Raw genomic sequence first — 137,784 nt, 5'->3', positions numbered from 1 at the left:
TGTTAGCTGACAGGAGTGGCACCTGGTGTGGTCTCCTGCTGCTGTAGCTCATCTGCTTCAAGGTTGGACAAGGTGTTGTTGCTTCAGAGATGGTCTTCTGCAGACCTTGGTTGTAACCAGTGGTTATTTGACTTCCTGTTGCCTTTCTATCATCTTGAACCAGTCTGGCCATTCTCCTCTGACCTCTGGCATCAACAAGGCATTTTCTAATAGCTATTTTTTTAAATAGCTGATTAGCTATTTGCATTAACAAGCAGTTGAACAGGTGTACCAAATAAAGTGATATATGTATATATTAGTTAGTAGGATACATTTTGCCATGGACTTTATTGACAACAACAAAAATGTTAAGTGTCACTAGACCTTTTCTTTAAGTAAATATTTAAAAAAAAGATCCAAATTTAATTTACAAAATATAATGGTTACACTCTTATATGATATATTACCAAAATACTTTTTTATCATTTTGACATTCAGCTGAAATATGTCCCCGCTGGTAGTGAAAAAAACCCACATTGTTGAATGAAGGCGCGCTCACTTATTCACAATGCAAAGAGTATTTACAGCTCAGCGAGACCTGGGTCCAAAGAGCATGTGTAAATCTCATTAGCTGTATATCCAACTGTCCTCGTTGTGCAATTACTAAATTATAAATGTGAAATTAATCAGAAAAAGGGCTTGGTGTTTGTGCGAGGGGGATTAATCTTGTCCTTGTTACGCCAAAGGCAAGAGGCATTATTCATGAACCCTTCATTTCTCACTCCCCCCCTCCTGGAATGAGAAATATAACTCTGAGCCAAGAGCAAGCATTTACTCTCCAACTCCGTGGACCCTGACAAAATAGAGTTGTAATTATGTGAAATTATTGATATAAACAAACTGATGAATGGCCTTAACACAGTGTGTATATGTATGTGGGGTTTTTTCTTATAATGTATGTGCATGAACGTACAGTATTTGCATGCATGCATGTGAGAAAGCATTTTTGTTATAGTAAAGTGGGTGTTTGGCCTTGAGTGAGCGAGCAAATGAGTGAACAAAACAAGTCTTTGTTTGAGAGAAATTTTGAGTAATGTGGTGTGGATTGGGGAGCATTTCCAAATCAATGCAGAGTAAATATTATTCCATATTGAGACTATTATTAGTAGAAGCAGAGGGGGAGGCGGGCGGGGGGGTTCTATTACTCATCAAATGTGAAAAAAATAAAGTCACAAATGAAGCATACTAAAAACGTCGAGGTTAGGAGGCACTCGAAAACCGGTCGCAGCACTTAATTGAAACCGTACTGCTCTCAAGAGGAGATATCTGTGCCAAACGCAAATCTGCTTGGCAGTAAAGAGGAACAGTTAGGGAATCTTTAACGGGCCACAATCCATTACGGAGAGTCATAAATGTCCTCAGGAATATACACATCATTACAGAGTGGGATGTGACCGTACTCTCGCAGAGACTCATCCTCATTTATGCACCCATAAGCTGAGCTTTTATGAGGACTTCGTATAAGTTTGTGAAAGTAAAGCCGAAGCTGTTTTAAGAGATTCTTAATCTACGTGTATCGTGTTGTGCGTGGCACAAAAATCCTGGGAACACAAACTACCTGCCTGTAACTGTTTTTACATGACGATTCCTGGTTGACTTGTTGAATTCTTCAGTTTCTTTTTGATAATAAAAATAAGACCGTTGCATTCTTTCCCACGCCGTGTTGAACATACACAATGAGCTCACCGGAGTCCATACAGACCTCAATCTCAGCGCTTTGACTCCACTTACGTTCACGTCAATCCTGGTGATATATTCAAACCTGTAACAAATTACTCACTCCCCCACCGCCCCGCGGACAACAGGGGCGTCTTGTCTCTGATTGGTGGGCTTTGCCCTCATTTGTCTTTGACACCCAGCGCTGGCCGGCCGGTAGTGCCATTCATCTCCCATGTCACTGGCAGACCAAGAGAGTCATGCTGTGATGGGAGAAGTCTGGTCCTCCTTACAAACCACCATTGGTGCCAGGTATATCCTTTGTCTCAGAGTCTTGTCAGGACCCTCCACTCTGCCTGCAGGATCTGCTCTACAATATCATGTGGCAGATTTTTCGCAGGTCCAGCTGTTGTACTGTTTAAAGCTGGGCCAACGGTGGATGCAGTATCACAGATGTCTGCAGAATTGTTTTAAAGTGATATCTACTTGATATTGATGAATATGATGTCTAATGTCAACAATGCGTGACATTTTTGAGCCATGAGGTATTTGCACAGCACACACATCGTGGGGTCAGTCATCCGTGTGACAAGCACAAGATTTAATGAGGCGTCTTATCCTCATATATCAAAATATAAAATTCACAAAGGCTTCTATGTAAGACAGTATTTTTATAACTGGCCAGGTTTCACAGGGCAGTTTGAGGGTTAAGACTTGGATTTAGGGGTGAGATTAAAGGTACAGTTCGCAATAAATTAAAAAATACATATTCTTCCTCTCACCTGTAGAGCTATTAATCAGTCTAGATAGTTCAGGTTTGAGTTGCCAAGTGTTGGAGATATCAGCTGTAGAGATGTCTGCCTTCTCTCCAATATCATGGAACTAGATGGCACTCAGCTTGTGGTGCTCAAAGTGCCAAACTCAACAGCAATGGCAACAGCAGTTTCATGTAGCAACTATTTTCTTTCTATTGAACTACACTTGCCAAGCATATCACCTGCACCTACTGCTACTGCCACTGAGCTAGCTATTGTTTTTGGCACTTTGAGCACCGCAAGCAGAGTGTCATCTAGTTCCATTATATTGGAGAGAAGAAGAAGAATCTCAAGTACCACAGGTTTAGTGGTACACTAAAGTCATAGTTTGGTGTTAGTTTGCTACGGAATAAAAAAAAAAACCAAGTGCATAAGGATACGGTTCTTTTTACTTATTTTGAACAGACAGTGTGCAGGTGTTACGAGCCCAATGGCAACTGTGGGTACAGGGTTCACCCTGGACAGGTCACCAGACTATCACAGGGCTGACACATAGAGACAGACAACCATTCACACTCACATTCACACCTACGGACAATTTAGAGTCACCAATTGACCTAATCTGCACGTCCTCGGACTGTGGGAGGAAGACGGAGTACACAGAGAAAACCCACGCTGACATGGAGAGAACATGCAGACTCCGTATGGGATGGCCCCCCCACCCTGGGTTTGAACCAGGAACCCTCTTGCTGTGAGGCGACAATGCTAACCACTGCGGAGTATTGCCAAATTTGGGTCTAGGCATGTAGTCGAGAGGGTTGAGGACAGGGTTAGGGTAAGGAAATGCATTATGTCAAAGGTACAAATGTGTGTGTGTGTGTGTGTGTGTGTGTGTGTGTGTACAGAGCATTAGTAAGAAGTCAGATTAGGTCCAGCATGGTGTCAGGGCTTTGACCCCGTGACCCCATCGCCCCTCTCTCTGTCACCCAGCGCAGACAGTTTGCCCTTCAGCGGTTTCCATTGTAAATAAGTCAAACCAAACAAACCCATGGCCGACACTGTTCACCATCAGAGCGCTCTCTCAGGCAACAAGAAGGCTGGAAGGAAAAAAAAAACCGGCAAGTCGCCAAGCAATTCCTCTGGTGCTCATTAAGTTTTCATAATAAATAATGATTTTCTTTAATGATGACCTTTGAAATGTAGAAGAAATGGCTAAAGAGAAACCTCAGCGCGCACCCTTTTGTTCTCGTGCATTTGTTTAATTTATGTGGGATGGTGACACGACAGCTCGCCACTCTGAAATTGCTCGATCCCACAATGTTGGAAATGGCTGGACGCCCCGAGAAGCTGCATCAAAAGCGGCGTCTGTATGTGGCACTGGCTGGTGCCACTTCATGGGGAGATGGCTCTGCTTCACATGTACCAACAGAACATAAGATTAATGTGAAACAAATTCAAACTCACCCTTTCCCCCCTTGCTAATCTTATTGCAGCTGACGTGTGTCTGCTCAGCATTATTCATACAGCATTCTTTGATCCGTTCCTGGTGGGAACGCCAACTTTCACACGAGCATATTTCGGGTTTTACAGGCACTTTTATAGGCACACCTGGAAATTACCCCATAAGGGTCACAAATTGGAATATTACGAGTGTTACAAATCTGCTCAGCCCTGCCAAACAACACTCCTGTTGAATACTAAACAATTTCAACTCAATTTGCACCTGACGTCCGAGTGCAAAACATCCTCCTTCTTCTGTTGGGAACTTTCTGGCTCTCCTCACTCTCACTCTGTCTCTGCACGAGGTGACTGAGACAAACTTAAACTCCCCTCCCTGTCTCTCTTCGCATCCCCTTGGCTCTGATTCTTCAGTAGACTTTCTGCATGCTATAAAAAGGCAGGGTTATCTATCCTTTGAGTTGAGCCAGAGTAGTTTATGGTCACAGCAGTCCCTCTGGATCCCTGCCACAGTGTGAGGAGTCTGAAAGGCTGCACACTCGCTCAGACTTTTACAGAGAGAGACAGTGACAGAGAAGAGAAGTGTAAGTTGACGTCTTGTTTTTCAGCAGTGGCCAAAATGTCCTCAACACTTTAAAGCTCTTTGCATATTTAGATCTGGACTGAGATGCTGAGGGAAACAAAGGGACTTTACTTTATCTACAGCAGCCAGAAGATCACATCCCCGCTACATGAAAATACATAATACTCATGAAAAGAATCCGATTGTGTTATTTGTACGACAGCTCAGAAAACAAACATACCTAACATGAATTACAGTCTTAATGGGTCGTCCATTAATCTCCATGGCCTGCAGCCCTATTCATCAGCGCTTGTTGTCATCACCATGTGTGTACTGTATTAGGTGGAGGGCTCTGGTGTCGCTCCACTGTGCTGATGGCTAAGGAATGATAAGTGGAGGGATAAACCTTTGTGGGGGTACGCGGCGGCAAACAGACCCTCGACCACTGCTAAGCATCCAGTTTCAAGACTTCAGAGGTGCACAGAGAGTCCCATTCAGAAACTCTCTCGCCATAGAATCTCGCTGTAGAGTAAATATATAATCACATTTGTTCTTCACGTGCACAGGTGCCTCAAGACTGGGACACACACACATATGCGAACCCAGTTGATGCTTTTGTTAGTGTTGAAGAGATTATTTCACATTTTTCGATGATATTAGCTTAGCATAGCATTTAGACAGTCCAAAGTTAATAAAATTGTATCTCTGAAACTTTGTAATTAATGTGTTTAATCAAACACTGAAGTGTAGAAACGGCAACTTAACAGTGTTAAGGAGTTATGTGTCAGACTGTTTCTTGGCCTGGTGCTAGACTCAAGGAAGTCATAACAACATACAGAAGATGCAGAAAATCTAATATGTTAATCAGTCAGCCGTAGGGCCTGTACACATGCTGCATTTTTTTGCGCCCTCAAATCCATTGTTTTCAACGTAGGTGTGCTCAAAACGAGAGTGATGCCATCACAATACAAAAGCGTCCCCAAGCGCCTGTTTTTCAGGGCTCAACGGCTGCACCATGAGTTAAACTTTTTGAATGCAGCCACACGCACCTTATGCTATGTTATAAGAAACAACCAATCACAACAGGCAGTTATCGGTTTTTACTTTTGTACATATCAGTCTATGATGAATATTAAGAAGGAGGTGATCTTTGGACAAAATTTGAAGCTGAATACACCCTTTTAAAACAAACCTGGAAGACGATAAGCTCTAAACTTGGGATTTCTGTAAGGAAGTGCTGGTTTTGGTTGTTCAGGAACTTAAGATGCAGCCTGCCTCAGTGCCCTTGAACATTAGCACAGAGTAGGCACAAGAGTTGTACCCAGCGCCAGATTTTCAGGCAGTTAAAGATGCAGCATGTGCCTGGCCCTTAGAGATGCTAGACAGAGTGAGGCTAGTTGTTTTCCCCTGATTTCAGTCTTTATGCTAAGCTAAGCTAACCGGCTGCTGACTGTAGATTTACATGAAATGTTACAGAGATGAGAGTGGTATTTATCTTCGTACTGAACCCGTGGCAAATAAAGCAAAAAATAAATTTAAAAAATCTACATGAACAAAAAAAAAAGACTAACACAAGATAGCACAATTTAATTCTATGTTTTTTATTTCTAAAGCTTTGAAGGTCATTAAACACATGTACTCTACTTCAAACATGATACATTTAGGAACATACAAAATATTGAATCTAGAAATTGTCGTTTTTAAATGAACCGTGGTTAATGGCCTTTAATTAAGTATCAAGTAGCAATAGTTTCAAAGCTTTAGCCCATGCAGAGGTTTATGTTTATTTTTGAGTAAGGCATTGAAATGTTCTGTTGTTTAGGATTTCAATGTGTCTGATTTTTACCACAGCACTTCAGTGCAGCCAGATAATTAAAGCTAAAACGATTGTTTAATGGATTGTGTCCGAGATGTGGATCATCACTTACTCTAATTAGCCGAAGTGTTGGAGTAAGGACTTTCTGCCTGTCTGATTTTATCCACTTCTGTTCTCTATGTTGTAGGATAACTTGCAAACAAAGATACAGAGGTGAAAACACAACCTCTTACTAAAGAAAGAAACATTCATCTCAAACCAGATATTTTGTTAACTGACAGATTCAAGAGCAGTTGTTCAGAAGAAACGAGCCTTCAAAACTCTGATTCACTGTTTTAACTAAAATTCTTGACCAAAAAGATATGATTTTTAAATTTATTTGTCAGCTGGTGGTTTGTCGATAAGCAGGCGATATCTCACAGTGAGACACATTAAAGTATATTAACTTTGGCTCCTTCATGGTTTACTACAGAGCTCTGTTTGTACTTCAAAGGCTCATATTTACACACACAATCTGCTTAACTCCAGGACACTGAGTGTGAGGCCCACATCTGAATTTGCCCACCCTGGCACATGAAAATAATAATAATGTAAGAGTAGAGGTTTGCTTTTAAGAATCTTTTAAATCAGCATGACAAACTGAAGACCTGGTTTTCCATACTGTACCTGATCATCTTCATCCGACCGTGCCAGGCCTGTCTCCTCATCACTCACACAGCCAACAGGTTCTGATCCCGATGCGCCCACGTGAGTCCGAGGCACAGCTGGGAACAGGATCTCACACCTCCCTCTGGCTCAAACTTTCCCTCCTCCACATCACTTTTTCCGTTCCCAAATGGTGAGACGTGCACATTATCAATTCACTCCGTTCACAGCGGTGCCAACAAAGGCCGTCTGCGGAGTGCGTCCGTGTGCTGTCATTGTGAGGAAGTGCATTAGAAAATCATTTAATTGGCATTCCCTCTCAACCTCTCCATTTCCGCTCCTGCTGTTTGTTTGTGCCGCTCAAAGGGCCGCGTTGCCATGGCACCTATCTGCATTTTTCATTTGCTGCTTTATCGCCTGGCCATTCCTCACTTTGTGGGTCTGCAGATATAATTTCCCTTTATACAGCTGATTTTATGGTTGGCTTTGCTCTGTGCGTCACCCTGAGGGGTTGTTCCCTTAGACGGTGATTGTGGTTGTGTTTGTAAGCTGGCTATCTCTGAAGGACCTGAGCAGGCTGGGAAGTGGGCAGTTGGGGAGCTTAATCTCCATGAGTGTCACATTAGACCTGCAGATCCAGGTGATCCGCTTTGAAAATAACAAGTAATGTATATTAAAGGCACTTACTCGTCCCTCCAGCAGAAGAAATCACCTCTTACCTTCTCCAGGTCTGGTCCTGCACCATCTCTGTTAAAAATGAGCATTTATGGTTTGTAGTTTGGCTCATTTGGTCCAATCCAAATAAAGTAATGAGACATTATTGCCTTTTAGTTCTGGTCCTGTTCACTGACAAAATAAACATGAAGTCAAATGGACTGACAGCTCATTGACTGGACTGTTTTGGCGACTGTCACCCTGCATCATTAATGCTGCGTGGACCCACATGGGGAAATCAAATTCCAGTAACTGACAGCGTGTCAGGCAGCACAGTGCTGCATTATGAGTATTAACAGTCAAGTCTGCAACTGGTATCATGAAAAATGAGGCACAGATAGTGCGGGGACAAAGAGGAGGCATTTTGGACCAGAATATTACAGGATAGATATTCACTGTGCAAACATCACATCTCATTACACTAAAAAGACAAAGCTGGACACAAGCAGAATACAAAGAGACCTGTCTTTTGTTTCATCCACATCAGAGTCGGTTGCTTTAAGGCCTGTCCAGAACGAACCCCATAAAACAGGTGAACACACAAAAAGGGTCTGGCTGCAGAGCTCCAAGCTGAGGCCTGCCTCCACTGTCTGACCCTTTCCAATCCTGAGCTTTGAGAAGGAAGTGAATTGTGTATGCCAGAGATGATCATCAGGATAAGGTAGCAGGTGTTCTTTAGTTTGAATAAGCTGCATGACCTCCATCTATAACACCAGAGCCAAGGTAAACATACAACCTTAATATTTTGATATAACTGTTAGGTATAAAGTTAGATTAGGCAATGTAATGTTAAGGCATGCAACAAAGTGTTGCAAGCCAGAGTCGAGCTTGCGACCGCTGCAGCGAGGTATCGCTTCTATACATGGGGCGCCGGCACTATCCACTAAGCTACCGACGCCCCTATGCTTTATATTTTATAGCCCTGTTAAGCACGATGGAGATTGGTCCCAGCACCCGAGGTGGGCCCGAGCCTGGAGCGCTGCAGCGGGACGCTATTGACACCCACCAGAGTTTATTTGAACCAAATCACTTTAAATGAGCTGTCCAATATTTTGGGAAATACAATCTTCTAATCTAACCCTCAACAAGAAAGGGAATGAGCGTGTGTCCAAAAATGTTTCACTATTCTTTTAAAAATAAGAGTATATCATAGTAATGTTGGTTATTTGGTTACATGCCTCACTCACTTTTCTTTGCATTTGATTAGACCAAGACCAGTTGTTTTCAAATACTTATGTGCTCTTTACAGCTTCACATGCCATCTTATTCTTTGTCTTACAGTACATAGAGGTCTGTGACCTGCCCTCTGCAAAGAAGAAAAAAAAAACAATCTGTCATTGACTTTTTGTGCTCTCTTTTCATGCCCCGGGCCCTGTTAGCACCTTTTTCATCATCCAAAGCGTGTTTATACGTGCTGTAACAGCACAAGTGCTGTAGCCACTGACCTACAGCGGATTGTTTACATATCAGAACGGGCACGATAAGTGATTCTTATCCTCCGCTCTCGCTCTTGTATATTGCTCAGTGTGGTTTGATATGTGTTATTCTTTGAACCGCAGAGATGATGAAATGCCAGTGGGCAACAGTAAAATAAATTAAAAAATGATAAGAACATAAAAAATAATTAAAAACCCTGAGTTTTATTTCTGTTGGCTCCCAGCAAGGTCACATTACTCGCGGAGCCATATGGCCGTGAATGGCATGTGTGGCACGCCAAACTGATAAACAGTCTCCTTCCAAACTAACATCTCATCCTGCTGCAGAGCTCTCGGGAAAGAGCGCAGTGTTGACAATGGAGCATGAAGTGGATGTGGCACTCTTCCTTCTTATAACAAATGGAAACCGCAGGCATCACATCAACGTACATGAAAAGAATCTGAGGCCTTGTTCTCCCTCAACATTGGCAGTGCCTGAGCGCTGAGAACAGGAACTTCCTGGCACAGTTGTGTTATTGTTGCAGAGGATGAGGAGGGTGTGAGCCAGGTATACAGACTTAGTTCAATAAAGCTGAGACCAAAAACAGCAAATTGAGCGGGGAAGATTGAGAACAAGCCAATACCGTGTCTGGGAGTGCCCTTGAATACTTTTCCCTTCTATAGTCTGTGCTTATATGAATATTTGCAGGTATGCATACCGAGCAGCAACAAATGAATAAACTGTGGAAAGACAAAGCGGATCAGCGGTAATTCATAAGCATTTCCATAAAAGCCAAACTACAGACGATGAAGTTCATGGCATGCTCGACACACTCCACTGTGGAATGAGGATGAGATAGGAGGAGTAAATCCCTCGCCAGTATACAGTATCACCACCCAAATCTCAGGTTTGATGGTTCAATCCATGCCAACAGTTCCCGGAACGTCTTTCTTTCCATGTGGGAAAACTTAACCTCACATGAGATTTGAGGGGGTATTTGTTTTCACCTAGTGTCACGTTGACGGCTAGCCCATTTGGGACGGATCAAGCGCCATGCCAGAATCCGCTGTCACGTCTTCATGCCACTTGAGAGACGTTTCCAGAGGTAAACACTTAACTGAGTGGAAGCCAGTCAAATATGGAATATTCACATGGATGTTTGGAGTAATATTCCGGGCGCCTGTTTGCGTGGATATCTCGACATCTCCGGAGTGTTTTTCACGACACAGTGATCCCAGATGTGGCCTTTGTGCTGTCGTCCAGCCCGGCACTCTCGCTCTAACCAGCCTGGGACACACGCCACTGTTTTGGTCCTAGGAATCATGGGTTTCTCTTTTTAAGGCAACGGGCTGTTTATACGGGATATGCCAACTGGATCCGTGATTGCAGGCCACTGGTTTATTTTAATTAGCCATGGAGAGCAGTTCCGATGGATTTTGAGTGTGACTCACCCCTTTTTCAAAACATTAGTCTCCACCAAGTCCCACTGTTGCCCTTTGAGGTTGGGTTTCATTTCAGATTAGTTTAAAGGAGGGGCCATCCCTGATGTGTGCCATGTATACTGTATGTGGAGCTGTGCGTGCATTTATGTTGTGTGTGAGACTTAATGAGACGAGGCACTGCTCTTAAAATGTTTTCTAAACTGAACCTACAGAATAATTTTGTACGTGGCGTTAAGAAAGCATTCAGATAGTTATGCATGGTGAGAAAAGCCTCATTTCAGCAGTAGTGGAAGAAACACTAAATCTTTTACTTAAGTTAAAAATTTTAACACCGCTGCAAGGTATCTCGCCACCTCCAGTCATTTCAGTGGTGGAAAGGTGGCAGAGAGGAAGTGGTTTCGAACAGGGCGGTAGGGGTATAAAGCAGTTGTCGCCCATGTGAACGCGCTCAGATTTTGCTCTGCCATACTGAGTTCACCGTATTGAACTTTTGACTGTCACTGCCTGGCTTTGGCCGATCAAATAGCGGAAATCGTTGAAGCAGACAGAAGACTAGATGGAGGAAATGATTATGTTGATGTCTGAATATCCGGAGTTATGGCAGTAGAAACTTATAAGGACAGCCAGAAGAAAAACTGGGCCTGGGATAGCATTCCCACCAAACTTCAGATGACTGGTAAATCATCCAAACATGTGGCAATCGTTGGTCATTTCAGTGATTTCCGTTGTCTCACTACAGTATGCAGCTACAGGCTAGCTTGCACTTCTGCCAGTGTTCACCAAAGCACCTGCCTGACATCGCAACCCTGGACCGTACAGCAGCAGTTGCTAGGGATGTGCCATATCATCTTGCTCATAATTTTTTAACATGATATAAAAATTCAAATCATGATAGTTGCATTATTTCGACTTGTTGACATGTTGACGTCATACTGTTAGCCACGGCAACAACAAGCATAGCTGAAAGCGTAATTATTACCGACTCCGTGGTGGTTCCAAAAAGAGGAGCAGCTTCAGTAGTGTGGAATAAACTGTGGCGTCCTGAATGTTTTATGAACAGCCCCGGACTTCTCAGACTCTTTTAGTGACCTCTGGCAGCAGCACAGTGTCTCTCCCTCTCCTCTCTCGCCGTGCGCACACAGGAGTCTGTGTCGTCAGGTGATTTTGTCATAAACCTTTGGTAATGTAAACCTATGTGACGCTCGCTCGACAGCCTGTCACAGGCTACAGCGTGATGATTAGAGGAGAAATGGCAGAGCATAAAGGTCCAGGTGGAAAAAAAAACCAACTCAATCATTTAGGATTTTACTAAAAGAAGGAAATCACCTGTTGATTTATATATATAGATCCCAGGGGACATTTTTTGTATTTGGGAGCTGTTTAAATGTGTAATTTGTGGTAGATTTTATTTTAACAATCTGAAGGTATGAAATAAATGTAGTGGAGTAAAAGCTACAAGTCTGCCTGTGAATTGTAGTGGAGTAGCATTATAAAGTAGCAGGAAATACTCAAGTATAAGTAACTTAATTTTCCAAGTCCACATCTTTAATAGTCAATTTTGTTCAGATAGATTTAAATTTACATTCAATTTACTGCAGTCAAGGTGGCCTCCAATAAATGTGAAGAACAAGCCTGTTCTAGTGAGGTACTGACTCGTAGGTATAACTTGTAGAGGAAGTGGAAACAGTTCAATAAACAGATGTTGATTTCCAGGAATGAAAATATTACAATAGAGTTATGAGTTTGAATTCTCCTCCACCATTTTAGTCAATGTGTCAGCAAAACACAGAGACATGCTGTGTTTCTCAGATGTGTTGTTTTGATGTAATTAAATGAACAAAAGCAGATGTGTTTACATTTTGTGTTTGATGCGGCAGATGACAGGATGGAACATTGTCATACAAATTCTAAAAATTGCTTTTCTTTTTGCAAGTGATCATTAAGTTGTCTGTTATTTCCACAATAATTTTTCAACCATATTATTTTAAAATCAAAACTTCACTTTAGGTCAAAATGTGTTTTTTCAGGGTAACAATTTAATTAGAACAAAAACTGCTGTCAAACCCGTACCAGTGAATTTATATGAATATATTTTGCACCCATTACAACAATTTTATTGCGGGTTACCCGGTGGGTACTAATGCAGGACCACTGCAGGAATGTGATGTCACAGGCTAAACAGACAGTTATAAGTCAATAAAAATCACATTCAACTGTTATAAATGTTTTCTTAACAGCAGACTGTTCTGAAATGTTTTTATTTACATTATCTCAGTTTTATCATCATTGTAGCTTCCTTATTTTGAGATATCAAAATAAATATTTGCAGATTTATTCATATCTTTATGTGTGGAAAAAGCTAGAGAGCCTGGCGATCATCAGTGGGTCATCTCGTCCCAAAAGTTGTACAGGAGGTTTTATAATCACTGCTTTTGTCACATCAAATCAAATCCAGACAAAGTGAATCTCTACAATTAAATCACTGGGCTACTATTATTATTTTGTTTTTCCTTAAATACCTACTTTTTTAAAGCAATTTTTACTGAATTTTAAAAATATTTCACACACACAAATTCATGCATTTCACGTATCTCATGAAGAAATAAAAAATAGAATGAACAGATGTATACATATATTAATTAAATTACATAAAAATTGATAAAGATATTTCAAATTTAACATTTATTAAAATTATCTGAAAAATATAATTAAATATAAATTACGTAAAATAAAATAAACCTCAAATAAGAACAATAAAACGACAAAACAAAAAAGCAACCTTGTAGAAACACTCAGCAACTCAGCAATTTAAAGTCACTGCGCACCTTGATGTCCAACATACTCTGTTAAATGTTTCCACATATTTTTGAATTCTCCTGCTCTTCCTCTGGTTATGTAAAAAGTCTTTCCAGTACATTACAAAATGATTTCACCCGTACATGTATTGAAGGTACATCCATTTTTCAGTTTAGGGTTATGTACTAACAATACAGTTATTTGGATAATACCTATAGTACACATATTTTTGCTTGGTGAGGCACCTTCACTCCAATAATCTCAGATATATTCTGAACAAGTGTCTGGGATGTCAGGGAACCAACAGGTCAATTTGACCAGGGTAATGTAAGTTCTCATTAACCATTTTTATTGTAATACTTTCCCCAAATACTATTGTGATTTTTTAAAGGTTCAGTGTGTAAGACTTTCGAGGATTTAGTGGCGTCTAGCGATAAAGGAGTACAGGTTGCTACCAGTCGAAAACTTCCCTTTGTTAGGATTCCTTCAGTGTTCATTGTTCATTGGATTTTTATAGGAAGCCAAATTATCCACAGGGGTCTCTTCCTCTGCAAAACAAAGGACCGGCTGATTACAACCAGTACAAACACTCAATTAAACAGTTTCATGCTACAAATCAGCGTTTCTCTTAAACTATTCAGAATATCGGAGAAGGGCCACTAGCCCAGCACCTGCTATTGTGTGCTCACCGTTTTTGTCTGATAACTTAAGATTCAGAAGTTCGGGAGATTTTTACTGGGAGACGAATTATCCACGGAGGTCTCTTCCTCGAACCTAAAACCGACTAGGTGCTTAATATCTGGAAAAACACTGAATAAAGCAGGTTTGTGTTAAAAAAAAATTGTGTTTTTTGGACACTCTCACTGCGGAGGGTCTTCTTACTATGGTGGCCGACACGAAAACACAAAAGGCACTATCTAGAGTCAGTGTTTTTTTGTTTGTTTTGTTTCTGTAACATTCCCCCACATCACAGAGAAGAGATCCAGTTCATGTTTAAGCTCATTTTTCAGCATATTTTTTTAACCTCACCCCAAAATGCAGATACAATATGACAATACCAAAAACGATGGACTCTTGACTCAGACTCTGGACCACAGAAACGGCATTCATCTGATTCTCAAATACCCCATGTATTTAGCATTTTTCTAGCAGCCACAAAGTTATGAATTATTTTCAATCGAAAATAACTTGTGAATGAGTCAACAGTATCTAGAGCCAGTGTTTGGTTTGTCCGTTCTGGGCTACTGTAGAAACTCCATGAACCAGGACCTGCTCCCTGTGTAGATACAAACAGCTCATTCTAAGGTGACAAAAACACAACAATTCTTATTTTCAGGTTATCACATCCCATTTCTGCATATCTCCCTAAATCCTACACATTAAACTTTTAAATCAAGTTCAAGCTGAAAAATAATTTATTTTGAGTCGTCTGAAGATACTGAGTTTGACAGTGTTGTGTTTGTTAATGCAAGTGTGACTAAATTTGTGATTGTAATTTTTTAAAATAAAAAACAGAACCTTTTTACACTGTAATATAACTTCCTCGTGACACCAGTAAGTCGTTTCCACTGCCTCTTTGGCGTTAAGTGAATCTAGTTTACTCAAAACACATGAGCGGCATTCAAGAGGCTTCAAGATGGCTTTTGATTTAACCACACTGATACACTCGGTAAACAAACGCAGAAAGAAAAGTGTGGGTTGACATTTCCAACTTATCACATGGTATCAGGTTTCCTTTGTGTACACATGCAGTGGCTTGGTGTTTGGAGAGAGCTTAGTGAACTTAGTGACTTTTATTTCAACAGCCAAGAGATGGCAACTGATATTCATTCTTCCTGTAACTTTAATTCCTGCGTCCTTTATCTCTACCTCTCTGCAACGTTCAGCATGTTGTTTAGACCATATAATAAACCAGCTTTCTTTCCATTGCAACCACTAAACATGAAATTTAGCTTTTTCACAGCCCCAGAGAGGAGCTGTAACGACATGACAGTCCTCTCCAACACACACAAACTGTGAGATATGGTGTGCAGATCGTGTGGGAAAGACAACTCCGGCAATGTCGTTCTTGCTTCACGCTTTTATTGTTGAAGAAAAACAGCGCACTAACCCAAACGCCTCGGCAGAGCACCTTTTAAACACTCGTAACTGTTAAAAGCTGCAGCTGCATGAGGATCAGTTACATTCTTTATCTCACCTTGTAGAGCTTTTCCGAATGAGAGCCATAAATTTCCAGACTTGTGCTGCTCGAGAGCGGCCGTTTGTGTATCTCTAGTGCTTTTTTATCTCCTTTTTTTTCTCCCCTTCACATTGGCTTCAAATTAATTTCCTCGCAGCTGTTAACAGAGGTTGAAAGAAATAATAGGCTGTAATTATTAAAAGTCTACAGGGGGAGGTTACATAAAACATCAACGGGGTGAGAAAGCAGCCAAAACCATAGGGTCATGTTTCTCCTGAGGAAGAACAGAGAGAAATTACTGGCAGATACATGTGTGAGAAATGGACGACTTTTGTGGTTAACTAACTAATTCCCGTTTTGTCTTTAAGTAACATAAACGACTTTTAAAGGATGTAAGAAAAAAAAACCTGATTAGCACCTAATTAAGCAATGAGACTGCCCATTGTTTCGACTAGGGTTGTAATGGTTTGAGATTTTAACCATACAATAACCGCCTCAGAAAATATCATGATTGGTGGTTTCACGGTATCACAGTATACGCTACACAATTATTATTATAATTATCAGTTACAGTGACCCTTACAGTGATGTTAACAGAGGGCTTTTTTGTTTAATAAATGTCTTATTAAATATATAAATATTATATATATATAAATATAAATTTTAAACTATTTTTATGCCTCAGCAATGGCTACGGCCACAGCTGAAGGTATTATGTTATAGGTTTGTCTGTTCATCTCATTCTCGTGAGCGCAATATCTCAAGAACACCTTGAGGGATTTTCTTCAAATTTGGCACAAACATCCACTTGGGCTATTTTGGTGGTTAAAGGTAAAGGTCACTGTGACTTGGTCTGTCTCATTCTCATGACTGGGATATTGAAGAAGGCTTTGAGAGAATTTCCTCAAATTTGGTACAAATGTCCACTTCCACGCAACCATGAACTCATTAGGGTTTGGTGGTCAAAGGTCAAGGTCACTGTCACCTTGTATCAGTGTCATTTTTGTGAATGCAATAACTCAAGAAGTCTATCAGGGAATTTCATCAAATTAGGCACAAATGTCCACTTGAACTCAACGATGAACTGATGTCAATTTGGAGGTCAAGGGTAACTGTGACCTCACAAAACATGTTTTGGGCTGTAACTCAAGAATTCTTATTATGACAAGATTTCACACAAACATCTGATAGGATAAAATAATGAAGAGATGACATCTGGGTTCAGTGTCTCAAACATCGCTGGGAAACTATAACTAACTGCAGGGAGTGTGTATTTACAGAGAAGCAAGACTTTAAACAATGGACACATTTTTGAGATAACAGGCTTTTCGTCTGATGGGACATTTTTCAGACTAATGGGGCTTTGAAAGTTTATGCCGTTGGAACAGTGGCATGGCACCATTAGCAGTAAAGTCATGCAGAGAGATTATTGAGTAAAAGAAAGATATTTCAACAACACTGATAATTTGCTGGAAAAATGGAAATATTTTGAAAAACGCGAAACCAAAAAATGTGAGTAACAACACAGACTCTTAGTGAAACCAAAATAAAATACTTCAGAAACACGTGTGTATCTTGGAGAACCTGTTAATTCACATCAGCCCATAAAATCACCATTTCTCAAGGAACGCTGCCCGTGTTCATGTAAACTCCATATCCATTTCACACTATATGAAATGCATATCAGACATGTCAGCCGGGGCCAAACAGATGTATCACAGTGTGTCTTATTGCAACTGGAAGGACGTGAAGAAGAAATATTACAGAAATGTTAAACATAGCAAAACCCAAATGTGACGAGGAGGCGCATCATCCAGTAAGCCTGAAGGGAATGTCTGCGGGTCAATTATAATACAGGTTTTTATTTGTTTTATACGACCAAATTAAATGATAATCACCTGATAATAATGCAGCTACTCAGGAAGGAAATATAAAATAATGTCAGAATGCAGTGAATAATGTCAGTAGTCAGAAAATACTTGCCTTTTGTACCGCCGATTCCTGACTCATCCAGCTTGGCACATTAAAATAACAGCCTACACACTGAAACAATTATGAGAATAATATGGGGTGTTTTAACAGCTGTAGACTGGGGGGAGGGCAGGGTGAGAGGAGCTGCGGGATTCGATGAATCGTGGAATGCCAAGAGAGGAGAGACCTATCACAATACCAGGATCTCACTCACCAGTGTCAGAAAAGGTACATTTAAGTATTGAACAAGTTGGAAATGAAAGGCTTTACAGAGACGCAGATCTCTTGTGCCAGTGGAGGGTTCAGTCAGATGTGTACAGCTGAATTATTTCATGCAGACTCTGACATGTCTTTGGCACAGAGGTTCTCAAGTAGGTTGTATTTATGAATATTTTCATGTGAATCTAAAGCAGCATTAAGTCCTTTTGAAGGTCAGTGTTTTCACTCAGAGTGAGAGATTTCTAAGTTGACAGATAGGTATGTCCGTGTATTGAATGTTGTATAAGGCTCATGCAGTTTTTAAAGTGACATACAGCTGGTTTGAAATTTTGGGTGCCCTTCAGGGCTCCTGCACGTAAAATGTTGGAACGAACTGGGTGACGTGATGTTAACTGTATGGATTCTGTCACTGTTAAGAATGTGTTATGTCACCTACGGTAAAAAGATCTGGAATGGCAGTTACTGAGTTTTCCGTAATGTCAGTGAATCTGTTCTCCCAGTGAAGTTGTGTTTTTAGATGCTGTGAAGCCTGTCAGTCAATACGAGCACCTATGACAGTGATTTGTGTGAGATACCCACCTGTGATTGGCAGAGGAGGGAGGGTTGTTGTTATTCCTGCTACTTTGATTGCATGTATATGAATGTAAGCCGAGGAGCAGGAGTTGTTGAAGTAGCCACTAATGCAGAGAACACTTTGTAAAGCAGACATGTTTGTTGTTGTGGCGTTGGCTTTGGCCCACAATAGCCTGTGTTAAAGTTAAGGAATAAAAAGCCAGCAAAATGAGTTCATGCCTCGTAGCCTCATTGTTAAGGGGACGCTACAATATGTTACAAAAGATCTACATAATGCAGTTCACAAGCCAAGTTCGGAAACTTTTAGCTGTAGACCTACAGCGTTAGCGACAGGTGCTATGGTTAGCACAGTGGGTCACACAGTGGCGAGTGCAAACGAAATACTGGAGCTGGAAGACACGCCTGTAGGTTCCCGGTCAGCTACATCAGCACTGGAGAGAGAGTTGTGTAGAAGATGAGGATGGTGTGCAGGCATCACTTCACTGTTGTAGGTAATGTGATGGCCAACATGCTAATGCACAACGGACAGCATCACCCAGATGTGATGTGCAATTATAGAACAAAATGAGTCCCTGATTTGGACCAAAGCAAGACAACTCTAGGTCTGAAAGCAGCCTTACAGATCATAGTGGTCTGTTAAGAGTTTCCTGCCTGCCAGCACTTTTAAAATGTACTTATTAATACGTTATATCTTAGTTTCAGTTGTAGTATTAGAGATGCTGGTAGGTGGGTTTTCTTAACTTTAGACAGTCAATCTGGCAGTCTCCCTGTGTTTTCAGTCTTTATGCTAAGATAATTATTCACCTGCTGGCTTAACCTCATTATTTAGTGTACAGACGTGAGAGTAGTGACAATCTGAGAAAGTGCATTTTCCAAAATGTCTAACTGGTCCTTTAAGCATACTGGTTAAAAAAATAATTTTCCATAGCAAAGTACAACAATAAGCTGCTGCTTTTTTGGCCTAAAGAGCTAGTCAAGTGCAGTTGAGGGATTAGTGTCTTGCTCAAGGGTACATTGACCCCGTGTGCAGACAAGTGTAGCTGGAATACGCTGGAAAATCATTTCAAAATCAAGTTAATGACGGTTGATGTTTTGGCTTAAGGTCTGCAATGTCTTTCAGCCACGAATGTCTGCACGTAGGGAGACAGTTGCTGATAAAGGAGCCATTTTCTTTAATCCTGCCCTCTCAAGGTTATCGACTGGTCCAGGAGTTTAAACCGGCTCCTTTCCAATAACAAACTCTTACCTTTAGGTCGCAACAAATGCTCATCTTCCTACTACAGCTCCCCCTCTGGCGTCCATGTGTGATACTCCTCTCACCACACGAGCCCCTGGGAAAACCGCATAAGACACTCCACTCCATGACCCAAAACATCTGCGGCTAATATGGGTCAGTTTTATCCCCAGGTCCTCTTAAAAGAAATCCTGCACATGACAACTAAACGAAAAACACAAATGGCATGAATCAACCAGGCTGCGTGTTGTTTCCCAGCACTTGTATCAACATGCGAGGGAACCCGCTGAGCTGTGAAATATCTAAGCTCGGACACCCGTCGGTTCTCCTCTGCTCCAAAAAAGGCTCTTCCTGGGTTAGGGTCAAGCAAGGAGAGCGTAAGAACCCCACCGAGTATTTGCTGTACAAACAGCAGTCGAGTTATCGTGTCTGGAAAGTGGCATTTGTTGTGACTGTTGAAGGGTGGGTTAAAGAAAGATAGTGAGTCCAGCTACAGGGTAAATAGCAATGAAGGTTTTCAGAAGATGCTTGAGTTGCTTAAATATTCAGGGGATTAAGTTTTAAGCAATAATGTGAGGTGAAAAGTTTGAAGAAATGAAATGATAACCTCCTGAGGGGAGACTTTAGTGGGCCACATCCATCAGAGTTATCATGCAAGGGCAGCAGCAGTTCACCCCGCACTGCAGTTTCTTGATTAATGCAAACTAAATGACTCACTTTTCAACAAAAGAAAATGCACCAACACCCATTTCAGAATCAGAATCTCAGCCGTAAAAGCCCCCCTAAAAGTGAGATTTTTTTGTGTGGGCATGCTGCTGGGCCCACAAGCAGTGGGGGCCCTTTCTTATCAGGTAACGTGACCTCTCCAAACAGTGAGAGCTCTGCTGGTATCAGGATTCAGAGGAGAGTAAACATCTGTACTTGACATGAGCGAGCAGCTAAATAGTTTGTCAGACTGTGATTAAGTGCATGACTCAAATGATGAGGAAAGAGCTGATAAAGATGTCCATTAGCTGTCCCGAACTCTGTCTCACACTGTCGGTGTGTTGCCGAGCTTTAAATAGAAGCACTTCTCTTCATTGTGGCGATGTTTTTGTAGCCAGTCACCATTTACTGTATCTGACGAAGATAATTGTTAATACTCTAAATAAAAATGTAAGCCCAACACTTCATGAGTTGAAATAAAAGATTTGAGACTTTTTCTTCACACAAGAGGCTTATTTCTCTCAAATTTTCTTTCCAAATTTGTCAAAATCCGTGTGACTTGCCAACACATTCCAGTCACCTAACAGGTGTGGCATATCAAGATGCTCATTAAACCACATGATTATTACACAGGTGCGCTTTGGGCTGGTCACAATAAAAGGCCAATCTAAAATGTTAATTTCACTACCATAAGCTGTCTCCAAAGTTGTTTCCCAGAATTTGGCAGTACATCCAACCAGCGTCGCAACCACAGACCATGCAGGGGTCAACAAAAAGGAACACCCATTACCAGGGGCAAGTAAAATGCCATGTGGGGCTAGTAAATCTAGCAACTCACTTGCCCAACTGGTCTAATGTCATTCCCGAAAATTTGGCAGTACATTCAACCAGTCTAGTGAGCCATTCCAGGACCTCCACATCTTCTTCTTCACCTGCAAGTTCCAGACCAGCCACTGATTTGAACTTCCCTGAGACACTTTCTGATAGTGGTATCAATACTATCCTGTATCGATTTTTCCCCTCGCCCCTAGTTTCTGACAGTTTGTGCAAAAATTCTTCGGTTGTGCAAACTGGCTGTTCCATCAGCTGTCGGGTGGCTGGTCACAGATGATCCTGCAGGTGAAGATGCTGGATGTGGAGGCTCTGAGTTGGTGGGGTGGCATGGTTCAACGTCGACCTTTTTTTTTTGCTAGAAATTTACTTGCCTTTAAGTTTATTTGCACTTACATACACATACAAACTGTTCTATTTATGAGGGGTTATCAGATAACAAAGACCAAATGTAGCTGTCATGTTGTGACATTTTTTTTTGCTCTCAACCTACCACAAACTACGCAATATGCAATTGGAGTTTCACCCACATCCATCCATCTAACTGCACCCAACTAGACTGTGGTTTCCAGGATAATTAAGATGCTCACCTGTGCTTCAGCTCATAAACTTTGTCTGTACCCACTGCCATTTTCTTGCGAATACCTGATCGATATTGTGCATGTGAGAGAAGCATGTTGGTTCGCTCCTTCGCAATTTCCATCATCAGCTCTGGAAAAAACTGTTAAATTTTTTTTTCCACATGTCTGGTCAGAAAAGGAGGTAGCTAGATTTACCTGCCCAGGCAATCATGCAATCCTTATGGTTGAGCCCTGCATGGTCTGGGGTTGTAAGACTGGTTGGATGTACCGCCAAATTCTGAGAAACTACATTGGAGATGGGTTATGGTAGTAAAATTAGCATTCACTTTACAGGCAGCAGCTCGGCTGGACATCACTGCAGTAAATCTGTGACATTGTGTTTTGTGATAAAACTGCACAGTTGCCTTTTATTATGACAATCCAATGGCACACCTGTATAGTAATCATGCTTTTTAATCAGCACCGTGATATGCCACATCTGTCAGGTGGATGGATTATCTTGGAAAAGGAGAATCCCTCACTAACACTGATTTTAACAAATTTGTGAACAAAACTGGAGACAGCTAAGTGTTTAGTGTGCATAAAAAGTTTTAGAATTTTTACTTCAACTTGTGAAAAATGAGAACAAAAACATTGTATGTTCATGTTTTTGTTCAGTTCAGAAAAATGGTTTCAATTGTCTCTTCAGTGAGATATCAAGAAAAGCACAATCCAACCCAAAGCCTCGAATCCTCCGCTGCAGCTCTGGGGCCACTTAAGTGTTTTGTTCTTCTTCTGTGGTGCATGAAGACCTTTGTAGTCCGGCTTTACAATTAATTTTCTGTTCGTTTTGTGGCAGGAAGTAGAGTCAGATGCCGTTTGCCACAACTTCTTGGCCTGTGAATTGCCTTCTTGTTCCAAGGTGCCACCCCCCCCTCCACCCTCAGACGATTCGAGTCTACTGACCTCTAAGTAGGGAAGTTTTATGCAGTTGACCTTTGACTTTCACGTCTCCGTATTTATGTCTGAGAAAATAGTGAAATTATGACACTTAACACTGTCGCCTACATGTGTCTGGGGCTGCTCTGTGAAGACTGGGGACCATTGAGACTGCAGGTCAAGCCATGACACCCTTCTCTCTTGTTTAATAGTGACGCACTGAAACACATTCGCTCTGACATGCCGTGAAAACCTAATAAATACCGTTTTTCGAATGGATTGTAAAAGACTGTTATTAAAGTAGTTTCAGACTGCAATGAAATTCTCCTCTTATTTCTTTTATGAGCATTTAATTATAGTCATTTACAGAGAGAAAGATGGTGCAGTTTAATTTTACATGCAATTTACACTAATTACAAGATTAATTCTCAATAACTGTGAGGTCATACAGTTAACGCCAGACATGATTTTAACTAAACTGGTCACAAACACAGAGAAGATATGAGATTTAAACTGCTAAAGCACTGATGATTGGCTGAAACATTCAGGACTGGCCACTGAGAGGCTCTTTCAGCAGGTCTAGTGGGCCCCCCAGAGGACGAGCAGTAAAAATCAGTGCTGTCTGTGAATGATGGCACAGAAACATCCAACTTTTAAGTGTTATATATGCCATAGCCTCGGGTCATAAAGCAGCACTGTGTTTGATTTTGTTTTTGTTTGTTTTTCTGTAGGTCTTTTGTATAGAATAGGTCTTGCAGATAGAAAATAATCTCTTTGCAATTATCAAAACACATTCCAGATGTCACGCTGTAAAAACAGATGGTCCCACGGTACAATCAGTCAATTCATAAAAAAAAAAAAAAAAAAGTTTAAACTTAATTAAATAAACACAAACAAAATCAAGAGCGGGAGGAAAAACTCTTGGTACTTTTACAGTGCGATTACACAATGGCTCTTTATATGGAGACGAAGCTTTTACATGAACCTCAGCTAATTCAGGTGTCACCTCTGCGGCGTCATATCGGCGCTCGTTGACATGTCTTAGCGCTGAGCCATCTGTGAGTAACAACTTAACACAATCATCTGTTGGGGGTTAGCCCTGTGCACGAGAAGCCAGAAGCCAGCAGTAGCCTCTTTGATCATCCTCCTGATGTGTGGTCACAGCGGTTTCACTCCGCTCTTTTTGGCTCAATCAAGGCCCCTCGAACACAGCAAGGTCCAACTCCACAAAACAAGAACCTGCCCGCTGCAGAGGCTCCACCGCCATCCAATCAATGAGCAATCAGATTCCCTCTTATCTATTTGGCTTGGCTGGACGTGGATGTTAATCAGTCCCATATCTTCGTAATGGTGTTCCTGTTAATTGCCTCCCCTCGTTCTGGCTGTATCCTCTTTCGCTTATGATCTCTATCTGCAAATGAGGTCAGAAAGGCATATGGGTCTTGTTACTGAATCCTAACAGGGGACGGTTGGGAAACAGTGCTGGCCGTGTGGCCTGGTGTTTAAAGCTGTCCTAAGATCAAGGCACTTGTCGTCGCTCCCATGTGTTGATGTCACTGCTCCGTCAGCCCTTGAAGTTGTTCATTATGATCCGTGTTTAAGCCTCAGCTCTCCAGCAGTCTCCAGGATACAGCACAGTGTGTGCGGCTGCCTTTCAGAACAGTGTCCAGAGTAGGTTTTTCCACAATGGGGCGATTTAGTCACTGTTCTTATCGGGAGTCACTTCCCCATGAGAATGGTTTGATTTGCATATTCATTGAGCTTTTGCATGTGACGCCGCTCTGGTTAAACCTGGTGACGGTGTGATATCTGGACAGCTCCAGGGCAAGTCAGCCACCCGTCTGACTGACATGCAAATACAAATATAATGCAGAGCATGATTTGGTTAATCACATTCTGTACCATGACTGGCCTGGACTGACCTGGTCTGGAAGCAGGGTTTTAATCATAGAAATGCAATAAGAGTAGAACGAACATTCCTGTTTGAATTAGAGCTTTGATTCTCTGCCCGCCCACGAGGTCGGGCTGGGCCGGGCTGTGATTTCTTAATATTTCCCAGGCTTGAATCAACTGCATTTTCACCAATGTACCGATGAAACTGGCAGCTCTTGTGTGCAAATGTCAGGAGTTGCATTGGACTGAATCCAGAGGGAAAGAGACAGAAAGAGAGTGTGATGGAACAGCAGAGCAATATCGTGGATAACCAGGGGAGAGAGAGACAGAAGCTACAAGGAGACTAGGTTCGCAGTGGTTGCTTCTGCCTCCTCAGCAGTCCGAGAGCAGTGATCATCATACATGTGCTCGATCACCATGGACTGCTCTGTGCACTGAAGATGGAGACGCTCTGAGGGGTGCAACCCTCTGCTGAACACGTTGTGCACAAGACGCAGAGCCGACAGCAGACTATTGAAATAACAGGAGTCAGACGAAATAAATAAGAGGAGGTGCAAGGGAACACATCAGCCCTTTGCACGTAATAAATGTTTTAATTGTAAAAAAATACATTTTTTATTTTAATTTTTAATTAAATTATTAAAATTAAAGTTAATTTAATTTTTTAATTTATTTTATTTTATTTTTTGCATTTTTTTTTTTTTACAGTAGAAATTCAGGTTTTTAATCAGGCTCGGGCCCAAAACTGCTGCCAGGGTTCGAGCTCAAGTCGGGCTTGGACAGAGACTGACTGTTTAGGTTTATGTGGGATCAGACCATTTTTTGGGGGGTTTGATTAAAACTCTAGTACAAATCAACATAGCAGGATGGTCAGCATTTTTATGTGTACTACTGCCATTGGAACCATAGCGGGCTAACATCCGCTAAACGTCTGTAAAAACAAACTGACATACATAAAGCCACAGACTCGCTGAGATGAGGTTTTGCAGTAACAACCAAACAGGCAGAGGAGTAGTACGTTTTCAGATACACAATGGTAACTATCAATTACATATTTTGTTTTGTTTTTTGACATTTATTTCATGTATGTTGAAACAAACCAAGAACGAGTGAGAGCTGCTGCTCAGTGGACAGCTGAGAGGCAGATACGGGGATCTAAATAACGTGCAGATAAGTATATTTACACATCTAACTTGCAGAATTAAGGATTCATTTCAACTAAACCAGAGCTGGTGAATGTTCGAACAGTGGACTAACTAACTAGATGACTGACGAGACTAACTGAGACAGCTTTGGTGAGTTTTATTTCACGTCTGTCCAGTTTGAATTCAGTGTGTTTTGCGATGAGTTAACAAAGAAATTAAACCAATGTTAGTCTTAGTTTGGTGGAAGAGATAAATTTGGATTGGTGTATGGTTGTATTTTTCTGTTTAATAAGGAAACTAAATGTGCCAGAATATGCCAAGATCTCAAACAGTCCACCGTCCTCTCTATTCATTCTATTTCTACAGCTTTAGTCTAAATCAAATTAAGAGTTCAACCCTGCCGCTGACACAGCATGACAAAATTGAAAAATTAATTTGACAAATGAACTATGATGCAAATATACGTCTTTGGAGATGGAGATCGACGCGGATCAGAGGTCAGCTGAGTCGTACTGAATCGTCTTTTGTCGCCTTCTCCCAAACCCTTAAAACCTCCTTTCACGGCGAGAGGGTTAACTGTCATGTATTTGAAGCTCCTCCTCATGCATAAATAAACCTGTACCCTCCACTCCCCGGCCAACCCTTGGGCCTGCTCTGGGGAGCACAAGGTCTAAGAGCATCCTCCATGAAGACTTTCTCTTTTCTAACTTTGCTTTGATTTTACGCTCATTATCCCCCCTGCAGCTCTGCCGGTCCTGGACAAGAGACTCCGTACCTGATGAAACAATGGGGGAGCTGTGCTGCGTGGTGAAGCTAAGCCGAGCTCAGGGTGGCAGGAGGGGATTGCATTGTCTGCCTACGTCACACTGCCACAGGAGGAGAAGGAGGGGGAGACGCCATTATCCCCAGTTTCTGCAGACCAAATTAATTAGCAGCAGAACGCTCCTGAAAGAAGAGATTCTCCAGAGTGGGACATCTCAGCCAGTCAGTTCTCCTCATAACCCTTTGTTATTCACTGGTGCCCAGCTGTTGTGCTGCTGCTGTCAAAGCAGAGGACCTTCTCCCTGATCTTCAACCTCCTCGCCCCTAATGATGCCCCCGAGGCATTGGGGCTAGAGGGCAGGTGGCAGGGTGAAAGGTCTCCCTGGATGGGACTAACTCCTCTCACTCTGATGACTTCTTGTTTGAAGTACAGCAGACGCTAAAGATCACAAAGATTTGTTGTAACTTGATTAGTGAAGAAGTGTTTTTCAGGATGATTCATTAACCGAAGGAAAATCAGTGAATGAGAATATTCTTTCTACAGAAAATGAAAACACTCTGGTACAAACAGCAGGTACAAAGTGGTCGGCACTGATTATTCTAACTGCTGGAATCTGAGAGCTTGAAAGGCCTTTTTGTAGAGTTAGGCTCTGTGTACACATATACAGATATTTTTTAAAACAGACATTTCCCCCTCTGCTTAATAAAAAAAAAAAGATGTCCTCATAACCTTTGTTTTCCAGAATATCTCCGTCCACACTAGAATGCACAAACAACTCTGACCATTCACCGGTGTCAGCTGTCTATAGCTCCTCGTCACGCGCACTGAATTGACTTTACAGGATAAATTTTCCAAAACACCTCCTGGAGATCTCGTCACCGTTGATTCCCCTTCGATTTAAGGATGATGGAACTTAATCAAACACACAAGTGATGCTCAGGACATGCTTAACTGTTCCCTGCAGTCCTCATCGACAACAATCCCACTCTCAAAATCGTCTGCTGGTTTGATCAGGTCTGATCCAAAACCAGTGGACTGGCGGACTTAGAACCGTGAACGCTGTTGGCGGACCAAACGACATTGGGCGCAGCAGACGGCTCCATACACCCATGAAGTGGTGCAGCAGCACTAAGTCTAAGTGTAAAATACTCATTAGACCAAGCAGTGCTAACAACATGGAAACAAACTGGCTGTCCACTGCTGTTGTAACTGTTTCTGGCGCATACTCATTGCACAAAGAAACAATGGGCATGTGCAAATTGAGGAAATGAAAAACATGGTTTCCTAGATGCTCCGTATTACATGTCCACACAGAATAACAGTAACAGGAGTTTTGAAGAACCTGCACCGTAGAAGGCCTTTAAAAAATTCAGTTTTAGGGACATATGACATATTTGTTTGTTGACAAGAGGCCAAAAAGCTTAGCTCTGCTTTGTCTAATGACTACAAGTACTTTACACTTAGATTTAGTATTGCTGCACCGCTTCAAGAGCAAAAAGAGGCATCTGCTGTGCTCAGTGTTTTTGCTCTACCTCAGTGTCTGCGGTTAAAACCACCAGAAACACTAGTTTAGATCAGACCTGATCGAACCAGAAGATGGTGGGACAATTTCAACACTTACAGTAATCAGTGCCGACCACTTAACACTTGCTCTTTGTAGTGTTTAGATATTCCGTAGGGAGGATATTCTCATCCACTGATTTTCCTGTGTATGTGTACACAGGGCCTAAATCACAAAACAGAATACTGTAATTACTGGGAGGAAAAAATCAAATTCTTAAATGTTAAAAAATGTGAAAATACTACTTTTTATTTTACAAATTTCGATGCAGTCAAACTATAGATGCATATTCCATAAAATATGTAAAGGGTACTGCATTAAAAACAGACTTAACTGTGTGTGCATCTCCTCCCTTTATAACTGAATATATAAATAGTAACTTTAAACGTTAAAGTGAAGAAAAGGCGAAAAAAATACATCTGATAAATAATTAAACTACAAATGAACAGAAAAAGTAATATAAAATCTAAAGCAAACTGCTTAGTAAAACTCCTCTGTACCGCTCAGCCACAATCAGATGATACAATACTGACCCCTAGTGGACTGTTAATGAAACATCACATTTAAAAAACTATATGTCCCATGGACTACCAGAGATCCTAAACACCCACTGTGCAGTGGAGTTCTGCTGACACATATCATAAAAAAGTAAAATAAACTAGTATTTATTGATGCATGTGTGACTTTATTCACAGTGTTTCCAGCTTGTTATTCCTCTTGGACAGTTTCTGCTCACAGTTCTGCATGAGATCCATCTTGGCTCGATTGTCTTCCAGCTGGGTCACGGTGAGCAGCCTGAGTCCTCCCTGCTCTCTGATTGGACCCACGGGGCCGATCTTGGGCAAGCTGGTGCTTCTCTTCATGGAGCGTTCTGGATTAGGTAGCGATCTCATGCACGCAGGAGCCCGCGGGCCCTCTGTGGCGCCTGTATTGAATCCACTCATCCTCTTCATTGCCCTGCGTGTGTCAGCGCTGTGAGGCGGTGCTGTTTTAGGAAATGAACAGGCGTGGCGTCTTGGCGTGGTGACGGGAGTTGTGGAGACATCTCTGCGCTGGACCGTGTTTGACGTATTTTGACTGACGGTTCTCTTTAAAATTGGAACACATGTCTCGGCCCTCCTGGGATGAACATCATGTTTCAGGTGGCAGTGCAGAGGATCCTGAGACGTGTGAGGGCCCCAGGAATCTCTTAGCCTGGCGTTGACTTCCATGTTGATGCTGACTTCGTCCTTGCACTGTGCCTTCTGGATGGCGTTGACCCTGAGGAGGATGGAGTCGCGTGTCCGAGGATGATGGAGCCCCCTCTTCTGTATCCGTTCACGCGTTGCCTTCTCACTCAGCATCACAGACTGTTCAGCAGTCTCACAGCGCTCCCTGGCTATGAAGGAAAAATTTCACTCAACTGATATCAAAACATATTTCCACTATTTCTGACTTGAGCATGCTCACCTTGTGCTCGACATTTATCAGAGGTGGGCAGGGAGCAGGTGTCGTAAAGCAGCTCAGCTCTCCTTGGTTTCTTGTTACAGTCGTGCATCTGTTGGCTGTGTGATGCCACCACTGCTGTGTGATCGGCCCCGACAGAGGTGAGGGGAAGCTTTCTGACCGAAACCAACCCATCCTGAGCCGCCACATCAGCCTGGCCTCTCTCTGTTGACTCTTTGTAATCCCAGAACACTTTGGCAAAGTGGTAGAGCTTCACACCGGATGTCGCATTCACTAATATACTGAAGGAAAGTGTAGAGAGAAAGTATGAGACACAAATGTATCTGAAGACCACACTAATAAGAATAATACAATTGTTGAAGAACTTTCAGAGCTGATGATTTAACAGCTGAAGGAGACCTCAGAGAGACTTTGATGGATCACACACAGTATTTAATGAAGACTTGATCAAGGAGAATCACAGCTCAACATACAGAGTGTAACACTGTATATACCGTCACCTGGCTCACTCTAAATCACCTCAACTGTTTCTTGATAAATGCACACATCTAAAAAGAGACTCTCATTTGTTGAGCCTGGGGCACAGGACAATGCCCCTTCCTCTTAAACTTGGAAGCGATGGAAATGGAGCCAGTTAGACACCCTTACCTGGGCAGCTGTGTTCCCTCCGCCACAACTGGAAGACGATAGATGGAGTGTGTTCATAACAAAGGTCAAGTAGCCTGACCTTGAAGCTTTTTTTAGGCCTTCTGCTGACCTGACATTTACCTCAAACATTATCATCCATTTCCTTTACTGACCAAGGCTTAAGGGGCGTAACACAACAACATGCCCTTCCAACAATAATAGAAAATAAACATCTGAGTCACCTGTTGTCGTGAAAGTGCAGCGACAGTATTCGGCCTGTTTCTGCCTCTGCCGTGATGTCTCTCAGACAGTCTCCGGTGAGGAAATTAAATATGCGAATCTTTCCATCCACACAGCCAGTGATGACACGGAGGTACACGAGAGTCAGAGATCTGACCTCCCTGCAGACAAGTCAACATTCAAGTCAACATTTAGGGTTATTAGATGATAATATATGGCTAGCAGTGTCAGGAATGGCAGTGGGTAGGGAGATGGTGACAAAATACATTTAAAAACATACTAATGACAATGTATCCCTTTACAATTAAAAAACAAATGTTGACGAAACTAATGATGGGCAAAATGAGCAACTCTTTCTAGTGTCTGCTATGTACCGGTCAGCCTGTCGAATGTCCAAGTGCTCATGACTCGTGTTCGTGAGCTTCAAGTTGTAATGTGGAAACAACACTGACACTACAAAGATGTGCTGTACTGTACTTTCTTGCTTGGAACGTTTAAACAGCATGATGACAGAATAAAGAGCTTAGGAAAAAGATCAGGTGAGCAATATGATTGGGAACTCATTTTTCAGATTATTCCAACAGCAATGGAATACAGCACAAGACTGCAGAGGTAAGTGGGACGTCTACTACTTGCCCTTCACACTACTTGCCCTGTATTATAACAGAACGTCTCGGAGAAACTGGCACCATATTTCTCAAAAGTATCAAAACTTGAAAGGTTTGGAAGGTTTGATACATGTACATATATCATCTTGAAGATACCGATACTGTGACGAGACAGTCTGCTCATCACCAAGTAACTCTCTGGGCATCATCAACTCCAGAGGTTTCTTGCTTACTTTGGGTGGTTGAAGGTCATGAGACACTCTTTAGTGTCGCAGGCGGTGCTCCAGGCCATGACCTGACCGTTATAGTCCCCGGATAAAAGGTGCCATTCGTCAAAGAACAGACACTTCACAGAGCTCCTGTGGGCGTCAATCACCTTTGGGAGAAATGTATAAACAAATGCAAATATATCAAATGTAGATGTATGTACAGTATAGTGTCCTTAACAAATGACTCATATCCTCACCCTGAGCAGCGATGCGTTCTCCATGTCCCATATTTTAACAAGGCCTCCATCACAGCAGCTGTAGACTGTTCTTGTGTTGATCCTCACACATTGGACAGGACTCGGGTGCTTAAAATTAAACTCTTCAAAATGCTTCCCTGTGTGTAGACTCCACACTTGCAATGTGGTGGATAAGTTCAGTTAACATAATGTTTTAAAGCACTAAAGGTCCAGTGTGTAGGATTTAAGGGGATATATTGGCCAGAATGGAATATAATAGTATGTTTTCTTTAGTGTATAATCACCAAAAAATGTTGTGTTTTTGTTACCTTAGAATGAGCTGGTCATATCTACATAGGGGACAGGTCCTCGTTCATGGAGTCCGCCCTGTTTCTACAGTAGCCCATAACGGACCCATAACACTGGCTCTAGATAGGGCCATTTGTGTTTTTGCATCAGCCACCGTAGTTTGCAGATGAGCAGCATTGGAAGACACTGATTTGTAATGTGAAACTGCTTCATTCAGTGTCTCATTTATAAAACAATGAGTAGGATCCATACTAAAAATGTATACGGACAAAAGCCGAAAATGGTGTGCGCCAAAAAATGTTCAACAGTTACTACAGTCAAGCTTCCACCTCACCATCTGCATCACCAATTTCCCGTTTCTAAAATGTTTGTAAGCGTGGGTCAAAGTTTGTCCCATCAAGTCTCTTTTTATACATCACAACATCTGTTTTAGGAGAGTAGGAGACCTCTGCGGATATTTCGTTGCCAGGAAAAAACCTCCTGAACATCTAGATCTTAAGTTATCAGAGAAAAAAGATGAGCACACGTTAGCAGGTGCTGCTATAGCGGCCCATCTTCAAATAGCATGATTTGTAACTGAAACTGCTTTAGTTTTTATCCCCTGGTCCATTTATTTTTGAGAGGAAGAGACCTCTGGGATGATTCAGCTCCCCATAAAAATCTCATGAACAACGAACACTGAAGGAATCCTCAACGTGGGTTCACTTACGGCACACGAGAAGTTTCAGTTGGTTGCAGTCTGCAGTCCTCACCACTATATGCCACTAAATCCTACACACTGCTCCTTGAAAACATCCAGATTATTGTCTTAATCTTAGAAATGTGTTGGCAGCGTCACAAAAAGGGTCATCGCTTGAATCCTTTGTATAAATTTACAAAGAATCTTGTGTAAAAAAACCCCAAATACAAACAGCAGTAAAGCTCATGTGCAAATTCAACTACGAGACTGTATTTCTAAACCATAAAACTTCCAGATTATTCATATTTCTGAATGTCTGAACAGAGACATTTATTCTTCAAAGGCTGCTCACCTTTTACTGAACGGTCTCTGGCTCCTGAGACAAGTCTGTCCCTGTGGACGTCCAGGCAGTTGATGGTGCCGCTGTGACCATACAGCACCATCACACACCTTCCTGTCTTCACATCCCAACACCTACACAGAACAAATAAACACCCACCCCATCAATTCAACTTCAGTCACAAAGAGGAACGTTTCATCATTGTCAGTAACGAGCGTCCGTCTCCTCCTCACCTGATACTCGAGTCGCAGCTGGCAGTTATCAGCAGGTCTCTGTCCTCACAGTGCAGCACGGCCCGGATGCCGCCAACATGGCCCTTCATCACGGACACAACTTTTGTTTCTGACACCATGTAAAGCAGACGCACCGCCCGGTCCTTGGAGCTCATTGCCATGAATGATCCACCTCTGTAGTCCACCACTCGACGTTGGTCTTCTCTGTCAAACCCCAACAAATACGTTTTTTATTCCAGCTTGCGGGGTTTAGTTAGGCAGTCTTAACAATAAAGAAAACTGAACGCACTAACTTGTCCAGCAGCACCGTGGTGAAATATGCACCACAGTAAACATTTCGCTCTTCCATTTGCACCATCTTGGTTTCAATTTTGGCATAAGCAGCTTCAAATGGACTGACCTGTGAAATAAAGGTCAAAAAGAAAAAATCAACATACTGACTAATGTATTTCTGGTACAAAAACTGAAGTTCTTAGAACTCTGGTGTTGATAGTTGACCTGTTGGACACTGGGATGAATATCAACTTTGTCATCATCCTTGACAGGCACGGGGACTTCAATGATGTTGGCGTAAGTCGGACTGACCATATTAATACCTTTACACCTCTAGAACAGAAAAAAACTTTACTGTCATTCGATTTCATCTTTAAAAACTACAACTTTACACACTTTTGAATCCTGTAAATATACAAACACTCCACCTTCATCATAGCCGTAACTTGATCCTGAAAATGTCTTCTGAACTTCATTTCCTCCTCGGTTTCTTGTGCAAGGTGTTGCCAGTATAGACAAACCCTCTGGCAGCGTTTCAAAGTGTGCTCGTCTAACAGACCTGGCAGAAGACACAGTGCAGTATAACGTCTGCATGTATACAATATTACTAACAGTAAGAGTTAAGACAAAAAAAAAGCGATATGTATTATCTGTCATCATTTAGCCTGGACACCGTTTATACGTCATACAATGGCATGCTCAAAATTTTGTTAGACCTCACTTGAAAACACTTTGCTATCTTCTTATAGTCTTCTCCTGCTTTGTGGGCTTCAGTTATTTTGGTTTTCAGAGTGCTAGGCAGCTTTTTCGAGGAGCCCATGGCTGCTGATTGTTGGGACAAGGTCTAAGGAGTCAGAGTATTTATAAAGCTTTGAAATTTGCATTTGCATTTGAAATTTGCTTTCGTAACGATGACTGTGAACAATCCAGAGCCCTAACAAGCTAATTATGGTCTGAGACCCTGGCAAAAGTTGAGCTGACGTGTCTTGAGGTGCCCAAGCTTTTACATGGTGCTCTTGTTCTTTTTTCCACTCTTAAAATGTACAACACAAAAATGATACTGTAATCTTGCCTATAATGTTGAAAAGCATAATTTATCTTTAGCTTAGTGCTTTTTGGAGTTCACACCAATGCAACTAGATGAGACGGTGTATCATCTCTATGCAACAACTCTGTACTTCCGTTCTGATTTGCAGCTTTTCAGGTTTATTTTGTGGCTGAATATAATTTGTAGCCTCTTGAAATATGAATGAGGATAGTGATAGTGAGATATTGGCTACAGTTGCATTTGTAGTAGTGATGAAACAGTAGAAAATGTATAACAAGCATCAGATGGACTGTATTCATGATAAATACCCCACGATAACAAAGAACCAGCACCAATTAATCAGTCAATGAGACAGGGACGGAGCACCTGCCGCAGTAAGGGAACATGCCATCTGAGGTCATTTTGACTTGACCAGGGACTTCACTACAAGTTGATTGGCTGTTGATGAGCTTTACTTTCTTTGACCAGCGGAGCTGAAGGTGACACCATCGGCCGGCTTGAGTCGAGCTCAGACGGCCAGTTCACACCGCTGCAACTTTTTTCTGCAACGTTCTTGAACGGTTTTGTCTCATCGTGAATCTTTGGTCTGAACTGGGCTTAAAGGAAGAAAACATTTACCAGGAACAAGCCTTCTCAAGTTAATGGGAGACTCGTTGGTACCTATAGAACCCATGCAGAAATCTTAACTTGAAAGTTCAAGGGATCTCTTTGAAAATGGTCATGCTAGTTGTTCCCTTGCCAAAATTTAGCCTAAATTTGGAGTGTTATTTCCCAGCAAGCTATGGCAAAATGGTTTCTACCACTGGTGGTCTTAGGTTGCCTATTTTCACAAGACACCACTGTCTTTGCTGGCTTAAAAAAGGAGGGCACCACAGCCTCTTAAAGACTGTAATGTCGGCCTCCAATTATTTTTACCAGCAGGGGTCAGTGGGTGGCCACTTCATTCAGGGCTAACTACTTGAATGAAGTGGATTTAACAAGAGCATTCTTGAGTAATTAAGTTGCGTCCCCATAGTACCATTAGACTGGCTCCGTTTATTTCTCAGTGTAAGTACACATCAATGATCACTTCAGACTGAACATGAAGGCAGTGAAAAGTCGACTCCACTTTTGTTAGACTGTAACCCAACATTTTCAAATTAATGTGCAGTGTGTATAATATTTTATGTTGCATACAAATAACATGATAGCAAACAAAAAAACGAATTAAAATATATAAAGAAGACAAATCTGGCATGTGTCTCTGTTGACGGTATCAAAAGTACTGCATCTCATTTCAGTAGTGTTCCCTGTGTAGATGACTTACCTAATATCCTCTTTGACAGATCGACAGGCAGGCAGCTGATGAAGTCTCTGTATCTACTGACTCCAGAAACAGACTTTGAGGACCCCGGGACCACCATGAGAGCAGGGTCCTCTGAGTCTCCATCACTGTCCTCATCACGCTGACAGGTACTGCGACCACTCACTGAAAATTATATGAGATTGTTATATGGTGATGATGATTATTATTATTCAACATAAACAATGCAAAGTGTCACTGAGCAAAGATCTTGTTGGATTAGATTGATAGCCACTGTGCAGCTATATATGTGTCCTTTGTCGACATCTAGTGGTGCTCAGTGGGAACTGCAGTGGAAGAGTCTCCTGCAGAAAATACATAAATAAAAGGTGTTTTCTTTTTACCGTTAAACTGCAGAAAGCCTCGTTTCTGTCTGACCAGCAGCACACTGGTTAAATTAGCCACCATGCGCAACAGCTCCGGATCACAGAGTGAGAAGAGACGGCACAGATAATGAAACTGGGTCCAGTCCGGGCTGCTGTTGAACCAGTCCCAGATCTGATTCAGGTCCATGCCGTGTGGTTTCCCGTCCATCCCCCGGCAGCGGTGACCCTGAGGTGCAGCCGTGCTCCTTGACCTGGCGTAGTTGAATAAACTCCATGAGGTGACACCCAGCACCCTCTGGATGTTCTCCAGCACTTTAACGTCTCTGCACCGTAACAGCAGCTCCACCATGAACCTCCTCCTGAATCCATCCGACACCCTCCACACACACGGAGCGGAGCCCGGTGGTTTGGAGGCGAACACGCAGGACGGACACATCCCGCACATGTGTGCACATCCCTCCGCTGTTTGACGGTCCAGCTCGCACGCGGACGCACTAATACCAAATGTAACCGACTTCATTTCGAAAGTAGTTTGTGGTGCTCGCTGCCGGCCGCGTCGTCGCCAGGCAACCGTTGTTACTTTTTCTCTCTAAACAACAGCGACAAACATCATTCAGCAGGTTGCCAGGCAACAAGGAATGGATGCTACCAAGGCAAAGTAGCCGAGCTAGCTATCAAGCTAATGCACCCCTGGTACTCAGCTTCAGTGTCCAGGCTGTGAAGTTTGTGTGATAACTTTGCAATAATTTTCTAGGATATGTAGTTGTCTGTGTCTGTTTCATCACGACACAACCCAGACTTCCCTCAATTAAATTGTGCACAAAAGTAAATTTAATATCAGATTAGACTTTCTTGATTCCTACAGGGGAAATGTGTGTTGCAGCAGCACAAAGAGAAATGAGTACAGATAAACAGGGAAAGTAAAAAATAAATAAATAATAAGAGGTACATATAAGGTGTCTACAAGTCCTTCAAAAGTCTCAAAATGCCTTAAATTAGTTTTCTTAATAGGAGGCCTCAAAAAGTCTTAAATAGTCTTAAATTCAGACTCGGTGGGTCTTAAATATTTTCAGTCACATTACAGTGAAAATCTTCTCCAGCCTGACGGACCCAGAGACTGTTTGACTGACCAAATAATTGCTATTAAATTTCATATAAGGTGGTATTAAAAGGTCTTAAAACACCCTGATATAAAACCAGAATAAAAATAGACACAATACAAGAGTCAGCTATAGCAATATGATATATGTATATAACAGTATGTAATGCAGTATGACATTATAACATATTCATAGAGCATAATATGGATAGTCTTTTATTTTTTAAAAACATATATTGTGCTTTATTTTCATATAAAAATCCGTGCGATTTATTGAACGTTTTTCTATTCTATATTTATGTTTGTTGACTTTTGCCGTACTCTTTGTTTATGTTTACTGCTAAGCTCCAAGTCACCAAGACAAATTTCTTGTACTTGGCAGTAAACCTGATTCTGACAATGGTACAATAGGCCTCTAATATAGTATGGGATATAATATATGGGGTAAATTAGAAAAAAAATATTGTTGAAATTGCATTTATTCTTCTGAAGATATCACAGGCTGTTTGTCACCGGTTTTATACATGGATAAGCGTTTTTAAAATGTACTTCTTTAAGGTGTTTGTTATTTATAGGATAGTATGCAATGGTTTTACTGGTCCGGCCCACCTGCGATCAAATCGTACTGTATGTGGCCTGTGAACTAAAATGAGTTTGACACCTCTGTGTTAGAGGATACAATGTGTTTGTAATATGAATTTTATTCAATTTCACAACTGCGTGTAGCTGTACTTGCAAATTACATTGTTATTTTGTTGTATTTTGCAGCTTAATATTTGCATTGTTTATATTTTGATATTTTGAACGTCACTATGAGTTAGTTCTTATATTTTGCACCCTACAGTTTTTAATAATGTAGTTTATATTTAGTTTTATATCACCGATATATTGTTTTGTTTTTGTTTTTTGGTAATATTTCAGTATTTGTACATTGCATACTTGTCTCTTATCATGAGGAATGTTAGTGCACCCAAGAAAAAGACACGTGCGCCGCCCGGGAATCGAACCCGGGTCGCAAGAATGGGAATCTTGCATGATACCACTACACCAGCGGCGCCGTTGATGGTCAGGCACCCGACAACCAATACATCGTTGGTTAATATTCGTGAGAGGCTGTTTACAGTACAGTAGGGTTGGTGTTATATGTTTAAATATTGCTTGTTGGACTTACTGGTAAAGTACGGTGAATCCGTGCGATAGTAGATAAACCGCAGCAAGCCATTTTACACAACGCTAACACTTTTATTTTGAAAAATAACGGAAATTTAGACCTTTATCTTGAAAGGGGGATATATGAACTTCCGGGGGAAAGCGTCTTCCGTCACGGATAGTTTTGTTTCTAGTTCGTTACCATGTTAGCTAACTGTTAAAACCGGGTTTAACGGCAGCTAGTTAGCAAAACATTGTGAGGAATATATCCACTGTGACTCGAGTAAGTACAAAGATTAATATATGTTAATGTAGAGAGTTATAACTGGGGATACGTTATTCTGTGTGAAATGATGCTGCTGTGTTAGCCACTTAGCAGCTACTAACTATAGCTATGCTAATGCTGTGGTATTAGCCATGACTTGACAGCACTATGTCCACTGAATATTCTAATTTTCCGTCTGTGTCAAATCTAATGTTAGCCAGCTAATTTGTGTGCAAGCTAGGCTAGCGTGCTAACGTAACCTGCCCATGTGTTGCTTCAGCGTGTAGCATGTGTACGTGTTAGCATCTGTGATAAAGCTTTATAGTTTCCATCACCTCTCCACAGAGAGTGCACTCATGTCGGGCAGGAGCAGCGGTGTGGAGTGGGTTGAGACAACCGAGGAGGTTGTTATAACAGAGGAGTGTCTTCCCTCTGAAGACAGCACCCCTGCAGGTGTGAGAGGTTTGATTGTTTGACATTTAAACTGGTTATAGGAGTTGGTTTTATATGTTTCTAACATAGTGTATTTGTTGTTTTAGTGATACCTGTCTTAGAGCCAGCAGAAACGCCAATCCAGAAGTTACTGGACACTGTGGGACATGGAGATAACCCAGAGGCTGATGGAGGCTTTTGTAAGCAAGAGACACTCTTACTTCTGTTTTTTATCACAGCGCCCTTGTGTTTAATGAAGAGTTTCCACATTATCTACAGACTCAAACTAAAGAATGAAAATTAATGGAATATGCCTGAGTATGGCATTGTTGTTGTTTTTTTCCTCCTACTAATATTTATCCTCCTCTTATGACTGGAAAAACAGATTTCCATACACACCTATGCAGTGTTTCACTTTATTGATGCTCTGATGAAGGTCTCATAGACAGAAAGCTCAACAATAAAGTGAAACATTACATATATTTAAGTGTGTGGAAGTCTTGTCTACCAGTTTGGACTCATTGAAGTTTCCAGCACCTTGCCAATACTAAGCTGGGTAGAGCGGTGGTTGTGCTGCACCCTTTTCTTATGACTAAACTTTCCTTTCCATTAAAGGTCCGGTATGTAGGATTTAGGGGGATATACAGTGGTGTGAAAAAGTGTTTGCCCCCTTCCTGATTTCTTACTTTTTTGCATGTTTNGGAAAACATGCAAAAAAGTAAGAAATCAGGAAGGGGGCAAACACTTTTTCACACCACTGTATATGTGATAAATCCCCCTAAATCCTCCACACTGTTCCTTAAATTTTATACTAAAATAAGGACATTTAAACATGTTGCTGTGACAGTAGAATAAGTGTTTAAACTGACTCAATCTGAAATTCATAGAAACCTGTACAGTCCACAGGTTTTTTATTACAAGCAGGTGCCATAGTTAAAGGTCTTATTGTAAATGGAATATTACATTTAAATATGCCATATCTTAATGTGTTAAATAATAACTGAATTTATACTGACAAGCATAAACTTTAATTCCTGTGCTCTTCTGTTTTCCAGATTGTGAGGAGTGTCTGACTCTCTTCCAGGACCAGAATGACCCCACTAACATTAACGGCCCGTCTTTTATCCTCGACTTTCCAACGAGCACGGGTCTCCCCCAGAGGGCTCTCCTCACTCTGCCCTACGGCCTGATGATAGGCAGGTCCAGTATTCCCAGTGCAGGCGTTGGGGTCATAAACTACGGCCCGATAGTGTCTCCAGGGATGCATTTTGGACCATATGAGGGGGAAGTGACAACAAGGGAAAACGCCATGGAAAGTGACTTCTCCTGGGAGGTGAGCTTGGATTTGGTTTGTCTCTGGAAATACCTCTTATTGGGGTTGTTGTTACATGTTCATATTTTGTCATAAATACTCTAATTTTCTGCAGATTTACAAAGAAAAAGATGAGTATGAGTACATTGATGGTGCCAGAGAATCGCACTCAAACTGGATGAGGTAAAGTATTGAATTCTACCATAGTGGATGTGTGTGGCTTCTTCTGTTTCAGTCTCATTCAAATTGAGTGTTCTTCCAATTTGGCATTGCACATTTATAATATTGTCAAACGTGCGATGGACAGCTTATAAAGAGTATCAAACTCAGTGCAGAAAGAGGGATGTCATCTCTTTTTATTCTAAGCATTCAGGTGCCTACATTACCCACACTGCAACTCAACCGCCAGCAGTGTTCTAGCACCAGCTAATGTATGAATGTCAGTGTTGTGGTCTGGCTTTGTTTGTTTTTCTTAGTTAACCCCATGATATCTGCCTTCACACTGCAGATGATGGTGCATCTAAAATCAGTCCATGTTTATATTCCTCTCTCTTCTTACACAGGTACATAAACTGTGCTCGTAACAAAGACGAGGCGAACCTGCTGGTGGTCCAGTACAAAGGTAGCATCCTTTTCCATTGCTGTCGCAGCATCCACCCTGGAGACGAGCTCATGGTTTGGCCCAGCAGCAAACTTCTCGACCATTTTAGTGAAGCTTGGACCCAGGTGTGGATTTTGAAGCTGAATGCAACAGGTACTGTCTACAACATAAGTGTCACTTTGTAGTTCAGGGTTCCCACACTCATAAAATCCCTGGCACTGTCATGAAAGTTAAATAAACTTTTTTCCAGGTCTGCGGATGGTTTGGAATTAACAGAATGTTTTTGGGAAAGTTTTGAATATGCATAGTTTTGGTTATTGTCTAGAATACGTTTATCAAAATGCTAAAACACGTCTTCAGTGGCGCAAAATACATTTCTTGTATTACTGATTTAATGTAGTGCTGTGCTGCATGCCTGTTAAAACATCACTAGTATCATGTGATACATAGACCAGACCAGCACTGCGTTATTGCCAAGGCCACACCCCCTTTTGGGCGACAGAAACTGTCACATACAGAGAGAAACAGAAAAATGTAGTGTAGCTGGTTAACCAAGGCTTTTACACTGAGATTTGAGGCACATACGATTCGTGACCATTCAGTGTCAGTGTGATTAATCTTTAAATGATGCTTGATAGCTGCTTAAGTTGGAGGCTGCTGCAGTACATACAGTACAGCAGCATCATGCAAAAAACACAACAAGCAGTGGCGAAATGCAGCCTGCGGCGAGCTGGCATGCAGCACCCATGGAAAGCAGCAGTGGCAGCTCCAAGCTGCGATCATTTGATTCTGCAGTAAAGTGCAGACTAAGGCCCCGATCACACAGAAAGCATTTTAGCAGCTGGAGGCACTGTTTTGTAATTATATTTAATGAGAATGAAACTTTTTGCTGTAGTTTTTGCGTTGCAGTGTGCCTCGCGTTTCTGTGCTCTAGGCACTTGGCATTTTTGCCAGAGTTAAAAAAAAGTCAGAGCAGAAAAACGCCCTTCGTCATCTCTTTGTTGTCATCTTTTTTCAAATTGCCCAATCGGATAAGGACAGAAACGGAGGGTTCGGCAGGGACAGAGCACCTGCTGCAGCAAGCGAACATGCAGTCTGTAGTCATTTGGCTCGCCCAGCGGACTTCACTACAAGCTGATTGGCTGTAGAAAGAGGTGACATAAAAATCTAAATCTAAAATCGGCCACTGTCGACCAGCAGAGTTGCAGGTGACACCATCAGCCGGCTTGAGTCGAGCTCAGACTGGTTGGTTCACACTGCTGCAACTTTTCTCTGCAATGTTCTAAAACAGTTTCATCTTGTTGCCAATCTTTGGTCTGAACTGGGCCTAACAATTACAGGATCTTTGGTTTTCTGTCCCCCAAAGAGGGGTTGGCCTTGACATTTTGTGAAGTACCTGTATGTGCTGGTCTGGTTTTATGGCATATGCAGCTAGTGTCCATTGAGAATGTGTAACAAGCGAGTAAAGTTAGCGCGCTAGCAGTTTGCTTATCTGCAAATGCCTGCGAAGTGCATGTTGAATAATGTATGGCTGGTTTGAACTACTTAAAGTCATGAAAATGGGGTTAAATATTAGGAAAAAAATTGAAAATTCATAGGTAAAAAAGTGTGGGAATCCTGGTAGTTATTCTTTATTGACTCTGTGACAATGCAAGATTATTTTTTAAATCTGGTCATTTTATGTTGACATTTTTTTCTCCTCTTCTTACAGAGAGTAAAGCAACTGCAGCATCTCAGATCTTCCTGTGCTCCCACTGTCAGCTGTCCTTCACCACAGAGTCCTTCCTGCAGCGTCACACAGAATGCTTCCACATCCAGCCTGAAGGCGACGGCACAACACCAGCTGCTGAGACAGCTGAACCTGAAAATCCTCCTTCCAGTGCTGACTCAGGTGACCCTGCAGCATCCCTGGTGGTGTTAGCCGTTGATCCCGTCGAGTCCAAAACATGTGGTGATTGCGGGAAGACTTTCAAGCAAATACCTCACCTCAGGAGGCACAAGCTTTGCGTCCACTCAAACAGACGTCCCTACTGCTGCCCACACTGCAGGAGAAGTTTTAGCCAGGCGTCTGGATTAATCAGACATCAGCTAGTTCACAGAAAGCAAGCTGCGATGAAAGAGACGAACAGTGTTTCTAATCAGAACAAAGACATCAGTGAGAAGGAGGAGAGCCTGACACAGATATCTGAACTTTTAAACACAGCAGATCCAGCTGTTACTGAGGAAACAAAGGACATGACTGAGAGTGACGATGTACAAGAACCTATGAATGTAACTGAGACTGAGGATGCTGCTGCAGGAGAGGCAGAAACATCCCAGTTCATTTGTTCAGACTGTGGCAAGAGCTTCACAAACGATGCCTCTCTGAAAAAGCATAAGGCGTATGTCCATCAGAGGTTACGTCCGTACGTCTGCACTGTGTGTCACAAGTGTTTTGGCCAGTACAACGACCTGACCAGGCACCTGCGGCACCACCAGAAACATGGCAAGACGGGAGAAAAACTCAATGAGGCTCTGAAGGAACCTACCAACATGCCCTTTAGCTGTGCTGAGTGTTCACTTACGTTTCCTTCAGTGGAGGCTGTTCAGCAGCACATAACTGAGCATCACTCAGAGGAGACAACAGTGGACAATCAGGAAGCCGATCCAGTGCTCTGTGGTGATCAGAGCAATGATCCAGATTACAGTCCACAACCCTCGATGGCTGAAACAGTTGAATCTGCTCAAAAACGTCAAAGGCCTCAGCGGGTTGGCGCTGGATCTAAAATTTCTGCCATAACCAAGCTCATAGCTCCAAAACGCAGGGCAGCCATCTGCAAGAAGCCGCTTAGGAGCTCCACTGAACCGGAGGCGCCCGCAGTCAGAAACGCCAAGTTCAAAAAATACAAATGGTTCAGCTGTAAACGCTGTAAACGAACATACGGAAACCCAGACGATCTCAAAGTACACAAGTGCACCTCGAAACAGCTGGAGTGTGGTCAGTGTGGGGCGACCTTTAGTAAGTCGGGCTTCCTGAAGAGACACGAGCAGATGGTGCATGTAAATGCAAAGTCTTGCAGCTGTGAGCGCTGCGGTAAAGTCTTCACTACATCTGGGAACCTGAAAAAGCATCAGAAGAGCAACACGTGCATGAAGTATCACTGCACGTCGGAGCCTTTCCCATGCTCGTACTGTCAGTTCTCCTTCACTATGAAGAGCTACCTTATTAAACACATCAAGAGACACCACCCGGTGGAGTATCTGTCACACTGTGATTCAGACAGCTTGGTGGATCAGCTGGAAGAAGAGGAAGAGGAGGGGGCCAAAGAATATGTATGCCCCCACTGTGGGAAGACCTGTGCGAACGCTAAATCTTTAAAAGCTCACGCGTGCTTCCAGCAGGTGAAGGTGCTGTACTTGTGCACCGACTGCGGGAAGGGCTTCACGAACCACTACGGCCTCAAGCAGCATCAGCGCATTCACACGGGCGAGAAGCCGTACAGCTGCCCCCACTGCAGCAAAAGCTTCTCCTACACCGGCCAGCTCAACGTGCACCTCAGGACTCACACGGGTGAGAAGCCGTACCTGTGCACCCACTGTGGGGAGAGCTTCCGGCAGTCGGGAGACCTGAAGCGACACGAGAGGAAGCACACGGGGGTCAGGCCCTACAGCTGTCCCGAGTGCTGTAAAAGCTTCAGCCGGCCGCAGAGTCTGAAAGCTCACCAAATGCTTCACCTGGGACAGAGAATGTTCAAATGCACCCAGTGCGGCAAGAGCTTTTCCCGAAACTATCATCTTAGGAGACACCATCAGAAGATGCACTTGTAGTCAAATTGTTAGGACTTGGAAAGGCTATAGAAGAGCTTGAATTGATGCCAGTGTAAACTTAATTGCACTAAATGGTCAAGTACTTCATCACTGTGCACTTCGAATGTTGCAGAGAATTTTTGAATGTCCTTTACGCAACATTATTTAAAGTTATATTTAAGTTTGTTTAAAGCATTTCACAACCCAAAGATTGGAATTTTATGTGTAGAATAATACATTTTTGTTACAGGATATGTGTTTTGTTTTCAACCTGGACCCTATTTCCCCATGTTTTTGTGTCTAAACAACTAGTGGATAAAAATTTTTTTGGAAGTGGTTCAGTGTTTAGGGAGTGTGCTGCAGCTAGCAGAGACAAACAGGTTGCAGTGTTAACACTCGTGGCATCTGGCACTGTCAATTTATGTCCACTCAAGGTGCTTTTTTGCCACTGACAGGCTCAGATGATTATTCTAAGTGTCTATTGAAAAATCCCCACAGAGACAGACCTTTTTGTTATGAGTAAATCCGTTTTTGTTTAACCAGAAACAGCCCTGAAATCGCCATCACCATTCACCAGACTCCATTCAAATTAACAGTAATTTTAGCGTATATAGAGCCAGTATATTTTTTACTTCTGACTGGGTGAATTAAGGGTTTATTTCAACTAAACCAGAGTTGGTGATTGTTAGAAGAGTGGAAAGACAAATCAAAAGGGTTTTTGTGAGTTTTATTTAATTTCTGTCGACTTTGAATGAAGTGTGTTTTATTTTAAAATTACTGTTTCTTTAAATGGAGTCTGGTGGGTTTGGCGATATAGATTTCAGGACTGTTTCTGATTAAAAAGTGGCTATGTTCAGACTGCAGGTAAATCACTTTTGTTTCTCAAATCAGATCACGGAAGCATGAGAAATGGAGGTCTATCATTTCACACTTCAAACAATTTATTTTGTTGCTCCTCATGTTGTCCTCCTTAGTGCTCTCCTACCCGTTTTCCACCAGCGTGGAACTGGTTTTGTTCCGTCTCCCGCATGTAATCTTGAACCATTCAGAGCATTTCGTTTAGAAGTAAGTTGGTTCAGAGCCTGAAAAAGTTTGTTCTCAACTGGAACCAAGAAATAGCAGGTGTTTCCTGGACTTGGAGTGGCAGCTGTGACAACGTCAGTGGGCGCGTCATATTCGACAGGTTGGAGAGAGAGGATCGAGAAGGCAACAATGGGAAAGTCAAGTGAGAAATCTTCGGAAAAAAATATCACGCGGTGATCTCATTGAAGATGCACAATTGCCCATTAACATTTCATTGCAGCCTGTTTGCTGCTGCAGCCCAGTACTGGGCCAAAATTGTTGTCTCCTTAATCACTTAAGCCCCGTTTCCACCAAGCAGTACAGTATGATACAGTTCAGTTTGGTACGCTTTTTTTCCATTTCCACTGTGAAAAGTTGTGGATGGTACCAATGGAACCGTTCCGTACCATCCCCATGTTTGGTCCCCCCTCTGTTGGGGTACCTAGCACACGGATCTGGTTCTAAAAGGTGGAGCTGTGAACACTGCAGTCTGATTGGTCAATAGAGGACGGTCAATATATTAATTTTGACCTGACAATCCTCACTCGAAGAAAGAAAAAGGTGTTACAGAGTGTCGTTCCTGTAGGCTCCAGCAACACTAAACCCCTGAGCTTGCCTGAGAAGGACTATTATGCACAAACCTATTTTTAAATATCCCATGGAGAGAGACTCTCACTGCAGCCTGTTCTGATTTGAAAATGTCGGCATGCAGCCTCGTTCTGTGGACGATAAACGAGGTGCAGACTGATAAAAGAGGAAATACAGTGAGTGCTGGACGGAGCAGTGAGTGACATCAACCCCGCCCACATTTAAGAGGACTGTTTGTGGTGGAAACACTAGGGTCTAGGTACCATGTCTGAAGGGTTACTATTGGTTCCAAAGGTACCATACTGAAAGTGTTTGGTGGAAACCAGGCTTAAGACACAAAAACATTTGAAAAAAGGGTCCAGGTTTAAAATACCGAAGTTACCTTTTACATTTGTTTAAAACGGAAGCATTCATCACCAAAAGATTGGAGTTTTGTGTTTAGGAATATACTTTTTTTTTTAATTCAAAGCAGCAGAAATAATCAAACATGTCATTCACTGCAGTCAACAACAAAGTAGAAGAGCTCACCATCACATAAACAGATGCTTACTGTTGAAATAAAAAAAACACCAACTTGACTTCACTGTTGACCATTTATTCCACAAAACATACAATGCAAAGCATGTGCACTGTACAAGCCTTAACATTATGAAAATACTCATAACATGCCTGTTTTTTTTTCAATTCATTAATCTTAATTTTGTTTTTGTAGTCACCCAGATCTACGTTTCTTTTTTAATGACACAGTATAACTTGTCTATTGAACGTTGCTTTTTGCATTGCTTTTGTCAGTTTTTGTCCTTGTTAGCTCATATTTCCACCTTGACTATATTATAAATATTAAGTAAAATTAAAATATTTCAGTCTTACCTGAACTATACAAACATACTGGTATGACAGTTGACACAAGTAGACTCAATTTCATTGTTAAACTGTGCGTAAATTGAAACAGGTATAAAACCTGGCAGTGTTTTCCATGTGCTACACACAGCGGTGTCAAGTGCAGCTGCTGGTTCGAGACACGAGCTTTTTAAAATCTGTAACTTTTGCTGCTGGTAACGGCTCCTTAAACATCCCAGTCCAGTAATGTTTCTTATATCAGTAGTCCTAACTAATACCAGTTACACAAGTCCTTGACAACATCCATTTTTAGGGGAGAAAGATCCATTTTTATTTGTGGCACAGCAGTTGTGGAGGCTTGTTTCTGTGGTCCGAGGGGTTAAAACCGGAGGGTTGGACGCTCATTAATGAGTCTTAGTGTGTAAAAAATACACAAACACTTCTGAAAGGTAGGCAGCAGGTGGTTCTCAAGGTTAAGTGACAAGACCCCTACGAAGGTTGGGTTACTGTTTGTACAATTTCGAAGACACCTCAAACGCAGTTCCCATTTATTCCTCCGATCCAGTGAAGCACCTTGTCGATGTCTTCTCCAGTGCAATCTCCGTCCAATTTACACACCTTCATCACGTAAAATATACAACAACCCTCAATCTCATTAGTTTATATTATGTTAAATGTTATACACATATTAAAATTTTTTACAAACCAAACTGATTGTTAAACCACACAGTATCACATCTGTACAAAAAAAAGGTCACAAAACTAGGCGAAAGAAAGAAAGGGATTTGTTTTTTGGCAATTAAAAGCAACAGCCTGGTCTGTCACAAAACCACAAATTAAGGGGTTAAATACTGAATTCAGGAAATGAAAAAGGAACAGTACATCTAGAGCTCAACAGAGTCTGTAGTTGTGATAAAACCGATCGTCACGTTCCCGTAAATGTTAACAGAAAAACATGATTAAAAAGGGGGTTAAGTGGCTGAACGCCTGAGGACACATATACAGTCTGCGACCAGAAACCAAGCTCAAGGTGGTGACGAGAAATACCCTGCAGGTCATTGCGAGTACAATAACTAATATCTTCTCCTTCGTCTAGTCAAGTTCGGCTTTCTGAGATACGTTCACGGACAAAAGGCTTTTATAAAGGTTCAGATTTCAGCTCCTCCACCCTGCACTCCAGGTCGGCCACCTAAAGAACACAGACAGAGAGGAAAAGGCTTAATTATGCTGCTTTTGTGCTTCACAGGAAGTCAGCAACATATATAGTAAGCTCCAGAATATCTGACTCCATTATCAAGAATTCAGACATTCTTCAGGATACAAATGGTCTAGATTGTTTTGGTGTGAGGTGCTGAGTGTTGGAGGTATCGGCTGTAGAGATGTCTGCCTTCTGTCCGGTATAATGGAACTAGATGGCACTCAGCTTGTGGTGCTCAAAGTGCCAAAAAATACTTTTGTAACAATCAACAGCAATGTCTCTTTCAGAAATCATGCCCTGGTTACTCAAGATAATCCACAGACCTTGTTAGAAGTTTCATGAAGGAACTATTGTCTTTCTACCAAACTACACCCACCAACATATCACTGCGCAGAGGGAAGGGTGCATCTACTCATGGATGAGAGGCTTGTGATAGCAGGAAACAGCACTTAAGAATAAAAGCTCTGTGCCGGAAATTCAAAGTATTTCAAAATAAAGTGTCTTCTTTACTAACTTGACACATTCCCAAGTCACTTGTAGCCCATTCAGAATGGACCTGCCACCCACCAGCTGGGAACAACTGCTGTAGATGAGTGCTTCTCTCTGCGCTGTGATACAGGTGGCAGTGTAGTTCGGTAGAATATAGTTCCTACATGAAACTGCTCACAACAAGGTCTGTGGATTATCTTGAGTAATCGGGTCATGATTTCTGGAAAGAGACATTTTCGGCAGGAGGAACTTTGTCATAGTTCTAAGAGACCAAGGAATGAACTGATGTAGTTCTTAGAACGCAGTTCGGATGGACTTTTTTAGCTCCTGTTTTAGATTAGCTTTAGATAAGCTCTCCTCACCATGGATGCATGAAGAGAACTCTATAGCTGTTGCTGGGTCTCGTGTGTGACAAAGAACTGATGAGGAGAGACTTGTTGAGGTCGAGAAATATCCAGAGCTAAACGACCCAAGATACCGTCATTATTAAGACCACGGCCAAAAAGATATTGCCTGGCGAGTCGTAGCTCTGGAGATCGGCTCCTCAGTTGAGAAATCACATTTAAGTCGGGGCTCTCCACACATAATTTTAAGCAAACGCAGAGGTGAAAGAGGTTCAGATCTTTCAGTAGAAGTAGTAATACCTTCATGTGGTCGTCTGTTGACGAGCTGCAGTGCGACGCCTCCAGTGTGTGCTCTGTGTGGCCACTGTGGCGCCAGTATGTTTTCAGCTTTAGTGAGTCCCCAGAATTGTTCAATCTGAGAACGCTTATTGCTGTTGAGTTTTTCAAGTGTAGTTTTTTTGGCACTTTGGGCACCACAAGCTGAGTGCTGCTAGAATCACTCTGGATGGTAGTTCCATCATATTGGAAAGAAGGCAGACATCTCTACAGCCGATATCTCCAACACTCTGCAACTCATGCCAGAATAATCTAGAATGATAAATAGCACTGCAGGTAAGAGGGAAATTGTGTGATGTTTCTTAAATTGTTGGCAAGGAACACATTTACATTTCGTTCAGATAGTATCACCCTCATGCTGCAATGTGAGTCACATTGAGCTTTTTTTAACAACACAACATACAGTCTAAATGTGGTCCTCTGAGGTTTTGCTGCTACATGAAGAGCTTTCACCTCATAGAAATGTGTGGTATGGTTTGTATAAAGGCCACAAGACTCACTGAAGCAGTTTTGAGACCAATTGTTCTCATGAGTACTGTAAAAAAAAAAAAAAAACCTAGCAGAGCATCAAACTGCGACTAAGAAGCCAATTAAAAGTTTCTTTGCAGGAGCCATTAAAAAACTCCTTAATCAGTCAAAAACACTGTAAGCTACTTCTTTTAGCACTAAATATGCATGGGCTGAACAATACCAAAATGTCACTACTAATATTCTTGTCCTGTTTCTAGCCCCCCTCCATGTACCTGCTCTTGGAGTTGCCCCGACTCCTCCTTCAGAAGAGAGGCCTCTGCTCCAACTTGTGCACAACGCTGGGTCTCCTTCTTCAGGTACTCAATCTCCCTGTTAAAGGAAGCACATCAGAGTGTCAGACTGTCTAATGGGATAGCTTGGATGTTTCGAAGTGGGGTTGTATGAGGTACTTGAGCTTACTTCTGCTGATACTCCTTGATCAGGCGTTTGGCTTTGCTGTACTTGCGCTCCAGGGCCTGATACTGGGACTGCGTCTCCTTCAGGTGCTCGTCCACCGCCTGGCACAGACTCTGAGCCTCCATCCAGTAGCCCTCCAGCTTCTCCATACGCTCCTTGTTCTCCTGCAGGGTCTGCTCCAGCTGGGCCTTATCCATACGCCAGCGCTGCTTCTCCTGCTCCGCGTGGTGCAGCTGGAGAAACAGGTGAAGCCTCCATCTCAATCACAAGCTAATGTTATCTCTGATCCTTAAAATGATCAGTGCTTCTGTTCATCCTATGGGATTAGGATTGACTATAATCATAATTTATCAGCCTACCTTTCTCTTCAGCTGCTGGATCTCAGCCTGGGTCACAGCGTGCTTTATTTGGAGCTTTATAACAAAGACAGATGACAGTTTTAAATACATGTGTTAAAATCGGGCTCATCAGAGGAAACAAGATGTGATTACACGGAAAATGTCCCAATTAAAGACGTTCACTTTTCACCTCTTTGTATTTATGTGCTAGTTTCTCAGGGTCCGTCTCCAGAGGCGACATGTCCTCGTTCTCTGCCAAGTCAAACACCTCGATTGCGCTGGGATACGGAGGACTGACCTCCTCATCGTCGTCCTCTTCTTCGTCTGTGCCATATTCACCACCCTGCGAGGGAAGAAGTCCAGGTTAGAAACACTCAGTCAACTTTGTATTAATAGATATCATTATGAAACTTCCCCCAGCTGATTGCTTATGTTAAATAAAATGTATATTATAAGTTTTCTTAAATTTTATGTTTAAATTTGCTGTAATTTGCGTACAATTCCAGAACAAAACTTTAAACATTGGAAAAAGCTATGTTCAAAATTTTTTGTTTCATTTTCTTGACAAAAGAAAATTTTGTATATGTATTTTTAAATCAGAAAATACCTTCAACAGCCACAAAAAAATCTATTTTAGCCAGGTTTTTAGGAATAAAATATTAGATAAAGCAGTGTACTAATGACATATTAACAAAGCCCTCTGGAGAAAAAAAAAAGCCTTCAGAATATAGATAGGAGGTAAATGTTTGGAATTTGGGGATTTCTAAAAGAAAAAAAAACATATTTGTTTAAATTTATTGTTAAATATCTGAATAAAATGTCATAAAACAAAAACAAAGTGAAACAGTCATTTACTGGTGTCTTTAAAAGCATATTTCTGTGCTGTGACACCAATCGGCCACTAGATGGTGCAAACCTCCAAAGCGCTGACTGTACTCTCCATTATACAACCTAACGCTTTTCAAGAACCACCCACCGTCACCCTGCATGAATGGGGCAACTTCCTGTCTGTTGTTATAATGAAACTACAGGCGGTTTGTGAGCACATGATGTATTTATGTACAACTGAAACATCAGAGACACATGAGATTAACAAAGCAAAGGGTACAGCATCCCAGTCATCCCGATTCGTCCCCATTTTAGAGCCGAGCTTATCGTTTGATCAGCCTGATACATGCTGGACACAACAGTGTGGCTTCTCGCCCAGAAGCACAACACAGACACACCACAGAGCGTGGCTTCTGTTCATGATGGGATGAATTTCATAATCCTAAAGGGGAACCAAGGAGACACAGGGCCAGCGAATGATTGCAAAAAATGATTTGTTTTTCATTATGAGGATTGAGGAAATATTTTTTGCCTGAACAGGTTAAAAGTTACATAAACTTTAAAGCTATTTAGTGATGCTTTAATTCTGTTGTCGAGCAGCTTTGTGTTGGCCTATTTTTCTACAACAGCCGCTCAATAATCACTGATGTCCATTTATTGATTTCTTACTTTCATTATTGTTTTTCTGACACTGGAATTGATCTTCTCTAAATATTGACGAGACATCAAGTGAGCTGTAAAAGTTAACAGCCTGAATATCCCACTTAATTCTCAAAAATCATGGCAGTGGTGGACTGTTGGGAAGCACAGTCAGTCAGGTACTGTACTTTGGTACTATCTCGCCCAGTGTCAGCTGGGATAGGCTTCAGCCCCTCTACAACCCCTAACAGGATAAGCGGTTACGGAAAATGAATGAATGAGTATATTTACGCTTCAGTATTGACAGGACAGACAGAAGTACTGCAAAAGAAACTAAAAAGAAACTAACATTTTAAGTATACGGTATATTTAGAATATTTTACCCGCTATAACTTCTTGTCAGACATTCCTTTCCAACAGGGAACTGAACTAAAAGTGAAACTTGTCTATGCTTTCTTCAAAACCACCAGACTCCATTGACAAAAACAGCAATTTTACCTCACAGAACACAGGAGCTGCAGGTCTACCTTTGCCTCGATTGGTTGGTTTGTTTGTATTATTGTGTGACATTGGTGTTTTAAAGGGTTAGTTCGGATTCACCAAAGTCACACAATAACATAAACAAACTAACCAATCGAGGCAAAGGCAGAACAGCAGCTTCTGTGTTCTGTGGGGTAAAATCGCTGTTTTTGCCAATGGAGTCTGGTTGCTCCGTCGGAAAGGTAAAACGGTCGAAATATTCCAAATTTTGCGCACACTTATATGGGAGTTGACTCGACTAGACTTTAGGTGGCTTAAATACATTTTTCTGCTGCCCCCTTTTGCAGTAAACTGCTTTGCTTCTGTTACCGTACACCAGTCTGCTTCTCCAAACTGGGAGCGTGCTGACTGACATCCACACTGACTACAGAGAAGTACCTCATACAAGCCCACTTAAAAAAATCCAAACTATCCCTTTAAGTAAAAGGTCAGAGCACTTCTTCCGCCACTGGATCATGGTAGTATGTGCGTGTGCATGCAAGTGAAGGGAGAAGGAAACTGATTAGTAAGCATTGCACCCTCACTTCTGCACCACTGTGCTTGTGCAGACGCTGCACCACCGCTGATTCAAGAATGACAAACCAAGCAGTTTTCTTAGTGCTCCTTGTTCCAGAGGATCTTAAAAACGAGCCCTGAGCACAGACACTAACCTCTTGTTCGTCCATATACTGGTTGTAGCGCTGCTCCATCATCTCCCTCTGCCAGCGCTCCTGCTCCAGGGTCTGCTGGATGAGCTGGGCCACTTCGCTCTGTTCTCCCGGCTTTTCACGCCCGATCACAAACCTGAGATATGACAGTCGGCTCAGTTAGAAGTGAACTCTGACATGCTCAAAGTGGCTAGCTGAAGCAAAATAGTAATTTATCTGTTGTGGTGTGATGCTATATGTGCATGCTAAATAATATATGATGGTCCTGTTTTTACTGCTGACCACTGAGGAGCACATACACAGCCTCCATAAGGACCAAGAATGTGTTTTTCATATATAATAAACTGCTCACAGCCCTCTCCAGTTGCTATAGTGTGATGTGTTAATGTAGTAAGGAATGTGCCGGCTCTCTGATGACAGAAAATGTCTTCCTGTTTCGAGCTGAACAAAGGCAGTCTCTCTGGAGTTGGCCTCTTCTATGATTAAAATCAAACGCCCCTCTCTGCCTCTCCTTCAGCTCATTGTACACTTCATTATAGAGACTATATGTTTCCTGATTGAGGCTCACAAATCTCTGTCCAATTAGAGCTGCCATGTAAACAGCGAACAGGAAAAAACAACGTAAATCACGATGAAGCCACAGACGGTTATTAAGCCAGCCACTGCAGCCTTTCAATTTCTGCGGCACTAACGGGTAATTAAACGCACTTCCTGCCCCCATCTATTTGTCTGCCTGACGGTTGTTTTTATGAATAGGTCGGAGCTCTAGCGCCCCCATCACTGCAGGAGATCCATAATGTATGAGCTATCTATGGAGGTCTCTGATCTTCACAAGTCACACAACACTAACAATCACCCCAACAGCACTGACCACTAAACCCTGAATTATGAATGAGCTCGGATGACAAAAGGAGCACGTAGGGAACAGTCGGCTCCACCAAGAACGCCAAAGAGCAGCGCTACAAATATCCCTCTGGCATTTCAAAATTATACTTCTGATGCCAAGTGTGTTTGTTCCTGATAACTGTGTTTTCTGTGGAATCTTTGGACCGTATTCAGGATGTCTCAGAAAGGGAGCTTTTCCACACTGAAGGGTATAATCATGACCCTGTGAGACTTGAGATATAAATCTGCAGTCTGGTGCGCTGAATGGGCAGGATGTGGTAGAAGTCAGTCCTGCGTGTAAGGCTGGCTGTGTATATCAAGAGGAAACCATCTCTGCGAGTTGAAGTCACAGCGAGCTGAGGCAGATGAGTGTAACAACACGTACGTCCTGGTCACAGCAGAGGCTAACAGCAAGATGGCAACTGTGAAAATAAATGCCCATTTCACTGAGGAGCACAGCATGCTAACAGGCTCACAGTGACAGGCCGACATGTTGATGTTTAGCAGGAAATGTTTACTGTGTTGTTCACCTGCATGTTAGCATGCTAGCATATGTTTGCTAATTAGCACAAAGTACACCTGAGGCTCGTGGAAATGTGTTAAAGCTGGGGCAGTTTTCTGGAAAAGGAAAACAAATGACCAGAATTCGAAAATACATCCTCCTGCAGCTCTTCCCTCTCATGCATGCCAGGATTCATACATGACGCTTGAAGTACTAGAATTTGGCACTCCGAAAATTACTTCATAAAATGTTTTAGAAAACGTTTTAAACTAGGAAGCCGAGAGTGGCCGTCCTTGCAAATATTTTCTATTTCTGTATGAATCCTATAAGAATGGAGCATCAGCAGGTTGCTAACTTCCAGTAAATAGTCGGCACCAGGATGTTTCGCTAGCTAGCAAAACTCTCCCACCGGAGCAGCGTCAGTTGTTAGCGCAAGTTGTGAGCTGTAATGCGGCAGTTAATAAGCAGGCATGTGTGTCTGACTGTGAATGGTGGAGCTGTTATATGGATTTGTGGAGATTGTTAGCTGCAGAGGTGGTTGTTAACAGCTAGCAACACTTGTTAGCCTCGAAACTGCAGCAGAGGAGCAGGCACTAGTCGCCAGACTTAAAATCTGTTGATCCCTGCAGAACTCCACACAAATCCCGACTGTCTAAAGAAGGTTTGTGGTGTTATTGTTGTTTGACAGGCACATAGGAGGCTCCATTAACTGTAAGCATAACTGTGCTGTAAGTTAACAGTCTGTAACAGAGCTGAACGTCCAGTTTTAATCACCAACACTGTAAGAGGACATGACTTAAAACCTCCAGGGCTAGATTTTCTAAAGCCTGAAAACAGGGCCAAGAGGAGGTGCAGAAGTCTAGTCTTCTCTCAGTCCACTTGAATTACAGTATGTTCAAGGTTATAATGGGATTTTGCCCAATTACACCAAAAACACCTACTTCAGCTTTAAGTTTTTCAGGTATTTAGTCATAAAGTTTTGTTCTGATGGTGGCATGAAATTTGCAGTCCATCCAATGGTTGTCAAGATATTCCGGTTGAGAGGGTTAGTGGTGTTCCAACTAGTTTCATCCCTTGAGTCTTGCTGCTGTTGTGGCTAATGAACATTGCACTGGTGTTGGATGATTTGTGTTTGTTGGCGTTAAAGGACGCCAAAGCATTTGCAGTAAAATCCTGGCTGTTCAGAGTAACTCTTACTTGACAGTTCCTGAGGTGTTCCTGAGTACGGAGGCGGCAAAGTTCTGGGTGACTCCCACCAAACTGGTCCCATCCACCTCCACAATCAGGTCGTTCACCTGGATCCTGGAGGAGGCAGTTAAAAGAGAAGTTAAAGGATTAACAGTAATAACTCAAGTGTGGCCTTTGTTCATCATCTTTATACTGAAGCCCACACAAGCCACACTCCATTTATAAGCTCTCGTTCTTGGCAGCAAGACCCGTGTGCAGCTGCCAGGAATCGGAGAGACAAGTGGGACAATGAAGCTTCCACTCCTGGAAATAAAACTACAACTGCTAACCTCAGGCTGACACATGGTCTACAAGGCAAAGGCCTTTTCAAGTCCGCCTCGCATGTGTCTTTACGAGATGAAGAATCAGGATATTCAACATGAATTAACGTACCTGCCGTCCCTGTGTGCTGCTCCTCCATCTGTGACCGTCTTCACAAAGATGCCCAGCTTCTCCAGGCCCATGTCGGCCCCTGCACCCATCCCGATGATACTGATGCCCAGGCCCTCACCATCTGAAAGAGAGAGGGGAAAACCACACCAGCTGTTAGCATACTGTTTTTGGTCAGTTTGATGTGTTATGCAGTCATGTCTTTGTGAGTCAAGCATGGGAGCTCATGGACTGAGGCGGTGTTACCACTCTCTGTGGGTGGAAAACATGTCTTTGATTCCATGTTCATGTTGTCACTCTTGGCATTTACATTTTTGGTAATAATTTGTGGCTGTGGACTACTTTCAGAGAAATGTGACTGAAACATTGGCAGTTTGATCTCTGGACCATCAGAGTAAATGAGGGTGGAGAAGTACAAGAGCAGAGCTCGCCCCTCTCCCTTCGCCACAGATGTGATCCAATTGTGTGTGTCCTAGAGGCCTGACAATGCACTTCCTTCCTCATAAAATATTTACAAAGCCAGTTTTAAACCTGGCATTGTTTACATTCATGATTGTTTGGTAGCAGTCGTCTTCATCACGTTGCCGCACGTCTTTGCACAGTACTGCCCCCACCTGTCAGTCGGTGAAATAGCATGAAATCAGCAGCAGGAATGATGATGATACTTTAATCGTCGCGGTCTCACTCCCAACACGTCAAATACCAACCCTTTGTCAGTGGCCCATTGGTGTCAGACACTGACCTACAGAGGCACCCTTTGGGCAAGTTCTGTATCTGTACTGTATCAACACATTCTCTGGGGGAAATTTTACTTCTGAGTCAAATCGACACCGTAGCCTGACATGTACCTCCGCAGAAATGTAACCACACGTTGCAGCAACACAGACCTATTTCTGTAAGCTGAAACCATTTCCCTCAGTGGAAACGAAGCTTTTATTTACTTTAATTTCACAAATAAGAAACAATAAATCGGGGCGTCGGTGGCTTAGTGGTAGAGCAGGCGCCCCATGTACAAGGCAGATTCAGCTCCAGCCTGTGGCCCTTTGCTGCATGTCACTCCCTCTCTCTCTCCCCCCTTCACACTCGTCTGTCCTATCAATTAAACGCTTAAGAATGCCCGAAAAAATATCTTTAAAAAAAAGAAAGAAACAATAAACTGTGAAGACAATAAAGCCTCCACAAAAATAGCATTTTAAGTCTTGTGTGTGATTTATCCTGGCTTCATATGAACAGAGGAAATCTCCGCTAGTCACTAGGCTAATTTATACAATGTAAAATGCCATAGGCTTGTGCTAATAACGTTAGCATGTTGTATTTGTGGGGAAAATGTGTCCAGATAAAGACAAGTGTTTGTCTGTGAATGCTGCGAGTTATAGTGAAGCTGATTTGTGTACTTGTGTTTGAAGTTGTCTCTATTAAGCCATGTTTAATGTGTGTTTAATGTGTGTTTTGAATCAACTAAACTTTACAGCACTTCAAAGAAACCTCCACCACTCACTAGTGTTTTGGAGGTGTAACTGCCACCACCGCATTAGTAAAAACGTGCATAGGCTTCGGCGTAGGCTCTGCTGCACAAATATAAATCCCCCATTACTACCAACCGACACTTGGTCAGTGGCCTGTCATGTCAGGATAACGTCATGATGGTCATTTTGACAATTTATCAGCAGTCAGATAAAAGTCATCTGAAAATCTTGTTGCAGTTTCTGCCATACCAGTAGTACAAGGTGCAAAAATGTAAGCGTATCTTCGCAAAAATATGATCACAAACAAATAAATAATCTCCATTGAAGTTGCAGTTTGGCGTGAGGTTTTCTGTGGGTTTTTATCTTAAGGCAAAGATTAGGTTAATAATAATCCACAATGTGGCCAGATAACCCAATGTCTGTGTGATGCAGGACATTAGGCACCACCCCTGGGTAAAATACTAAGCTATTAAGCAGGATCTGTGGTCGTGCGGCAGGGCCATTGTGAGCATTTATACTTGTGCAGTGGTGTGTCTGTGTCACTCTGCAGTTACACTAGTCATTAGTCAGCGGCAGAGGTTTCTGTGGAGTGCTGTAGAGTTTAGTTGATTCAAAACACACATTAAACACACATTAAACATGGCTTAATAGAGACAATTTCAAACACAAGTACACAAATCAGCTTCACTATAACTCGCAGCATTCACAGACAAACACTTGTCTTTATCTGGACACATTTTCCCCACAAATACAAGATGCTAACTTTATTAGCACAAGTCTATGGCATTTTACATTGTATACATTAGCCTGTGGACGAGAGGAGATTTCCTCTGCTCATATGAAGCCAGGATAAATCACACACAAGACATAAAAATACCAGGTTTTAGTTATAAGCAAAGCAAAAAGGTGAGTTTTTAGCTTAAATATTTCTGTCCCCAGATCCAGCGGGAGAATCTGTTCCAGAGTTTGAATCTAAAACAGCAGAAAGCAGCTTCACCGCAGGTCTTTGTCTGATTTTTGTTTTGCAACAGTGAGCAGCAGAGTCTGTGGAGATGATGAGGGGGTCTACCAGGGACACGCGGCATATCTGTGCAGCGCATCAACCTCATAGTCAGGGGCAAGTCCATGAAAAGATTTCTAAAGTAGCAGCAGGATTTTAAATCAATCCTAAGACTAACTGGAGGCTATGCAAGGATCAGTGGCGATGTGTGAGCTCTTTTCTTTTTAAGACTAACAGCAGCATTCTGTACGCTGCTGAAATAGATTTATAGTTGTAATAAAATCATGCACAAGCTTCTTTGTGTCTCTAGGATAAAGACAAGAGTCGACCTTCACGTAGTCTTGAGATGATAATAACACTATTTCAGTTAACGTCTTCATATGTGACTTGAAAGTTAGATCAGAATCAGTGATAATACCCAGATTTCCTGCCTGAGGTGTATCGTACTGAGGTATTAATTTGTAAGCACTGTTCTTTCTTTTATAACGAGAGCCTCCACTTCCTGATTTAATGAACAGTAAACACATCATTTATATAGAACATGGTCACATATGGTATCCTGTGTAACCTGCCCCTGTACATAACTCTAAATATAGTCCTCTATAAATAAATTAATGCGCCATAATGTTGAAGAGATGTTGAAGGAAGTGCGGCTCACTGGGGGAAACAGAAAGCAGTCAGTGAACACTGAAGTCCTTTTTACATAAGTAATAAAGATTTTTTTTCATTTGGCTTCAAAGAGACAGAAAGGACAAATGATATAGTCCAGTAGAAGGTTAATCACATATACCAAAAATTCATTTTCAAATTCCTTCCTGTGAATGTAAAATTTCTTGTACTCATTTCGTTTCCCAATTTCATGCAAACCGCCCACCTGGTGCCCGAAGCAGGTTCAAATAAATGCTAAGAGTTTCTCAGATACTGTTACAGAGCACTGGGAAAAAGATTGCAGAATTTTTAGATGACTTTATAATGTTCTGCACCTTTCTCCAGCTCCACGGGGAACAGGTCCAGCCTCTCCACCCTCTTCTCCAGCTCGTATTCAGCAGACGCCGCCATGGGATCCACGTCTTCATTACGCCTGTCGTAGTCCTCGTTGGGGTAGGTGGCAAACACCTGCAGCAGGAAACACAGACGCACGGTGAGAATAACAAACACTTAAAGTCCCCCTCCAGGAACATTTTAGTAATATGTATACCAATATTTATATTAAATTCTGGATGGGGACTCGTGTCCTGCCCATCACAGCTGCTTTCGCTAGCTTGACTGCTGAAAAAGCAGTGTGCATCAATGTTAGCATTAGAGGAAACGTCAGGGAGATTCAGCCATACACATTTAAGCCTCAATCAGACACAGATGAGAGTCTGTTGTGCACCAAAATCAGCCGCTAGCAGACAGAACAGAATGTTGTGTAGTTAGCATCATTAACAGTTGTGAAACATATAATAATATGGGCTACGATGGGGGTTTTGATAGTGTAAGGAAGCTCCAGGGCCTGGTTTACATCCAAAAACTGCACAGCACGGTGGTAAAAAAGAAAAACCTGCCCACCAGCACCTCAAAAGGTTGTTAGTGCACTACATCTAGTTTCATCTGTTCAAAAACATAAGTGTGGAAGTAACTATTTTTGGTTTTATGTGTATGACAGAGCCAGGCTAGCTGTTTCCCAGTGTTTCCAGTCTTTGTGCTAAGCTAAGCTAAGCTAACCATATCCTGGCTTTAGCTTCATATTTAGTGTACAACATGACAGTGGTATCAATTTTTTCATCTCACTCTGGGCAAGAAGGCAAATAAGTGCCATTTTTAAATTTGTTTTATCGGTTCCAAAAGTTAAGTGTAAAAGCAACCATTTTTGCTGTTTCCTATTGTTTTCAGTTTTTGTGCTAAGCTAGGTTAATCATATCTTGGCTGTAGCTTCATTTTCAGCGTACAAACATGAAAATGGTATCAATTTTCTCATCTAACTCCCCTAGCAAGAAAGCAAATAAGTGCCTTTCTCAAATTTGTTTCATTCTTTCAAAAAGTGAAAAAAGTGACCATTTTTGCTGTTTCCCAGCGTTTCCACACTTTGTGCAAAGCTAAGCTAACCGTATCCTGGCTGGAGCTTCATATTCAGCTAACAGACATGAAAGTGGCATCAGTGTTCTTATCTAACACTTTGTTTCATCCATTCAAAAAGTCAAGTGTGGAAGCAACAATTTCTGGTTTTATGTGTGAACAGAGCCAGGCTAGCTGTTTCCTAATGTTTCCAGTCTTTGTGCTAAGCTAAGCTAACTGTATCCTAGCTGGAGCTTCATATTCAGCGTACAGACATGACGGTGGTCTCAGTTTTCTTATCTTACTCTCAGCAAGAAAGCAATCAAGCGTTTGTTGCACATGATGTGTTCAAAGACTGTTGGAAATCCAACAATAATTTCTTTTTTACAGTTTCTGATTATGATAATTTTTTGCCTTTCAAACCCATCGACCGTTTTGGGGTTTCAGATAGTTTCAAGTCCCTAAACTGAGCCACAATAAAAAACAACAGTCCCTCCGCAGTGCTTAAAAAATTATCTGACATGCCTCCCCTGTTCTGCACCACCCCCGTCGCTCTCATTAATACCAAACAGTCCCTAACATGTCTCTTTTGATTCTCTGCTCCTTGAAGTCTGTAAATGAGCTCTTCCTCTTCTTTGCAGCCTCTGTGGTTTATCGCCGCTTCGTGCCGCTACTCAGTTCTTCTTTCATATTCTCCAAATATAGTAACTGCTACTGAAAACACAGAAACGCGTCACTTCCTGTGCACCCTGGGGAGCTCGCTAAATGCTGAGTCACTGGTGTATGTATGTGTGTGTGTGAGAGTATGTGAGTGTGTTAACAGGTGAGTGTGACTTCACTATAGGTTATTAAAAAAAATCTACAGTGTAATTTGCTGTGGATTTGGTTTTAATCTGCTCACTGTGTGAAAAAACGGATATAATAAACATAATTTAACTCTTAATTTACTGCACCATTTGGTGTACTCTCCTTTTTCTGCATCCTTTTTCTGGATCTAAATGAAAGAAATCCAGCACAATCAACCACTGTGACATTTTCTTTTTTATGACAACTGAAATATAAGGAAGTCGTCAGTGTGTTGTTATGTAATCGAAGCTAACTTTTGCTTTAATTTCATTAGAAACTGCACAGTAAAATAACTTCAGACTGTACATGGTCATAGTCAGGGTCGTCCTGAACAGGATTACAGTGAAAATTTCAGCAAACCTCTGAAGGAAAACATCTTTTCATTTAACTTGATTAACTTGACTTTGAAATGATTTTGTTACAGTGTGTTAGAATATCAGTGCGGTGAAATTACCTCAGGTTGTGTATGGTCATAGGTACATTTTGAGCAGAAATTCTAAGCAAACTTGTTATAGAAACTTTTTTATCGTATAAGGACTGACTCGATATGATGTGGAGTAAATGCTGTTATCCCAGTCTTTCCTTGTCGTTTTTAGCTGCTCCGAGTACCACTTCATAACAGCACGAATAAATGCACATTAAAATCTAAGTGGCGGCTGGCTGACACTGCTCCTCTGTCCTGTTTGTCCATGCGCTCTGTCCCTTTGCATGCCGCAACGTTATCAGTTACAAATTTGTTTTTCACTGCTTGAGAAAATGGATATATGGTGTGAGAGTGTGTGGAAAGTCATGGTCAGAGCATCACAAGTTCCTCTTCAAGGTGGGAATTTCATGTCCAGGTCTGACATTTCTATATCATGTTTGTGTGCGACCCACTGCTGAGAGATTTAAAAAGCAGCTGATAGCAGTTAGCGGCTAACTCAAAGAAGAACAGCAGCCGTACATGTCTGCAAATTGGGAGAACAATGAGGCTTGGGAGCTCCTTACCCTCCGAGCAGAGGGGGAGACCAGCAGCTATATAACAAGGACGGTGAATGATTATTATTGCCGTGTTATGCCAGAGTTATTGTTTATAAAGCGCTGCCGACAAACGTTATTTGTCACACTAGAAGCCGACGCTGTTGTGTTACATTTGATGCCTGTCAACCGCCTGTCAGAATGTCGGCATGTTGTCTAAAAGCAAACACAGAAGCGACATGATGATGATGATGTTGTGTGGTTCTGTGTAAAAGTGCAAAGGCAGCATGAAGAACTGACTTTGTAGCGGCTCTATAGCGCAGTCTCTGTGTAGTAAGGGCTGTAGCAGTGGTTTCCAACTGGTACTGTTTGATACCCTGTTAGAAATGCTCACAATGTTTGCGATTTAAAAAAATGACTGCAGGTTATCAACAAACACTCATGTTGTGGCAACAAATGCAGCAGAGACAGACGAGCTGGATACATGGCTTTGATAACAACTGACCACTGTTGCTAATGCAGACGTAATGCAATTCAAATGTATCGACCACTTCAGCTGAGACAGCGGTAGCGTTTCCTCCAGGCACCCCGCGCTGTATCGTTTCACAGCAGTAATGTGTATCAAACACACTGGGGGAGAATCAATCACAACCACTGAAGTTGCTCTCATGAAGACAGAGGCCTCTGTTTCCCACATTCACTCTGGTCGACCAGCATGACAGTTTACATAACCACCTCCAGCATGCTAATGGAGGCCTTCTGCAGCTGCTGTTCACACACACAGACACACAGACACACACACACACACACACAGAGTAAGCTGAATCTTTAAAAGCCTCACTTTCAGTCTTCCAAGGTGATTATGCATTCAGCACCTTGCATGCTCCACTAGCCGCACTCATTCAGAGCTAGACCTTCTTCCTTTCACACATTCTTTCACTTATTTTATCAAACGTCTCAACTTTCCTCTCCGCAGTCGTTTGTTCCCTCCGCTGCCACATTTTAACACGTCTTTGTTTACTCTCTCTCACTCCTCTCCCTCTCTCCCTCGGCTGTTTAGTTTGTCCATCTGTGTTACAAAGTAGCATCTCGTAGCTGAAGTGCTAACCCTTCAGTCATATGGGCCCCGTCGCCCTGGCAACCCAACAGTAAAGAGTCTGTCAGTTTTGACAGCGCCTTTGAAATGTAAGCAGCCCCTCCTCTCTCAGATTTAGTCAGTATCATTGTATTTTAATGCATCGTTGAGCAAACTACAAGCCTCTGTTTCTACTTAAAGCCTTCCTCAACCATAAGACGAGGGCCCTTACAGTAGGGGGGCCAGTGGATGCCAACAATAATAATCATGAGCTTGTTTGTCATATGAACTCCGGACAGTTCCCTTGGTCACGTAGCCAGGTCGCAAGTTAGTCATAAACAACAGACTCTCTTGCCGTTCCTTGAATTGTTCTGACAATTTCAACTTCAAGTCTTGTCATCTCTCCTGTTAGACATTTACGCTAACGTCTTTGTCTAAAAGACTCTTCTTTACCCTCAGATGTTTGTTTTCTTTTAGTTTTGCGTAAGCCGCATCATAGAAACGTCATCAACACGCCCTCTCATTCGCAGGGAAATCTCTGGACCTGCTCTATTCACAAATGGACTCAATCAGACATCACACAGACTTTGTACTTGGGAACTGGCAGGGTAAAGTTCGTTTAATGTCCGATCCAAACGACTCAGACATTTGTTCTCTCACATACAGCTCCTCCAGGTGATAATTTCAGATTTGCAGTCCATGTGTGAAAGGAATAACCACATTTTATTTTGAGCCCAAATATGCACCATTGCTTATTAAAGCAACAAAAATAAACACTGTACAGTATTTATTGCTGCTTTGGTAAAATGTAAACTGTTCCATAATGAAATCCTGAAAAAGTCTGGAGTGAGTGAATTTCCTTGCGATGCCAGGACCTGCACATAAATCAGGATGTCAGGAAAAAAAGGAGTAGAAAAGGAGGGAGCTGGAAAGGGCTTTAAACCCAAATAATAATGTATTATCCATCTTTTTTAGTCTGCTCGGAAAGCTGCTCCCAGCCTGGCTGAAAAGGCAAATGACAATCCAGACACTAACAGTACAGCTAACATTACTAGCCAAGAGATAACTAGCATCAGTGATGGAGCCCCAGGCCTACCAGCACCTGTAAGAAAGAGTATAATAGAGCCTATGTACTGTAGCTCCTGTCTCTTTCAGTCAGTTGCCCTTTTTATACAGAGATTGTGCTATGGAGCCGCTGCAGAGTCCCTTCTATGCTGCTGTTGCCTTTTTCAATAGATCCAAACACCGGCAGCATCACGCCATTCCAGTGTGTGATTTTAGACAGCTGCTGTTCAATCAAATCAAATCAAATCAAAAGAGGCATGACGGGTGTGACATTTAACACAACAGCATCAGCCTCTAGTGTGACATATAACATACACGTCGGCAGCGCTTTATAAACAATAACAATGGCCTGACATGACAGTAACGATCATTTACCATCCTTGTTATACAGCAGCAGATCTCGTCCTCTGCTCGTAGGGTAAGGAGCTCCCGGACTTCATTGTTTTCTCAATTTGTGGTCATTTTCGGCCACTGTTCTTCTTTGAGTTAGCCGCTAACTGCTGCTTTTTAAATCTCCAGTTTTGGATCACACACATAACACGTAGTCAAAACCTCACAACCGTCCTGCTTGCTGTCCCATTTATACAGACATTGTTTCAGTGCTGTCAATACCTACTTTCCCAGCTCAAAAGCAAGACCACCCTGTCCCCTTATTCCGCTATTCTACCTTTTACACAGCACAGCGTGGCAGCATAATGACGTGATAGTCCCGCCTTGAACAGGCAGTGTAAAAGGGGCTAGTTTAAATGTATGCGTTGACATGAGTGAGGCAAATCTGGGGAAGGTCCATTCACTGGACCTTGTCAGGGGCCCAGCCATTTCTGTGGGCAGGTGATGAGGAAGCAAAAATTACATGCTGCTTTAGGGGCTGTACACATGCCGCATTTTTTTCCCCCTTAAATTGATTGTTATCAATGTAGATGCCTGGCAGGTGCGCTCAAATGCCGGAGCGACGCCATCGCAGTGCGCACTCTGAGCACCCATTTTTCAGGGCGCAACGGCTGCACCCTGAGATAAACCAAGAGTCATGTGATGAGGAAGAACCAATCACAGCCGACAGATATCTTTCCCTTCTTCTGAAAATATCAGTCTGTGATAAATACTGATTGATCATGTTAGTGCTACCCAGAGCTTTACATCTGACCCACAGACGATAGGCCTACACACTTAAAAACAGCATCTGGAAAGAGATCAGCTCTGCTCTCAGGATTTCAGATAAATAGGTTATGACACAGTGCTGGTTAACGTTGCTTAGCAACGTCAGATGCAACCTGCTGCCACGCTCTTGAAAAGTGGCTTTAAAAAGGCACAAAGGTAGTGCCCAGTGCCTGACCTCACATTTGCCAGGCAGTTAAAGACGCAGCATGTGTACGGCCCCTTAGAGTTCAGCTTGGGTCAAACTTCTCTTTTGATGCAGTAATAAAAAAAAAAAATTAAAAAAAAGAATTTCATTATATTAGATACATTAGTAATGAAAATACTTTGCCATTTTGGGAAATATGTTTATTCTCTTTCATTGAACTGTCCGTTCAGCTGACAGCACTTTTGATTTAAGTGGATTAGTCATTTATTTATTTATTAAGCAATAAGACAAAACAATCTGTTTGAGGAGTTTAATGTGGGATCTTTTATGATGATTTACAGACTGAGCAATTTTTAAAAAAAAAGGAACTGTCAGATTAATCTATAATATCAATAATTATTTGCAGCAGTACTGATTTTACATAACACTCTGAATAAAGTGAATCACACTGAAGCTAACCGTGCTGCAGATGACAGATAGCATGGGAGCAGCACTGAAGTCTAATGGCTTTTGATTTAGGTTACCTTCGTATTTAGAGGGATTAGCAGAATGTGGATTACAGACTCACAAAATACACTGTTTGCATCCTAAGTAACGGAGCATAAAACAACAACAGCGCACTGCAAGCCTGCGTGCCCACTGTGACGCTCTCACGCGACTCTGCTCCACTCCTTGAGTTTGAAGATCAAGAGGCCACAGCTGGTGGCTTGTGGCGCCCTCGTTTTACGCCCACGAGGCTGCAGGAGATCAAAAGAGGAGCGTTTAACGTGGCACTATGAAAAAAAAACAAAAAAAAAAAACACACAGCCATGATCGGATATGTGTCGTGACCTGCAGCCTCGGGCAAGTTCAGGATGGGTGCTACAATGCTACAAACTAGCTCTGACTGAGTTAACACTTTCACTTCCCTCCCTCTTCCCCCTCCATGATCCCCCACAGGGCAGACAGGCTAATGAGATCCTGCACGCGGCCACCTTTCACCCCAGCCTCGACTAAGCATGCAGAGTAGTAGATGAACTCCTCGGACGGTGAGGTGGCTATCTTTGGAAGACAAACATTGGGATTAAAGGCAGGCTGATGGGGGGTGGGCAGGGCTGGAGAAGGACGCTGTTCCAGTTGTGGCAGATAGTAGGTCAGAGAAGCTAACAGATGGCCAGGAAACTCCCTTCCTCCCTCCCTCCCTTTTGCTACCAGCCGCCTGGGATGTCCTACAAAAGCTCTGTGGGCAGCTAGCTCGAGCCACTCACCAGCTAGCAGATTGTGTTTGTGTCTGAGCAGAGCACCCACTCGGGGCTGTAGAGGCTATTAAAAATAACCAGTAAGTCACAACTACCGTTTTTACAATGTCGTGACGGAGAGATCTCTAAATGATAGAGGCTGTCCTGTAAGTGTGGCTCCATCTTGATGGCCCTCTGGCTACAATGTGATTGGGTAACATTTTAACAGGCATGTCAGTACCCCCCCTTCCCCCCCTGCTGCCCACAGCAGCATGTCAACCGCTGTGTTTCTTTCCCCTCTTCACTCTCCAAAAACAGATCTAATTTTGGATTCAGCCAATAGGATATGTGGAGGTGGTGCCATCGGTTTTTCACAACAGAAATAGCGTGTTTCCACTTGGTCTCTCCACATTCTGTAGCAGCACCCAACTTTCCACCACTTTTACTACTCATACTACTCTTTGTATTATTTCAGCTGTTTTTCAGGAATGTGAGCTTCACTGCCACTCTCCGTTTCCACCTTAAATGCCAAAGTGATTACAATGCATAATGTGAGATCTGCTGCCTCATTGCTGCAATTAAGCCACTGCTCTTAGGGACTCAGAACAACCGTGTGATGCTTAATCAAGCTGTCAGAGTTAAAGCACAGGCAGACCAAAAGAAGCACTTTGCCTCTTAACTATTATTGATTGCGCTCCCGACCACCACAGGTTAAACGTGCCCCAAAGTGGCAGGTAATTGCTACTAAATCCTCCTAAAATTGGGGGTTAATCCACATCCCAGATGTGCAACACACAGACACAAACTAAGGATGTGGTCATCGCCCTGAGCCGCTCTCCTCCAGCCAATAAAGTGGATATCGTGGGTTTGTCATAGTAACAGTCGCATGGCACCAGAGCCCGTCTGTTTTGGCAGGCCAGTCTTTGGTCAGGAGTCATGTTTAGGCTTAGCGCTGACCCCGGGCAGAGACACGGCAGCATGAGAATAAGGTCAGCGACAGGGGACTGAATATCACTGCAGTATGTGGACGGACACAGAAACTATATAACTATACCATGTTTTATAAGTTTGGTATATTACCTACATATTACTTACTACATATATTTTATGTTGTTATTCATATTAATATTAATCACATGATTATTAGAATTTACATTATATATACACACATAGTATGAGTGCTCTAAGTCCCCATACTACCTTAATAATACATTTTCTTAATTTAACTGTATTCTATATATTCTCTATACACTGTACATTTATATTTAATATCCTGTTTATTGACATAAGCGCATTCACATTAATGTAAATGGCTCTTGGCAATTTTAAGACATAGTTTTTAATTTCTTATTTAGTTCTATTCAATATTATTTTACAAACCTCCTTTTATTTCTACCTTCCTAACAGTGTCTTTCTCTTCATCCTTTTCTTGTGTTGCTGTAAGATTGGCAATGTTCTGCACTTTTGTTGTTGATAGGAAAGCTAATTTACATTAACCGTTAACCAACAAGTTTAGGGGTGGGAACATATACAGTCTGCCTGCCCTGCACACACACAGACAGGGCTAACTGTTAGCATCACAAGGCTAACATTACCCAATGGGTTCAGAGTTGAGCTACTCTGGTGTCAGTGTTAATTTCTAGGGACCGTTTAACAGCTTGGTGTTCGCTGTTAGCCGCTGTTGCTGTGTTAGCTCCTGTTAACCAGCCACACGTTGAACTGACTGTTCTGTGTAATGGCAGCAACAGAAAGTTTGCTGATCTTTTCCACCAGGGAAGAGGCTTAGGATCCAGTGAGGGGTGCATTGTCTCTAATATCAGTGTCCATTTAATTTATATTTTATTTTTTATAAAACTGATTATTAATCTTTCAAAATTCTTATTGTCGGTGAACAAACAACGTTCCGAAAGCAAAATGATTAACATTTCTAGTTATTAGGGCTGCCCTCCGACTAAGAATTTTCCTAGGCGACCAATAGTCATCATTTAGGGCTATTAGTCGACTAGCCGCCTGCACGTCCCACACTGAGCGAGCCGCCTGTTAATGACGCTGTGGGCTAATGGGCATGTAGCTACTTCCATGTTTCAGATGATACGTCATGTTTGTAGTCGACCAATGAAGATGAGTTTACATATCACCTTGGGTTCGTCCTTCACCTTCTCAAAATGATCCCACACTTTGGATTTCCTGCCCGACATGTTATTAACTAGCCTGTGGAATAACCGCAGGTACCAGCCCTGGAAATTAACCTGACTCCTGTCTGACTGCTGAGCGTGGACACTTCCTGTGTCTGTCCTTTCAAATTAAAGTCCCACATGGTCCAGTCATGTAGGTTTTGATTTATTTTGACAAGGTGCAGCTCCTAATAGAGTTTCACGTTTCGTTTTGTTTTTCTGTGACTAAGTGACCAATGAAATCTTGCCGACTAATGAATTTTTAACATTTGGTCGACTATCGGGGGGCAGCCCTTGTAGTTACTGTCAACAAATTCTGTGAAAAAAATTACATTGAACTGACAGCCAAAGTCTTACACAATTTATCCCTCTGTGCCACAGACCTCCATTATTATCCAAAACCAAGTGCCTAGAGTAACGTCAGCCTTGTCCTTAAAGCTCTGCCTTGAGGATCGACAAAGCATCTTAAAGAAACTATTCTATAAAATAATGTACTGACTCATACAGACGTAATCTCTCTCAATCATCACTAGAAGTGTGTGGTGGTGTATTTATCTGCAGAAACGCTGCCCTGTGCCTGTATTTTCTTATTTTCTGTGCTCGAGACGTTTATGTGCGTGTACTCCCACAGAGCTCAGGTGAGTCTGGGGCTTTATAAAAAGGTAGCGACCAGGTGTCAGACCTTAAGCAGCATCCCAGAGAGAAAAAAAAAGCAAATACAGTGAGGTGAAACACCAAATAACAGTGCATTTGGGGTTGGCTTTTGCTTTCACTTCCTCTGGCGAGTGTGTTTACAAACAGGAACCAACAATCCTGCATGTATACCTCTAAGTAAAGAACCAGTACCACCTGAAGGAGATGTATTCAACTGGCTGCAGCCTCACAGATCACTGTAGGTGTCTGTTGCTGACAAGATGATGGCAGGTTGGACAAGACAAAACAAATGCTGAGACATCATGAGCGAGACATTGCATAACATGGCTTGTCGCAGTAACCTGAGCGAGTGGGCACATCCCATAAATGCTCGCAACCCACCACCACCACTGCAGAACTGGGAAGTGGGGCAGAGTGACCTTGCTGATAATCTGTCTGGTCTCCCACCCCTCCTGGCTGTGAGTAATGCACTGTATGAAATACTGCAGGCCCGCTGAGCCTAAGTAATAGACAGTTTGAGGATACCTTGACATATGGTGATGTATTACCTCTCCCCAGGCAATCCCTTCTTGGCTGACCTGAGCGGTGAACCACTAAAGGTTGCGTTTTGGGTGCTTGCTGTTTTGCAATTTGTGGTTACAGTTGCTTAAAATTGCAGTTCCTCCTTCTGTGTTTGTCAAAATTCAGCACCCTCAGTTTATTACGATATAAGAACAGCGTGTTTGTGTTAATGATACAGTGCGAAAATCATAGGTGTTCTTTGAGCTGGCTGGCAGGACCGTTAAGAGATGCGTAGGCAGCAGAAATCAACGGGAAAGCGCGCGCGTGTGTGTGTGTGTGTGTGTGTGTGTGTGTGTGATGGTATAAAAAAGTGTAAGTGTAGGGAAGGTGATGAGTGAGCAAGGTGATTCTGGTGCATGAAAAATAAATCTGATTATTTCTGGTTTGGAGGGAACACGGCGTAAATCCAGTGGAGATTATCTCATTTTACGCTTAAAAAAAAGCTTTCCTCTTACAATAAGATGAATAATTAAAAATCACAGGAGGCTAAATCATGAACTAAAGTATAGAGTGATATAGAACGAAGCCAAAACAAACAAGCGATGGAAATAAATAAGACATGAGAGGCAGCTTCCTGTGTTCGACAAGGAGGCGGCCCTGAAAAGCGAGGCAAGTCTGTGACGATAACAATGCTGCTATTTTTACTAACAGTAGGAGACTGGTGACAAAGAGCGAAAGGGAGAAAAGAAGGAGCGAGGGAAAGAGTGTCAGGAGGAGCAAACAAAGGGGTCTAGTGTGAACTCTACCCGGAGCAGAGCTGCTATTTTTGCCAGTGTGAGAGGACAGACAGACAGAGAGACAGACAGATAGTTTGCAGTGTAAAACGGGGACAAAGGAAGACACGCGCCCAGACGTCCAACCGCCATCGCCACAAGAAGACTTAATTGTGGCCGAAAGCTGAGTTGTTGCACAGACGGGAAATATGAGGCTAAAAATGGGCACTTCCTGTTTGGACAAGAAACCAACTGACACTGTGACTTAAGAGCTGGCGGTTATACAGTCGCATGACATTTGAGCTGCATAATAACGCCCCTCCCATTTGACCTCGACACCCCCCCCCCCCCCTCCTCCTTTTTACTCTCATCCACCCCTGCATCAATCTCCATAACAAAGGCCACACTGATACAGTGTGAAAGGACTCAGTAGGAGGTTATTCTCCGATGATGGCTGCAGGGTCACAACCAAATTCAGCTTTTTTATCGCAGCTCATGAGTTATGACTTCTTTATCTCACCACACATAGTGCTTCCTCCTGCTATCCGTCTTTGATCTCATGAGGATAAAATGATGTGATAGAAGTCTGCTTTTGTCTTTCCCTTCCCGCGTTACAATCACACGATGGACACTCTAAGCTCAGGCATAATTTATGTGGGATTCGTGGGATTTTCAGCATGGTGGAGACGGTTAGCTTCCATCCAGGTTGGGTGGATATAGAGCCCAGTGCTGGGTAATACCACAGATATGTCAGTGTTAGCGTATAATTAGCACACACTGATAGAAACTGATGCACAGCTTATATTTCTTATTTCTCTCACCTCAAGTTTAAAATACTGCATTTTTATTTATAGGTAGGATTTCGAGGTAGAGGTATTATGCTGTGGAGTTATATTTACAGTGAACATTGAGTGTGTCCTTGACGCCTGAGAAATGTGTTGAATAAATTTCCTTACTCATGAAAAACATTTGTAAAGCTGATTTTTTAAAAGTATTTTATAACACGTAGGTTTACATTGTCTAGTAATCTCCCCCTCTGCCTTCAGCTGACAAATTGCTCCATCTCTTTCACTGCCGCCACCAACTGTCGCACAGTGGAGCCATAGTGCCATTACTGTCATCTTAGTTAAAGGTTACGTTCAGTATTTTTCAACCTCTACCTTTTTTCCTGTGTTTTTGTGTCTAAGTGACAACAGTTTTTGAAACTAAACAAATATTCCATCTGACTGGTCTGTATAAAAGGTACAATCACAGAATGGGACAGCCAGCAAGATGAGACAATGGGGGGGATGGGTGTGATGTTCTGATGATGTGTTATGTGTGCAACCCAGTGTTGGAGATTTCAAAAATGTAGCTGATAGCAGTTAGCAGCTAACTCAAAGAGCGCTGAAAATGAGGACTGGGAGCTCCTTACTCTCCAAGCAGTGGACAAGATCAGCTGCCAAATAAAGGCCCGGACACACTGAACCGACTTCAGAAAACTAACGGTGATGAAGGCCCTTCCTGTGTCGCCTCACTTCTCTGTGTCTCGGCCAAAAAGTTGCACATGAACACATTCAACTGACAGCCAACAAGTGCAAATGTTCTGCCCCTGCGTTAGAGGACATACTCTTCCATACAAGCAGACAGCTGTCGACTGTAATCGTCACACAAAAGGGGAAACCTGAAGACCGTCTTGACGCTAGTTAGCTAGTTAGCTAGTTAGCATATTAACAACACAATCCAGTATTGAAAGAACAGAGCAATATTTACCGTGCGCCAGTGAACAATAACACAAACTATCAGGAAATGTTTCTTCTAAAGTGCTAAAGAAAAATAATCTTACGTTATGTAACAAGCTTGTTTTGGTCTCACTCCCTCTTGACTTTGGCTCTTTGTTTACATTCCTCACTTCTCCTTCTCCTCTCATGCGCTGAGCTGAACTGCTAATCACAGTGATTTCATTCACAGACAGGCTCCGCTGTGCCAGTGCCAGTTTAACATGCTGAATCGGCGGAAAAAAGGCCAACTAGCATCGACCGTTGGCTTGGTGTGTCTGTGCCTTTACAGGGAATGTAAGTGATTGTCATTGCCATGTTATGCCATTGTTATTGATTAACAAGCATTTCTAATGGACGTACATTGACGGTGCGTAGCGCCAGCTGCAGCGCCCTCGCTTAATACTGGACCAATTTCAAAAATTATTGTTCCCATTATACACAAAGACACAAAAACAGGAAAATAGAGTCCAGGATGAGGAATGTCAAACTTAACCTTTATGCTAGTTAGACATTAGAATGAATAGTTCAACAAATTAGAAAATACAATACGCTTAGAGGTTTAAAGGCACTCTAGCTCTCGCCTCGAGCTCACCTGGTAGAGGGAACGCCACGGCTGAATCACCCCACAGCCCTTTTAAGTCACCCCCCATCTCCTACTTTTCCTGTCTCGGCTATACTATCAATAAATTATTAATCGTTATACTATCAGTAAAGGCAAAAATGCCAAAAAAATAATCTTTAAAAAGAAGAAGTTTAGAGGCAGTGGCGGGCAGGTTTCCTTACCTTTTAAACAAAGCAAGGCTAGCTGTTTCCCCCTGTTTCCAGTCTTTGTGCTAAGCTAAGCTAACCAGTTGTTGGCTGTAGCTTCATATTTACCATCAAGACATGAAAGTGGTCTCAATCTTCTCATCCATCTCAAGCAACCACATGTAACTCTACAGCTCTGAATGATCTTGCCACAGTTCCAGTCTTTATCCTTTGCACGATTGTTGCCAGAAGTGTTTATGCTAAGGCTTTATGTAAAACAGGAGCCTGTATAGTGATATTTAAATATCAAGCTCCAGAGACAAAGCACTACTGGCTGATGTGCAGCCATGAGAAGAGAACAAGAGCAACTTTCGACTTGACTGGTCATGATATGGGACAGGAGCCCTTAGTCACTGAAATGGCTTTCTGTGTGAGGGAGTGTGTGTGATGTACAATGTCAGTGCCCACTTCAGCTGGCAGAGACTGTGCATGCCTCAGACCTCAAGGCAGAGCAGAGCAGCGAGACTGAGCTGGAGAGGATCTGATGCTCTTCTCCAGATCATTACACCACCCCCAGACACGGAGAGACACTTTAAATCAACTCCACCTCCTCCTCCTCTCTCATCTCGCTGATCCAAGAGGAGATCACAGTCTCTTCTCTCACTTCCTCCCTCTCTTTCTCACACACACACACGAAAACACTCCATTCCTCACCCAGCTCCCTATAGACTACCCGCTGACCTTGCATCGGCCACAGCAGAGTATCCACTTCTTTAAAAACAGAACTAATTATCTCGGCCTCTTTGTTCCTCCTCCACCCCTGCGATTATTTACAGAAGCAGCTCCCACTGCATTTCAGATAAGCATCTACATCGCAGATCTTTTGGGGCCCATGTCAGCTGCACAGGAGGAATGCAGCACCGTCCATTAGCAACTGGCTACTGTGGAGGGAGGGGGGTGGTGTTAGTGGCGTGCAAAGCCCCGTGTTGAAACAGGGCAAAATCAAAATGTCAGCATCATTCTGACACCGGCACAAGCTGAGTGAGTTCATTAAAACAGCTGACAGTGGCCCTGGCTATGACTGTACCACGCAAGATAAGCTTTAAGGTCAAGTTGAACAAGCCTCTCAACACACGGGATGAGAAAAAATCATCACACATACTCAACATAATCAGAAACCAGCACCTCGGCTTAATTAAACAAGGCTCCGAGGGTACAGTGGGAGAGATAACACCTTCATGTACAGTTATTAATATTCATTCTAGGTGTTTCTCCACTGCATATTTCCTCACCTTGATGGGCTCCGTGCTGAAGCGGATCTTCCTGGACGGCGGTGGTTCCTCCTCCACAGGCAGCCCAGGAATCTCCGCACAGCTGGACTCAGGCTCGTAGCGGTCATCCTCATCTTCCTCCTCATCCACCTGGCTCCCTCCGAAGTCCTCCCCCACTGCGCTGTAGGTACTGATATCCACAGAGTCACGCCCCGACTGGTCGTCTCTGACAGTCCTGTCCTCCTCCTCCTCAGCATCCTTTGCCATCTCACCACCTTTTGGAGAGCTCTGCTTCTCAGCACCGGCTTCTCCGTTCTCCACAGAGATGCAGGTGTCCCCTTGCAGTGTTGTGCTGCCGCTGTGGGGCCCATAGTGTTCCTCAGATTTGACCTCAACACCTGCGTCTGACACAGTCTTTTCCCTCTGCTCATGTGGCTCCCCTAAAGTACTGTGAAGTTCAGTATTTGAGGCGCATTGGCCCCCGTTAATGCTATCAGATGGAGGTGTCACCCTCCCCCTGGGGCCCCTTGGAGGCCCCTCCTGGCCCATCTGATTGCCTCTCTCTTCCTCCTGGCTGCCTGCTGCAAAGGCACAAACCCTCTTTGTGATTATTTTGGAGTTCAACACACCCACCTTGGCGCTGACCCCCCGGGAAGGGAGTGGTGGGGTAGAGGAGAGGCGGTGGAGGTTGTTGCGGAGCTCGGCTGCCCGTTCAAACACAGCACTGAGCTGGCTGACCGTCGGGGACACAGCCTCGCTGGTGTCCAGGCTGTCCAGGGACTCTGTGCTGCCGTTAAAACGAGCCACCACGTCCAACCTGCCATCCTGGAAGCCTGAGGCCTTGTCTGTCTTCAGTAGGACCCTGGTGGTGGCCAGCTTCTCCTGCTGCTGCCTCTCCTGCTGCTGCTCGAAGATGCGGCGTGTCTCCTGCAGCTTGGAGTAGCTGGGTGACGAGGCCCGAGGGTGCCCGTTCTCCGGTTTCGTGGTGTCGAACTTGCTGACGCGCTCGGACACGGTGGATCCGAGCTTCAGCAGCGCGCTGTGGTCCACGTTTTCGTTCAGGCTCCCGGCTCTGGGGAGGGAGAGGCGCACCGATTTGTCGGCGTTCCTGGCGCCCTCCTCTCCCTCCGCATCGGCTGGGGATGTGGTCTGCATCTGCTGGAACATGTTTTTGATACGGTGCACGTTGGAGCCGTACCTGCGCCCTCGGGGGCCCTCCTGCATGTCCCCGTTCGCAGCATTGTCTTTGACGGGCTTCAGGGCCTGCATCCCCGCTTCGTACGCGTTCCTATGCGGGGATGGGCTCCTGAGCGTAGAGCCAGAGCCGGTGCTCTTGGATGTGGATTCGGTCTTCATCATGGTCAGTCAAGCGTCGCAACGGATGCTCAGCGACGGCATGTCTCCTTTCACAAGCCCCGGTGGCAAATCTGTATTATCCACCAGCAGCAGCAGCAGCCGATCCAAGCGAGGTGGCGCCCAGACGAGACCGGCAGATGGGGAGAAACAAAAACAACAGATCGTATTAAAGGCCTGCCTGCATCCGCTGCAATACTCGTCCAATGCAACGGAGAAAGTGAGCACGATGCATCTGTCATTAGCTGGCTTGCAGTTACAACAATGCAAACCTAACCCTCACTGATAATTGCATTAGCCATTCAAAAAATATTTGCACAGAAAAGTAGAGCAGTAATGAGCCGCGGATTTACCGCAGTTGACGACAGATTGCTTACGTTTAATCCCTTTTTACAGGCAGCATCATTTTGATCTCTTCATTCTGTGAGCTGCAGATTTCTGGTCCTCCTCTCTCAGCGGCAGAGTGCTGCTGCATGGAGGAGGGAGCTGCTGGGTCATAGAGCCCGTCTGATACTGTACTCTGCCTCTGTGGGCGACTTACTGCATAACATCCTCATTTATGATTCATTTTAGCATTTTAACCATAATGTGCTGTAGTGAGTGATGGGTATTAGAATAAATCACTGATTTCCATACAGGGGTATCCCACTCACAGCCTACAGGTAAGTTAGACTTCCTCTACAGTTAGAAGTTCTAAAGCAGCTCAACTAATTTGAACATTATTAAAGGAACAGCTAGATTTAGGGAGATTTGGTGGCACCTAGTGGTGAGGATTGTAGAGTGCAACCAGCTGAAACCTCTCCAGAGGCCTGTACTGTGAAGCCAGTCCAACTTACCCAGGATATTTTTTCATTATCTGGCTTGACTAACCCTAACATTAGCCGTCTGGATAACTGGTACCACTAAGCTGGTTATGAACTAGTTCAGTCATCTCTGGGTTTTCCTATCCAGCCACAAGCGCGTTCATGTGAAAGAGGCAGGAGTGTTAATAACAAGCGACATCATCAGAACCATGAGTGAAGTAGACTGCTTCATATGGTATAAAACATTACTGAAGCTCTATGCACCGACAAGACAGTCAAATGTTAGTGGCATGGGTTGTAAACAATACTCTTGAGTCCTATAACAGAAATGTAGAAATATTGAAAATGCTATGCAAATGCTAATGCAAAAAAGTCACTGTTGGCCAAGTCTTCAGTTACGTGTAGGTATCACAAGGCTGTAAGTGACATAAGTATAGAGTATTTTTTGATTGGATGATGAGGAATATGTCACATAAACCCTTAAAAGTAGCACCAGACTGTTTCTGCTGCTGAAGTAAAGGGTGGAAAGGTAGTTAATGACTGATGAGGTCTATATGACCGAAAACAAAAGAAAACAGGGCACACAGTTTAAAAGTCCTTCATCACATCAACAAGGAATTATTTTAACATGATTCTTTAGCCACAAGAATGTAATGATCATCAAATGTGTGCTTCAGTGCTAAAACTTGAGATAAAATTGATGCAATATAGAAGGACATACAATTTTTAAAAGCACAACAGGCAGAAGTGACATATTTCCATATAGGACAACAGTGCAACTCTAGCAGGACATTATTAGCAGCATCAGAAAAGAGTTTAGTGCTTACATGTGTATGTATGAATCCGCCATTATTTTAACTGATTAGTGAAAGATCTATAAGTGTTTAGTTCTCTGATATGAATTGAAATTACATTCCACTCTCTTGAACTTCTCACAGACCAGGCTGACTGGCTAAAAGCACTTTATCTCAATGGAATCGTACAGTCTCCTCTTCTGCTCACCTTTTTTACTGATCCAGATGTTCAGCAGGTTTTTACCAGGAGCCAAATTATCCTCAGAGGTCTCTTCCTTTCCAAAATAAACTGACCAGGTGATTTAAACTGCTAAAAACAGAGAATAAAGTACTTTCCTGTTAAAAAATAAGTATGCTGCTCGTTGTGAGGGGCTGCTAACTATGGTGGCTGATGTAAAAACGTAAAAACATGAGTGGCCCTATAGAGCAGGTGTTTGTTTTGTCCATTCTGGGCTATGGTAGAAACATGGAGGCGCAACATGAAGGACTCCATGGATGAGGACCCACTCCCTATGTAGATATAAACAGCTCAGTTTCAGATAATGGGAACACAATTCTTATTTCCAGATGATTATAAGAAAACATACTCATTATATTATATTCAATGTCTGCCAATAGATCCCCCTAAATCCTACACACTCGACCTTTAACTAGAGATCATCTAGCGGTGGGATCACTCCAGCCGCCATACGGGAATCAGCAACCAAAGTGATGTTGGCCAGGGGCGTAAAAGTGGGGGACCAATGGCCCTTGCCCTACTTCCTTCCCCTCTACTTATTGCCCTTTGCAAGGACCACACCCATCTTTGTATCTGGCATTCATTTAATCTCAACTACACATCTGTAAAGTTTCGTGACTGTATCTTGGATGATTGCGTCGTAATTTCAGTAACAAAAATCTGCCCACAGACAGATAGACAGACATAAACACCTGGGAAAATATTCAAAATCATTTCTGTGGTAGTTCCCAGTAGGTGTCTCCAGGACCACATTTTGCCATGATGACATAGGACTACACACACAGATTCACGATATCAAAATAATAATTAGGATTTGATTAAAAACATATATCCACGTATTGATGTAATTACATGTAAGATAGATAGCACCTGAAAACATTAAGCAAGTGAGCAGCAAAATCTAAACCATTAGCTACTTTAGCCAAGCTAATGTAAATTGATAATGGTTAAAATACATAGGCCTAGATGTATAATTATAACTAGATACTGGACCCCAAGACGGCACACATTCATTCCAGTAGAGTTGCCCACCTGGCACATAGTTAAAATGACGTTAGCTAGCTAAATGTTACGGATCATGTAACTGTTGGCTAAAAGTAGATCCAATGGATAAATGGTGAACAAGCAAAAAAGTAGTTGATAAATGATTGGAAGTAGCTAAAAGTAATGGGAAAATGGTGAAAAGAGTAAAGGTAGTGGATAAATGGTTGAAACAGCTAACAGTAGCAGTTGATATAGCTAATAGAGTTAGCCAGCTATACAGCTAACAGTAACTGTTAATGGATAAGCAGTTGAAATAGCTAACAGTGTTAGCCAGCTATACATAGTGGAAATGGTTAAAATGGCTAGCCATAATGGATAAGCAGTTGAAAGAGCTAACAGTGTTAGCACCTATACATGGTGGAAATGGTTAAAACGGCTAGCCATAATGGATAAGCAGTTGAAATAGCTAACAGTGTTAGCCAGCTATACATAGTGGAAATGGTTAAAACGGCTAACCATAATGGATAAGCAGTTGAAATAGCTAATAGTGTTAGCCAGCTATACATAGTGGAAATGCTTGAAACAGCTGACAGTAGAAACAATTGGAAGTAAATAAAAGTAATGGGAAAATGGTAACGTTAAAGGTAGTGGATAAATGGTTGAAACAGCTAACGGTAGCAGGTGAAGTAGCTAACAGAGTTAGCCAGCTATATAGCTAACAGTAATGGATAAGCAGTTGAAATAGCTAACAGTGTTAGCAAGCTATTATTAGTGGATAAATGGTTAAAACAGCAAACAGTAGTGGATAAACAGTTGAAATTGCTACTGGTGTTAGCCACCTATAAGTAGTGGGAATGGTTGGAACAGCTAACAGTAATGGATAAGCAACTGAAATAGCTAACAGTGTTAGCCAGCTAGTGGAAATAGTTGAAACAGCTAAAAAATATTAATAAATTGTATAAAAGTTAAAATTTGTGGATAGATAGCTACCTAAAAACAATGAATAATGGTTGAAATTGGCCAGAGTAGAATGGATAAACGATAAAAAGCTTAAAGGTAATGTTAAAACAGCTAAATAATGAAGGATAAACAGGTAAAGTAGGCTAGTTAGCCTAAATAATGCTGAAACTTGGAAAAGTGATGAAAAATTTAAAACTATTGGATAGATGGCTGATTTAGTTAGCTAAAAATTGTAAAAACATGTCAAAGTAATGTGTGTCATTCATATGGTTAAAATAGTTAGACATGCTACATGGTTAAAATGTTCAGCTTCTGCTACTACAAGTGGTAAGGTTAGTAGTAATGCAAATATGACCAAACATTAACACTGACAGTTCAATTGTATGAAATTATATCAAACCAAATTAAACGATCACTGTTGGAACATAACTGGAGGTGTTGATGAAGGGTTACTTGAGTTTTGACACCCAGTGCATCAGACAAAAAGCATAATGTCAAACACCCAGCCCCCTCCTCACCTACACAAGCCTAATATTGCACACACATAAAAAGATAGACATAAATATTTGAAACACGGTTAAACACTTTCCGGTACTCCTAAAGTCTGTGAACACCTGGAATAATATGTGGCTGTCAGAGAGTGACGAGCATTAGGACCCAGCAAAGCCTCAGTCACGTCAAACCTTCATTGCCAGTAACACATCCGTTATTTGCAGGACACATTGTTGCTTCCTGCATTCTAGGTATAGGTTGGTAGACACAGCATTTCTCTTTACAAAATGTTTGTTCAGGGAGTGATGCATTTACAAGGCCACAACACATTCATGCAGCTGAGAAAGAACAACACCAGAGACTTATTTTTCAAAACTGTCCCCCACTTTCCCCTTTATCGTATTATCTACTTTATCCCACAGCAGCTGAAGGTCTAGTCTGGAGGACATGACAAGAGGAGTATTGACTGAAAAGACTCTAGTGCTGAACAGGATGTACATCTCTTTTCAGAAAGGCAGTAGTGCCATCTAGCTAGTTTTTGTATGAAAGTGTGTTATTTGTGTAACTGTGCTGAGCATGTCCTTGAGTCAGTGACGGAGAATGAAAAAGTAAACTGATAAATAATAAAAACAGTTTCTCTCAACAATAACTTATTTTCAGTAAATAAAGAGTAAAAATATTTCCACAATATGTAAAATCACATCTTATATTGTAACTTGCTAATGTTTACTCTGTGCTTGAGTACACTCTGTGGTAACTTTGTTTCTCAGCCCAGTCTCCAGAAGAAAATGTTGGCATTGTAAGTTTCTGCAAATACAGATACGTTACATTTTCATATCATATCAATGTGTGACATAGTATATGAGCTGACTTTGTCATCAAGAAGTGGAGAGGTGGATGGCCACTGCTCAAGACTAACAAACAATGACGGTGATTGTTTTTGGCGAGTCATTGCTGCCTTTCCAGTGCCATTTGTGCCACCAAACGTCACTGTGTTTCCAGCACTGTTTGTGACACCCAACGTAGGTGTTTCTAGTGACCCGCTGCTGCATTTCTAATGCCGTTTGTGCCACCAAACACAGGTGTTTTTCAAGCGACCTGTCACTGAGTTTCCAGCACTGTTTGTGACACCAAATGTGGTTTTTTTTTAGAGGCCCACTGCTATGTTTCCAGTGCTGTTTGTGCTCCCAAACTAAAGTGTTTTATAGCAACCCACTGCTGTTTTCTCAACAGCATTTGTGCCACCAAATGTGGGTGTTTTTTTAGTGACTTGGCACTGAGTTTCAAACAGCATCTGTAGCACCAAACGTTGTTTTTTTTAGCGATCTATCACTGCATCTCTTGCGCTGTTTGTGCCACCGAACCTGGGTGTTTTTGAGCAACCTATCACTGTTTCCAGTGCCATTTGTGCCACCAAACATAGGTGTTTTTAGTGACTTTGTGATGAGTTTCCAGCTGTGTTTTTGCCACCAAATATAGGTGTTTTTTAGCAACCCGTCACTGCTTTCCCAGCGCTGTTTGTGCCACTAAACATGGCTGTTTTTAAGAGACCTGTCACTGTGTTTCCAGCACTCTATGTGCCGCCAACCGTAGGTGTTTTTTAGCAACCCACTGCTGCATTTCCAGTGCCGTTTGTCCCATCAAATATAGGTGTTTTTTAGCAACCTGTCACTGCTTTCCCAGCGCTGTTTGTGCCACCAATCATGGCTGTTTTTAAGCGACCTGTCACTGTGTTTCCAGCACTCTATGTGCCACCAAACATAGGTGTTTTTTAGCAACCCACTGCTGTGTTTTCAGCAGCAGTTGTGCGAGCAAATGTGGGTGTTTTTTAGTGACTTGACACTGAGTTTCCAATGCCGTTTATGCCACCAGACATAGATGTCTTTTAACAGCCTGTTGCTGCTTTTCCAGCACTGTTTGTGCCATCAGTGTTTTTAGTAACCTGGTGCTGCGTTTCCAGCCACTACAGCCACTGATCAAAGGTCCATCTCCCGAGCTGCTACCCGCTCTGCTCCTGGCAAAGCAGTCCACAGCGGGGGGAAGGAGGGATGGTGGGTGGCTAGCTAGCTAATTCTTGTCTCATTCGTGGTCTGATGAACTAAGACAAAGAGATGGGTAACGAGGTGCTGAGTGAATAAGCTGCTAATAAATGAATCAATGTGCAGGAAACACTGGGTTGCTGTATGAAATGCCTGCATGTGTCCACGGTCATCCGGTAGAAGGAGCTTAGGACAGAGAGGGGAGAGCTGCAAGAGGAGGGTGTATTGTCAAATCTGCTGGGTTTTTTTTTTCTTTTGCCTTTTCCAGATTTCTGCCCACCCCAACTTTATGTGCTTAAGTGCTTATTTGCCTCAAGCATGGAGGATTCCTGCCCAACTAACTTTATGATTTAATATCATCAGAGGAAATAATACAGCTCTTTATTTACCCTCCAGTCACATTCACAGACTGCCCTCCGGATGTTATGAGGTGAGCGAGGCAAAAATAGCTCTGACATGTCTTTCACTGTGACCAAGCCCCGCTCCGCTTGGCCCTGTCAATCACAGGCCAAAACAAGATGGCAGGCTGCAGGAGCTGGGTCTTCTTTTTAACAGGCAAGTTTATTCCTGAAATGATTTAACTTAGTGGAAAATAACAACACTTGAACCTTGTTGTTCTTTAGTATGTTGTTATTTAGTGTGAACATTTGGTCTTTGCTTCAGCTGTCAAGGATTTTAGGACTTCACTACAACATCAGGGGTTGTGTGTTGTCATATGTTAATGTTAAATTTAAGGTTCTGTTTGCCAGTTCAGGTTCATCATTTGATGTTTTTTTTTTTTTTTACACTTCCACACAGTTTGTGCTGCCAGTTTGTTTGGGGCCAATGCAGAGATCAAAGTGACCATTCCTGTGGGGAAGTTATTTACATATGAGCTGCTGAGGGAGACTTTCCAGAATGACTTTGAACCATTGTCAAAGCTCTACGGTATGAATCATTTTAACGCACTCTTTTGTCATCATTAAACAAAATTACAAGATATAGATTTTCTAATTGCATGTGTCTAACCCCAGACTGTTATTTTTGTACGTTATAAAGCTGGCCGCTTGTACGATGACCCCATGATTTTTAAGTGCAACCGCCAGAATTTCCCAGACCTCCCAGAGTGGCTGCGCTTCACCCAAAGACACCCCTACGATAATGGCTTTCTCTACGGCACGCCAGTGTCTCCAGGAAAAAGTATAATTGAGGTATGAGGTCATGGTTAAAAACTGTTAGTATGCAGCGCTTGGCATTTCTGGCCTTATTTTGCTGCATATACTCTTAGATTCTTCTGTTCCTGTAGACAATGGGCCAAACATAGAAAATATTCCAGGGGAGACAAATGTGAAAAACGTGCAGCTATCTGACACATCAGGTGGTAAATGTCAGGTTTTGCTGTCAGTCCCTCAGAGACAAAAGCTTTGGGTTTTTCTCCGGAGCCGTCGTTTTGAACCAGGAGGAAGAAAGGTGTCTTTGAAGAAGAAGAAGAGATAACACATTTCTGAAGTGGCACTTTTATCTCAGCGAAACAGAATATATTATAGCTGAAAAACATGTTACACTTTGGGATGTAGCCACAGATCACACTCCAAAAACACTGCCTAAATTTACATATTACAGGCCTTTGGAGGCCAGGTTGACTGTGATTAATTTTCGCTTTCTATGCATTTGTTTCTTTGTTCAACACTTTCTCAGTTTTTTAAAATTGTTCTTACCCCACATACATGGTATCCTTTTTTCCAGCACAAACAGCTACAAGTCTTCTCATTTTATCCATTCATTACAAGGGCACACCCCCCCCAATATCATAATATGCTATAATACTGATTTAAAAAAACATATATACATTTTAAAAAATGCTATTCTAAAACAGGCAACCACACATCAGTGTCCAAAATAATCATTCGCAAATGTAATCATAATAAATAATATTAACAAATTCATTATTATCACTACCGTTCTTGTAATATCATGTACTGCAGTTCTGCCTTTGGTACACCCATGTGGTGTTGCTGTACCCCAGCAGACCGCCGCTCAAAGGTGTATTCAACAACGTTAATGTCTTTATAACATTACATTTGTCAGACAGCCCATATAAAGCCTTTGTAAAGTGTCAGTCAGTTATGTTGTGCTGTAGGTACAAGTTATACAGACAGAAATAGCTTTCATTTATGGCATATTTATGTAGTATACTGTATAGTTGCACTTGCCTATAATAAATCATATAATATAACAGGAGAGGTATTCCATTGCTCGCTCCATGGCTACAGGCCTGATTTATAAAGTACAAAGCAAACCAAATATACATGAAAAATGACCCAGGTGCCGATTATAAAATCTCTGTCGTAATCACTCAAAATATTCTTACAGAATAGGTCTAGATGGATAAAAATATAGTTTCACTATTTTTACACACAAATACAACATAATTGTGCCTTTTGCATTGGACATCTATGTATGCCTGTAAATTACTACAAATATTAATAATTCAAAGTTTTAAAAATGTATTACAGAAATAGTTTATAGTCTAGAGCAGATGTCGGCAACCTTTACTATCAAAAGAGCAATTTTTGACCAAAAATAATTTTAAAAAAAATCTGTGTGGAGCAGCAAAACATATTTGATCCTTATAATGAAGGTAACACAGCCTATAAGTAAGCCTATAATAATAGCCTAAATCAGCATTCATTAATATGTTTTACCACAAGGTGGCTACTGTGCAGGGCACTATTAATGATAATGTGGAAATTTAACTTTGCAGAGCTGGCAGTGAAAGCAAACAAATCTTCATTCTCTATTTTATTCCGAGACTTTTACTTTTCTGGATTTGGCATCCGTAGCTAATCAGCTAGGGAGACTCAAGACTTGCCACTACTAAAGAGGTCCAGCAACATTTCAAGGAAAATGCACCAGTTTAGTTGTTAAAATGTTAGAACCTTTTTTGTTATTCTGTATATAGGCTTCACATTTTTACAATTAGAGAATATCAGAATTTCTTTAGGCCTACGACACTGATAAGTATGTTAAAAAAACACAACTGCTGTTCATTTCCATATAAGTTTTTTGTCAAAGCCACAGGGAGCTACTGGAGAGGGACTAAAGAGCTGCATGTGGCCAGGTGGCCTACCCCTGGTAGAGAGACATAGATTGATGTGTGACATCATCGGGTTCTGATCCCAAGTCATTTTTACTTTTTATGTATTAATTTTATTATTAGTTCAGCACCTTCTAAAGGCCAAGTGCTTAGGATTTGCAGTATCTGGCTGCAATGGACAATAATATCCATAATTATGTTTTCATTAGTTCATCATCACCTGAAAAAGAATCATTGTGTTTTTGTTATCTCTCCTTCACACAGTCAGCCATCTTGTTTCTAGTAGTCCAGAATGAACAAATGAAACACTGGCTGTAGATAGGGCCATTCAGATTTGATCACTTTCGCACTTTTGCGTCAGCTATGTTAGGAGAAGTTTCAGTTTCTGCAATCTTACCACTAGATGCCACTGAATCCTACACACTGGACATTTAAATTGTTCTCACCATAAATGCATGACATCCTTTTTTGTCCTGTACAAACAACTTTAAGTCATCTCAGTATTTCTGTTTATAAAGAAATATAAAGCAAACTAAAAACACATGAAAAATGACATAGGGACCTTTAAAATGTACAAATCTTGAGTTAACATCCCTCAAAACAGTTCTGAGTTGTTAAAATGATAGTTTTATGTTTTATACACACAAATAGAGCAGAAAATGTAAGAAATTAAACCAGAAATTTACACGTACGTTGTGCCTCTTCCACTAAATATTTCTGCATGCTTGTAAATCCCTGAAAATATTAATAATTCAAAGTTTTAAAAGTGTTTTATGGTTAACAGACATAAACTGAGATCAGCAGGTTTTCTCAGCTTGTCTTGACATGATATATAAATAAGGTTTTGTTGCTGTAAATAAAACATGCTCCTTGCATCTGTGCACTCTGGGAAATGCAGGAAATGAATAACTAACGCAGGAGTAGACGAGGCAGATTGGTGAGAAATTCAAGTGTCCCTCAGCAGAAGCTGCTCTGACCATCTCAAATACACAGTGAATAATATGAAAACTGATAACTGTGATGGTATCAAAGTCTCATCATTTTGCTGACAGATTTACGCCATCAACAAGCGGACCTATGAAGCAGCCCGACAGATCCTCGTCATCAAAGTCACTGCAGGTGATTTAACACATATCACAGTGAAATTAAAGAGTGCAGTAACGACTGAAGAAATATTAACATGTATGACTGCTGTGACTCACAGAGGAGATGCTGCCCTATCAGGCTGAGTTCTTCATCGAGCTGAGGGAGATTGAGAAGGTGCTGCCCTCTTCTGTTCAGGATGAGATAAAGCAGGACTTACAGAAGCTGTGGGACACAGAGGCGCTGGAAATAGTCAATATCACCAACGCCCTCGACCGCGGCGGCAGGGTCCCCCTCCCTCTTGCGGGACACTTTGAAGGGTAAACAGAGAGACGTGAGATGGTGTCAGTTTTAGCTCTGAAGTAACGGTGTGTTCATGAGAGTCTGATTTGTGTCAGTGTGTATGTGAAGGTGGGGTCGGAGCAGTATTTCTCAGATTGTCTCCTGAGGGCGACGACACCGGAGCATGAGAGGCAGTGCAAAACTGGGGCCAAAGTCAAGGTCCCCGGAGGATGCAACTTCTGCAGCATTCCCAGCAACTGTATCACCTGGTGCAAGACGGAGCTGGTGAGGCCTGGAAATACAAACAACGAGTCATTTATGTATGAAATTATATTGTAAATCTGAAGGAGCACTGTTTGTGTAGGGAGTTACAGTTAGTTAAGTATATGCAAAAGTCATTCTCTTTAGTCATGAGAGATGTGGGGTCAGTGCTGGAACATTGAAATATTTCTGATTTTTCAAGGCAGTCACAAAATGATTAAGGAGATTTTTCAAGAGTGTTTAAATTTCTTTTTTCATATTTTTGCTTGTCTTTTGTGAAATACTAGATACTTTCACCTCTTAAGGCCCCTAAACACCCATCACATTAGACCATCTAAGAAGGAAATGTCACCTTTTTTTACCATCTATTTTAATAATCAATCATTTAAGCTGATAATTTGTCATTTTGATTGTCTTCATTTTGTCATAATTGTAAATATAATACTTTTTTTTTTACAGTTTATTAGAGAAAAACAAGCAGTTCAAAGATGTCAACTTTGATTTTTTGCTATCTTTTGACATTTCAGTGATGATTGTTTTACAGACTTTTTTTCTTTTGACCCCTTTACACGAGGCAGTGTCTACCTGTGACCCCAGGAAATGTTTAAAGTCAGCAAATAAAGATTTGTTACATTTTAATATTTTGGATATTTTTATAACATTTTTCATGTATTTTATATAAAGTTTTCCAGTATTTCACAAGAAAAGAAAAGCGAATAATAGAGAAAAGTCAAAGAGAAAAAAAAAACTATAGTTCTGTGCTGCCCCAGTGATGAGGCCAGAATTGGCCATCTAATTTGCTCTCACCATAATCTGGTAACCAGATACGGCCCAACATTTCCTATGGCATGCCACATTTGGGTCAATGCTGGACCAGGTCATTTTTTTATAACGAGTCAGTGCTGGCAGCGTTGGCAGCCAGAACTGGGCCAGCTTATTTGGATCAATTCTGGGTTGTGATTCATCCCGATTCTTAACTGAGTCGGGCAACCGGACGTGACCCAACATTTCGTATGGGGTACCAGGTTTAGGCCGATGCTGGGCCAGGTCATTGTTTGATAATGGGCCAGTGTTGACGGCAGGGGCGAAAATCCCATTTCATTGTTGGGGGGGACAATAAACAGTAAAATTTTAGAGAATAATTCCAGGGGGGGACAAGGAAAAAAATTTGTAGCCTGTCTTTTATACAGCATCTATTACCGCAATTTCTCACTGTCAGGTGGAGAGCCTACAGACAGGTACCCATAACGCAATTTCTCACTGTCAGGTGGAGAGCCTACAGACAGGTACCCATAAGAGCCGCTCCGTCACAACCGTGCGTAATAGTCGCGCGTAATGACCGCTCCTCGTCCGTTAGACTGCACGTCTTTCATGTTTGTCTCACTGACAGGTGGAGAGCCTACAGACAGGTACCCATTTGCTACGAGCCGCTCCGACACTGACTGCTCTTGTCTTGTCCTCTCCCTCTTCTTTCTCTCCTGTCCTCTCTGACTATCACTAAACTCTGAGCTTAATCATTAGCTTTTAGCTTAGCAGCACTCATAATTGAGTAGGCTTTTCAACAATGCAGGAGAAATGTTGCAGACAGTTTATATTATCAGCCTGGGCCTGGGGCTTGTTGTAACAGTAAATGGGATGTGTTGTAACTTGTGTAAGTTAAACTGTGTCTGTGTGAGTGTACATCTTACCCTGCGATGCGCGATGTGGGCAGCCGGGTCCAGCCACACGCTGCTACTGCTGCCAAGTAGCCCCTGCCGTTGGAAAGAGTGTGGGATATACCACTACTAGGAATGGGAGGGGGGGACTCAATCTTTTAAGATTTTTTTTGTTAAAGAAAATGCTTATTCCAATATCCCAGAGCAGAAGTTAAAATCATATAAAAGTGTTGTTTGGTCTGACCAACAATCCAAAACCAAAAGATTTTTTGTTTATGTTTGTGTTTCTCTTCAGTTTGATCTGACACAGCTGACGCCACCTCCACCTCCTCCCACGATGGGCTCTGGGATCCTGGCAGAAGGAGGCGAGTTTGACCCTCCTGAGTCTCCCCCGAGCAGAGACTTTTTACCCGACTACATCGTGACAGTGATCGTGCCCTTGATCATCGCCATCATCCTGTGTATCCTGCTGGCCTACATCATGTTCGGCAGACGGGAGGGAGTGTAAGCATCTATTTAAAATCTACTAAACTAAAATTTGATCTACAGTGTCGTTGTGGTAAAGGGTCAGTTCGCCAAATTATACACTATTTTTCCTCACTTAACCCTTGTGATAGTTTATGAAATGCCAATGCAATGGACTCCACAGGGGCTAATAGGTAATATACCGTAAAACTTCTATTAAACACCCAGTCTCTTTTACTAGCCCGGTGTAGCTACACATTTTGACAAATAAAGGCCTGTCTCAATTAGAGGCCTGGTCTGGTCGCCAAGCAGTTCTGTTTTATAGAAGTTAACTGAATGTATAAAACCAGATTGTTAGCTAATTTCCGTTAGCTGTTTAAATCGCATATACAGGTATTTGTGTTCAATTTTTGTCAATATGGAGATGCTACACATTGTTAGCTCGGCTCAAGTGGTGACTTCCACCTTCTGTAGCTGTCATAAATTCAGAAAATGTGACCACACGTCATTCGAAGTCTAATTTTTATACAAGTAATGTTTATACTGGTTTAAATAAACAATTTGATCATATTTCCCAATCTTTGCTGCGCAACAGTTTTGCTTGAAAGGAATTAAAGGCCTGTCCCAAATATAGGCCTGTTGAGTTGAGTAATTTAAGCAAATAATAGCCCAGGCTACTAGTTGAAGTTTTACGGTCCACATTTCTGTTATGTGGGTGAACTGACCCTTTATGTAAATACTCAAAACACATTTTGGTTATTGACTGATCCTGTTAAACCGAGACATTTTTCTTTTTTTTTTCATAGCGAAAAAAGGAACGCAAGAACAAACCAGTAAGTACACTGACTTGTCCACTGCTCTCTGATTGACTCTGTTACCAGTGTTCCTGTATTAATCCCCTGTGACATGTTGTTTCCTGCAGAATTCAGCTGTACCACCACCACACCATTCATGGGAACACCGACGAGCTGAGGAACATGGCTGGCAACCGCAGCACTCCTCCACCTCTGTCTACACTGCCCATGTTCAACAGCCGGACCGGAGACAGAGCTCCACCGCTGCAGTCCGACAGCCCTAACATCCCCCTCATCATGGCCCAGCAGTAAGGACCCCGCCCACTGACTCTTAACAGTCATTCACACACCTACTGTTATTGTCATCACCAGCATCCTGCTTCTATTTTTATTAGTTATGTAACTTCAATTGATGACTCACTTGTCTTGACTAATTCATTTTTACTCTCCTGTTTTCGTAGTGATCCTTACAGCGACACACTGCCCAGGTAAACCCACTCATGGGACTTCCTCCCACAGCTCTGCATTCATTCTGCTCCATATTTAGGCCTCTGTGTTTTTTCTTGGATTGTTAGAGATGATTCAAAGAACACGGACTCATCGTGTTGTTTGTTTTTGCAGGAAATGAGAACAGCGATGGATAAAGTGTCTTTGACACACCGAGTGTCTTTCATACAGTCGATGGTTCTGTATTTGCAGTGGGAATCTGTGTGTGTTTCTTCTTTAGGTGCCATGGAAGTGGAAACAGACAAGTTTTTTTGCTTTAACTTGTCGTTATGAAGTAAATGTTGACCGCACATGAAAGCTCTGTAGAACAATGACATCATCGGCATTTAGACTGGTTCCCTATAAGTCTCGCTTTCACTATGCAATTCTGTTTGCCACCTGGAAAAAATTAAGGCTTGATTTACTACACAAAAGAAGTGCGTCAACCATTGTGCAACCAAAATAGGAAAAGATAGAGCTTTTGTTTTACCCGGTAGCTATCGGCAGCTATCCCCAGTTACCAAGGGGTATCAATGCAAGTTCTACACACATTTATTTATAAAACCCAATATCACAAATCACAATTTGCCTCAGAGGGCTTTACAGCATACAACATCCTTCTGTCCTTTGGACCCTCACAGCAGATAAGGGAAAAAAAACAAACAAAAAAAACTTTAATGGTTTAAAAAAAAAAAAAAAAAAAATGGTAGAAACCTCAGGAAGAGCAACTGAGGAGGGATCGCTCTTCCCCAGGATGGACAGTCATGCAGTGCGTCTTGTGTTGGTAGTTTTTAGGCTCTGATGAAAATGGAAAGCTATCTGGTTGTCTATGACAGCGGCGCCAACAATAGTACCACTTGGAAATGCGATGGGGAAGAAGTTAAAAAAAAGTTGTCTGTTTCCACTTTAAAATAACTTTAAAGAGTGTTTAATTTGTCAAATTGTTCCTTTTGGTTTATGGTTTTCTGTATTCTACCGCCTTTCACTACTAATAAAAAAAAATTAAAAGTCACGTTCTTCATCGTTGTGTCCCTGAGCAAAGATTTCTCGAAGCAGGTACGACGTGTAGTCCATCTCTCGGTTTAAAGGATAGTTTCACAAAAGAAAAAACGCTCATAAAGGCATCTGAGTATTGTTTTAAAACAGACTGGAAAAGAACTCAATGTAGAAATTTTAGACGAGGATTGGCATAATATGTGGAAGATACACCATTCAACCACTAATTTGCGAAGCTGGAGGGAATTCTCATGGAAGAATCTGATTGATGTAAACCACTCTCATGGTTTTTGGAAATGTCAAAAAAAATGTATTTTGGGAAATGGTACGGAAAGAGCTTAAGCATATACTAGGATATGAGGTTCCTATGAGGCCTGTGCTCATGACAGTGCGAGATGTAAACATTAATGGCGTCCTACTTCTCAGCTAGCTGTAATGTTGGCTAGCTCAGCAGTGCTAGGTGAGCTAGCAGTAGATGCACACTTCCTTCTGCGTGGTGATACGGGTGGTAGGTGTAGTTTAGTAGAAAGAAAATAGTTCCTGCATGAAACTTCTCACAACAAGGTCTGTGGATTGTCTTGAGTATCCAGGTCATGATTTCTGCAAAGAGACATTGCTGCTGAGTTTTCCCAAATGTATTTGTTTGGCACTTTGAGCACCATAAGCTGAGTGCCATCTAGTTCCATTATATTGGAGAGAAGGCAGACATCTCTACAGCCGATATCTCCAACACTCAGCTCGCACCAAAACAATCTTGACTGATAAATGGCACTACAGGTAAGAGGAAGAATATCTATTTTTGATATGTGGGATAAACTGTTTCTTTAAGGGGATGAAAACCTCAAGATAAGGGGGGAAAAGTATTTAAATATCTTTTTTTCCCATTTTTGCTGTCCTTTTGTGGAGCTCTAGATACTGTCACCTCTTCAGGCCTGGTAGGTTGAACCATTCAGTCCAGCAAAGTGTCACGAGTGGACGTTTCATGGCTTTAATGGGTCACCAACCAGAACGGTAAGGAACCACTGCTCTGTTGCATTTACATCATCTTTACATCACTTTCTGTTTAAAAAAAAAAGATGTTTCAGTCTTTTCTTAGAAGGCGACATCTTTTACATCTTCTGCTTTTACTACTGGATGGAAGTACAGAAGCCCTGAGAGGTAAGGTGAAACTAAATATTTGCGGACAATCTTGGCCAAAACCTGAGTTCATCTTCTATGTAGGAGATGTTGACTCAAGCCCTAAGCCCTTACAGACCTAGGACCAATTCCATTTCTTCCCCTTAGCCCTTGTCTTGGCCCTTCCCCTTGGTTTTGTGCGTTCACGTGAGGCGAAGTGGTGTCCCAATTCTCCGTCAGGTTAGCTCTTAACCTGAAGAAATGGAAGTGGTCCTAGGTAAGGTCCAAGGTAAGGGCTTAGGGCTTGAGTCAAGGAGTCTGTAAGGGATCCATTTGGGATTTGGGGATTATCTCCTAGAACAGTGGTTCCCAACTGGTGGGTCGCGGTCCAAAAGTGGGTCGTGCGTCCACTCTGAATGGACCACAAGTGACTTGCGAACGTGTCAAGTTTGTAAAAAGAACAAACTTTATTTTGAAGTGCAGTGAAATTCTGGCACAGGGCTTTTATTTCGAAGTGCCGTTTCCTGTTTTAGACTGACAGCTACTTGACAGAGACAGCAAACTAGCTTGATGACATGGCCAAACACAAGTATGACGCGGAATATATTAAACTTTGTGGACCTTGAACTAATGACTAAGGAGAAATCTGGACCCTGTGGCTGCACCAGTTGGGAACCACTGTCCTGAAAGATTACTTGTTTTGGGTTTTTTTGTGGACAATCTTGGCCAAAACCTGTGTGAATCTCTAACATACATATAGAAGCCAGAAGCTCAAAGTGAAACCTGAAGAGCAGTGAAGTAGTGTCTCCATCTCAGTGTTTAACTTCCCTTTAGAGCAGCTGTTGTTGCACCAGTGATCCAGAGGGGGTCACTGGTGTATCATTATCTGATTTGGGAGTTCTTTGGTCTGACACATCTCTCACCTCTCAACTTTATTCTCATGCAAATCCAGGTCCTTATTTTAAGTAATGGTGGAGATAAAAACAAAACGGCAGTGAACGTGTGGCGGATTAACATTTGATTTTCGGTCGGTTTTAACTCGGATTTCCAAAAGATTTGATTTAAAAAAGGAGGAATTCTTTGTGCATTGATGAAAAAAGCCAGGTTGGGTAGTTTGGTGTTGGCCTTGTTTTCACTGCTGCTTAATAGAAATGTGTCAGTGCAACTGCTGTGGAACAGTTGATCCCTCATCTCTTGAACTCTATTTCAATGTTAACGTGCATTTCTTCTTCTCCTGAGGCCTCCGAGAGTGTGCGATGCAGCTTCAGTGTATCGGCGTATTTCCATCCTAACACCTGATTTCAGTTTCACAACAGTTGCAGAACAGGACAGTGAAAACTCCGCCACTGAGTAGACCACTTCACATGCTTTATTTCAGCACCCAAAAATAATTAAAAACATCTCAATTTATTATACATGTACAAAATAAGTACAGAATCTCTCTTTTAAACCATGAAAGTGGGTCCGCTTCAAATTCTTTTTTAAGAAACCCTTCGCGAAAGACATCAACAAAAACAACATAAACAACAGGGTGGGAGATGTGTGCTGTTTTTTCTTTTTTAGTGAAGAGGAGTTTTCCACAGGGGGCAAACAGACAGAGGGATCAACACTGAACAAATGTGCAGGGAAATGATATTGAACCAGAGTCACTTGCTTTTTGTTTTTATCTACAAAGACATGATTGCATGCATTACATCTGCAGTGATCACCTTTTCAGAACACTTAAGAAGAAAACAATTGCACTGCGTAGACAACAAGACAATGAGTCAATTTAGTAGCACCAAAGGTTCTGCAGGCATTAGTGGCAATAGTTACAGTATGACAGTGAGAGTGTCACCATCAAACACCAATAGCTGGACCTCATCGAAATGTTAATAGCACCTTTGAATGGTTTTGATTTCCCCACAATAGACTCGTGTAAAATATACCCTTTTCATTTAAGAAAAAAAACTGGGGTGACTTCTTGTTTTGAGGTAGCCATCTACATATGAAGGTGAGCTTCTTTGTTTTTTGCTCTTTTGTTGGTCTTTGCTTTGTCTGAGCAGGTGTTTTTGTTTTTTCTTTCAAGAATTTAGAACAAGAAGACACTTCACACTTTTTACAATTTATTTAACACCAGAAAAATGGTACACATCACTTGTTGTTTTCAATGTCCTTCCGCAGTGGTAGAAAATGGCAAAAGTCACCTGTGTCTCATTTCGTGTGTGTTTCTCTTTTTTTCTTTCTCAATCTCCAGGGGGAAATTTTACACAAGTATATATTATTTTCTTGTTGCCAGTGGAAACAAAAGATTCTTTTTAAAGTGTCCTTGTGGTTGAAGTAGCAGTCCCAAAACTTCTCATGATTGGAAAAACACAAACATCGTCTTCAGTAGAGTGGTTTTAAGCATGTGGACCAATGGCAGCCGAATGAGTTTTGAATGCATAGAAAAAAAGGATTTAGAGATGACTGCTAGAAAAAAAACAACAATGTCATGTCCATATTTCTTTCTTTTTTACAAGAAGCAAACGGGGCCAACTTCGACGCCAAATTCCTGATCAGGTGCACCAACATCCATAGGAGCAATGTCAATGATGGGCAGGCGGGATGTTTTTGATGTCTTGTAGTCGATGACTGTCTTGCCCCATGAGCCAGTGTGTGTCTGCGGAGGGGAACAGAAAGGAGAAAAGGTCAGAAACCGCTCAAGAAGGTGAGGCGTTCACCTGCGCACAGGGGCGGAGGTTTCATTTGAACATTTGGGTGGTGCATATGAATACATGAACGCTTAATTTCCTGCATTCTGGTGAATGTTTCTGCATCAATTTATGGTGTAAATGTCCTTTTATCAACATAAAGTCCTCTGCTACTTAATGTTTTTATTGTAGTGGACAAATGCACATGTTCTAAATATTGAAGGGCTCCTGTGTCCCCACCAAAATCAAAATCTTGCCTCTCTAAAGGACGGTTTGACATATTTTTCTCTGGGACTCACCGTGCAGCCATCCTCGCTGACGCTGTATGTGAAGCGGCTGTTGCCCTCGGCTCTGATCTCGACGTCGTTGGATCCACCGAGCAGCAGGGCCTTCTTCAGGTTGCCGGTGGTGGAGTCCATGTAGGCGATGCTGTTCTTGCAGTGGTATGTGACGTTCTGAGAGGCCTGGTTGGACATCAGGCGCATGAAGGCCATCTGGATGCTGACATCCTCGGGATCAGCTCCATCGGTGCCATACTGGAACTGCGTTGCGGAGGGAGGAGAAGGGTGCGTGGGCGTTACGGTCATCGCCTTAATAGTGCGTATTCTGTGTGCTAAAAGTTCATAAGGATGAATTTTAACGCATTGGACTTCCTACCTGGAATCCACCGGTCATGGACTCGCTGAACCAGACGTGCTTCTTCTCTCTCATGTTCTTGCTGAGGTACCAGTTCTTCATGGGGACGCTGGTCTGGCTGGGGTAGACGCAGGTCTCGCCAGTCTCCATGTTGCAGTGGACCTTGATGGCATCCAGAGGGGAGCCCTGGTTGGGGTCAACCCAGTACATGTCTGCAACAGAGAAACAGTTTGAATCTCAGCTCGTCTTTAAACTCGATCTGCGAGCTGCGTCTCTGATCTGCACTCACCGCTCTTCCACTCAGGGTGGCACATCTTCAGGTCGCGGCACATGCGGGCTGGGCTCTTCTGGGTACCGTCGGGGCTGCGGATCTTCTCCACCTTCTGGGTCAGGGTCTTGAGGGTGGTGTCGACCTCCATGTCACGATCGCGCATGAGGTTGGGGTCGTCAGCGCGGTAGTGTCCGCCACGGAAGGGATCGGGTGCCTTCTCCTGAATAGGCTGGCTGACGAAGTCGAATCCACTGCCGGGAGGTCCAGGGGGTCCAGCGGGTCCGGGAGGTCCAGGAGGTCCCTGTTTGGAGACACCAGGGGGTTTACAAACTGCAGACACGTTCAAAGTGTCTGAATGCACAAGTATTTGGTTAAAATAAAGATTGTAGTGCAACTTACAGCAGGTCCCATCTCTCCGTTGCGACCGCGAGGTCCGGGGGGTCCGATGGGTCCGGGCAGACCGTTCATGCCATCCTTACCAGGGGCACCATTAGATCCAGCAGGTCCCTGTGGAGCAAGAGCCACAAGTAAACATCCATTCATCACAACTCAGCTAGCACCCAGTTTTGGGAATTGAGACCTACCAAAATAAAACCTTAAAATTTTAAACCTTCAGCACAGTAATTCTGTTTTTGTGATGAAACTATTTTTAAAATAAATACAATTCTATTGAATATTTGGATTTGCTTTCGTTTTTTTTAACTTCTAAAGTTGCCCTGTGCCAGAAAACAGCCTTGTCCCAGACAAGAATTCACAACTTTAAAAGCCTTCAAAATTCAAAACAAACAGTACATACTAATAAGATCTGTGTAAAAATGTACTGCTATGAACATATTTGTTTTAAAATATATATTTTTTGTGAAAATGTTGGCCCTTAAAAGATGCGTCTCAGATTTCATCAACTCCGTCAGATTTCTACAAAAACATCATTTAATCAGGCGTAAAAGGGTTTAGCTATATCCTCCTGAGACCTGAACTTTTGGTATGTATTTTTAATTTCTCCTAGCTATTTAGGAACAGTAGGACCTGATATGTATAAAAAACAAAACACTGTCAACGATAATTAAGTCCCAGTGTCCTCAAATGAGACAACAATTAAATCCCAGCAAGTTGTCCACTTTTGTGTCAGTATCAGCTGCAGACTGACGTGGCAGAGATGGCTGCCATCTTGTTTTTACATAGATTAGTGTAGTGTGCTCTTACTGCCACTAGATGGCACACAAAGTGTCAATGAACGAGGTCAACAGGTCTGAGTAAAGTAGAATGAAGTATAAGGTGCAGTAAACCCAAAATCTGATGGGGTCTCAGGAGGATATCACAAGGACTGCTGTCTCACTTCCTGGTTTCCAAAAAGGCATGAATGCTGCTCAAACTGGGAACTGCACTTGTGACCTTTACCTTTACACCTGATCTGTGTTGATATTTTTGCTTTTAATTCTTGTGTATATCTTTCTATTTCCGTTTGCATGGTCGCTTGCCTCAAATTATCTCTTGAGGGACAAATAAAGTATTTTGAATTGAATGAATGTGTCAATAATTTTAACTTATGAGGTCTTGCTAATGTTTTTGTCATGTCCTACATCGGTACGTCTACTCTACACAACTGAATTTTTTTACCTTTTTTTTTTTTACCTACATTGTAGAAGTGAAAAGTGAATTCATTTTTGGTTTAAATAACTGCTTGTAGAAGTCCTTACTCTAGGTCCAGCGGGTCCAGAGGCACCAGCGGGTCCTCTCTCTCCATGAACTCCCTGGAAGCAGACGAAGATGTGAAAATCAAATATTACTCATTAAGAGACAATGTTTAAACAAGAAGTGAGAAAAGTTGAGATTGCTTGATGCACTTTTTCTTTTGCTTCTCTACCACTTTAAATCAGTTACTCACAGCAGGTCCGGGCAGACCCTGCATGCCGGTGAATCCTCTGTGTCCCTTGTGTCCTCTGTCTCCAGCCTCACCAGCCTCTCCTCTGTCTCCCTTGGCACCAGCAGGGCCCTGAGGGAAAGCAACAAGAGCTCAACATGCTATCTGGAGCTGAGACTGGAGCTATATCTCAAAAACTATGTTTATTTTGTAATGATGAACTTACAGCAGGACCACGGACACCAGCAGGGCCAGAAGGACCAGCGGGGCCAGCGGGACCCTAAAGGAAAGAGGGTGGAAAGAAAAAAATCAGATCCACAAAGTGAGTTACCAGATTGTTGTGACATTTGCAAATAAGCAGGACGGGGACTCACAGTCTCTCCACGGTCACCACTCTTTCCAGAGGGGCCAACACCACCGGGGGCTCCAGGAGCACCAGGGGGTCCAGGGGGTCCAGCCATACCACTCTCACCACGGTCTCCCTATAGGGGGCAAACATCCATTGAGACAATGCTTGGAAGCTAAGCTAATTTTGTGTTTCCACTGGGAAGATACGAGGGTTTTTATGTTTTATTTGCAGCTTGATGGAAATTAATCTGGTGGAGGAGGTTACCTTGGGGCCAGCACTTCCGTCGCGACCAGGGGCACCATCATGACCTTGAGATCCCTGCAGAAGAGCAGCGAGGAACATCAGTCATCACAATGTTTATCAGAGCTAATACAGTGCGTCAGTTTGAGACCCAAAGTGCTTTACAGGTGTCATACCTCACGACCAGCCTCTCCGGGGGCACCAGACAGTCCAGGGGGTCCAGAAGGTCCGGGGGGTCCACGCTCACCAACGGGTCCAGAAGGTCCCTGCTTTCCAGGCTCACCCTGAAGAAAGACAAGAGAGGTCAGTTCTCTGCATGCAGATGGAAGCTCTGAGGAGAGATAGGATAGAAAATCAAATTCAGATCATGGCGAATACTCACAGATGGTCCGGGAAGACCAGAGAAACCACGCTCTCCACGCTGTCCAGGGAGACCTACAATACCACGCTGTCCAGCAATACCTTGGGGTCCAGGGATACCACTGGAACCCTGCACACAATGACACAGCGCTCAGTTAGCGAAAGAGATCACTGCAGTAGATTTCAGGCTGTAATAAAAAAACGTCTATTGCAGGATTATAGCGGGCACTCACGGGGGCTCCATCAGAGCCAGGAGATCCCTTCTCTCCAGAGGGTCCTGGAGCACCAGCGGCACCAGCCTCACCAGGGCGACCAGCGGCACCGGTCTCACCACGAGCTCCTCTTGCTCCATCTTTGCCGACGGGTCCGACGGGTCCGGGGGGTCCAGCAGCTCCCTGGAGACACGCAGAGGGATCAAGTCAGTGGATGAGACCGCACTGAAGGTACCAGATAACAATGTACAGACACATGAAAGACAAGACTTTTTATGGGGTGAAACTTACAGCAGAGCCGGGGGGTCCAACTCTGCCAGCGGGTCCGGGGAAACCAGTAGCACCCTACACACACACAAGGAGACACATTGAGTTTAAAACAGCATCACTGATTTCACCATAACTGTCACAGAGTCTCTGTCCTCCTCCAAAAAACGACACCGTAGGTTGTTTATACAAGCAGCTTATCATAACCCGTATTTACGTTTTAATCAGAACCTGTGGTGGCCACAGTAATTATGACAGGAGCAAAGGATGTAATATAAAGAGTGACAAAGTCTGCGTAGGGACGAGATTGGGGTGGATGGATGGGTCAAACAAACGCAGGACTTTCACCAAAGAATCTGCTGTTTGTGAAACCAAAAGTCAGTTAGGTTGTTTTAAGTTACATTAACTGACATAGTGTAACTGTACATAACATTACATATGTGTGATATATATAAGTAACTGACATTACATCACGTTGGTTGTTTTAACTGTGTACCTTTCCAAAGCAGGACGAGGCTGTTTAGTGAATGAAGCTTGTCTTCACCGTGCCCGTATCCTGTGACATTTAAGTCTATATCTAAACTTTAAAATTAATGATTTCATTTAGTTTTCTTTGCAGAAATGCTGAAATATAGGCCTACTCTATATATACATATATATTTTCTTAGTATTCTTACACCTCTTAAAATAAAGAAGACCTCATGACCCCCCCATGAGGCTTTGGCGATCCCTAGTGGGGGTCATGACCCAGGATGGGAACCACTGATCTTTTGAGTGGCTGGTATATTTTTAGATTTAAATTTAGATTTTTATTTTTACCCCAAAAAATTGATATTTTACTAAACCTAACCAAACTGCGACCATTTCACAAAGTCACGACTGTTAGTGGTCATATATGTCGTTTCTGTGGTGATGTCCTGCCACCGGTGGGGGCGCTGATTTGGGAAACGCAAGTGTAGGTAATATCAGAAGAGGTAGGAAATAGAGATGGACATGAGTACTCGAGTCCTCAATTTGGACGTCAGTGTTCATTCAACGTAATCGTACATCGTATACATATATAATAAATAAATGTAAATTGAACCTGTTCTGTATTAAAAGTTTTTTTGGGACAGTATGCAGTGATGTTTGGGAGTATTTCAACAAAATTAAGTTCAGTGAAAGCTACGTAACGTTCAACTAAAGCATCAGATCTAATCTCAACAGTCAGTGCAGCGCAGAGAGGCAGGCTAACGCTAACTGCTACCTGCATTTTCACCTAGGTGTTCATTTAGGACACAGTCCTTACGTTAGATTTTTACTTAAAATGCCCATCCGTGGTTGGAACCTATGTAGTCGCATGAGTTGTTGTAAATCTCACATGTTGATGAGATACTTACAGGGGGTCCAGCACCACCACGAGCACCTTTGGGTCCAGCAGGTCCAGCAGGTCCCTGTCGACAAAAAAACACATCATATGAAAAGATTTCTCCACATAAAATCCATGATTGGCTCTCTGTGGCATCAGTAATGAAATGAAAATACTTTTATTGTAGAGTTTTTTCCATGATTGCGCTACACTGTGTATCAGCGGCCTACCTGAGGACCAGCAGCTCCAACGGGTCCACCGGGTCCAGGAGCACCAGCGTCTCCCTTGGGTCCAGAGTCACCAGTCTCTCCCTTGGCACCAGGCTGACCATCAGCACCCTGAGGTCGGAGGGAAAGAGGGGAAATGATCAACACATCCTTGTGCCAGCTTTAATCTTAAATTGTAATGTATTTTAGCGTCATTAAGAGCATCTATGTTTGTAGAAAAATGGTATAAAATCTAATTCTTACAGGAGGTCCAGCAAATCCAGCAGGTCCGGGAGGTCCAGTCTCTCCACGCTCACCCTGTTGAAGTAATGAAGAGAAGTTTTAATGGCACACACATCACGATATTCTGGTATCTGGAGCTAAACACACAGCTCCAGTAAAAAAGTATATCTTGTTGTCCTGTCACCAGTCAGGTGTACTTACAGGGGCACCACGAGGTCCAGTGGGTCCAGCAACACCAATGGCACCACCCTCACCCTAAATCCAGAAGTGGAGAAGAAGAACAGGTCAGCAGTCGTCCTGTTTCACTTATTTCATGAGCGTTAACACAAAAATATTGTGCCAAGCAACCAAACATATGAGAATGAAGATACTGTGAGGAGATCAGAAGACATAATCGTAGAAAAACAACCCAGCAGAGATTCGTATGTTAAAACCTGGTCTCACCTTCTCACCCTGAGCACCAGGAGGTCCAGGGACTCCAATAGCACCAGTCATACCACGAGAACCATCTTTGCCAGGTGCGCCATCGCCTCCCTTACCGCCAGCATCGCCCTGAAGAGAACAAGTTGATCACACTCACTTAATTGTCCTCACTCAGTCACAGGTCATAACAAGTCAAAAGCTTTTGTCACAGTAAGCTCTACTAATAAAAATTAGATGAAGCAAAGAGTGGATTCAAATAACAGATTTTAAAAGAGTGGGGTCTGATACTTACTCTCTCTCCCTTGGCTCCGGGGAGACCAGCAGCTCCACGCTCACCGGGCATTCCCTGCATACCGGGGGCTCCAATACCGCCGGGGGCACCAGCAGCACCAGGCTCTCCCTAAACACACACACACACACACACACACACACACACATATTATTATTATTATTATACATCCATCGATGATACTCAGTCAGCTGCGAGTGAAACAATCCACTGAAATGTGCAATAATCTTCGGTAACTGTGCAACAAAACTAAAGGATAATTTGGCAGTTTTGTTTTTTAAACCAAGACCTTATTAAAAACCATAATCAATAAGTGACTGATCTGCAGCAGCTTCCTGTTTGCCTCAATGTCTCTGTACATGCTGTCAATCATTTGTTATTTCCTGTGGGCCACACATGTACTCGCCAAGTTGTGGAGAATAAGCATGAATCATCTGACCATATCACTTTTGTCCACATCTCTGCAGACCATTCCCTCTTAAAAGTGAATTCACCTGAGGAAGAGTTGCTCCTCTGGTTTTCCTTATTTATCGCACTAATGCACGAGCATCCACGTCATCAAATGTGCGCTGTCGACCACAACTTCTGACTCTGTTTACTGATGTTTTTCCCATAGATCTAAATACAGATTTCACTTTGGTCGCCAGCCTGTGTGACTTAAGCTACTACAATCTGTGTCTCAACAATTTAAGATCATTTCCTCTTTCCATTTTGATACAAAATCAGAATAAACTGGGCCTGCTCAGTGTTTTTATTTGTGCCACAGAGCAAAGGCGTTCAATTCCTTTCAACGCTGGTGGGTGACACATATTAAAATGAAAGTTTCAAGCATCAGATGCTTAATTTCCTGCATTCTGGTGAATTTTATGCACCAGCTTTTGCCTTTTCTGCATTCATTTATGGTGTAAAGCTCCCCTGCGTCACCACTGAAATCTACACACATGCCACAGAGCGTGATTTGATGTTAATCGCTTCGTTGGAACTTGCAGTGCACCTGCAGTGTGGAAGCATCTGCATTCATTGTGTTTCTCCTCTCATTTATTCAGGTGTTTCCTTTAAGTTGTCACCCATCTTTACATCCACCATGGAAAGTAAAATTTTGGTTGTCGTGTTTTGTCTCATTTATCTATATTCCCATTTCCCTCTAACCCCATGTATGTATTGAATGTCACTACTGCTTTTTTTTGTACTGCCCTTTGCACCAATTTAAAAACAAAAGGCCTCACCAACTGCTGCAGATCGGTTAGTCACTCACGGGTAAAGCTTCTATTCGTGATTGTAAATGATGGAGAGCAACATTTTAATAAGGTCTGGGTTGAAAAACAGTGAACTAATCCTTTAAATGTGCATCTATGAGCACTTGGGAATGAAAGGAGTACAAATGTGTGTGATTACAGGTATCAAACGAAAAGGAAAAGGTTTTCTTTTCTCATGTCAGGTGATAAATTTGTACATGACAGAAGCTGAATTCGTTTTTCGGACTATTTCAGCTATAAATGTGCATGTGTGATTACAGGAAGTGTTTCATATCCTAAAGCTGGATGATCACATGGACCACACGGCATGATGTCATTGATCAGGTAACACTTTCCAGCAGGGGCATAGGTTTTGTTTCAATATTGGGAGGGACATGTATGAAACGAGGGATTTGGGGGTCCTCACCAGGCACCTAATTTTCTGATTCTGGTAAATATTTCCACATCACTTCATGGTGTAAACAAAAGACCTCTGCTACTCTCCGGTTTTCGTTTAGAGGGGACAAACGCACATGTCATAAATATTGAGGGGGGCGTGTCCCATGCATCCCTCCCCTGGAATCTATGCCCATGCTTTTAATTTAAAGACATAAAGTATTTTGCACTTGTTGATAACTGGCATTGTTATTGACATTGTGATCGTCATTTCACAGCTGTTTGGGAATTTCTCCACATTTTAGAAGTTTTTTTTTTTAACCTACCTTGGCTCCATCGTTACCAGCAGGGCCAGGAGCACCACGGGCACCAGTTGGGCCACCAACGCCGGGAGCACCGCGCTCACCAGGGAAACCTCTGTCGCCCTGCAGGAGAGAAGGACACATGGGTCATGACCAATGTCGAGAAAGAACAGAGGTAAGCAGTGTTGTGTATGGATGATGAAAATGCCTCTGAAATACAGGAGAAACTTACTCTTGGGCCAGATGGGCCAGGGGGTCCAGCCTCACCAGGGCCACCCTGAATAAAAGAGGGGGAGGGGGAATTTAAATTAATGGATCTCCCTCGAGGAACCAAAAAACAGTATGTGACAGGAAATTTTGAAACTTCAGAATACCCCTAAAAGTATATAATGTCATGTGCAGCAGCTCAATCTTCCACAAAAAAAACTGATGTGCAGAAGATTTGGACGACTTACCTGCTCACCAGGCTTGCCAGTCTCACCAGTAGCACCTTGGGGTCCGGGAAGTCCCTGCACAAGGAAGAAGAAAGGTTAAGGGAGGAAAGGTGGAATTGTACCGCAGATATGAAACGTATCAGCAAAACAGAAGGCAGCTGAGATGCTCCCAACGCCTACCTGGAATCCGGGAGGACCAGCAGGTCCCTGCTCTCCCTTCTCTCCAGCAGGTCCCTGAACAGGAAGAAGAAACGATGAGAAACCTTGCAAGACACTTTTTCTGTTACAGTTGAGCTCATGATTCAGTTTTAGTTTAAGATACGTACAGCAACACCAGAAGGTCCAGGAGCACCAACGTCACCGTCTTTGCCAGGGGCACCCTGTGAGCGAAAACATCAACCATCCTATTTATGCTTTCTTTTTAAAATTTTGATAGAAAACATTTTTTACACTAGTATAGTTTGATTTGTATAGTTTAAAAGAATATATACAAGTACTTACGACAGCGCCAGTAGCACCAGAGGGGCCTCTCTCACCGGGCTTTCCACTCTCACCCTGTTAACAAGACAAAGTCCACACTTACATCTGCTGTATGAGTGATCGTGCATCAGTGATTAACAAACATTATCTGATAATTATCTTTTTCTGAAACCAAATGAGTGGAGCCGTGAACTCACAGCGGGTCCCTTGGGTCCGGGGAATCCCATAACTCCGGGCTGTCCTCTAGCTCCAGCAGAGCCAGGAGGTCCAGGGCGTCCATCTTGTCCAGCAATACCCTAAGGATCATCAGAAGACGGGAGAATCGTAAGGAAAAGTCCTACCATGATTAATGTTCATGTATTAAGTCACCACTACCAGAAACATAAAACCCTTGAGTCATTACTTACAGCAGGTCCAGTCTTGCCATCGGGGCCAGGGCTACCAGGGCTACCAGTCACACCCTGTGGAGGGAAGGCCACACAGTGAGTATGAAGACAGACAACACATACAAGCCATATTCTGAGTGTATTCCACACTGTGCTTTATGTTTAGGGTGAAAAAGAGCGTCTGTGTTGCAGATCTCACCTTGGATCCAGGTGCACCAGGAGCGCCGGGGCTTCCAGACTCACCAGTGGCTCCCTGAGCTCCCAGAGCACCGGGGGCACCACGCTCACCAGGGGCTCCCTGTCAGACAAGCAGGGAAGAGTCAGAGGAAATGTGCACGAGCAGGTGACCTAAATTATGTCTTGGTTTACTGCAGTGACAGAAGAAGTATCAGATACTTTGAAGTACTAACAACAAAGTACGAAAATACTCCACTACAAGTAAAAGTCCTGCATTTTAAACCTTATTTAAGCACAAGTATGTGTCAGTAAAATGTACTTAAAGCATCATCATATGTTTGTAGCTTCACTGTCATGTGAGAACCACATATCTCTAAAAACTCTTCTTCCTGTTTTCAGCTTTGTGGCGATGCATTTCCAGCTGATCCAGAAGAGTTTATTTAGCTTTAGAGGCAGAGTTGAAAATGAGCACCAGCCACCAGACAAATGCTGGTAAGATATGAAAGTGGCTGCTAGATTAGCTTCATCTACCGGCCAAAAAAACTGGTAATATATTGACTGGTTGATAGATTTTGGAATCAAAAAGAACAGAAGTAGGAGAATTTTCTTTACACATTCTTCAGTTTATCAGAACATTTCAAAATCAAAGTCAACAAACGCTGCATAAAATAGAAATACTCAAAGTCCACGTTCCTCCTGTCTGCACTTATGTACAGTACTTGAGTAAATGTACTTAGTTACATTTCACTGCTGGTTAATTGGAAGGTTTGACTTCCTAATCATGACGATAAAGCTTTGCTAACGTCTCTTATTGTCAGGTTTGGTTTACAGAGTGTATTCCTGACTCATCAGGTAACTCACCTTGCCACCAGCACCACCATCAGCACCAGGGAAACCGCGAGCACCAGGGGCACCCTAAAGGAACAAAGAGAGACGTCAGTAACTGTGGCGTAAATGCTCTTACCTCAGGGGTGAATCCCCCTGGGAATTTAACATACTGATAATGTGCAGACGGCTTTCTGAGAACACAGTGTTGCACTCTGACTTCACTATAATGAGTCATGCTGGGAAAGTATTGGTTGTTGTAACACAGTAGGAACTGTAGCGTCATGGCTGTTTCCAAACGTGACAAAATTTTTCTTGATACAGCGTTTAGCAGAAGTTGCGAAAGAAGGAGTAACTTACACGCTCTCCAGGGGGTCCACGAGGTCCAGAACCACCGGGCTCTCCACGTGCTCCTCTCTTTCCCTCCTCACCAGAGGGGCCAGGAAGTCCCTGAACTCCAGCGGGGCCCTGGAATAGAAAGCAAAGCCGTTAGAAACACTCATTCCCTAAAAATGCCACCATCGGTAAAGTAATGTGTTATGTGTTTAGAAACTTACAGGCTCTCCCTTTGCACCGGGCTCTCCCTTAGGACCAGAGGCACCGGGGTCACCCTGTTGGCAGAAACACATTTAATCTCGTCTGTCAGGTGATCCTAGGTCTCTGTAGCATTGAGGAACAATTTGCATTGATACCAAAAACTCACACAATCATTTGTCTACTCACATTGTTACCCTTGGGACCAGGAGCACCAACAGCGCCCTGAGCTCCAGCAGGACCACGAGCACCGGGGAAACCAGGAGCACCAGCAATACCAGCGGCACCCTGTGGGAGAAGAGAGTCGGGGTGTCAGGACGCTTCACGTGCAGCAGGACTGAAGTGGAATAAGAGTGATCAGTGAGTGTGATACTTACAGGAGAACCCTTAGCACCAGGGCCACCATCAGTTCCAGGGCTACCCTGTTGAGAGACAGGAAGTTATGTTTATAATTGCGTTTCTTCACGTGTAAAAAGATTCGACAGATGCCCTCAGTATCTACTCACAGCAGGTCCAGCGGGTCCAGCAGGTCCTGGGTTACCAGGCTCACCACGGGCTCCCTGGGGTCCCTCATTACCACGGCCTCCAGCGGGACCAGTCTCTCCCTGTGAGGGGAAGCAAAAGTGTCTCAGAGATCTGCAGCTTTACTACTGGAATCAATCCGTAAACAAAGAATCCACCTTGGCACATCAGCACCAAGGTTATTTAGATTAAATAGACAATTAAATCACGTTGCAGATGTAGTCTATAAAACTGTGGTGTGTTGTCCTAAAGTATTGACGCTAGTGGGAAATAATCTTAGTTTGATATTATTGTGATACATAATTAATCTACAACACAACAAGTTGTACCAAGACAGACAGAGGCAGAGTGAAGTCTTGGGGAGTAGAGCAGACGTAGTAACATCCTTTGCTAGCTCATTTTTTGAGCACTGCTCCAATCATGCAACTGATGGATTGTTTTTACTGGCCGAGGCCATCGGGCAATCCTTACTGACGGACACTGCATAACAGTGCCTGTAGACTGTTGTTACTATATTTAAAGATTTATCACGCAATTTGACATCGCGATGATGAAAAAAACAACAAAAAACAAACGATATATCGTGCAGCCCTGCACCTCACTTATCTTGAACTGGTTTGTTGCACGTATCCAGAGTCATAGCTCATTATCTGACTTCTGAAAATAACCCAGATGTGACTGTGACCTTACAAAAAGTATTAGATATTGGAGCTGCAACGACTGCCCAACATTTTCTGATTTAATACTTCGTAAATGTGAGAATTTAATGCTCTTCTTTGTCATACATGATAATAAACTGAATAACTTTGGATTTCTGGACTGTTGGTCAGACGTCACCTTGGGCTCTGGGGCCTGTTTCACTAGTTTCTGACATTTCACTGGCAAAACAATTCCTTGAATAATCAAGAAATTAGCAGGCAGAATAATCTACAATGGCATTAATCATGAGTTGCAGCCCCGTTAAATGTAACTTATGAATATTAGCTTTAAATATTATTAAAGAGAGGAGAGGGAAACAGAGGTAAGGTGCCAGTAGAGGTCTACTGACGCCATCTGGTGGCTGCAGTGTTCACCTGAGCTGTTCAGTATTAGGATTTACACCGTCGCTGGCTAATGGTTGACAGTGTAGAGTGGAGAGTATCTGTTACAGGGGGATGTTGATCCTGCAGGTACTAACGTCACCTACAGTCCAGCTAGGTAGGCTTGGCTTAATCCTTACAGACTTCTTACATCCTTACAGCTTGCCAGGGAGCTACTGGGACAGCTGATGAGATGGGTAATAAAGAAAGTTGTCCCTGGCTGTGAGGACAACCCTTATCTGAAGGACCTTAAAATAGCGCATTAATGTTTCAGCAGTGTCACTGCTGCCCCTAATCTCAGGGTGATAAACCTATAGCAAGCCTGCTGTATTTACATGATCAACTCTACTGATTATGACAAATGTATTGGGAGGCTTACCTTAACACCAGCACCACCGGGGAATCCAGGAGGACCAGCAGGTCCAGTAGGTCCCTGAAAGACGAAACCGCGTGATGTTAGCAGACATCAATGAAGATTTAAATGCATCTAAACCTTCAATAGAGCACTGATGATGTCACTGTGCAGTTTAACATAAGTGATATGACTCAGTATGCCTGTTTGTGTGTGTATATGTTTATATGAATGCAAAATTCCTTAAATAAAGTTAGGAAAATTAAGATAAGATAAGCCTGTGTTGATCCCCAGTGGAATTAAGGTGCTTCAGTAAAGACAATACTCACAGGGGGTCCACCAGGACCAGTGTTGCCATCGTTACCACGAGCACCCTGCAGAGGAGAAGGACATTACATCACAGTGATCTGCAGGAACCACGTTTGTATCAGGCTCATATCATGTGTTATTATAGCATGACAGGGTCAGCAGTGCTTACAGAGGGGCCAGGAGGTCCAGGGCGGCCTCTCTCACCAGGAAGACCACGAGCACCCTAGAGGAGACAAAAGAAATAACAGAATATTAGCTTGACAATGCCAAGACATTACAAGAGGGACGAATGTGTCAAAATACTTACTGACAAGAGACAAAAACCTACCATGACTCCGGGGACGCCGTTCTCACCAGGTGCACCACTTTCTCCCTGTAGACAAAGGAAGGATGAGAGGTTTGTATCTCGTGAATTTTTGGTTCAGTTTAGGGTGAAATTTGTTGAGCAGCAGCACATCCTGTGATCCTACCTTGGGGCCAGCGGGGCCAGCATCTCCCTTAGCTCCATCCAGACCGCTGAATCCCTGTGAGCAAAATCAATACACACCCTCAGGTCAGTCATGACATCACAGCAAGCGGAAATTGGTGATTCTTTCTTTTTATTAATTTCCAAACTCACTCTGTGTCCCTTGATGCCAGGAAGTCCGGGGGTTCCAGGGAATCCACGAGCGCCCTGCAGGATGAAAACAGGAGGTAAGTTAGTAACTAAAAGAGCATGCAAGTAGAGAGTTTTCTGACCTCATGAACATCCTGGAAACTTATATGAAATGACTTCTGTGTGCATGCTGACCAACAGGTTTCGCATCTCTTGACCTTTGCCCTCAGTGGGCATCACTCACCTGAGGGCCAGCAGCTCCACGCTCACCGGGGCGACCAGGTTTGCCGGGCTCACCCTGTTGAAGACACACAGAGAGGAGGTCAGTATGTGCTAATCAGCCCTTAGCTAAGTGTGTATGAACCCTTCAGACAATTAATAAATTACAAAATAAGATTTATCAGGACAAGAAAAAGACAATTAAATGCCTTTCCTCAGGTCATACATGAATATAACTGCACAGCAGACAGAGAGGATAACAATCAGAAATCGCTTACATCATCTCCGTTCTTTCCAGGGGGGCCACTAGGACCACGGGAACCCATGGCACCCTAAAAAAAACAACACATGACTGGATTAGCACCACAATTAATGTTGACTATTTTAAGTTAATGTATGAGAGTATTCACTGTGTCACTAAAGGGAAAAGAGGAGAGAAGGATGAGGGGTGTTTATCACTGACAAAAAGTGGTGTGTGCAGATGTGTGTCAGTGGGTCAGTGACTACAACAGGAAGTGGAACACAGGAAGTGACAAGCTAACAGGGATACAGATTAGGAAGCCGTGTTGTGCCTCATCAGTGTGCACAAAACTGACATTTTTGTCACATTAAAATCAAGGAAAACATTTATTTAGTAGAAAAATGTGTGTACTCACAGAAGCACCGGGCTCACCAGGCTCTCCAGGGGGGCCAGTGAAACCCTGAGGACCCTGATGGACGACAAGAACGGCAGATTAACACGTCATCTTTATGAATTCATCTCAGATGTCATATATCTGATAAAAGAAAGTATGTAAGCATGTAAGTGATGAGGGAATACTTACAGAGGAGCCAGGGGGTCCAGGAGGACCACGGGGACCCATGGGACCCTGTTGATGAAGATCAGGAGAAAAACCATCAGATACTCTTTTTTCTATCTTATCTGAACAGGAACTTTTCGCATATTTTAGTTATAAAGGTAAAGAGGTCGTACCATTGGGCCAGGCTGGGCTGGGCCGCTGGATTTGGACTGGTCAACATAGCTCATCTGAGGAGAGAAGTTCTGCAAGGGGAGGTGATAAGGAGAGAAATTAATAACTGAGCTTTGGAGAAACACCCGAGAAGTCACTTTGAATCACATGCTCCAGGTTCTATTCCAGCAGAGGAGTGAGAACGTCCCAAAGCAAACATATTTGATCTTGTAGCACAGATGCTGAGTTAACTTTAATGTGTCCCTGACTGAATAAACTAGTCAGGTCACCACAAGATATTCTACTTTTTCCTCAGACCGAAACAAACATGGTTGCATGCCTGCTGATATTTCTCCTCAAAATTAAAACTCATATGGTGGAACTGAGACGCTGTATCTCCTTTGTAAACAGAATCAAGTCATCTACAAAAGACTTTCTGGATGTTGCGATATGGAGACACTTACTCCGCCAAGGCCGGGAGGGCCAGGAGGGCCAGGTGGTCCGGGAAGGCCAGGCTGTCCATCCAGTCCATCGTTGCCAGGAGGACCAACGGGACCCTGCAGAAAGGTCAGACTCTCTGTTAGCAATATAATTTATTGATTATTTCTTATCTTTAATTTATGTCATTCTTAGCTTGACTTGCAGAGGGAGCTCACTTCCCAACTAAGGTAGATGAAACTGTGTTTTCTATTATTTTTCGATCATTTTTCTGCTTCTGTCTTAAAAATGAAAACGTAGCGTTGCTGCGTTTGAGTCACACGTTTGCAAAAAAAAGCTGAAAATGAGTTCAAATCCAAGGCGTTTCCTGCCGTTATTACTTTACAGGTATTTAACATTACCTCATTTATTTATTAACCGATTTGCGTCATGTGACCTTTCAACTTCTGATGACCTGTTAACCTTGTGACCTAATTATCAAAGGTCATCAGGAACTATGATGTCACAGCAGCTTCACCAGCGTTTAGATGAGTCTGTAGGGACTCAGTGAGCAAAGATTCAACACCACTGAGTTCATTTTTTAATGTTTTTAGTCGGTAATTAGTGACATGTATAACAAAAAATTAACTGCTTGAAAAATCTCATGGAAATCAAGCTCATGCAACACAGCAAAGACGCATGATTTGCACTGAATAAGCCAAAATACTAACAAACACAACAAGTAAAGCACTGATTTTTCTTGTCTGAAGTCGATATATGCAATCATTTCAGGACAGAAAAGGTGTTAGTGAAGGTAAACTGAAACCTACCGGGTCTCCCTTGGGGCCAACGTCTCCCCTTGTTGGCTATGGACAAACAGAAAAAGGGAGTTAAGGCTACGCTGCAATGTTTCATCCAGACTGTAACAAGAAGTGCATCATGGCAGGCGTACTGACAAACTAAACTCTCCAAACAGAGACCAAAAAGCAGTTTGGCTCTAAAGTCACACATATTTTTCATTAATTATCAAACAGAAGTAAAAAGGGACAAATACCTCGTACTCTCCAGGAACTGCAGGGCCTTCTGAACCAACGGAGAAAAAGAAAATGTCAAAACCTCACACACATATTTATAACATCTACAAAATAATGTGAACATTAAGGTCCGGGCTGGGAGTCAGCTGCATGAAATACAGTATTTCATAGAAACATTAGCACATTCGTTTGATTCTAAATATCATCTGTAGTGAAAAAGGAGGGACATAAATGTTGTTTTGGGAGGTGTGACGTGTGCTGCACCCTGCAGGGTCACGCACAGGTAGGCAGCTGGGAAATTACATATTCATGGCCAGACTTCGCCAAAGTGCAGGTGTAATCCAGAATGCAATTTGAAAGTGAAATGAACAAAGGGTAAATCCAAAGCGAGTCAAAAAAATCCTCAGGGAGAGCAGGCAGGCTTAGGGCCTCCAGTCCACTCGTGGCCACTGAGCCATGGATGGTCAGAGATGAGGTGGGAGGAAGGCACTAGGTGGCGCCATAAAGCTAATACAACTTGTGAGGAGGATGAAGGTGAAGTACCCTCTCCGTTGTCGGGGCAGATGGGGCAGCACTCTCCGTCTGGGATGATGGGGTCGGCGCAGTCGGATGTGTCCTCGCAGATCACCTCGTCGCACATGACAGTTCCGCTGTCGCAGACGCAGATCTGGCAGGGCTCTGGTTTCCATACATCTTTGTCGTTGTACAACTGTCCCTCTAATGTGCAGCTGCCGAATGTGCCTGAGAGGAGAAACAACCGTGAGTTTGGAAACATTACATCCATAAATACTATCATACATTTCAAAAAACAGAGTAAACATCCTAAAGTGTCTCATAAATGCCCCAGATTAGGTTTATCATCAGGAGTGAATGTAGAATGTGCTGGTTGAGCCTTTACACCTGCACAGGTGTGCATCATATGGGAACCAGATATGGCCAACAGGCTCAGATTGGACATCATACTCTTCTTGGAAAACCTCATTAAATTAAGTAAAATGATTATTTAGTAATTTCCCCATGCAGACCTGTTTTGTTCTTTCAGTTTTGAGACGTTAAACTAATCAGCTCCATCCTTTGATTCGTGGCACATAGCCGTCTCTGATTCGTTCTTCAACTTGTGACATTCTGTCTAGATTCATCAAGATGTGGCAAAGTTATAGAAACTGGCTTTTGATGAGTTAAACTCTTTCTCTGTGAAAAAAAATCTGGTGTTTGGTGACTAATCTGTGAGCAGGACCAGAGCGTCTAAGGAAGTGTAACATCTGTGCCCGTCTGCAGGAGGTATTTGGGTCTGGCAAGCATCAGAGCACAGGCCTCGGTGTGCAGCATTTGGCAAAAGTCACTATCCAACATGTACTTTAATATGTTCTCCTCAAAAACTCTGTGGAAAATTTAACTGGGTCTGATCACATCTCAGGCTGCTGGATGTGAGGCTGGGCCTTGGAGGTTTGGAGGATGGATGCGCAGTTCCGGTATTCGCCACTGAGCGGCGCTGTTAGCCTACTAAACCAGATCTTCCGCACCCTTCTCTGCAGGGTGATTAATTGATGTCTAGACTTTTTTTGCTGTCGACGTCAGACTTAGGCGATTTTTCCATTGTCCTTTTTTCCAGCTACGAAAATCTAGTTTTGCACAAATTGGATAAAATGTGGTTTAACTCTGTGTGACACTCTTATGGAGTTTTAGTGCAAAAGTTTAACCTGAGAACGGTTGAGAAGGTCTCCAATTAATCATGTTTGGATGCCCAACTTTGGTGCGTTAATGTTAAAACTATGCAGAGAAATATCCAGGTGCTAGACTCTACAGACGCTGGCACATATAGCGCATGAATTTGGGATGGAGCCTTATTTTTCTAGAAGTGGTGAAAACTACTTTGCAAACTAAATGCAGTTAATTTATTTGTTTCCTCAAATGGATTTGCCATTTTTCAGATTCCTTTTATGCTTGTGCTCTGCTTCAACTCTCTTTGAACTCAATGTCCTGTCATTGCGCATCAGAGATAGCGCAGCTGCTCCCCTCAGGTTTGCGCTCCAGCGCGCGGACGCACGGTGAGCATGTATCTGCACGTCACTGGGAGCAGCAAACAATAAAGAAAAGTCCTATAAACTCCTATTTCGCTTCCAGATCTCCCCCAAAAAAACGCCTCACAAACTTTTCACAATCTGGAGTCAGGCATCACGCAGAGGACGATCAGTTCCCAGCAAACTGCTCAGCATCCTTGCGGGCTCTCCACATCCTGACGGTGCCACAGTCCCAAAACAACTCAAATCAATGTTTGAAAGTGATACTTACTATCATCCTCGCCTTGACCTCTCGCCAAAAGCACTGTCGCGCTGAGCAACAGCGCTAACCGGATATCCACAAAGCTGAACATGTCTAAATATTAGACATGTAGATTCTTTGCGACAGGGGGAATCCTTTTTTCTCCTCAGACACCACTCATACAGGGTAGGGTCCGGTCTGTGTGTAACTCCAATCCAGACCCTAGCAGAAACTCCCTACTGCCTAAACAAATGAGTTAGCTTGGCTTTTATATGCCAAAACTTTTGGGGAGGTCCTGCGCGCACCAGATAACTTGTACATGTTAAAGTCGCAGAGTCCCTCCTTCATCAGAGAGAGGGGCCGTCTTAAAACATGTCAAACAAGTTCACGTTTCAGCTCAAACGTGGATGATGAGGACACGCAGCATTTACGCGCCGGCTCACCACCGTTCAGACGTGTTTTATCATCTTCTGCTCCTCCGTGGACTTTCCTAATTGAGGCTTTTGTTGGGGGTGTTTTGTCTTTTGGGCATCCAACCTGAGACACTGCCGCTGAGCTGGTTTCGAATCGTTTGGACACTGGATGGTTTTATTCATGTAGAGCACATCAATTCGCAGTTTAACCTTCATTAGGCGCCAGTTTATTAAGGATGTGCTGAGCAGCTGAAGACTGGATTGATCTCAGTTGGGCAGGAAGTTCTTTTATTTTACGCAGGAGAAGAAAAGGGAAAGGGATCAGACAGATGTCTTTCGTGCGCAATTTACGCACAGGGATCAAACCAGGTGGAGATTAAAACATTACCAGGATAACTGGAGAATGTTTGTAGATTAAAATATGGTCTATGCATAAATAATTCAGAGCTTATGTCCCTTACACACACTCTTGTAAGGGAATCCTGCTCATGTTAGTGTAGATATTAACACTCTAAAATAGATTTGTGTTTTCACTTTGGGCCTATTCACATCCTGAGTACCAAGCACCTGCAGGCACCTTAAGTTTCACACTACACTGTACGTACAGCACAGGTTTAATGTCTTTAAAGGAAAAGCAACTGCCAGTCTGGAGTCAATATGAAATGTTAATATTTTCCCCTCATTGTCAGACATCTGAACCATCGTTGCTCCTTTACACAAATATAATCTATGCTGCTAATAAAAGTGCTTTCATTTTTGTTTCTATTAAAACTAAACAGTAAACCAGAGGCCACCATGAGCAGAGTTTTAGAGCATGTAACAACAACCTGTGTTAAAATTCCACCTTTTCCAAAAGAGGCATGGCCATCGCATGATGTTAGAGACAGAGAGGGGAGGAGGGAGGGAGGGAGGGAGGGAGGGAGAGAAGAAAATCTGGCAGATCCACAAAGCAGTCTGGTTACACTGTGGACACGTTGCAGCTTCGACAACTAGTATATGGCCCAAGTTGACCTTTCATTTATTCTCTGCTGTTGTCTTCATCTTTTTCTGAAATAAAGAACCCGTCCTGGTGTCAGACTTTTATCACAAGCAGTGGAAGTGACCCAGTTATGGAGTTGTCTATGTTCTTGTCATTATTGGTTTGAAGGAAGGTTTTAATTCTGAAATAGACAGAAGAACGAATGGACTAAAATGGGTTTATAAAGTTTATGACTTCTCCCTGTCATCATTAACTTGCATTATCTTGAAACTTAGGTGTTAATGTGGCCCCATGAGTGTCCTGTTGGTAACTTAAACCCCAATTTGCTCACTCAACTTAATTTTTTTTGGAAACAGCTTGTACTCAAAACTTTTAGTTCAGTATAATACAGTAACATAGAAGTTTTGAGTACACCCTTGTCTGACAGGAATTTTATGTCAGGTTAACATAATTTTTTTTGTTGGTGTCATTTGGGCGTTTAATTCTGTCATATGAATATAAAATGGTGGCACTGTGGTGCAGTGGTTAGCATTGTGGCCTCACAGCAAGAGATTCCTGGTTTGAACCCTCTGTGTGGAGTTTGCATGTTCTCCCTGTGTCAGCGTGGGTTTTCTCCAGGTGCTCCAGCTTCCTCCCACAGTCCAAAGACATGCAGGTTAATTGGTGACTCTAAATTGTCCGTAGGTGTGAATGTGAGTGTGAATGGTTGTCTGTCTCTATGTGTCAGCCCTGTGATAGTCTGGTGACCTGTCCAGTGTGTACCCCGCCTCTCACCCAATGTTACATTGGGCTGTGTCAAGGATGGATTAGGGTTTACAGTGGATAGCGAAGAAATGGTCCACCTTAGCCTCTGATTGGCTTACCTTAACATTCATACTCTAACCCAGTGGTTCCCAACTGGTCCAGATTTCTCCTTAATCATACATTAGTCATACTTGCATTTGGCCATGTCGTCGAGCTAGTTTGCTGTCTCTGTCACATAACTGTCCGTTAGTCACTCACTCTACAGCAGGAAACAGCAATTCAAAACATAAGCGTTGTGCTGGAAATTCACTGTATTTCAAAATAAAGTGTGTTTTTTACAAACTTGACATGTCTGTGAGCCACTTTCGGTCCATTCAGAATATACCCATGACCCACTTTTGGATCATGACCCACCATTTGGGAACCACTGCCTTAACCAATCCCACTCCTCTTGCCTAAACCCAACCAATCCAACCGATGAAGGCAGCAAGTGCAAGCCAACCATAGGGATTGTAGGGCGAGTCATCCCTTTGCTACCCTAGGATTCGCAAATTTGCTTCCTGTCCTTGGCCAAAAAATCCAGCTAGCACTAACTAGGCTAATTCATGCTAGCTGGATAAACACAGAATCAAAAAGACCATGACTGAAAATGTATAAAACGTGCATTTTAAAAAAGGCAAAACTGAAACTATTGATGGGTAATGTAGAGATAGTAAGTGACAATAGATTGTTTTTAAAACAACAAAAGTAGTCTTGTCGATAGAAGATTCTTGTAGCATAGCCTACTAGCCTACATACTAGCCAATGCTGTTACATAACCTTTGTATGAAATCATCATGCTAGCAATATCCCAAAACATAAACATAAAGCTCATTCTGATGTTTATTGGCACATTTGTTATAAGCCATGAATTATTTTTCAGACATTTGCACGACCACATTTACACGTTAGCTGCCAGTGATTTGGTTTGCATTAAGTGGGTATTTTGCTGGTTACACAGTGGTGTAGTGGTCAGCACTGGGTGGCACCCATTCATACACTGGTGGCCAAGGCTACGGTACAAGGTGCCACCTATACTCAGTTTTAATGGATGGATCAGCCATCAGGAGCAGTGTGCAGTTCAGTAACTTGCTCAAGGACACTTCAGGGACCGAACTGTTGATTTTCCAATTACCTCTGAGCCACATTAATCTATATTGGTGTAAAGTATATACAAACTGTCCTTTATATATGAATAAACTGTAATATAAAAATAGCAGGAGACATTTATCCAAGTGTAGCTTTTCTTCAGTATCTTTTATTACTGCTTGATTCTCTCAGTGTTGAAAGATACTGAGTGTGTGGCATTGATGGCTGTTGCAGTGATGCAGTGAAGACGGTAGTTTTAAGCCACTGCATGCAACAGTAAAGGGATTTCAACTGCCACAAGTGCACATTCAAAATAAGACACGCCCCTTTAAGTGACTTTTTGGGGATAAGACACAGGAGGACGAGAGAATTGTTAAAGTTAGAGTTATCACAGGGGGTTTGAATGAAATGAAAATAGGGAAGTCCTGCTGTTTGTCTGAGAGGAAACCCCTCAGATAAGACATGTGCCTCTGAGCTGTCTCTGTGGTGTTAACTTTAAAACACTCTTTTTACTCAGCACATTATGACTTTTGGATGTATCCACTTTCTGTCACCATGTTCCCAAAGTGTAAAATGTAGCTGAAATAAATGTTTGATCACCAGATGCAATCAGCCTTTAAAGCAGCACTTTCTCAGTGACTTTCCATGAGTGAAATGAAGCCGAAGCTCACAGGACAGTGTTTAAATAGAACTGGTAATTTTCTGGTGTTTGGAGTTGCTGCAATCTATAATATATTTTTTTGTGGCGAGTCTCTCAGAGTTCAGACTGGTGGTTTGGGTGGAAGCGCTCAGAACGAGTTTATGGCGTTTCAGCTGCATTCAAATACTCCACCACTACAGCTCGGAGCTACATGTTTTCTAACTGGTGGACAAGATATTCAGATTATTTTATCAGGCAAAGAAATTCAGTCACTGTCAGCCAAAAGAAACACTCCACAACTTTCAGCGTAGGTAATCGCCAGAAGTCTATCCTTGTCTGACAGTCTTTGTGCTGTAAGAGAAGAAGGGAGGACAGAAATTATTGAGTTAGAGCCACCAGGCTTTGTTGACTCTGGGGAGGAAATTCCATGTTTGTCATTGGCAGCTTGTGGAAGAACACGAACCTGAGATGTAACAGATTGTGGGAAAAGGTGTCTTGACTGTCACTGCTCCAGGTCTTTCATCACTTTCGTCCTGTTAAAGGGATAGTTCGGATTTTTAGGAAGCTAAGCAATGTACTGCTGTGGACGGGGACAGCAGCGAAATGTATATAAGCCACTACAAACAATTAAATCTAAGTTTAATTGTATGCTGTATTTAGAATATTTTCACTGCTTTACTTTGCCGTCAGACAGCCTTTTCCAAAGGGGAACTGAACTGAAGCTTTCCATACTCTCTTCAAAGCCAGACTCCATTGACAAAACCAGTAATTTTACCTTGCACAATGCAGGAGTTGCTGGTGTACCGCTGCCTTAATCAGTTAGTTTGTTTGTTTTATTGTGTGACTTTGGTGCTTGACTGTTTGTAAACAGTATTGCCAGCAGAAGTGAAAGCCAACCGAAGCTTTGTGCACTTGGTGTTTTGCCTCGCTATTATTGCCTTTTTCTGGCCCTGTGTGCAGCTTCCTCTTGGATGTTTGCTGCTAATGGACTAGCATCTGGGCCCTACCTTTTCATTAAGTCCAAACTTTACCTGCACACTGTGCCCAGGAATGTCCCAAACACAGCAAAATAAGAAGAATATAAGAAAAAATAGTCTCTGCAGATACATACACCCACACACACACTTCTAGTGGGTCGTAAGTGACGATTAACAGGGATTAGTTTCATATGAGTCACTGTTTTTAGGAAGATCCTACATAGTATACCTTTAAACTGATAAACATTTTTTAGGTGGGCCTTTTGTAAGTGGTTTTCACACCACTGCATGGTAACTCGCCACCACCAGTCATTTTAATGAGGGAAGGCAATCCCAGGTATCTGAATACTTGAAATTATGGTGCTAGCAGCTTATAAGGACAACCAGAAGAGAAGCTGGGCCTGGGATAACATTTCCACCAAACTTCAGATGACTGTCCAAATATGTAGTCATTCATTTTCTGTAACTGCTTATCCTGTTGGGGGTCACGTGGGGGGCTGGAGCCTATCCCAGCTGACATTGGGCGAGAGGCGGGGTTCACCCTGGACAGGTCACCAGACTATCACAGGGCTGACACATAGAGGCAGACAACCATTCACACTCACATTCACACCCACGGACAATTTAGAGTCACCAATTAACCTGCATGTCTTTGGACTGTGGGAGGAAGCTGGAGTACCTGGAGAAAACCCACACTAGGAGCCATCTTGTTGTGGGGCGACAATGCTAACAAATATGTAGTCATCTTTAGTAAATTCTTAAACCTGCCTGGCATCACAGCTGCAGACCATAGCAGCAACAGTGGCTTTTAAAAATGCTTTCCCTCTTGGGGGAGGCGGTTGTCAGAGCAGATACCATGCAAACCGGAGTTGTGCCAACCACCATCTACTGTAGGTTATGGACTATGGATAAGTCCTTAGGCCCTGATCACGCAGCAAACGTGTTAGCAGCTGGAGGCCGCATTTTGTAATTGTTTTTAATGAGAATGAAGTTTTTTGCTCGCAGTTTTTGTGTTGCGATGCACCTGACATTTTTGCTGGAGCACTCTGAACTCCTCAAGTTGAAAAAACTCAGAGCAGAAAAACACCCCCACATCATCTCTTATTTTGTCATCTTTTTTCCCATTGTCCAATTGGATGATTTGAGAGGCGGGCCTTCTGTAGTGGTCATGAAAACAAGTGTACAGTTGGTAAACAATGGATGGGAACTGGTGGTAGTGGTTGCTGGATACCCAGAGCTATATGGCCCGACAATAGACAGCAGGTTGTCAGACTGCTCCAAGTCATCCTGGACAGCCATCATGGAGGAGAAGCTCCTGGACCAACTGGTGGTACTCCCCATGATCCACCCTCTTTTTTAGGGTCTCATGTACCCACACAGATCTCTGTGTATCTGTGCCCAGCAAACTATTTACTGACAGCCTCTCACCCTCAACCAGAGCTACAGCAAGTACCCTCTGCCTCAACATTTTAATGACTAGATACTGATTACTCTCAAATAACTAAAACAAATAAACGGTAGATTGATCACACGGAAGGTTAGAATAAGGAGATGAGTCCGTGCCTCACGTTTTGTAACCTACAAAACGCTTTCTGTTTGATCGTACAACCCCACTTTAAAAAAATCCGAACTACCCCTTTAATGAGAACAGCGCAACTTTTTTTTTCCACAATGAAACCTGACAGGCCTCCTTGAGAGCAGCATTTATGAACGGAAGCTGTTTGATGGTGGATGGATAGTGTGTTTGTTAAAAGTCGTGCAGACCCTCAGGAGGGGTCAAGTCCTACAGCTCTTATTTCAAACAGTCCTGTACTGATGCTAATGGAGCTGCAGTATAGGAACTCTAATTGGATCGCTTTACTCGAGGCAATCAGCAGTAAACCTCACATTTTGAAGAGGGCATCTTTGCATAAGCAGGTTTACATGCGACGCTGAGATGAGGCAGAGCTTGTACTGTAACTAAAAAGGCCCAAACTGTGCATTCCCCCGCAAGCCTCTGAGCTGTAGCCAGCAACACGTAGCATCTGCCTGGCCTTGTCCACGTGTTTCTACTTGTAAGTCTCTGAGCCTCTGCTGCTCCAAACTCTCTAACAGAGCCAAACCCTCTCTGTCTCCCTCTCACACTTATCTCTATCACTGACTGCCTTGCAGGCCCGTTTTCTCCCACCTTATTTAAAGTGCCCAGGGGCATTTATTTGTATTGTTTTTCTTAACTATAATGTCTCCTTTAACTCTCTGTCTCCCTTGTATTTTGCGATAAGGCCACTATTACTTGCTGTTAAACGTTTGTTCCAGGCCATTATGATATTTAATTGTTTTCAATTATAGGTTCTTAAAGCTTTGTTTATGAAGAAGCCCATTGTTGGCCCACCTGCTGCAGACAGATTACAGGGTATGATGAGGAAAATTGTACAGTATCACAAATAAAATCAGTCACTGTACAGTATATCTTTAAATACTAAATGGCTGTTATCAACTGTACTACCAAACTGTGACAGATTTCCAAAATGATATGTGCCCACTTAGTAAAAATGTGGGAAAAAAAAGAATTTCTGACTCCATAGATTCAAACCAGAGTAACCTCCTGAAAGTTACATACCCAAAACTGCACAACTTTTTGGTAAGTACAACAAACGAGAAAAAAAGAGGAGAATATGGATAGCTTTATGTTCAGTGGTCAGTCAGGTTGTGATTGGTACTGGTCAGTGGTTAAATACCTAAATGATCAATACTGGTGATACCAGTTATGTTTTGAGTTTTAGCACTGGGCACATGAACTCTCTTCGTCATGCATGCACTCCTTGCCTCTCTGCTGATGTTATGTACATTAAATCCACTGGCAGGTGAAGTGAATAACATTGATCAGCTTGTTACAGTGCAATGTTCTGCTGGGAATCCTTTGGTCCTGGCATTCATGTGGATGTTACTTGATGTGCTCCATCCACCCGAACACCGTTGTAGACAAAGTAAACCCTTTATGGCAATGGGACTTGTAGATGGCAGTGCCCCCCTCCAGCAGGACAATGCACCATGCCACCCCACACAAACTGCTCAGGAATGACCCCAGGAATGGGACAAAGAGCTCAAGGTGTCAACCTGGCCTCCAAATACCGGAGATCCAAATCTGATCAAACAACTGTGGGACGTAGTGGTACCCCAGAGGTACCCCAGATCCATGGTGGGTCCTTCTTGGACCAGACTTTGACCTGTCAAGGCATGGACACAGGATCTCTGGGGGTTGTCCTATAGTGTCTGGCACCAACACGTTGGTTTCAGATGTTTTGGGTCCTTTGGGTTGTGAGGTAGGGTAACAGTACGTCCCACAGGTGTTGGATCAGACTGGGATTTGGGGAATTTTTAGGCCAGGTCGATGCCTTGAGGTCATGTTCCTTGGGCCACTCCTGAACAGTTTTTGTGGTGTGGCATGGTGCAATGTCCTGCTGGGGGACCACTGTTACTGAGGAGTGCAGTTGCCATGGTGGGGGGGTACATGAATGTCAGAGCTCAAGGTTTCCATCATGGTTTATAAATGAAACTGTTTGTTGGTATTATAACATAGGTCTGTACACAAGCCACTGTCCATGGGGGTGTTCTCGTAGCCTAGTGGTTAAGATGCATAGCAAATTGTGATGCCTCCAGTTTGATTCTGCCTGGGGACCTTTATTGCTCGTCATACCCCTCCTTCTCCCGACTCACTTCCTGTCTGCACCTCTGTTGTGATCGACTGAAGGCAAATGGTTGGAAGAATAAATTAAAAAGTCACTACCCAGACTTATGACTTGGCACTACTACCATTTAATAAAACCTGATATGAGTCAACTCTTTACTAAACTTGAGGTCTCCAGCAGAGATCCTCATTCACAGTCTGCCGTGTACGTGTACAGACGAGCAAATGACTAGTGTGACTACACCAGTCGCCTCCGTGAAAATAAACCTTCCAGCTCTGGCCCAGACTCTGCAAGTTCATTCAAAGCAGTAGCATCAGTTGCAGAAGAAGAAAAAAGAGACTTCCACGCGGCGTTATGGGTAAATGCTCAATTACAGGGTGAATTTTTCAGCCCACTTCTGACTGCTGCTTCAAGTAGAGCCCTACGTGAACTGCAATCATCTCATAAAAGCCCCGACTTTTGTCTTCTTAGTCTGCAGGCTTGGGTTGGTGCTTGTTGGCTGAGCACCACTCTCACCACTACAGTAGTCATTTACGTTCAGGACGGTCATTTTCTGCACTGGCAGGCGATGGACGGTTGGAATTTACGCTACCGTATAGACGTTTATATTCAAATGAAGTTATCCAAGGGTGCATCTGTAAATCCAATCTGACACCTCACATTAAAGATGAGAGTGCTGTTGTTTGAAGAAACAGAGCGTTCTATTGATTGACAACTAATGAACAGTCAAGTTAATCACACCTTCAATCTGCTCAGCACTCTGCTGCTCCGCCTCCCCAGACAGAGTGCCCAGCTCTGCTGCTCCGAGAGTGTGTTGTTCTGAATAACCGAACAGAACATTCCAGCCGTGCTCCAAATTTACGAATGGTCCCGTTTACTCGGAATGAGTATTTCCTAGCTCCAAAAATATCATAAAAATAAAGGAATAACTTAACCTTTAAGTAAATAGGATTAGTTGCTTTCTTGTCAAGTTAGATGAGATTGATACCACTCTCATGTCTGTCTATAACTATGAAGCCACAGCCAGGAGATGATTAGCTTAGCTTAGCTTAGCTTAGCATAAACATTGGAAACAAGTGGAAATATTTAGACTGGCTCTGACCAAAGGTAACAATATCCACGTACCACCACCTCTAGAGCTCACTAATTAACACACCGTTCGTTGATTCTGCACCAAAAATGAAGTGTGAAATCAACAAGTTGTTGTTTCACATGTGGCGGACGATGGCCTTGTTAAGACTGCCAGCCAAAATCTGTTTCTGGCATATCCAGATTGTACCCTGATTTAGAAAGTCTGGATAGCGAAAAACAAATATGAAATGCCTTTTTTGCAAACTGAATTCAAACCCCATTTAGAGGTGGTCTGAAATGAAATTCCAGACGGATTTCTACAGATGCATCTCCGTCTGGATGCTCAAATCGGATTTCCAGGTGTCTTTTGCATCATTTGCAACATGACATGCAACAACGACGTCAGATATGCTGAGCAGAATCCATACTGCTATTAACAGAACGCTATGGAAGAGTTTGTCTAGTGTGACAGAGAAGATCTGCGCCGTGACCTGACAGTGTGATTGTTTGGACGGTGAAATGAAGGACCTCCATTTCTCATGCTTCCGCGTTGGAAAGCCGCCTCACCAGCGTAGCTATGTAGTTTCTGACACCTACGTCATTACCACAGCAACCCATTCAGATAGGATTGTGATGTCAGACAAATCTGATTTGCCTGCAGTCTGAATGTAGCCTATGTCTTGACCAGCTGTAAGAGACTCCAGAAAGGTAAATGTTGCTCGCTTTGGACAGAGCCAAGCTAGCTGTTTCCCCTTGTTTTCAGTCTTTAAGCTAAGCTAATGATCTTCTAGCTGTAGCCTTATATTCAGTGGTGTAGTGGAGGGTATACACAGGTATACGGGTACCACCTCTTTTTCTGACCGTCTACAGTATACCCTCCTATCAGCCAAAAGCCATTGGACTATCAGGCAGTGTTTCCACTTCCTCATCAGCAACCTGTCCATCTACCTAGTAGTACACCCATTTAATCAACTACCACTACACCACTGTTTTTATCGCATTATTTCTAACTATTGGAAATGAAAGGAAAAAGTAAATTTCCCAAAATGCTGAACTATTCCTTTAAGACAGTAAATTAAGTCAAGATTATTTTAGCAAATATTAGCTGTAATTGTCTTGTTATTACTGACTTTTTATCAATGTTATCATTGAAGGTGGAAGTAGTATTATCATTAGAATTAATCAATGATGTGCATAACCAGTGTTGGACACTGGCAGAACTATTATTAGACATCTGATATGATTTACAGATGACTCATCAGTTAACACATACTGGTACAAGAAGTCAGAAGTCCCACACTGAAGAAACTGATGTGTTATAAAGGGTAAATAGACGCCAAGCTATTTAAATTATGTCAACTGCTTTTGAAACTGGAGCTCAGCTGCTGAACAAATCCAGCCTCTCATGAGCTCCACCCATCATGACACATCACCTCCCCTCTGAGGCGTGAGAGAAATAAGGGGGGGAGCACGAATCTAAAAACCCAAAGCCACCATCATGGTACCACGTCCTCCATGGGCCGAGCCAATGACAGCTTAATGCTAAACGTCTTTTGATTAAGAGGTCAGATTACTGGTCTGCTCCTTATACCCATGGAGTTTTTCAGGATCTGATGAGCTCCACAGTTATCTGTTGGCCTTGTTTCACTCAGAGAACACAAACTTCAGCAAAAGGCCTTTTTTCTCTACGTTCTTGGGTCTGGCTTTCTTCTCGTCTCTGCATCTGGATTTCTCCACAGTCCCAGCCCCCATCCAAACTCCTGCTCTCCATCCCTCCCTCTTTTCCTCCCTGCCTGCTCTCGTTTCTCCCACCAGCGCAGACATCGAGTCAGACACAGAGAGTGGATGGAAAATATGACTGGATCCTTCCCTGACTTCAGATAATGTGCACGACTGCTGGCAAGCGTGGCACGAAAAACAGGGAAAGGCTAGAGAAAGGGAAAGAGAGAAAGAGCATACAGGACAGTGAGAAGTTTATCTAAAGGGCTGCTTAGTATCTCATGGAGTTTATCCTTTGGAGCATAGAGTTTATGTTCAAACCCAAAAGCTTTATCCTTTTGAGACTGCGGCAAAACACGTCCAAAGATGATGTGCACAAGCTCCAGAACAAACGACTCTGACATTACACTGATTTTACTATCATTGAGAATCATATGAAACCCTCAAAGTGTTCCCACATCTGACGACATCGATGTTGATAATCTACACGTTTGCACAACGTCAGAGGCCACAAGACAAAACCCAAAGAGCCTCACTGTGCATGTGGGTGTCGTATTTCACTGCCACAATAGCTCAAACTGTGGAAGAGCCTGTTACAATGCACATAGAGGGGAGATAGCACAATTATGTTGGGATGGAAAGATTTCATCTATGAGCACGTCTTCAGATTAGATGCACATGTCAGGAACTACTTTGAATCATAAACTCTTTGAAGCTTGTTGTCTTTCCACCTTTTGAAGAGAAGTGCAGCTAAAGAGATGCTTTGGTGTCTACAGTTAAAGTTTTCTCCCTGAACGTAGTTTCCAGTTGACCTGCAGTCTCTCAGGGTGGCTTGACGCCGGTCTTTCCCAACATCTGGGAAAGTTAGTCAGTGCTTTAATGACACTGCCTTGTCCTTTTATCCCTTTTTCTCTTTTGCTCTTGTGCATCACCACAACAGCACATCAGTAGGCATAATAAAGGCTTATATTGTTTTAGGATCATACGCTTTATAATGAATTCTCACCTCCTTTTTTAGCCATCCTTTCAATACTAACTATGATTTGCAGAACTCTTGGTGACGCTAAGTGCTTTGAATTCTCCCCAGCGCCACCAGATGTAAACTTTTGACTTATAAATAGCGACAGAGAGGCATGATTTGAGGCTAAGCACTGACTCTGTCACAAAATGTGTTTGTGAGGAATGATGGGGAGGGGGGAAATGAGCTCAGAGATGCCGTCTGGAAATGTCGTTACTCCAGCTGCCCGACGCCCCCTCTGCAAGCACTCATAAATACTGCGGCCTGCATAGATGCTCACATGTGACGAGAACGGGGGGAGAGTAAGAGGCGCAGCTCAGTGCGAGAGGAGAAAGACGAGTAGAAGCGAGTAGAAGGAGGTATTAGGTTTGTTAGTAGGAAAGTGTGATTTTTTTGGTGTGCATATTGAAGCTTAGAGAACTGAAAAAGTAGAGAGGCATAAAACACAGCAGGTAACCTCAAACTAAGGGAGACTTGAGATGGAAATAGGGAAGCCTGTAACTATGTAGGGAAAAATTCCCATCTGTCGGATGACTCATACTCTCCCCTCAGCCACAGAGACGAAAACGTCCTAGTTTTTACACTGCTAAGACAATGATACTCTGGACACATTTTTAAGCACAGGGACGTCTTATTACCTGCAAATATTTAAATGAATTCCTGATCTTTACATTGTTTATGTCTACATGCTGGACGCACTGTCCATCTGAAGTGTAGTGTGTAGAACAGTTGAACTGAGATGATGTGGCTATATATCTGGAAAAAGTGGATGAATGTTGATTAAAAAACTGTGTATACATCTGATTGTAAGTACTATCTGCCCCAGGTTTTTACTGTGAGACATTAAAGTACAAGCTTGGCAGTCTGCATGTCTTCTGAGTAACTTTTCCCAATACAGACGAGCAGAAGTTAAAGGCATTAGTCTCAATGTCCAACCTCTGGATATTTGTTCTTGTGAAAGAAAAGGAGAAAGACAGGTAACTTACCTTCGCCATCTGTGAAATCCCTGAATGTCATTAGCAAGTTTCTCTCTAGTGTAGTAGTATCAGTCATGTCCAACACACATGAAAAAGTAATGTGAGAAAAACATTGACTCCACTGATCTGACTTAGGTAAGCCGTATTTGCACGATACAGTTTGGTTTCCACCCAGTTCAGAAAATACTGCATGTTACGGCATGTAATGTCACAGTTTCAGTGTTGTTATCTGCGACAGTATCAGCACCTGTGTCACTAAAAGCCACATAATCCATCCATCCATTTTCATCCAGTTATCCAGGGTTGGGTCATGGGGGCAACAGGCCAAGCAAAGCACCCCAGAGGTCCCTCTCACCCAGCAACACTTTCCATCTCCTCCAGGGGACCCCAAGGTGTTCCCAGGCCAGATGAGATATGTAATCCCTCCAGTGGGTTCTGGGTCTGCCCCCGGGACTTCTACATATTCCATGTCCCCTGTGCCAGTCCGCAATGCCAGGGAACAGCATGCCCAGTGCCCTGCCCCTGCCTGCCACCCAACTCACCCTGATTCCTGTCCCTGCGGGTGGTGGGGCCCACAAGGTGACGGCTCCATGTTATTTTGTCGGGCTGAGCCTGACCAGGCCCCATGGCCCAAGGCCCGGGCACCAGATACCTGCTGGCAAGCCGCACCCCCAGGTCTGGCTCCAGGGGGGGGCCCTGATGTCCTCATACCAGGCAAGGTGCTCAAGGTCTGAAAAGTCAGTTTCATCAAGGTCTTCTTGAATCGCTCTTAGTCCGACCCCTCCCCTGGGACCACCTTGCCTTGGGAGAACCCACAAAGGGCCATTAGCCCCAAACAACACAGCTCCCGGTTCACAGGGATGCGCAAACCCGTCCAACACATTAAGGTGGCGATTCTTGGAGGAGAGAAAAAAACAAACACACAATATTGTTCAGATCCTTGGACCTTGTTGGCTCCTTTAGAAACTTCAGATTCCTAAACCTCAGATTCATACTAACTTTTGAAAATTCATACAAGACCCACTTAAGGCAAAAAAGTTTTCCTGATCATTTCACGTCTTACCTTAAAACTAATTTACACATTCACTCTTACTTAAACACAGTTATTACGTCAAACATCTCACAAGCACAGGATGGGTCACCCCTATGCTCTCGTTATCCTGTATCTCTTGATATAAACTACCATTGTCAGAGATTGGTGAGTTCAAATTGCAGAAGAATGAAGACCAATGGACGTTTTAAATGTAGTTAGAATAGTAAAAATCTGTTCAGTCACTGTGAAGATACAAATGTCTAAAGTCAAGGAAACTGTCTAACCCACAAGTTTGAGAGCTTAGATTTCAAGGAGTAACATCAGTAAGCTATAAGCTGTAGGTGGATGATTTCTACATATTAACCCCGGGAAACATACACTGAACATTTGACCTAAAGGGAAAAACATTGCTGAGAATATTCAATTCAATTCAATAGAACTTTATTTATCCCGAAGGAAATTATTGTGCCAGAGAATGATTAAAATTACAGTACCACTAAGTACAGTAACCACAATTTTTACAATTCACAACCAGTACCAAACAGACAACACATGGTTCCCCCGGGTCAGGGTCAGTCACTGGGCCAGAATATAACACCCTTTAAAAGGTTTATTTTTTATTTTTAAAGTCAACAGGCTTTATTGGCACGACATTTAACATGTGTTGCTAAAGCACATATATATACAATAGTCAGCAGAGCAAAATAGGTAATAAATTAGTAAGCAAAATGGAAAATATACAGTACATAGACATACATATACAACTCTGGCTTTTATGTTGTTGTTGGTGGTGGTGGTGGTATGTTTTACCGATTACTTTTAAGGCTCTCCATGGTCTCTCTCCTAGCTATATCTCCAACCTCTTAGTACTGTACACGCCAGGACATACTTTAACGTCCTCGGGCATAGGTCTTTGTCTGTTCCAGAGGCCCGGCTGAAAACTAAAGGGGACAGAGCGTTTGCTTTAGGGCCCCGAGACTCTGGAACAACCTGCCTGAGGAAATCTGGTCGGTCGAGTCAGTGATCTCTTTTAAGTTCCTTCTTAAAGCTTTAACTTGAGTTTTAAGATCATTATGTCTTTCCTCAGTTTTTATACACTAAAGTGTTTTTTAATCAGTTCTTTTAAAAGTTGTTGTTTCATGTCTTGCCTGTTTTAATTATTGACATGTAAAGCACTTTTTGACTCTGTTTTGACAAACGCTTTATAAATAATAATAATAATTATTATTATTATTATAATTATTATTAACATCATTTATTTTATTTTAACATGTGCAAAGACATAAAACCCAATAAACTAGATAATTCAGCAACAACCAGGATCATTAAACCTCCAGCTGCAGGTGTTTTCTCTATTACCGGATGTAAACTGCTAACATTAGCCTAGCTCTATCTAAGATGCTTTCCAGTAACTTCTAGCCATCTTATTTAGACTTTGTAGCTTGTGTAGATAAAATAGAAATAGGAAACGTGGCAAGGTGGTTAAAAGAGAAGATTCCCTGTGGATTTAAATTGTTTCCTGACCTGACAACCTCTGGACGTGACTGTGAGCTCCATCTCTGAAGTTCAGCGTTTTAGCATGCTAGCTAACGATGTTTGTATCTTAGCTAACGTTAGCATGTCGCAAAACACACGAAAGACCATGTTAAGTGAAATAAGACAGTTTTGGAGAAGCTGAAACGTGTATCTTTAATTTGCTAGGTCAGGCTTATTGTTACTGTTTTTACCTGTTAGCAGTTTTTATGCTAAACTTAGTGGTGGAGTGTAACTAAGTACATTTACTCAAGTAACAGTTAACATTACTGTACTTAGGGCCACTCTGCATAATAAGTACTTTTACTTTTGGTACCAGTATGCTCATACTCATTTGGGGTGGGAATCACCAGAGGCCCTACGGTACGATATTATCACGATACATAAGCCACAATACAATATTATTGCGATTTTAAATGTGTTGCAATATGCTGAGTATCGAGATAAAATATATTGCAATGTATTACCATTTTGTAACTGCAAATTAAGTCCCCAAACATAAACTTTCAGTGCGTTCCAATACCCATATTACCATACTATATAGTACACCAGAAAAATATTTAGTATGTCCCAATACATAGTATGTCAAATACAGTATGCCAAAAATACCAGAATGTTCTACTACATCCAGTCCGATTTCGCAGTCTGCAAGCAACCATGCTTTTCTGGCTATTCTGACCCACAATCCTCTGCGCAGCGGACAATACGTCACATCGCCTGTGCCACAAGTCGCAATGACGGACGACAGTGTGTTCAAGTAACTGATGACCAGTGTAATAGTAATAATAGGAATATTGATTAAGTGAACAAAATAATCATAAATATTACAAACAAAAGCACATAACTATAAAAATAACAATGAAAGAGAAAGATGTAATTTCACTGTTGCAAATATAATGTTAGAAACTATAATCTGTGTGGTTATAAATTTAAAGTTAAACTAAATACAATGCAATGTAACAACGGCAGAGCTCTCCAGGTTGATCATCATCTGTGATCGGTTATGTCCGAGGTAATGGATATAAAAGCAAGAGGGTCAAAGTTCAGGGTGTAATGTTATGAGACAGTAGTATGCCCCGACTGTATTCATACTGCATGCAACAGTACGTACTTTTTAGGGGCAGCTGCAGTACCTACTAAAAGTAAAAAGAAAAAGTATGCGATTCGGAACACACCCTTAATGTCAACATCAACAGTTTTATTGAACAAAATAAAGTAGTTATTTTTATTGCAGCAAAATATATCTAATAAACTGAAAAAAGCAACTGATTTTTATCATTCTAGTAGGCTGCTTAAAGTCTAATTTTAGTTCTAGTTTAGTTTTAATTCTGATCTTAGACTTTTAATTTGCACTCTATTCTGTACAAAGACATGTAATTGCGTGTCTTTCCATGCTGGCTGTAAATTTCTTTTATTCAATTTGTTTTTTCTCCTTATCAGCAGTGATGGTCTGAGGTCAGAGGGTGATGCATGCTGTACAGATTGTAAAGCCTCCAGAGGCAAAGTTTGATTTGGGCTGTATAAATATGTCTTGACTTTACTTGACTGTGTGTATTTGTATTGTGCCTGCTGCACAACAGTTTCCCTCAGGTCAGAAAGAGTTTTATCTTCTTATCTTTTCTAAGTAAAAGATCTGAGTACTTCCTTCCTCACTGACCACCACCAGTGTCTTTAATTTTACTTTTCTTAACACACATGTGATGCTAGTCTGCAACTCTGCAAGTAATGGATATGAAAGCCAGTCAACATGGCTTTATCTGCCTTACAGTAAGGTAAAAGTGAAACAGCATGGTTGTTTAGCCGACATCAGTTTCATATCTATGTGTTTAGTTAGGTGTGCAGAGCCTTCCTTTCTCCATGTTCGGCCTCTCACACCTTACTCACGAGTTCAGTGATCTCAAAAGTTTAAATATGAAAAATCAAACCACTTCACTCTTGAGGAAGCCAGACCGGTCTACCAGTGACATTCATCTGTGCACCATATGTGATGATATCGTATGGAGGAAAAGAAATGCTGTGAGCCTCTGCAAAGCTCCACCAGTTTCATATACACTTCATCACACATTAGATGATACTGAAGTATTAACTTCATACTTCCTTATGATCTCAGTAGCCCTTCATGTCCTGGATGCTGTGATAATAATGGAGCATGTGTCTCATCCTTTTACAAGGCTGTGAATCAGTGTTACCTTATGACGTTTTTTGTCAGTGCAGGGGCAAAATGCCTCTTCTCACACTCTGCCAATGTTGTTTCCTCAAGGCCCCCAGATCCCAGTGCACGACATTACATCAGCACATGGCAGTGACGGATGAAAAGATGCCTCTTAGCTCGGACTTGTGCGACTCCCTCCAGGATTAGGCAGGAAACCACAGGAATGATGTCCTGGGGTAAAAACACTCTGTGTGTTTGTTTGTTTAATTTGTGTGAGAAAAACTGTGTTTTTAAGGTTGAGGTGCCCTGGACAGTCTTGTAATGAGATTACTCAATGAGTACTGTAATCACATTACTTTTTACTTTAATGTTAGCTTCTGAAAGTGCTATTGGTTTCCACCTGTAGCACGACTTCAAATGCCGTAATCTGTGACTTCCGGACTGATGTGGGTATGTTTTCTGACCAAGTGCTTAGACAGGAAGTTTGTGGAATTTGCTTCTGTGGACAGTTGAAAAATGAAAGCATTTATTTGCTCAAGGACTAAACTAGATATATTTATATTTAACCAATGAGAGTCTCAACAAGTGTTTGTGTGAATTGGGACTGGTATGTTTATGACGACCACGAGCATATGCAAGCACTGCATACATTGATTTATTCAATCTTATTTCATTGTACAGTCCCTCCTCCTTGCTCCCTGCAGCTGTGGACTGCTTCTCCATGAGGAGAACAGGCAGCAGCTCAGGAGACAGACCTTCGGTTGGCAGCTGCAGCAGCTAAAATTCAGCCAGTGCCAACCGCCCAGCGCTGTGTGTCGCACTGGTCAGGTGGGCAGCAGACAGCGCCAGGTCTAACCTGTGTGATGGCGTGGAGCTGGGGTTTGCGCCGGCTGGATTTGGGATGCTGCGGCCTCTGATTAGGTGTCTTGTCTCCCGAGCTGCTGCCTGCTCTCCTCCAGATGACCTAGTCGTTAGTGGCGTGCCGTTAGAAGGAGGACACACTGTGATTTAAGGCTCTAGCTAACGTTAGCTACGTGAATGTGAACTTAGTCGCAGCCATGAGCCTTAGGCTTCGGTTAGCGGAAAGCTAAACTATTAGCAACATTTTCTCTCCATCTCTCAGTGTTTTATTTCGTTTGTTGTCAGACAGTCTGTTCGACTCTTTTCTTGATAAGTCCGCCTTCCTTTTTTGGATTGCTATGCAGTGTAGGCAGTTGTTCAGGCTTTCACTGGAAGGACATGCACACATATCTGCACTTATACAACACCCAATAGGAATGCTGTCTCTCTCTCTGACCAGGCATCTCATTTGTAAAACACTGTGTAGGATCCATACTAAAACTGTTCGTGAAAACAAAGGCCAAAAATGGTGTGCACCAAAAAAAAAAAATTCAACAGTTTCTTCATCAGGCTTCCACCTCCCCATCTGCGTCGCCAATTTCCCATCTCCAAAATGTTCGTAAGCATGGGTCAGAGCTTCTCCCATCAAGTCTGTTTTTATACATCACAATTATGCGTGGAAAGTGGCGTATGCCTCCGTTTTGTAAATACTTAGTGTTTATAAATGAGACCCCAGAATTGAACAGTAGAGATCTTGTTTTTATATTGTATTCAATGGAATGTTGAAAAGAATTTGAAAATCATTGCATTTGTTTTTATTTCCGGTTTACACAGCGTTCTAACTTTTTTTTAGATTGAGGCTGAAATATGCGAGAATATCAGAGCAAAATCAGCAGCTCAGTTCACATCAGAATCTGACGGCTGAACATTAATGTGTTAAGCACGATTTTTATGGTTTGGGAAGTGGTGTACGCTACTTTCAGGCCTCGTTTTATGCGTACAGAATGTTTATAAATGAGACCCCAGGTCCCTGCTTACATTTTACCTTTATAATATAATCTTTACATAATGTATTTTATAAAATAATTACACTACCTCTGCTATGAAAGCATCGATGAAAAGGAGCAATTCACCAAAAAAATTACTGGATATAAGTTTACAAATTATAATTCATTACTGTCAGGTATTATCTAGCTGAATTATCTTGTGTAAGACAAGTCATGAAATACTCACAGAAAAATAACAATCAGGTGTGTTACCTATTTTTAAACGATTGCTTCTTCACGTGGCTGTGCACCATGTTGTAAAAAGGTATTGGATGGGAGGTTTAATAAGACCAAATTTACAAATTTACAGTAGCCATCAGTCGCTGAAGAAGCTCAATGGAATATGCTGTTGATCTCTGATTTATAAATGACTTGAGCAAAGCTAAGTCACTGTTCAGCATACCAACTGCATGCTGACACGTCTGTAAGGCATCCACAGGTTTTTCATTCTCTGCGTTGAATGGAAAATATTTCAATTCCCCAAAAACATACAATATTTCACCCTTTTTTCCCTCACAGTCTGAAAAGATGATGGATGGACTCTGTAATTAAGTTTCCTATAGACTATTGTAGCACCTGATTCCTCATCTCTAAATAATTATTCCACTAGGATGCTTTTGGGAAAATTCTGTCTGTTTTTGGAAAGAGGAAACTCCAGTAGGCAATATCACTTCTGAGCATGTGCAGTAGATCCCTCAGTGCTCCATTAGATCGAACTCGCAGTCCAGCCCGAAGTTTGCTGAGTACTTCAGAACGGTTGAGAAGAAAAAAGTGACCTCAATGCAGAAGAATGCAGTGTGGTCTGTTCTCCCTCCCCTAACATCCAGCATGGGCAAAAATGACTTCTCCTAACCCACTGTTTAGCAGAGGGAGTGTATACGGCCTGAGCCATTTAAATGGCCACAGCCGCCGTCTTCTCCTCCTTGCTCTTCTTCCACCCTTATTTTCACCTCCTCTTTTCATGGGGAGGATGCGAGTAAAGTTGCCACGTTAGATGCTTTCTCTCTCTCCCTTTGAGATTGTTCTCACTTTGCAAAGAGAAAACAAACTTGTTATTGGCAGATGTCTTTGTCCTCAGAAAAAAGCACAACAATCTCTATTAAAAACGATGTCTGCAATGTTTTACATTTGCTCAGATATGGTGACGTTGTGTTGATGTTTTTAGTCTCAGCCGAGCCGGGAATGCCATTTCTTTCTCTCAAGTAAACATATTCTGATCAAATGGGCTGATAGCAGTTTTTACTTCCTTTTGCCATGCCTTCCCTTCCCTTTTTTTGATAGTGTGTGTGTAATTACTTGCAGGAGTACAAGTCATCCAGGCCTTCTTGTTGCAGTATCTCTCTGTGTTTTACAGCGAGGGAAATTTGGACAAGTCAAATGTAGGAAACAAATTGTTCTGCTTTCCTCCTTGGTTCAGTTTGAATTTGGTTTTATCGAATAGACAATTTTCATGATAAATGAGATCGGAGACGAACATATTTAGGTCACACTGGTCCTCTTACCTAGCTCAAGTTAAATTTTTGGCATTTTATCATCTATGTCTGGCCTCCCAGACTTTTCCTGACTGTTACCGCGGCACTGGTGTCTCTACCGCTGCATGCATTGATCGCCATGTTGGGATTCTACCATGGAGGCCTCAGGAGAAGACATTTCACGCATGATGAGGTATCCTGGTGCCAGCCACATGCTCAGACACCACCTCCACTGCTGCTACTTCTGCTGCTGCTGCTGGAGGAGGAGTTAAGATTTATGCTTGCCTCCTGTATCACCCTGAAAATGCAGGGCTAACAGCTTTCAGATGTGAGAGGAAGTATGAGAGAATGGCAGTGGAGGGGTTGGGGAGGTGTGTCTGTGTTTGGATTGTGCTGTAGCAAATTACACAAATGATCTTTAGTCATTTACAGTATGTGGAGCATTGCAGGAAGGTGCAGGACAAGAGGGCTTTATGTGGAGGGATGTTAACGACCAGTGCATTATTTCATCACAATAAAAGTAGTGTTTGCAGTGAGGCAACCGTGACATCTGATCAGGAATATATTGTTTTATGATGTATTTAAATTTGCTTTCCCTGTGTAACTTGAATCTGGCATCGATGGAGTTCAGGCCCTTTGAGATAAAATCTTTCTCATGACTCTGCGTGACCAGAAAAATAGAAACACCTGCATGATGAAATGCAATATAATACTGCAAAAATAACGTACTTACCACAGTCAGTTTTGGTTGAGACTACTGCTTTAGCTGTACGTGTGTTGACTTGATCACGTGATGTATTTCAAGGCTGTAATTTGTGGTTGTGTTGTTTTTACCTACTTTATTTCTATGTGTGGTGTTTTCTGCTCCGTTTACATAAATGTACAAGTAAAAATATTTGTTTGTTGCATCTGTATTTTATTTACAAATGTAAAATTATACAAGCGTGACTTATACAAGAATCTACAACTATCCCATACTTAGCACAGCAAGCTAAATGCTAATGTCAGTATGCCAACACGCTCACAGTGAAAATGTTAGGGCACGTGACACGCACGAAATTAACACTGGTGAATATTCGCCTCTCGTTCACTTCCATTCAGTGCAAGCAAAGGGCTGGATTTCGGTGGCAAAGCAACTTCGGATCTTGGCATCACATGGAGTTCAGTTTTGGTGAAGTTTGACCAGTGAAGTTAGCCTGGAAATCCAGACCCAAATCTAGAAAGATTTAGGGTCTGGCTATGAGTAATGCAAATGGCCCAATTCAAGGGGCGGCACCAAGCATGCATTTGAAAATATCACTGCACACAATTGGATAACACTACGACCAATCAGAACAATACACGGGGTGATGTATCCAGAGCTTAGCTACCAGCAGAGCTAACTGGTAGATTAGACTCTTGCCGTTGGCAAAACAGCAAAAACGTCCTTCTTGCAAAGGAAAGACTCGAGCGCCGTCTCCTGTTCCTCTTTTAGAGAAAAAGCCAAGTCTAACTCGTTCATTGTAGCGGCCAAAGCCGTTTCAAACAACTGGTGTTCATCCGTAGCCATCTTGC

The 137,784-nt window shown here is 42.5% G+C and overlaps 5 protein-coding genes and 1 non-coding gene across 6 annotated transcripts; 2 read left to right on the top strand and 4 right to left on the bottom strand.

Moving 5' to 3' along the window:
- Positions 1 to 28,148: 28,148 nt before the first annotated feature.
- Positions 28,149 to 36,308, bottom strand: fbxw10 (F-box and WD repeat domain containing 10). The gene is made up of 12 exons (XM_050059701.1): positions 35,807 to 36,308; positions 35,427 to 35,588; positions 33,501 to 33,631; positions 33,298 to 33,405; positions 33,093 to 33,199; positions 32,800 to 33,003; positions 32,579 to 32,700; positions 31,260 to 31,414; positions 31,027 to 31,169; positions 30,188 to 30,346; positions 29,322 to 29,599; positions 28,149 to 29,250 (listed from the first exon to the last, which is right to left on the bottom strand). Exons 1-12 carry the CDS (start codon positions 36,306 to 36,308, stop codon positions 28,562 to 28,564), a joined length of 2,760 nt encoding a protein of 919 aa, XP_049915658.1. The 3' UTR covers positions 28,149 to 28,561.
- Positions 36,309 to 37,873: 1,565 nt separating this feature from the next.
- Positions 37,874 to 37,944, bottom strand: trnag-ccc (transfer RNA glycine (anticodon CCC)). The gene has a single exon. It is a non-coding gene; the product is annotated as a tRNA-Gly (tRNA).
- A 252-nt stretch (positions 37,945 to 38,196) lies between these two features.
- On the top strand, positions 38,197 to 46,864 carry LOC126399608 (histone-lysine N-methyltransferase PRDM9-like). Its single transcript, XM_050059700.1, has 7 exons — positions 38,197 to 38,319; positions 38,647 to 38,754; positions 38,841 to 38,933; positions 39,789 to 40,066; positions 40,161 to 40,228; positions 40,609 to 40,799; positions 42,358 to 46,864. The coding sequence occupies exons 2-7, from the start codon at positions 38,658 to 38,660 to the stop codon at positions 44,451 to 44,453; spliced, it is 2,823 nt and encodes a 940-aa protein (XP_049915657.1). The 5' UTR covers positions 38,197 to 38,319; positions 38,647 to 38,657; the 3' UTR covers positions 44,454 to 46,864.
- Positions 46,660 to 76,886, bottom strand: ppp1r9bb (protein phosphatase 1, regulatory subunit 9Bb). Its single transcript, XM_050059702.1, has 11 exons — positions 76,789 to 76,886; positions 75,080 to 76,485; positions 59,662 to 59,794; positions 56,216 to 56,336; positions 55,793 to 55,897; positions 53,212 to 53,344; positions 50,745 to 50,897; positions 50,576 to 50,629; positions 50,220 to 50,449; positions 50,033 to 50,129; positions 46,660 to 48,111 (listed from the first exon to the last, which is right to left on the bottom strand). Exons 2-11 carry the CDS (start codon positions 76,415 to 76,417, stop codon positions 48,061 to 48,063), a joined length of 2,415 nt encoding a protein of 804 aa, XP_049915659.1. The 5' UTR covers positions 76,418 to 76,485; positions 76,789 to 76,886; the 3' UTR covers positions 46,660 to 48,060.
- Positions 76,887 to 83,126: 6,240 nt separating this feature from the next.
- sgca (sarcoglycan, alpha) lies at positions 83,127 to 91,953 on the top strand. Its single transcript, XM_050060047.1, has 11 exons — positions 83,127 to 83,276; positions 83,520 to 83,648; positions 83,760 to 83,911; positions 86,850 to 86,916; positions 87,002 to 87,200; positions 87,279 to 87,447; positions 89,374 to 89,582; positions 90,350 to 90,376; positions 90,466 to 90,645; positions 90,799 to 90,825; positions 90,959 to 91,953. Exons 1-11 carry the CDS (start codon positions 83,240 to 83,242, stop codon positions 90,963 to 90,965), a joined length of 1,203 nt encoding a protein of 400 aa, XP_049916004.1. The 5' UTR covers positions 83,127 to 83,239; the 3' UTR covers positions 90,966 to 91,953.
- Positions 91,954 to 94,282: 2,329 nt separating this feature from the next.
- On the bottom strand, positions 94,283 to 115,070 carry col1a1b (collagen, type I, alpha 1b). Its single transcript, XM_050059287.1, has 51 exons — positions 114,851 to 115,070; positions 113,102 to 113,299; positions 112,579 to 112,607; positions 112,355 to 112,390; positions 111,572 to 111,664; positions 111,131 to 111,199; positions 110,982 to 111,026; positions 110,814 to 110,867; positions 110,436 to 110,489; positions 110,183 to 110,236; positions 109,963 to 110,016; positions 109,814 to 109,867; positions 109,672 to 109,716; positions 109,513 to 109,566; positions 109,364 to 109,408; positions 109,062 to 109,115; positions 107,588 to 107,686; positions 107,459 to 107,503; positions 107,271 to 107,369; positions 107,105 to 107,158; positions 106,908 to 107,015; positions 106,584 to 106,637; positions 105,745 to 105,843; positions 105,567 to 105,620; positions 105,357 to 105,455; positions 105,181 to 105,234; positions 105,006 to 105,059; positions 104,860 to 104,913; positions 104,701 to 104,754; positions 104,478 to 104,522; positions 104,270 to 104,368; positions 102,316 to 102,423; positions 102,045 to 102,152; positions 101,802 to 101,855; positions 101,622 to 101,675; positions 101,382 to 101,489; positions 101,183 to 101,236; positions 99,828 to 99,881; positions 99,558 to 99,719; positions 99,347 to 99,454; positions 99,141 to 99,248; positions 98,989 to 99,042; positions 98,750 to 98,857; positions 98,602 to 98,655; positions 98,400 to 98,507; positions 98,212 to 98,265; positions 96,914 to 97,021; positions 96,533 to 96,815; positions 96,265 to 96,455; positions 95,907 to 96,149; positions 94,283 to 95,576 (listed from the first exon to the last, which is right to left on the bottom strand). The coding sequence occupies exons 1-51, from the start codon at positions 114,930 to 114,932 to the stop codon at positions 95,430 to 95,432; spliced, it is 4,359 nt and encodes a 1,452-aa protein (XP_049915244.1). The 5' UTR covers positions 114,933 to 115,070; the 3' UTR covers positions 94,283 to 95,429.
- Positions 115,071 to 137,784: the final 22,714 nt, after the last annotated feature.

This window comes from Epinephelus moara, chromosome 13, assembly GCF_006386435.1.
Source record: "Epinephelus moara isolate mb chromosome 13, YSFRI_EMoa_1.0, whole genome shotgun sequence".
Taxonomy (NCBI): Eukaryota; Metazoa; Chordata; class Actinopteri; order Perciformes; family Serranidae; genus Epinephelus; species Epinephelus moara.
This window is presented reverse-complemented; position numbering and strand designations above follow the sequence as displayed.

Excerpts from the sequence above, each read along its gene's own strand:
- fbxw10 (XM_050059701.1), bottom strand. The coding sequence starts at position 36,308 with ATGAAGTCGGTTACATTTGGTATTAGTGCGTCCGCGTGCGAGCTGGAC. Across the intron at positions 33,406-33,500 it reads AAGTTACGGCTATGATGAAG|AGGTGTAAAGGTATTAATAT; the intron begins GTGGAGTGTTTG and ends TTTCTGTTCTAG. Across the intron at positions 33,200-33,297 it reads TTCATCCCAGTGTCCAACAG|GTCAGTCCATTTGAAGCTGC; the intron begins GTCAACTATCAA and ends TTTATTTCACAG.
- LOC126399608 (XM_050059700.1), top strand. The coding sequence starts at position 38,658 with ATGTCGGGCAGGAGCAGCGGTGTGGAGTGGGTTGAGACAACCGAGGAG. Across the intron at positions 40,067-40,160 it reads AAAGTGACTTCTCCTGGGAG|ATTTACAAAGAAAAAGATGA; the intron begins GTGAGCTTGGAT and ends AATTTTCTGCAG. Across the intron at positions 40,800-42,357 it reads TTTGAAGCTGAATGCAACAG|AGAGTAAAGCAACTGCAGCA; the intron begins GTACTGTCTACA and ends CTCTTCTTACAG.
- ppp1r9bb (XM_050059702.1), bottom strand. The coding sequence starts at position 76,417 with ATGATGAAGACCGAATCCACATCCAAGAGCACCGGCTCTGGCTCTACG. Across the intron at positions 55,898-56,215 it reads GCAGCACACAGGGACGGCAG|GATCCAGGTGAACGACCTGA; the intron begins GTACGTTAATTC and ends TGCCTCCTCCAG. Across the intron at positions 50,130-50,219 it reads ATCAAGGAGTATCAGCAGAA|GGAGATTGAGTACCTGAAGA; the intron begins GTAAGCTCAAGT and ends TTCCTTTAACAG.
- sgca (XM_050060047.1), top strand. The coding sequence starts at position 83,240 with ATGGCAGGCTGCAGGAGCTGGGTCTTCTTTTTAACAG. Across the intron at positions 83,649-83,759 it reads ACCATTGTCAAAGCTCTACG|CTGGCCGCTTGTACGATGAC; the intron begins GTATGAATCATT and ends TACGTTATAAAG. Across the intron at positions 87,201-87,278 it reads CTTGCGGGACACTTTGAAGG|TGTGTATGTGAAGGTGGGGT; the intron begins GTAAACAGAGAG and ends GATTTGTGTCAG.
- col1a1b (XM_050059287.1), bottom strand. The coding sequence starts at position 114,932 with ATGTTCAGCTTTGTGGATATCCGGTTAGCGCTGTTGCTCAGCGCGACA. Across the intron at positions 109,409-109,512 it reads CTGGACCTCCTGGCCCCTCT|GGTGCTCGTGGTAACGATGG; the intron begins GTAAGCACTGCT and ends TCTCCTCTGCAG. Across the intron at positions 99,455-99,557 it reads CTGGCTCTGATGGAGCCCCC|GGTTCCAGTGGTATCCCTGG; the intron begins GTGAGTGCCCGC and ends CATTGTGTGCAG.